Raw genomic sequence first — 144,179 nt, 5'->3', positions numbered from 1 at the left:
TGATCGGGGATCCTTCAGCGAAAGTATACGAGTACGATGTACCTAGAAGAAATCGTTTTCATTTGGTGAAGTTGCGACGGTCACGACACAAAGAGTGGTGCTGGGCGGGGCGGGCGGCCGCGGGGGTGCGCGGCGCGCCGGGGGGAGCATTCTCGCCGCGTGAGCGATTGCGCCCCTAATTGGCAGCGGCGTCCGCGAGAATCTTGAGGGGAGGACAGCAAAGCTCGAGCGAGCCTTCTCTACCGTCTTGCATGACCCTCCCCCCGCTTCCGCGAACTCGAGCGTTGCCTCACCCCCGCCGGCGCCCTGAAGCACGATAACTCACAGCGGGCGCTCACGTAATCTCGAGTAAGCTCGGATTATGCCCGTTAATCATGCGGAAATTAATTACAAGTTTGCGTATTAATTGTAGTACAATTACAAGAATTACGGTTAAGATTAAGATGATTCTTGTTTGGATGTTGTGGCTATTGTTATAGAATTGTATCTTTAAAATTAAACAATCACAACAACATCATTAATGTTACGTAGGTACATATTACATTGTCTCTCTTTTTAGGGTTCCGTACCCAAAGGGTAAAAACGGGACCCTATCACTAAGACTCCACTGTCCGTCTTTCCGTCCGTCTGTCTGTCACCAGGCTGTAATTCAATCGTGATAGCTAGACAGTTTTCACAGACGATATATTTCTGTTTTCATTTTGTCTAAAAACAAAATAAAATAAATATATATGTAGGGCTCCCATACCACAAACGTGATTTTTTTGCCGTTTTTTGCGCAATGGTACGGAACCCTTCGTACGCGAGTCCGACTCGCACTTGGCCGGTTTTTCAACAAAGCGAGCTACGTATGTAGTAGATGTTTACATAATAAAGAGGGCGAGCGTTTCGGAATCGGTAAGAATAACCCGATATTGTCATTTCTATTCTCATGTCGCCTTTGTATGCAAGTGGACGGGTTAATTCGATTTGGTGCGAACACCGAGGGCAATATTTTATCGCATCATGTGATCTATTCTGTCCCAGTATAGTATAGTAGAGTGGGTCATAAAAAAGGCAATATCTCACAGTTGAGCTGCGCCGGGAGCCGCGATCGTAACTTCTACAATGTTACTGCGGTACACTCGACGAAAGAACACACTTTTATTTTAGAAAAGGAATTGTTTTCCTTTAAAGAACATTGTATATCGTGCGAATAATGCTCGATGTGGCTCTTCCCGTCCACGGCACACAAACTATTCCTCGATACGCTGGCTTTTCACTATACGACTTTTATTTTGGAAAATGCTAGAATCAATGGATATTATTGGTTAGATAGGTTACCTACTACCTAATAACTTGTTATGAAGGTCCGTAATGTTAATGTTAGTTATATGTACCTAGTTTGTAAGACCTATTTCGTAAGCAATTAATTGTGAATGCCATGTATGGCAGATTCCAGCGCACACTTTTTTTGTGTATTCATATGTACTGAAATAATGTATTTACCTAAAATCGTACAAAATAAATATCATAAGAAGTAAATGGGATTTCCGTTAAATTTTACTTCAATGTACTTATGTACCTACTGAATGACTTTCTTTAATTTAGTAACTAACGTACCTAGGTACTTGCTGATACTTACTTACATGTTACTTTTCCATTTGTTACTCATTGGTACCTATTGATGTTTTATATCCTTGGTCATAGAAACGCGAAAGTCTAGTATTTGCAAATACCGGGTGTGGCCTGTAACATGAGCAAAAAATTAAACTGTAGGCTGTACTCCTCATACTGACCAACATTTGTTCAGCGACTTTTAAAAATAACTTATGGTTTGATTTTTAATACACTTTAAAGTTTATTCTAAGACGCAATGTATTGCGAATTTTGTTATGTTTAAGGCGTGACAAGCAACGTCAATCACAATGATATGGCGTGGCGATGGCGTCCATTGAAGATAATATTTATTTTGTATGAAAAATAGGGAGTCTAAATAGTTCATAATTTTTAAAAGTTGTTAAACAAAAGTGTCACCGTTTGAGGAGTACAATCTATGTTTTAATTCTTTGCTCGTGTTACAGGCCACACCCGGTATCAAAAGGATACTTATATTATAAGCTCATGTCATGTGACAAAGCCCATTGTAGTTAAAATAATATGATCGTAAGATACTGTAAAGTAAATAAGATTAATTTAAAATTAATAAGACGCAGATCGAATAAATCCATTCTTTTTTAAAGCATCGGTGTACGTATATTTAAGTGCACGAAAGATACTAACCAAAAAGGTATTACAAATATTTGTTGCACATACCTATCTGTAGAAAATAGGATATTAACTAAATGCGACATGCACTGTGGACGATGTAAAAATGTAAAAATGAGATCACAGTATGAGATCAATTATTAAAATTCAAAATATTAGATAATTGTATAAATGAGTAGGTAAACTGTATTTTCCATTCTCAGCAACCGATAGATCAGCTACGATAAAAACGGTTTACAAGTAATGCAAGTAACGTTAGAGCCTATAAAAGCTTACAGCAATGTACAGGGGCAATATGTTTTATATTACAAATAAACATATGGGTAAATTTACGTAATGGCTGCCGTAAAACCGTTTCCCGCGAGCGGGTCGTTGGCGAGTGGGTAAACGTAAAAATTATAGCCGCTGTTATTGTAATTCGGAACACTCGCCGGTTACTACCTTTATCGATGAAAAATTTGACCGTCCATAAATATTAAAACCTAAAATGCAACGATAAACTTTATGTACTAGCAATTAGGGCGACATGTTACATACCTATGTATTAGAAAATTATAAAATATGCTTCAGATACAAGAAATCAATTAGACAGAATCACATTGCAGTGCCATCACGCTCGCAGCGCTAAGTCGTAGCATGATAAGATTTTTCCGGCATGTGTCGAAATATGGCTCGTATATTTTAATAAGTACCTACATTATTTTGTTAATTCCATTACCTTTTGTGAAACGTGGAAAACTGGAAATGTGGCTTGTATTATGAAACGTACACTGGAAGCGGCAAATCAAAAGGCGGTTGTTTTCACCGATTGTTATTTCTGAAATAGTTGTCTCACAAAATAAATTTTCTTTCACGCGTAAATGTATCGATACCATAAGGAAACTCTTTGATCCCTACTCAATCTAGTTCTGCTTAAAAACCGCTGACGGCCTCGCAATATTCAGCAAACCCGAGTCGGAGTCAACAACCAGGCGTGATATATGAAGGCGACGATGCGGCAATAAGGCTTCTCAGTGCCTTCATTAATCTACGTGTAGGTAACCCTTTCGGCGGGGCGGGGCACTATCGGAAACTTCCAAAAACCATACACATTCTCTACAAATTTATTGCAAATTTAAGCCCTATTTTGGACCCACTAAGGGTGCTTTTACCTTATCGCGAATATTTGAGATAGGAAGTTGGGATAGTTGTAGCAATATGCCGCGATGACGCGCCGACGTTGTGCATTATGGATGCCCGCGAAGTTCGTGACGCGAGAAAAATGAACCACGGCCCGGCTAGATGGATGGCGATACAATTTACTGCGTGGATTTTTACGCATGATAACGCGATTCTGAAGGTTTTTGGTTAACATGTTTCCTTGTTTACCTCTAGCGGTAATCAGACATCCGATTTGCATGGGTTGTACGTTTAGAAACTTAGCATTTATATAAACGTTGTACTCAAATAAGATTATTAGCAACCTATCATGTTGGCGCCTTGGACTCCTTACCCGTACCACTAGTCACTGACAGCATCAAACACTGACATAATATACGATAGAGTAGGAATGTGCGGAAAGGTAAGAGTCGTAGAATATATGGGCTCCCTTGCAGTCTAGATACGACTCTTCTCTTTCCGCACAGATTCTAACGTCTACGTAATTTACTTTCTATACATCTCGCTCGCACTAATATGAAAAAAGTACGAGCGAGATGCATAGGTAGATAGTAAGTTACGTAAACGTTAGCGAATACTCGTATGTCAGTGTTGACACTGTCAGTAGCTCGTGGTAAGGGTGCTTATGTTATATTATTATATGATAACAATTAAATGAATCTAGCAATTCTTAGAAATGACGTTTTACCAAAAAAATAAGTAACAGTCTTCAAAACTTCTTTGAGGATAACTGTCGCTATAGGGAATCTTTTTTTATTGATTTAAAACAAATAAACAAACCGCCAGAAAAAAAAATTGGTAGGTACGTTTAACGTAAAATTCGGTTGAATACTTGAAAAGAATCTTTGGTCAATATTCAGTGACAATTTTGAATTGTTAATTAGATAATGTAGGTTTTATTTCACACCTGACCCCTCAGGGTAATCCAGCCTTTGACCTAAATGTAGTCATGTTTATAAAACCCGTTATCTTTACCTTTACCTGTAATTCCACGTACAAAGAAGCGAGTTCACTCCAGGCATCCCCCGTGAACGGCCCAGATCAGTCCTTAGCGCCCTTCAAGTCTCGCCGTCTGGTAATTAACCGAGGGGGCGGGGGTGGGAGGGGTGGTCTCGGATCATATCACCTGTGAATTAATTGGTAACTGACGATTAATTACGAACACGTGCGACTAACGTGTTGGTAAACACGGATTTGATGAAAGGCGGTAAAGGGCGTTGCGTGTCGATTGATTGTAAATTTGGATTTAGGCATAATTTGTAAATGTTGACACCGTCTTGATGTAATTTTTTGCCGTATTGCCTTTTCGGTATGCAACTTCTACAGTAAAAATATCGAAAAAAGTCAAGTTAGTATAAAGAAGTCGTCGTCCTCTTTCCTCTTTAAGTGCAAAGATTAGACGAGAGAGTTAACTGTACAAAACGCACGAAAACATCGGTTACTGTAGAAGTTACATACCTATTTAAAAACCAATGTCGTTTTGCGTTTCTAGATGTAATGTAGGTAACGTAAATGTTAGTTAGTTAATGGAAATTGACCAAGTGGACGATTTTTCAAAGCACATCTGTGGATACTATCATACGGCCTGCCTGATAGCAACTGATGGTAAGCGGTTAACCGTACATCTACAACGCCAAAGGCATCACATGCGCGATTCCTACCCTTTATAAATCTGTAGTAACACTCCTTTTCCTTTTTTCACTAATAGCAATAATTTTCATATTTTTTTAATTAAGAAAATATATCCACCAATCAAATTTCGGGTGCATACACAGTTTTTTCAATTAAAATTAATAAAAAAAAAACCACGACAACTATGCATATTGCATATTTATGCTTACTCATAATCGTATTGGCGTCATAATAAGCAACGTATTTATCAATAATTTCAATAAAGTACCATATTTAAATAAAATAATAAGAGACGATTAGGTGCTTATTTTAATACCTCAAGGAACTCAACTAACCACAACTTTGACGCTTCTCAAAACCGTCTCAAAAGTTAGAAGGGACCCTCCTTGTAGGTACCAGGTACATATATATAGGTATACATAGATAGGGAATCTTGCTATAAATATATAGAGTGCGGTAGGAAAACTCGTAGCGCGGGTTGTCGCGTGGGAGCGTATCGATCGTAGCCTTCGCTTCTACGGCGTAGCGCGGAGCTACGAGGCATGCTACGATTTTTTGCGAATTATTTCATTGTTGCAACAAGTTGCAGTTATAAAAATACTTTAATTTCTACTTAAGTACTTTGACTTTTGTCACTGCGGTGTAGATTATTTATAAACCCGGTCATGCATTTGTTAATACGTATTTCTAATTATTAGAAAAAACAAAAGTGAAAATATTTTTTTAAATTTTATTCTGCTCTGATAAAAAATTACCCAAGTAAAATCCTTACGGGCTAAAAAGCGGATACTACCTAAATTCATGTCAAAATTAGGTACCTTAATTCAATGTCAGAACATTTGTGTTACATAACGTAGTATACCTACTAAAAACATTCTTAAAAAAATATTCATAGTGTACAAATAACATGCCGTGCACATATAAAAATCCGAATATTAGGCGTAGATAACCGTTACCTTCTAATTCCATAGACGTAGTCTGAAAAGATTCGAAACTTATGTTCATACGTACATGTCTCAGAACTTTAAATAAAAGCACTTCATCTCCTTGGAACTTGAGTCAGGAATGTAAGCGTCAAATATTAATTAGCACAACAGGATCTTGTATTGCGTATTCAGCGAAAAGGACGTCCGGGAAGGCCGCAGACCGCAGGCTCACAACGACAATTACCTCAAATGAACCGGAATTAATCGAGCCTCGCTTCTTGGCCGAGCTGCGGTCTCATTTGCATTATTAATAGAACCTCCGTGGGCGGGGGGATGTGTCACTCCCCCCTCCCAACCTAATGAAGAGCATCTCGCCAAGATGTTTCCGTTCATAAGATGTTTAATTTGAGTTTGCGGATCGTGGGTCAGAACGCCCGCTTATTGTTATGGCGTGAGCGTTTTAAAATTTTACGACGGTTTTGTGTTTTTGTATCTCCGTTTCTGTTTATATCTGGTGTATTTTGAAGGATTTTTTGGATACCTTTGTAGGATATGGAGCTAGCGCTAAACTTGTTACGCTTGTAAGGTGCGCATATCAAAACTTCCGAGAAAATGTAAGCGAGTCTTTCAAAATCTGTTTCATCTTAACATTCCCCGAAACTAAATATTTAACTAGAATTGAAAATATGGCATGCTATTTGCGCCTAATACTCCATTACTTAAACAAACTCAATTTGTTTATGTTTTTCTATCGAAGAGTTCCTTTGGCTACCTTCAGACTGCATCATCAGATCATCTCCATGTTATCTAATTATTCCATTATCATCGGAAATTCGGAATTATGCCAAAGAACCGTGTCCCGGAAAGTATGGGTTCTGGGCCATGTCGCGTCCCGAAGTAACTTATATGTCATTAGCGAGTGCATAGCCTATATCGATAGAATTTATCGTTCTTATGAGCGTATTTGGTGGGCATACCTTGTTAGCAAAAAAGTCTACTGCCTTATAATGGGGTGGCTGCAGCAACCCATTTCATTTGTAAAAATTACACCTGTAATTTATCTGTAAAATATTAAAACATTGTATTCATACTTTTCAAATGCCAGATTCAGTTTTTTTTAACATTTTAAAATGTTTGACTTTGACCATAATTCAATTTAAATGGAAATCGTCACCGCCACGCGCTACAAATTATTATTCACAAAAAAAATATATTAGTGTCTATTATAAAGTGATATTTTTTAGGATGAGGAATAAATGAGCTAACTTGTCCAATTTTTTATTTAGTACAAATCGCCACACTGTGATTGTAAAGGCCAAAATTGTCCTAACAAATGACATATAATTTTAATATTTTGTGCAAAAATCAGTTTATTTGTATGAAAAGATAAAACAATTATTTCAAAACTGAATTCCACGTCCCTAAATTATACAAAAATGATATATAACTTGCCCTAGTTGCTAAGAGCATGAAGATATATAGCATAGATTGGACCTGGGGAACCGACCATTTCCCCTCTCCCCTTCTTTTTGGGACACGGTACGATCTCGTCGCCACCGGGCCAAATCAGCACATTACTTGATAATAAGGGTATGAAAGGCATCTAACACAACCAATAAAACGTCCATGAACAGATATGGAAGACATAATTTATAAGATTTGACAATATTCATGAAGAATCTTCAGATATATAAACGGCAATTAAGCCACCAGTGTTGGGTTCCCTATAATCATATGCCCACTTCGATTAACAATGAAACTATTTTTCCGTGAATGTACTCGTAAACCCCTATCCGTTAGTATGCGATTCATTAATGGACGCACCATGGCCCAAATCGGGACACGTTTCTTTCAGTTCAAATAGATACCGGGAAGTAACAGAGTTTTAAGTAACAGGATTTGAAGGACGTACCTATACCTAAATAATGTTGTAATAAATGTAGCTAAGCAATTTTAACATATTTCCTGGTAAGTACAGATGTAGTGAATAATTATTTTGCATCGTATTTTATCGGAAACTTTCGTATTTGTCATGCTACTTCAGTCAACCTCAGTACACCTCAGTAAATAGCAAGACACGTTCGTAGGTACGTTTCCGTGAAAATACTATGGAAAATAATTATGCACTACATCTCTGCAGAATGTATTGTGTTGAGAGTAAAATCGGTTGCTCTTGACGACCCTCTCTCATTAACCACGGTTTAAGCCGTCGTGAAGACCATTCTATAGATAGGTACTTAAATGTGATCTATATTATTCGTTTCATCCTATATGTATTTTTCATAGACACGTAATGGATATAAATATATTATTACATTCAATCGACTATTTGGTTTTATCACTAGTTTGCGATAGGAACCTCTTTATTTTTTATACGATTGATAAATGTCAAATACCTGAACAAAGTACCAAATAAACAACATAAATAAGTATTTGTAGAAGATAATGAATCTACCAATGAGTTTTTCTAGTAGCTTTTCGGTGAAGCAAAACATCGTGAGGAAACCGGACTAATCCCAATAAGGCCTAGTTTCCCCTCTGGGTTGGAAGGTCAGATGGCAGTCGCTTTCGTAAAAACTAGTGCCTACGTCAAATCATGGGATTAGTTGTCAAGCGGACCCCAGGCTCCTATGTGAGCCGTGGCAAAATGCCGGGATAACGCGAGGAAGAAGAAGAAGTAGAAGCTAATGAATCGAGCGGTAGGTATTTACCGGCGCACGAGCGCCGTGAGGGGTACTGGAGGGGAGCCGAAAATGGCCGCTTCCCTCGTACCTGCCTTAATACTCCAGTAAAGATACGGTTACGTTAAACATTAATTAGTAATAGGCAATTTTTTTTTTATTCCTGTTCTTTAGATCATTTTAAGATACTTTATTTTCGAATCCAACAAACTTTCTGTCCGGAAGTAGGTAAAAAAAAATAGTTTAAAAAAAGAGCCGTTCTTGTTTGTTAAAAATAGTAATAGTATTTTTAGTTCGTAAACGTGACGAAAATAATATTTATAATGAGTCGACAATGGAATCAGTCAAAATATTAACACGGAAAATAACTAATTCAATAAATGGCGGGGCCTCACGGATATACGTCGTAACTTGATATAAAAAAAAAGTAATAATTAGGTCTTTGATTGAATTACCATAAAACTACCTCATTAAGCTATTTATCCGAGAATCCGACATCAATATTATTTGTATCACTTGTATATATATTTACGCCTTAAACATGCTAGAAAAAATGGTTATAGATATAATTTCTTGCAGACTTTGTTCTGATAACGTTCAAAGTGATATTCAATACATAATCACACAAAAATATGGTCAATGTAATAAATATGTGCATTTTAATAAATTTCTCTAAATGAAACTACCAAATTTGAACTCTTTGCGCTAATGCTAAGGATTACATTTCCTTGCGGCGCGCGGGGACAGTTTCAATGCGGGCGGTGGCGGGAGTTCGTGCCAAGGACGCGTGGATAGTATGTAGGTAAGTATGTACTTACCTACAAGTTGCTACAAGTGACAGGCCAATTCGAACGTGCGCGGGCGTCTCGCTCGCACCAAATATTTGTGCGGCGAAGTCTGAGCAAAATGAACGCGCGTGTGAATGATAGCTGATTAAAAATAACTGATATCATTTCCAATATTATTGGTTGATGTTCAAATTATATTCGTAATTATATACGTCAATTATGACCCACTACAAAAATAAAAATTGCGCATGACTATCTATCGTTCTTATTTAATTTCAGAATGGCATGGTGTGGAGTGGCATTATAAAAGGAATACTTATTATCGTAGTCATTTGACAGTTTTGGTGACACTTTCTCATTCTGTCACAGCGAAGTGTGTAGGCCCACTCTTTAATTCGATATTAACGTCTATCCAACAACTTTGTCAGTAGAAAAAGGCGCGAAATTCAAATTTTCTATGAGACAATAACCCTTCGCGCCTAAGCGTCTGTAGACTTTTTTTTTTCAACAAACGTATTATATTGACTATTTCGTGCTCTTTCAATTCATAGTTTACGTTCCATAATAAGTATAACAGTAAGTTCCATAATAAGTATAACATAGTATAATAAGAGTCGACGTGAAATATATGTTTACACTTTTGCACCTTACTCCTTTGCAATAACTTACCATATTCGGAACCTAAGAATAAATAATATTGAGAGTGGCAACACTGTCGTAGGGGCCTATTCATAAATTTAAGTCATTTCAAATTTGGGGGGGGGGGGGTCTGGACATCGGATGATGGTAGCATGACGCAGGAGGAAACGGTGTCATTCGAAGCATGATTTTTTGATGATTTTAGGGGTGGGGGGGGGGCGACAAAAATCGTCAAAAATAGATGACGTCCTGTATGGAGCCCCTAGGTCGTATTGTCTTTTTCTAGCATATACCTCCCTCTCTCCCCCACACCACACAGGCAGGTTGCTTTGTCAGTTATACAAGACAAATTTTCAAGTGATTGTCTCAAAATTATACATATTTGCACCATGCAGGATTAAAACTTTAGGTTCCGAATAGAGATGCACCGGATATTCGGTTACTATCCGGTATCCTATCTCGCCCTTATTTTAATATCCGGACGGATACCGGATACTAAAATAAGGGTACTAAATAACTATGCTTGATATCGGAATATAATCGTACTCGATTATTGTTTTAAAACAATTTAAACGTTCCATTCACTAGCTCGCGCACTAATTTCGTACCTAGTGATAGACCTATATACCGCGCGAAAGTTCATTACGAAACAGGCCAAAACTTCCACAATGCGCACCTGAAAAACCTGAATATTTCCGCCGGCCGAATATTCGGTATTCAGCCGCCGAATATTCCTATGGTCAGGCCGTACATCCGGTATCCTGTATGCGGTCAAACAACTATCCGTTGCATCTGTAGTTCCGAATATGATAAGTTATTTAATTAGCGTTTTATTTTTGTGTAAATGCTGTCATTAAACAGCTGTACTGATATTCGGAACATAAGAATAATATTGAAACATGTTTGTTATCGCCTGGTGGTGGGAAGACGCCAAACCAATGTGATTATACATATCCTATGATATACTTATTATGTGTATGTAATATAATTATATTATGAGTGTTTAATTAATTATGTAGTACGTACACCCTTTATTGTAACACCTGTGAGGAGAGAGATATTTAGTAAAGTATACAACTTGACAGGTACATTTTGTAAAATTAACATTTATTGTATTTATTTATTTATTTCAAATAACAAATTGCACCTTACAGCTAATGCCAAAGCGGCACAATTTGGAACACATTAACAACATAAAGCATTTTTAACATTATTTATAACAATACAATATACAGCTAAGACACATGTATTCATTATGGTATGCTACTCTTAGGCATCTCTCTTTCTAATATCCTCTTGCACTTTCACATCACTATTCCGGATCGTTTTTATTTGCTAGATAATTTAATGGTCAACTATAGTACATTGTAGGAGAGGACGGAAAACCGCTAAAAGATGGACGAGTGAGTTTGAGGGCCGACACGTTGGTGGAGGCCCTCGAATAATACGACTCCATCTTTAGCGTTTCCGGCCGAGGCATTACATAGTGCTTTTCACGACTACTGCGAGGAAATAAGGAAACATTTGGATAACTATAAGTAATAGCCCGCGATTTCTCTGGTAGCAAATTACTAGCCACTGCCTGTGCTGTCTCTTGAATTTCGGTAGGCGTCAGCGTAAGAATATCATTTTCTTCACTAGAAGAACTCATTTTTATAGCGAGCGTAGATACGTGTTTCTTATATTTTATAGTACTATCCAATTCAGTGAGAATTTTCCGATCCCGCCTTTTTTCTTTTTTATCACATTTAAGAGGCGTTTTTATGTTGTTTGCTTCAAACCGACTCTAAACTTAGAAGCGTTTTTGCTAAAAAACCACAAACAGCTACAAAAGTAAAAAACGCCTTAAGCGTGAATCGAATGAACTGACTGAATGAATGAATAGTTTGACATTTCGTTTTTTTTTTTAAACAAGAAATTGGTCCTATAAATAACCTAAATTTATTTTTGAAGGAAAAAGTTGCGCCAAAAAAGACCTTTTATTGATTTTTATGTTTTAAATTATACTCATTGCTGTAGCGAATAGTGTTGAGTCGCTCACTCCCGAGGCACCTCATTTGTACCACTCATTTTGTTAATTTGTCGCAGTACTTCATACCGCAAAAATGTCTTACTTCACTCCTCTATTCATTTTACTCATTTACTCGAGCGCATCACAAACACCTCTTGCCACACAAATCATTCACACACTTCAAATTTCAAAAAAACTCTTATCCTTTCAAATTCACTCGCGAACCTCAAAAACTCATACACTCCTCACAACTTGCAAAAGAGTCCCTGGATGGCACGAGGTGCTCGCCTGCTCGCCGACATTCAAAACTCAAAATGTCTCAAATGAAGAAACGAGTAATGGCCCACACTGTCAACTGCCGAACTACAAACCTTATTGCAACGACAAAAGGTCCACCGAGAAATGCGTTGAGTTTGTACCACTCACTGCCTCTCTGTGACATGAACACCTCAAAAATCCTTTCAAAATGAAACAATGAATTAGAAATACCCAAAGAGGGAGTGAGACAGACACGCGCCGTACTTCAATATCGCCTCGCGTCACCACCGAAAATACGTTAAAAATTAAACACAAAAGACAACAAGCGTAAGCGCTGCAAGCTTTCATACATCTTAAGCCTTTTTGATTCTAACTTACTTGTCAAAATGGCGCGAGGAATCAGTCACCAAAAGGAAGTTCGACGTGTTGCTTCTCTGTTGCACTTGTAAATTCGTACGTAAGTGTGACAGGGAGGCAACATGACGAACATGGATCGCGGTACGCACTCTGTATACCAGACAGGCATTTACGAAGCTTGCTTAGAAACAGTAATCCTTTAGTGACTAAAATATTATTGAAATAAATTACTGTAGCGTACACAATATATGATCATTTCAATAAGTTTCAAGTTTATTAAATAAAAAGTAAGTATAATTTGCATAGGTAAAATAAACATGTAGATGTAAATTATAACGATTTGAATTTGCAATACTTTTTATTAACATTATTTGTAAACGTTTATGATTTTGACATATTTATATTTATTTTGTTCGTACGTCGTAGCTAATTTTAGTTCTCTAATACCTAATACCTAGTGATAATTCTTATAATTATACCAAAATAACCAAATATGGACATCGTTTTCGCCATTAAATTTACCCGCGGATCTTCCTTGGTGCCTTTTGCATGAAAAAATTAAATGTAAATGTAGCCGGCGGCGGCCGGCGCGAATGGTGCTTTGTTTAATATCATATTGATGATATTACTGTTAAATTATCTGAGGTGGTAAGTTTGTCACTTCTATATAATAATGACTTGTGAAAATATTGAATTTGTTCTCCTTAGTTTGTTAAAAATGTGGTAGTTTTATGGTTAATAGGTACAAGACTTATGAAATATATCACTACATATTATGAAACAAAGTCCCCCGCCGCGTCTGTCTGTATGTGTGTTTGTTTGTATGTTCGCGATAAACTCAAAAACGACTGGACGGATTTTCATGCGGTTTTCACCTATCAATAGAGTGATTCTTCAGGAAGGTTTAGGTGTATGTATAATTTGCTAACCCGTGCGAAGCCGGAGCGGGTTGCTCTCGCTAGTGATTATTATACTTAAAATTATATCAAGTAGCAAGGAGGAGGACTAAACAATCTAACAATAAAAAAGAGCTAAATTAGAACAAGTTTCATAAAAGCAGCAAATTAAGTTACTATGTGGGATCTTTCTCCTATAAGTTATATTCTTAACCTCCAGAATTGCACTCCTTAATTATTATTATTTATTTATTTATAAAGGAAGTGATGAATACATAAATATGTATATACATTAAATATTTTTGTCACCATTGGCCCGTTGGATTAATAGAATAGTCGACGCTGAAAATATGCTAGTACCTCACCTCATTTGAAGTAAGACATTATAACACCTCATTTTAGAAAATGAGGTACTCATACAAACTCATTTTAAATTGATGTCCTACCCATCACTAGTAGCGAACTGTCACCAATGACAGATGATGATAATAATGAAACATTGTAGTAGTGGTGGTTCAGGTGCTACAGCTACTACTATTACCACATCCACTTACCACTACTATTACTACTAGCTATTGCCACATTTCCGAACAGTGGCGTGAAAAATTTAATTATTTATTTCACACCAGCTCGGAAAGGCTTACTTTGCACTTCAAAAACTGAGAGCAAAGTTTCATTTTATTCACAAGTGAGGCAAAGGAATCAAATGCAAATTTTGAGTTGTTTTCTTATGTTTGCTGGTAGAATTGACTTTTAAATCATAAATATTTAATAAAATTCATTTGTATTTGATTTTGTATGATATTTTTACATTTAATATTTGCTTTGGGTTGGTGTGGTGAAACATTTTGTGTTTCACTTGGGGCAAATTTTGTTTAACCCTCGTGCTTTGAAACCCTCGCAACGCTCAAGATTCCATGTTTCGAATGTTTTACTTGCTCAAGTATCAATATTAGCACGAGCGGTTAAACAACAACTTTGCCCCCTTGTAAAATAAATAACTATTTCAATATAGTCATTAGTCAGCTAAACTGAGGTACAAATTCAAAAACTCACCAGCAGTTTAGCTTCACGACCTTCCAGATGGAAAAACAGCAAGCCAATGACTTGAAAATTTGCCTTGTATAACTGACAAAGCAACCTGCCTGTGTGGTGGGAGTGTAGGAGCGAGGGACGTATATGCTAGAAAAGGGCAATACGACCTACGATAGTGTTGCCACTCTCAATTAGAAATGCAATGGATAGTTGTTTGGTCGGATACCGGATATTCGGCCTGACCGTCGGCCAAATATTCGGTATCCGACCGCCGAATCTTCGGCCGGCGGAACAATAAAAAAAAATAAAAAATCATTTATTTCAGACCTTGGTTCATACACTTACACCAAAAAACTAATTAACTACAAACTAAATTTAACAATACCTACATTTCGGTTTTTAGGTGCGCATTGTGCAGGTTTTAACCTGTTTCGTGGTGAACGTTGGCGCGGACTCATTTCTATTAGTGTCCGACCGAAACATGTTTTTTTGCCGAAACCGAAACCGAAACCGAATGTTCGGCTTTGGCTCTAGTTTCGGCCGAAACCGAAACCGAAACCGAAACTTTTGTAGACTTGTTAAAATCGTTGAAAAAATGTCATAAAACCGCTTTTACACACATATTATGGGGCTGACAACACCCAATGTCCTTGAAATTGATGTTACTTAAGCAGTTTTTTAAGAAAATTACTAGAGTTAGACCAAGATAATTCTGCAACGATTTTGATAACACATGCAGTGCAAGTGTTACTTTAAACGTCAAAACTTCCATGAAATTATGACGTATAAATAACATTTGCACTAGTAGCACTGCGTATGCTATCAAAATCATTGCAGAATTTTCTTGGTCTAACTCTATTCATTCACCAGTCAAGCTAACATGTAGATACAGGGTCAACCAAAAACGCGAGCGCAGCGAGCGCGAAATTTTTTGTTAACAATATCGCAAGGCCGGGTACCGATCTTCACCTGAGGGGCTACCGCGAAAACCGAAATTCGCAAATTGCGGGGATCTTTCTCTTTTACTCCAATGAAGGCGTAATTAGAGTGACAGAGAAAAATGCCCGCAATTTGCGAACTTCGATTTTCGCGGTTATAGCCCTGGGCCTAAAAGTCCGAAGTGCCCCCGTGAGGCGAACTTTCATGCGAAGTCAAAGCCGTGCTTCAGGCTTCAGGATAAGTAGTTAAGCACAGACTCCAACCAATGTCCATTGTATTAAAAAGCGAGACCGCAGGCCGAGCATGGCGCAGCGAGACCAAAGGCTAAGCTGAAGTAGAGGACATGTGGAACACAAACCAATTGTAAATTGAGGTAAAAAGTGAGGCTAAGGTCGAGCATTCGTATGAAAAACTGTACTGGGGACACTTTTAAGGGTTTTTTCTTCGTTTTAATCAATAGTCAGCTGTTCAGCTTCGCAAAATATTAACTATTGAGAAAATCAACTTTGCGGCACTAGTTGAGCGTAGCCTTTAGCCTCGCTTAAAATTTTCCATTAGAGGTAGATAGAAAAATGAGTGAATAAGAGCGAAAAAGACTCGACTCGTGCCGAGCTGATACTCGGCCAACGGCTACGTGCGACAGTGCTATCTCATTCACTCCGATACAATTAGACAGTGTGCGCGTTATAGGTATTGACAGCCTCTTAAGACTGCGTCGACCGTCCAGTGGCGCTCTCATTAGTGGAATTGTGTTTTATAATAAACCAATTAATTTCTGTACCTATACATGAATCAGTATATGTAGGTATGTATTAATATTGTTGTCCTACTTATTCCCCAACTTTTGGTGTTTGTCCGAAGTACCATTTCGTAAGTTTCGGCCCGGCCGAAAGGTTCGGCCGTTTTTTGGCCGAAACCGAAACTACAGCCGAAACATGATTTTTTGGCCGAAACTGGCCGAAACCGAAACCGAAACCGAACCTTCGGTCGGACACTAATTTCTATGTTCGAAATGAGTAGGTACCTACGCGTGCAAGTGAGTGGATGTTTAAATTGTTTTGAAATAATAAACGAGTAATGTACAATATGACCGTGACTGTTTCTTAAATCCAATTTGTTTACTCTGAAATCAAGCAAAGTTACTATCCGGTATCCGGCCGGGTATATTATTCTGAGGTTCCAAATATGGGTACAGTTGTTTAATTGTTGCTTAATTTGGAGATTGACCCCAATTTCATTTCTGATCAAATCGGTCGATTTGATCATCCCGTCTGGACTTCACTTAACAGCCGTAACACATTACCGCGCCGTTCAGGGTCACGGTGCGCCAAACCATAGCCTGATGTCATGTAGGTATGTATAATGTACTTAGTCCAAAATTATGTTATTTATATGCATTAAACGTTAAATCTGAACTAATTCGATTACTATTCTATAGTGAAACACATTCAGCTTGACTAGAAAAAGCGCGGCAAATTTAAAACATGTATAAGTAAAAAGCATTTAACGTTTCAATAGCGCTCAGAGACTTTTATCTCGATATCGTAATTTTCTAGCGACAAATCCATTATCTATACAAAACTGTCGCAAAAATGTTATCGCTTCTATATCGTGGTACAGGATAGGATGGAGCCATATACTTTACTACTTGCTTGCAAGTATCGTAATTAAACAGTGCTAAGTAGTTAAATACGCGCAATGTATTTTTATGTCATAAATAATGTATTTATTTAATGTTAATTTATTATTAATTATAGTATGTATATTGTTTTATCCACAAATATGAATAATTGTAGTTAATTTACCAATAAAACATAATTTATACGGCCACAAATAAAATATTAAATGCTTCTAAAGGCTGTTTGGTTATTTCTACATGGAAACGAAGTAATTTCAAATTATAAAAACATTAACTGAACACCTTATTGCCGCCTGCAGTCACCGCTCGCCGCTCAGCTATCCGCTGTCGTTAATACCACGGCCTTACGTTTTATGACACTGAGTCGCGTCAGGGGAGCGACACTCTTCGGTGCGCTTGCGTTCAGTCGAGTTTTGGAATATTACTGCAAATTTTTGTTGTTTGTTAATTTGTTGGTTATGGTGTCGACTTTTATTGCCCTAGTCGCCAAATGATGTTACTAGTGAAATTTTAACCGACACCACACGGTAAATAAGTTTAACAATAATTACTTAATTAAAAATCGAATAAAAACGGTATTTCTAATACATAACTTATATTTTTTGCTATTCAATTAAAGAGTACTAACAAAATCCAAACTCAATTAATTAGTTCAAATATTTTAAGGTTTGCTTTTCCTGCTCGGCCTTGCGTCGCAAGGTGCCCGGTACCACTGTATTGCAGCAATAACTAGAAATGCTTCCTTTGGGGAACATTAGCAACTGTCGTTTTTGATAATTACATTTTAGTGGTGAGGGGTGGTACTTAAATTACCGCTATTGAAATTCTAAATGGTTTAAACTTATAGGCGCGAAGATTTGATTTCCCTAAGAAAATTTTAATTTCGCGTCTTTTTCTGCTATCATATTGGGTGTGTCAGTATAATAGCCCTATATAATTGGCCTATTATTGTATTAAATTTAACGCGCACGCAAAGACGGAAAGCCTGCAATTACGTAAAATTAACTTTCTTATTTACAGCACTCTTGCCCAGATTAAAGCTGATAATTAGTTCGAATCTAGTCTCCCATATTTTTTACGTTCACTGGTACATATGTTTTGACCGAGTAAATAGTAAATATACTAAATACTTTTTTAAATATTCGCGCTCGGGGCGATGGAAGTTTCATCGTTCCGTCGCCCCGCTCCATGCAACGACCAATCGCGTTAGCTCGCTGGCTCGTGCGCGGCAACTTTAAAGCAACGATAACGTTTTTGATGGTTTTTTGTGTTACGAATCATATTTCAAGCCGATTTTAACAGTATTCGACGAAAGAGAACTCATAATAAAAATCCCATATGATATTGATCTATTACCATTTTTAACCAGGCAATTAATGCACAACCCCATAAAACCTACCATACGGTATTATTTAGTGTACGATTATATTGCAACGCTTGTACTTATTGTAATTTGGAAATAATGAGAGAAAAAATAGCCTATTACCATTTTTGAGGACGGAAATATACTGAATTTAATAATAACCGTAGGTTACTTACTTTAAATGTAGGATACAGAATTATTTTTTGTGTGATTCATGCTTAATGTCATAAAGCAAATATTTCTCTATGAGTATAAATTTAAAAAATGTTATTAATATTTTTTACAAACTTTCTGTGATTTTTTATATTTTTAATTTTTTTTTTAAATACCTAAATGTAATATATTTATTTGGATTATGTGTCGACGTAATCACTAGATTTATTATCTGTCCCATACACCGAAAATTTCAGCTATTACTAATTATTTCCATTCCGCCATACTAGCCGAGCGTACCTTTCTTGGCCTATAATTGTTTTATATTCCGAGCGGAATCCATATTGTCCCTAATAAAAATGTTCTGGCCTTTTTGTGGAACTGAATGAGTAATAATGATTATAAAGTACAGTCTCGGAATTTGAAGGTTACTTTTGAACCTTAATTCCATTAGATATAATCGAATAGTGACAAACATTCAAAATCCGTGACTGTACTTACAACGTATTATGAAATCGATTAAATAAAAACAAAATAGATATACTGGTGTAGGAAAAAAATAGCTTCTAGTCCTAGTAAGTATTAAACCTGCAGCAGCAAAACCATATACCCAAAATACCCAGTTTCTTCGATTTTTTTTCTGAATGCCAAACATCGTTGCAGGGACCTAAATCATCTTACGACTTATCATTATCACTTGACATGAAAGTGTCAATTTTAATGAAAATCCCATAATACTTACTATACTTCAAACTCTGTGCTTGTTCCAGCGGGATTACCATACAAAGTATACGGCGGGCACGAAGGTTCCCTGACGGAGAAGAGGAAACAGCGGCGGATCAGGACTACCTTCACGTCCGCGCAGCTCAAGGAGCTCGAGCGGGCGTTCCAGGAGACGCACTACCCCGACATCTACACGCGGGAGGAGATCGCCATGAAGATAGACCTCACGGAGGCCAGGGTCCAGGTTAGTGCACACTTACATCTCTTTATAATATTTTTCAAACTGGAAGGGTACCATGATGTCATCTCCATACAATGTACCTATACCTAACCTAAAAATGCCAAATGTCGCAAAATTGTATTGAATTTTTTCGTAAATCATTTATTTACATACAATATATATACAGTGGTACTACTGAACGAAATTAATAACTAGCTTAAATCTATTGAATTGACATCTATAATCGCAGTTTGAAAAATATTATACACAGGTAGGTACTTAAATTTGCGTATTATTGTTAATATTCATGAGACAATTTTATGTGAGACATGAGAGTTTATTTGTATGTCTTTCCCATCACGGAACAATGGTGTTCCGGACCTTTGGGAGGCATGCGCGGAGCCGAAGCCAACACGTAGAGGCCCTTTTGACACTTTAATGAAATGTAAGGGGTACACCGAGCGGATGCTGCCCTTGCCCGTGTCATGGGACGCACGCAGAGGCAGCACCCGCTAGGGTGTAAGGGCTATTGAGAGTTGATGGAATCTAAAATGAACTAGGTTATTGGGTGAAAGCGATGGACTAAGTACTGAGCTATGGGGTAAAAAAACCGGACGCCTGCCTAATAAAACGGTATGCAATTTTATTTCCGGCAGACGGTGACTCGCCCTCACAAGATGGGCCCCCACAAAAAGCGACATCTAGGATGGCTCAAGGGCAACACCGGTGTGAGCGGCTCAGGGGTGTCGAGAGGTGTGCGCCGCTTTCTACCCAGTGGCTGTTAACAGCCACTGTGCCAACTCGCGTCTTATGCATATTTCACTTCCACCCCTGGAGCTTATAGCTCTAACGACTCCACTCTGGCCGGCCGGCTAAGGCAAGCCAGAGGCAGAGAATCCTGTCCCACCCACCCTCCTTGCGGGTAACAGAACTCTCCAGGAGCACTCGGGTACGTGAGGTCGCTAATCCCCAACAGCTCGCCACAAGCTGCCCTGCGTTGACTGATTGCACTGGTAAAACCAGCGGGCGATGGGGTCGTCACATCCCTACGCCCTTAGAGTTTATTTATTATTATTTTTTTTATTTATTTACACAAAAGGTACATGCTCGTAAACAAAATTTACAATATCGCCAAACTGTAACCAGTTTGTTGGCGAATGAAGCGCTCACTTAACTAATCGAATCATGCACCTAAACAAAACAATTAGTAACTTAAACAATAGGTAATCCTTATTATAATATAAAAAAACTAACATGCATAGATGCCTAACAAGTCTTCACATTGTCTCAAAGTTTAATTTTCTAAAAGGTATGTTTTATGTTTATGTGACAGTAGGTACCCAATTATTTTGTTAAAACAGGTTTGATGCAATTTGAATACGTGATGAAAAACACAGTGGTGTTAAGTGTCATTGGAACTATTGATTATTTTCTTTTTTATCACTTTAAATGCTTTAATTAAATGCCAACACGTAACCATATCAGATGAATGTAGCTTTTCCTAATTCTAACACATTAATTTTGGTACATTCAAGGGGTTTGATGCGATTATATTGAATTTCAAAAGTGATCATGCTTTTAAATATACCGCAGTGACAAAAAAATATAGTAGAGTCAATAATTTGTATTTAGATTAATTGTTATTTTAAGTGGTTTTTTTTGACATGTTTTTGTACCTTAGGTATATATAAATAAATATCCTTTAAATATACTAGTTAAGGTCGTTTTTTTGAAGAGTTTTCAGCGATTAATATACCGACGTCAAAGGTAATGTATGGTTAGACACTTTACTAAAGTGATAATGGATTGCTGAACGCATAATCCTCCACACTTATATTTATATGGATCCTTAAATTTATGGGGTATCCATCAAGCAATTTAAATTATTCACCTATTTATTTATACCTGAGTACCTACGCCGAGCTAAATGGCAATGATTTTTATTATCTCTACCCTTAAGCAGTTAACGAGATAAACACACGGTTTAAGGACGATTCCCATCGGGCTGTGTCAATTCGAAAAAAAAACCGTAGCTTTCCCGCATCGTCCGTCACATTTCCACAGTCCAATTAGTGTCCAGTAATTCGGCGGTGTCTGACGCTGACGGCGCGCCTTCGCAAAAAACACGGTACAAACTCTAGCTAATTTCATAATAAGCGCTCATTTTTATGTGAGCGCGGGCGACGTGTGCTCCCTCTGAATGTTTAATGGAATCTGGAATCGGCGAGCGCGGCGTCGCCATGGTTATCTGATCACGTATAAAATGTACAGCCTCTGCACGACAGTCGTTTCGTATTCTGGGGGATGACGCTTAAGACGAAGCCGCCTCTTATTGTGCGGAACGTGTCCCCTTTTTGTCTAATTATTTTTTTATATGTCACCAATTTTTGCTATCCGCAGCTTACAATGCTGCTATTGTACAATAACAACAATCTTACAATAATTTATAAATATTTATCACTCAAACTTTATTTGTTTAGTACTTATATTTATAGTTAGCTATCAGCTAACGTTACATAGAATCATGTTTTTAATCCGTACAATAGTAGTAAAAATCTGACTTCAGAGGCAACGCAAAGACGTTAATAAACAATGAATAAACTTCATCATTACGTAGGTTTAATGCATAGCTAATCAGCGAATATCAAAGATAGGTAACTATTATAAATTCGTATACCTATGTCACATTCATTCTTCCTTGTCTCCCTCTGTTGTGTACACATAAATCGTGCCTTTAAGTATAATGAGAAAACAATTGTACATAAGCGGGTGGCACCCTCGCGCTCATTACGTTAAAAAGTGTATCGGAACGCGGGGCGCCATAAATATCGCGAGCGGTCGCGTAACTCAGCGTATCCCCGCGTAACCCCGCGTACCCGCGTACCCCGATAATTAAAACTCGCCGGAAAATGCGAATACACTTCACATGTAACAATTAAAATGCGAATATACTTTATGTGCAGCAATTAAAATTGTAAACGTAGCCCGCGAACGCTTAAAACATTATTTACGTTAACGGTCGGCGGAAAGTTTTCGTAATGGCTAATTGTGTGCGATGCTAATGTATTCCTGGTTAATGAGAAGTTGGGATGAAAGCAGAGTATATACCTACGAAACGAGAAAATATACTTATATGCATACAATTAAATACACAAATTAACTTGTAAGTATAGGTACTGGGTAATTGAAGTCTAAATATATTCTTTTTTAAAGAATTGAATGATGAATTTAAATGTATGAGCGGGAAGAGTTAACAAAGAATGTAAATTTCAAAAATAAATTGTAAACGGAACAGCGTAACCTAATTCAACACGCGGATCCTGCTCAAATTCATCAGGGGCGGAGCGCAAACAGCGGTCGCCGCGCAGGCGTTGAGCAAACGCACAATTTGTCCAAAACCGAATAAAACAAAAACCAGCCACCTGTTCCGCAGGAGCAAAAGGAATCGCTTGAAAAATGACCAGCTGTTTTTTAATATACGGCGTATTTTTTCCATGCCCACGTTGTCATAGGGACAGGGCAATTTAATCCATCAAGCGGTGCACGCCACGGTCCGAGCCGATAAATTCTGTATTATCATGGGCTATTTTGGTTTTATTGTTATCCCCGCATGGCGAAAGAGATTAGAACGAGAAAATGCGACTATAAGTGTTTATTTGTTTTTTCAATAAATATTTGATATGGGTTGAAATTAAATTTACTCTCTATTATAATAAAAATGTAACACTTAATCGCGTTTTGTTATGTAGAAGAAACACTTTATTTGGAGAACAACAAACACTTTACCTGAGTATACTATATTTGTATTTTATTATATTAAGTTTGTATGCACTTATAAATTCTTATTTCTTGGTAAATTTACTGAAAAAAGAAAATACTTATCTGAGTATATCGCTAATCATGCACATTGATTACCTACGCCAACAAACAATTTTTACTACACATCGGCAAAACTACACTACAGTCTACGACGTTGCTCTACACAGGTAACTTAGCAGTGAATTAGTTATCATTTACGTAAAGAGATATTTGATGTAAGGTAAGGTGGAGTAAGACTGTCACAGGGGTAAGACTATCACTTGTATGGAATCCTCATACTGTTTGTCTTACCCCGAGCAAAATAAACTATGTTAGTCTTACCCCACCTTACATTTGAAAGTTACCAACGCATTATCATATTTATCATGCATAAGCTCCGCATGTCATTGAACATCGATCGTCGTCAAATGCCGCAAATGCGTTATTTTGTGCTAGAACCTAGCAGGCAAGAGTCTGTGGTCACCTGACAAGTGACAGCGGGCAGCCGCGCCCGTGAGCATGCAATAAAGATTGACGCTGCGGCGTCAGGGGCCGCAAAATGTCAATCCAGCGATCTCGATCTTAGGCCCGCCGCTGTGGGAATACCCCGTCTGCCCGGCTCGTGATGTAACCGCCTGAATCTTCCAGCACGTGTTATGATCGTTGCTAATTCATGAGGGTCTGCGGTCTTGGCAGTATTCAGACTTATCTAGTACAATGGCTGCGGAAGATTAAATGAAATGAAATGGTTTCTACAAAGCGCTGTTGAGGAGACTATTAAAATCATTTAAAGGGCGCGTACCTAACTATAGGAAAATTAGTCAATTACCTACCTACATACTTACATAGAGTTAGACCAAGAAAAGTCTGCAACGATTTTGATAGCATACGCAGTACAAGTGTTAATTATACGTCAGAATTGCAAAGAAGTTTGACGTTTAAAATAACACTTGCACTGCGTGCGCTATCAAAATCTTTACAGACTTATCTTGGTCTAACACAACTCGTATGAATTACTGGTTAAACTTTTTAGCGACAGATAGCATTTAAACCTTTACCTATGTATGTGTCAACCTGCGTCGTCATGCATCTATGTTCTGATATTTCGGTACATTTACGTACATATGCCATCTTCATGGAGTCATTATAAATACCCAATTTTCAATAGTAGTGTAGTAATTGTCGAGCAGGCCTTCTATAATCATAACGAGCTAAAAAAAAGTCGTGCTTTAATGTAGGATAAGAGTATACATATCCTGTTGTAGGTACTGTATTTTAGTGTTAATTTGTAAATTATGCATACCTAATTATCTTCATTATGTACATATGTATGTACTTAAGTGTAAAATTTATTGTGACATGTGATATGATAAATATGGTTATGATTATGATTATTTATAAAGCAAAATGTCCATATTAGCTTGAAATCGTTATTTTAATTTTAATTGTTTGGTTATTTGGTACATGGTTGGTCCGTGGGCGGCGACCATTACTACTAGACCCGCTAAGTGATTACCTAATCCACTCGCAGCTAAACGCCGGCAATCAACGCGATTAACTAAGGGTTAACTAAGCCTTTCCATTACCACCCCAATAGTTTCATTTCGATATTGTTTAGGTTAGGACAGCCGAGATAATGGGTTACATTATGGGTAGGTACAACCGCAAGTAGATAATGACATTTACTCGCAATGTTAGTCACGAGAATTTTATTTTTAAATAATATGTTTCTTTGTGTTTGATCTTATATGTTAGTAGGTACCTAAGTAGATTTCGTTGGTTTATGAATGCAGTTAAAATCGTTATCTGAAATGGATGTCATACGTACCTATACGAAACAGAAAAGGCCACATCGTTTCTTCTGTTAAAAAAATTAACTCCAATTAAAAAATTGCAATTTACAATAATATGTATTTCATCCTGTGAAAAAAAGCAACATTTACTTATCATATTCGTTTACTGTTTGACGTCAACGTTATCTTATTATTATTTCCCTTTCAAATTAAGCAATAACAATATTATGGATGCTCCATGTAGCACTGCAATTCAAACACCACAATGGAGCTTTTATTCCGTATAGTTGGGAACAAACATTTGCGGCAAGTGCGTCTAATCAGACGAGAGTCTCGAGCGCGTGCGGGCCGCGTGGCGGCGCGTGCCGGGCACCTGCTGCGCCCGAGTCAGGGGTACTGCCATACTCGCATTTTCAACCCTATTATCTACCCGTACGGTGCAAAATAGAAACAAGGACCGAGAGCCATGTTAAGTGAACACTCATAATTACACGCTATCACGCTTCTTCGACTAGATGAATCGGATACTTTTGGCAATTTGTGCACTTCAGAATATGACTGCGCTCTTGAAACAAGGAATTTAACTTCTGAAATGTTGCCTAAGCCACAGAAAATGCTTACATACACATTAAGAAATCCAAGAACGAAGAAAACAATAAATAAATTATACACTTCCATTTTGGTCTGAAAAGCCCTGTTTTAATAACAATATGGCATCAACTAATTACTTTGAGTAGATGATAATTTTATCGCATTTGTTCCTATTTCATCGACAAATGACTACTCAAATTAATGTTAAATGCTCTATCCAACTAGTTGGATCGATAAATCTAGTAAATCTTTGGAAGCGGGCAATACACAACCAATCACTGTAACTCAACTGTAACTTCTCCTTTCAGTTGATTATTCACCATCAGCAGATAATGAGGTGCATTATGGTTACTAAGATTTTTTTTCCAAAAACATAGAAGTTGATATTTCCATGGGATTATCAGTAACGAAAGGCGTGTCATTGGTGTCGGCGTGGGCTTGGGCGTTCCACGGGGCTTTGCTTTGTCAAACGTGAGATTTTTATTGAAATAGGAATTAAAACTAGACTAGAAAATTACACATAGACGTAGATATTACACCCAAATATGAAGTATTGTATCCAAGGTAAAACAATGAGAGTCATTTTTACGCTTCGTACTCAAAGGGTGGCAATCGGAACGATATTAAATAGTAAATATTGTTTTTTGTTGACTTCAAAATTGCTTGTTTTTTGCAGCTTTTCAAAATTTTTGTAAATTATTAATTTGTTAATCTAAAGTTATTGTAGTTCAACTAGTCAAAAAATCAATTATCCACGAATGTCATAGTTTTCCTGAACTCTCGACGTGTCCCCGACACCGTGGGAGCGCTTGCACGGGCCGCCGCGCCGGCGCACCGTGTCATCCCACGGGACGCTGTCACAGATCCAGCGATAATTCGGCGCGAATCGATTCGCACACGAGGAGATGTTCTCACGTTGATATTACGCCAGTATGATGTAGAAAATAATATAGAACAATGCAAGTACTTACAAGTATTTGTTCTGCAAATAGGGCAGAATTTTTTTGACATTATTGCATTTTTGAGGTCTGACTGCCCTAAACCTAAAGTTAGTACTATAATGCCCTTTCTATAATGGGTCATTTACCTACCGAGATGTTAGTAGAACGTACCTATAAAGAAAATAACTTTTAAAGACAATCTGCCCGATTCGAACTTTAAGATACGTCAATTAATAGATCTAGAAATGATATGGATTAGATCTGTCAGTGTCAAAAGTGACGTTTTTGTTTGAAGAAACGTCACATTTGACAATGACATATCTAATCCATATTGTTTGTAGATCTATTAATTGACGTATCTTAAAGTTCGAATCGGGCCGAATGTCTTATTTAAGTAGGCATATTACATACAATGCGCAATTTAAAATAATACTTACATTGCAGACAACAGATACTGCCGTATTCGAACTTCAAGATATTCACAAGAGACGACACGTACTAGATCCATTCTAGATACGTTATAGTTTAGATATCAACTAGTTCTCTTTTGCAGCACAATTCGGGCAACCAATGTCACTTTTACTTGCTTTTACGTTAGATAGAGTAAGATATCTATTAGATGTGAATTGGATCTCTAAGTCATATCCTGAGGAAATCGTTCAAGAGTATCTCCAGAATCGCGCAAATGTCAAATTAGACAGGTTAAATCTTATAAACATATCGTTATAGTATCTTGGTGTAGTCTGAAAGATATCTAATAGATGTCAATTTCAAAATCCGAATCGGGCCCATAGTCACGATATCTTTACCTATTCCACATTATTTTTCATAATAACCAATTCTTCTTCTTTAGTTATTCACGATAAAGAAGTGCAAATCGTAGCAAGCACTTAAAGTGATTAAAAAACTGCGCGAGTATTCGGAGAGGGGCTCCGCGTGTGTAGACGTCGACGAAGATTGCCGCCCCGCCTTTTGTTTTTCTGTAACCTTTCACATATTTATCATCAGGTACTGAATTGATACATCTAAAAGCGCTGGTGGCTTAGCGGTAAGAGCGTGCGACTTGCAATCCGGAGGTCGCGGGTTCAAACCCCGGCTCGTACCAATGAGTTTTTCGGAACTTATGTACGAAATATCATTTGATATTTACCAGTCGCTTTTCGGTGAAGGAAAACATCGTGAGGAAACCGGACTAATCCCAATAAGGCCTAGGCCCAATAAGGGTTGGAAGGTCAGATGGCAGTCGCTTTCGTAAAAACTAGTGCCTACGTCAAATCATGGGATTAGTTGTCAAGCGGACCCCAGGCTCTCATGAGCCGTGGCAAAATGCCGGGATAACGCGAGGAAGAAGAAGACTGAATTGATACATCTACGATACGATTGCTCACCATTTACATTACTTAATATGATATTATTAGGATATTTGAAGAGTCTAACTTATAAAGAAGACAGTCTAGTCTATTCTATAGGGGCCCACTGATTAACAGTCCGCCGGACGGTATCGGCCTGTCAGTTAGAACAAAATTTTGACAGTTCCGAACAACTGACAGGCCGATACCGTCTGGCGGACTGTTAATGGGCCCCTTAAGACATTTAAAGAGATATCACACTTTTCAATTCAAAGGTCATAAAATTTATTCTTCGTTTATACGGGACAATAAATATAGGTACCTATTTTGTACTACAATGATGACTTGTTTTTATTTATGTTTTCATTCAATTTCGTTATTATTTTACTAAAATACACCGATAGGAAAAAATTAAACGAGGATAAACACCATGGTTTTCATAATTGTACGTTAGCGAAAAAGCACTTTAACTTATAAGTTAGGCTACGATTGAGAAAATATGCAAGCTTAAATATTTCGTTACAAAATAATGCCCTCGTGGTAATAACACTTTTGCACAATTCCCCTAAAACTATTCAACGTGTGAACCTGAAACTATCCTGGTTTCTCACATTAGCAGGTCCCAGAGGTCTCGGTGCCACTATCTATTACATACTCATTCTTAACATTCGCTGCAGGAATTAGATTGGTGTTAAATCTGTCCCTTTCACGCTAGGGTGATTTCAATATTGGTGTCACCCTTGTATGGCGCGATTATTTTTCATTTAGCCCGCGACTTGTTGTTTGGTCCCCTGACACGCGGGGCAAGTGCCGATCCTCTGGGGGCTCAGTACCAGCGCAGCGGTAACTAGAGTTCGTGTGAGAACACTGTTAATTGTAATTCATACTGTGGGAGGACCTTGTTCACACGGTTTAATTAGAGGTACAGTTTTTTGTTAAACTTTATTGTATTACAGCGAGCGTCCATAGCATTTGATTGGCCTTTGAGAAGTTAATCCTGATCTAACAAGATATGTACCAACCTAAGATAAATTTGCACCAAGCGTCGGTTTAACGCCACTTCTTTGTAACTTACCTATTCAAGATTATAAAATTTTGAAAAAAAAAAACATTCAAGAATGCTCCATTTGTGTTGCTGAATATTGCAATTAGTTACAAAGTGTATTCAGTGTATATTTTTTTAAAGTAATTTTTTTTTGTTTACTTTAATACTTTATGTGTTTAATCTTTTGATGTTTTTCTTTATTACTTTAAGTATATTATGTTTTATAATTATCGTAACTAACACAATAAAAATATATATCACTCACAGTCTCACTTTTCCTTTGCTTAAGATTATAGTGAAACCTTTTTCTAACTGTGATGATTTTTTTTGTAGTCTTTTTAAACTATTTAAGCCGCGGACTACCCAGAATCCATTAAAAAAAGTTATACCTATTTCTCAAAATCATATTTATCAATCAGATAGGATTTAAATGTATGATACAAGTAACACGACCGACTTGTATTGTTTGATTTGTTTAGCTATTGTTATCGGCGAAGTTCATTTTTCCCCCATCACGGGGGCAGCATAGGCGCGCTGTCGTGGGGCATGAGGCGGCACATATCATACCATAACTGCATCCTCGCCGAGCGTCCGGATCAATTTACTTTGATTTACTGCGCATTTTGCTAAATTCATCTATTTCGATTTGGAGATTTCTGCAAGTTGTTTTTTACAGTAGTTAGTGATCTAGTAATATGCCTTAGGTATACCGTTACCTATACTATTTATTTTGTTTTTTTTTTTAACTTTTATATCTTAAAATGGAGAACCGTTTATTCATTTGGACAGTAGAAGAAAATTACCTTAAATTGTAGTCTGTTCGGCGGTGTTCTTAATATTAAAAGCTGTAATTATACAATATAGTCGTGGAACGTTGATATTTTTTTTATTACGCCTTTTTTAGTCTGACTGGTTGGCCATATGAAAAAAAAAACAAAATTTCACTGATCTTACCTGAAACAAATATTAGAAAAAAACACGCGATGATAGAATCTCGGTAAGTACTGCGTGCTATTAGTAAATATGGTGAAGGATTTGAGAATTTGGAATTCGGTTAACAATAACGTAAATACATGATATTTTACTAAATATATCTTAATTTTATTTTGATTTCTGTCAAACAACTGTAACCTGTTCTGTTTCTTTCTTCGACGCAAAACAAGCTAAATCTTTTTAGCAGCCAGCGACACGCCGCCCCACATCTCGTCCACATACACACGTCGCTTACGAACCATTTACCATAAGCACGAGGGACAAGTGCCATTATTGTCTGAACATTAACTGTACTTTATTTTATATCATCCTCCCGTTCGCCACATTTATCATGTGGCTGATCGTCTCGCTTTGAACCCGTTTTATTGACTCGGACTGTGGAAAATATTATTATACGCGAATATATTAAACAAGTGAGGGCTTCTGCTCACTTTTAACTCCTGCATAGGCCCTTTAAATGTTTGTACTTAATGCTTTCTTTATTTGATACTTTCTATCTTTAGGTGTACTTACTAGGAATTTGTAATTGGGAAACTCTAATTCCAAACTTGGTATATCTCAGATACAAAAAATGATAGTTCTAGTGAACAAATTCGTCCAAATCATTTGTCGTTTTGGTACAAAATTAGTAAAAAGTTTGGTACAAAATTAAACTGGACAATCGAACTGGTATTTTAGTATCTGGGATATAAACTTAGGAATTAGGATATAAGCATACAAGGAAATAAATACTTAGATTGGTAACATGAATGGCTTGTAAACCACGTTTTAGCTCAGTGATTGTTTTGTTTGAGGTATTATTAGATTATTACATGATTTCTCCTATGCTTTGTTACAGAAAAATTACATATTTATATTTTCAATTTCAACTGTTTATTCTAAACTAGGCCGCTTGTGTGATTTTTCGGGTCGTTTCCATAAACAAAATTGGCCAATTAAAATTGTCACAGTATTACCTATTTATTACTCGTATTTGTAATGTTCTGTAACTTTGCTACAGAATTACAGATGTAGTGCATAATTATTATCGAATTTTCAAGAAAACGTACGAAAGTGTCTTGAGTACTGAGGTTGACTGAAGTAGCATGGCAAATACGAACGTTTCCGAGAAAATACGATGGAAAACAATTATGCACTTCATCTGTACTATCTTGATTTCTAGTCTAAAATGACAAAATCGCCATCTAGCTAAGTGGACAATGCTCCCGCCTGATTCGATTGAAACATCTGCCGATCGCTATCACTTATTTGTCGGGTCGCGTGCCGCAGCGATCGTCTGATTGCGACATTGTCGGATGTCGCTAATCACGGTGATGCGTCACATCGATTCAAATCCGAACCATTTTTAATTGAAAAGGCCTCAACGAGGAAGCGGCAGTTGTATCGGCCACGGGTGATTAATTGTTGCGGTTTTAGATCGAATTGTTATTTATGAGCTCATTGTTTTGGCGTTGTAGGTTATCGATAAGTTTTATCGGTTAGCTATATATGTATATATATATATATATGACATTATGCTGTAAGTTGTAGGTAGGTACTAATAAGTAAGAATAATAAATATCTAAAAAAACAACTTCTGTTAAAGTTATACCTACTGTAACGTTACAGGATCTAAATTATAGAGGTACTATAGGTACCCAAGTAGCATTGCAAGCTGTATATAAGCTGTATTAAAGTTTATTTGTATACTATAAGCTGTACAGTTAGGCTGTACAAAGGCTGTATAAGCGCTTATACAGCCCTTATAAGTAAAAAAAGGGCCCAAATTATACAGCCTTTGGCGTTATTAGAGCTGTAGAGTAGCTGTATAAGCAATACATAAGCTGCATAATAGCTGCATTACAGCTATATTTCGGTGTAACAGGAAACCTTAACACTACAGATAATCTCTTATAAGTACGATATAAGAATATAAGTTTTAAATTAGTTATAAGAAAGAATTACAAGAGAATAATAATCATTTAAGAAACTAAAATGTCTTAATCTTGTTCATTCGTAATATAGTAATAGCGACAATAAAGTGTTATAGTGGATGGTAAAAGTAAAAGTAAATATTATACAGGCCTTGAATGGAATTTTACATTATTGGTAAGTGCGGATTATTATTTATTGTGAACCTGTGTATCTTTTCTGGCAAAATATTTACGCGCCTGCAAAATAACAAAGAGAAACCATAAGGAAAATATCAAAAATCGGTAAAGTTACTGTTTGTTTTTAAGGTTAGAGTATCAAAAATATTTATAAATATTAATTCTAAGGCTAAACAATTTATTTTAGCTGGTAATCATAACACGGCGTTAGTCTGCTAAATATTTGCAAGTATTTCTTTAATTATATTTACAAATACGTTTTTTTATTTCTTGTAAAATGGCGACAATTTTTAAACAGCCTACAGGATAGTTGGAGAGCATTATAATCTTAGTAGCTGTGCTGTGTAATAAATAGAGTGTCTTTTACAGCTTTTGTAATTAAAACAGCTTTATAATAGAATATTTGTATTCGTTTGGCTGTATTTCGGTTCTCCGTACATAAGTTATAATTCTCTTTAGAGATCCGTATAACAAATAAAAAACCTGTACTGTAACTGTCATTCATTAAAAACATTCGTAAAAACTAAAAAACTAAAACTAGTGCCTACGTCAAATCATGGGATTAGTTGTCAAGCGGACCCCAGGCTCTCATGAGCCGTGGCGAAATGCCGGGATAACGCGAGGAAGAAGAAGACTGTAACTGTCATATATTCCTTTAGTTTTATAATACACTTATTTTCAGAAATCATTACACTACTATACTTATACGAGTGTAAAATTACGCCAAAAGATTGTTATAAGCGACTCTATCGGTAATACAGAAAAAAGCTGCCATTTATTCATTTGGTTTTATAATACCCTTACAGACAGAAGTTATACAACTACTATTCTTATAGGAGAGTAAGATTACGCCATAAGAAATAGCTTTAAAATGGGGTTGACAGATACATTTGTACAGCTACAAGTGCCAAGTGATACTACAATACAGCCTGTATACAGCTTTTACGATAAAATTAGCTTGTAGTGTTTCATAACACTTAATGTTTTAAAACGGAGTTGACAGATACTTTTGTACAGCTAAAAGTGCCAAGTGCAAGTACAATACAGCCTGTATACAGCTTTTACGATAGAATTAGCTTGTAGTCTCTCACAACACTTTTAGTTTTATAGTAGATTTTTTATATTCTGATAAAGCACCCCATGCTTCCGCAGAATCCTTTATAATGATTTTATACAGCTTGAGCTGTATAATGTCTGTAAAGTACCTTTTATACAGCTTAAATCTTTTCTGACACTCTTATACGTCCCTTAAATCACTCTAAGTTCTTAATTGGCTGCTATATTGATGTTGCCGACACTTCCATGCTACTTGGGTAGTGCGTATAAGTAAGTACTTGTAAGTGAAATTCCACCTTTACGTACCTGTCTCTGATGTTATATAGGAGTAAATTATTTTTCTACCGTGTACTGTACCTGCTTAAAATAAAAGAATAAAGAATATTTATTTAACAGAAAAAGCCTTATTAACAATTATCAATGTCCTGTGGCCCCACACTCGGCTATGCCTGTCACGTGGTAGCCGAATTTGTTATTCGTAAGCTAAAGGTTTAGTAAAAACTAATCTAATAGGTAAAGAAACTTTGAAATATTTAACCCTTATTAATAAAAAGTAAGAAGCCTCAATTAGTAATTTATGTTTTATCCCTTTAATAGGTATATAAGTGAAAATATAAACGATTACCTAATACCTAATTCAGGCTAGTAGCTTTGTATCGCGTTTATGAATAAACGCATTTAATTATTTTTTGGGAACTCTGTTTAAAAAGTATTCCGATTAGGCTTTTAAAGAAAAAGTGGTGACGAAAGGTATTTACTTTTAATTGATTATGAAAATTATTATCATCTAACCATATGGCAATTTTTATGCTTTGTGATAGTTACCCTCTTTATAATATTGTTTAAATTATTTGAAAATAATAGTGAGGCTCAAAATGTGCAGTGTATTATTAAGTAATTTATGAGATTCATCATTAGTTTAGCTCAACTGGTGTTTATTTATGGAAGTGGGGGGTGGCGGGGTAATGGCGCGTGAGCGCGCGCGCATCTGTCGAGGGTGCTCCGGTGGCCACTTGCTTCTACTGACACTATTATATTCATTGACGCTCAAAAAATATATATCATAAATCATTTCTAGTTGAAAATATACAGGTTGACAGATGGACTTGAATGTGACTAGAACTCGAAGGTTCGATAAACTTTAATTGTTCAAATCGTAACTAACTCGAGGTTGTAACTTTATTGCGCATCAGGAAAAACGTACATACAGATGTAGTGCATAATTATTTTCCATTGAATTTTCATGGAAGCTTACGAGCGTGTCTTGCTATTTCAGTCAGTCTCGGTACAAAAAGTACTGACATTTATTGAACAAGCATGACAAATACAAACGTTTTCGAGAAAATACGATGGATAACAATTATGCACAACATCGGTAAAAACCTATTTTTTATAAAAAAGGAAGAATATAAAAATCTTAACCTACCATATTTTCGTATTGTTTATGAATTCAAATTACTCGTAGCAACATCTACTACCGAGTGGATATTTAAATAATATATTTATTGAATGATACCAACATCTCAAACTACGTGAACTTGAGTAGGTACTTATATGTATGTATTGTATACTTACTTACGTTTTGCGTTATTAAGCCAGATAGAGGATGTGAAACAATTGAACGTTTACTTTTAAAGCATAAATTAAATATGGAATACTGCGAACACTAAGTAGGTATAACGAGGAAATAATATTCATAACTACTCCAAAGTATAATACATATTTGTTAATAAATAACTAACCAGATGATCCTTGTTTATTAATAAACAAAACTCAATTAAAGTAGATGAGTTGCGCCAACGCACCTGTCGCTAAACGCCGTCGAATAGCCGCCATACGGCCTGAATAAACGCGCATTCATCTCTTTATTATGATGTGTTAATCCTGGATTATCAGCAAATGTTAACACATGTTACCAGTTAGTAAAAAAAGCCAAGCGACTTCGGAACGACTTAAGTTTAACCGATGGTACAAGCTAAAATGAGCTGTAGCGTTGCGTAAATAGGGTTCGTTTAACAATGTGACGTTAAGGTGGTGGAATTGGATGGATTATCGAGGGTAGCTAATATTATTCCGGGGCGTTCGGTGTTGCCTTTTCATCCGCTAAGTATAAACAGGGGGGTGTGTTCGTGTTTGAGCGCTCGACCGCTGCGCGATTGATTTACTTTTGGATAGGTGTCCATGAACATCGGATAATTCGGTTACCGTAAGTTTGACGGAAATTTCTGGGAAATTGAAACGTTTATATTTTGAACAATTTAGGTATAATCTGATTGACGCGTTGTCTCTGTGATCTTTGTTTTATAAGTCTGCACAAAAATATAAATCTGCTCATGGACTACCTACTTGTTAGGCAACTGCTTGCTTTTATAAATGGCGACTGATCTTAAGTAATTAAAAATATTAAAATGAAACATGTTATATAAAGTTATATGTATATAACATGTTTCAATTCGAAAATTTAAAGGGCCTGTAAAATATTGTACGATACATGTGCGAATAGGTTCGTATTCGCAGCTCGAGTCGATTTAAAACTTTCGTCGATTTAATTTTTCGCTACTCGTTGAAAATACATCAATATTTTATTGTATGTGTTAAAATTCCACTGCCAGCGCGAGCTACGTGCTACGAGCGTAGCCGATATCACTTGTTTTCTGCTTTGTTGTGAAAAGTGTTAACGAATAGAGAACCCGCCTAGCGGGTCGCTGGCAATGACTATGTTCTATGTTAAACCTACTATAACATTTTAGAAAATAATATTTCAGGAGTGCGAATTGACACGTTTTACCATTCGCATTTGTTTGATATAATATTTTCTGCGGCACAGAGGCCGGGCCCGGGGCTTCAGTCAATATTTGCGAGCCCGGGCCGGGCTAATGAATACAATTAGATCATTCCGCGCGGCCTCCCGGCCTCCGAGCGCCCCCAACGTGTCAAGACGAGCCTCTGCACATAGCACTAGTTGGCATCGCAAACATCGCCAACCTGTTACGCGGCGTATGGTGGAAAATTCTAGTGTTATCTAATTAGAGCACCCTGGCGTGACGGATAGTCGGGATTTTCAGTAAATTAATGTCGTTTATAAACTTGACAAATTTAATTCAAGTTCACACCTGTACGGATATGATGGTCGTTCTTGTCTACGTAACAGCGTGATAAAACGGTGTCCGTCACTTTTTATCCCGCGGTGTTAAAAAGTGAGAGTTATTTTATCACGTGGATAAAACCATCCATAATACGCCTGCTGATTATCATTGGAATACTAACCGTACTCCCGGTACGGAGTTATCAGTCTTAAATAATTGTTATCTAGAATCCGTTGATTCTAATAAATTGTATTATAGCGAGCTTTTAACGATTATCAAGTTGTCCAATTTTCACAGCAGATTTTTACCGATATCCGAAACTCTCGAGCAGGCAATTTTACCGGGTGGCCTAATGTTTGCTTTCCAAGCTTTGGCTAACACTTTCCTTTGATGTTCCGGCCCATTTCTCATCTAGTCAAGTATTTTTTCGACTGCCAACACTTTGTAGTCGCTATACAGGCTGTTACTGACCATGAGGCTTTAAATCCAGGGCTCGATTCTACTCGCTAAACTGAGGTACTTTTATTATGACACCAACCCCGAAATCCCGAAATTTTATTTTACTTTTTCATACATATTGGCTGATCAGATGTCGACGTTTTCTATGGAAAAGCCAAAAAATTTTCCCCGATTTTAGGGTTGGTCCCATAGTAAAAGTAGCTCAGTTTAGCGAGTAAAATCAAGCCCTGGAATTAAAGGCCCATGGTCAGACACACACTGTATATTCTTGCCGATGGATAAGAAACGTTTATTTACCCTCTAAATAAATTATCTACTGTATTATGTATATTCCTAGATGAAATATGACAAGCAACTAGCATAATGGCTGATCATGTAAATGCGACCATGACGCTTCAAGTAATGTCTTCCCTAATTATTTCCGCTGCGTTTGGCACACTCGAAGCATTTTTTACATCCACGAGCCAAATAGTATGCCGAACAACATGACGCTCCCCTGCTCGCCTAATTCAATGACAAATGATCTGCGAGAAATGATTTTCCAATTTTATTATTCGGCGTATGTAGGAATTTGTGGGGTAGTTTGCTGAAAGATAAATAAGGCGGGGACGTCGCGAGCGCACTGGATGTTTTAGTTTTAGAACATTTATTAGAAAATCAAAGACGAAGTTGTCAGTATAAGTTTGCGAGTGGCCTGGCCGCGGTCCTGGCGGAGCAAAGCCGAGCTGCTGAATATATTAGCTGTTGTTTGGTGTTTGCTCGCCACGACAGCGCCACATGGCGCAGGACCGTGTTTATTTTAATACTCAGCCATTGTCGCTCGTCTGTTTGCCGAGGGAACTGTATTAAACTACCCCTTGCGGGTTTGTGAGAGGTGGTTGCTAGATAAACGGTACGAGCGTAGATCTTTCATTTGTTTTTGCGAAAATATTCTACTGTTTTTCGGTGAATAATTACGTTATTAAGACAACTGTAGGTAATGGTCACGAGCTGTCCATAACACTTATTGTAAAATTGCACTTCTGACCTTAATTTGATTAATTGTTTTGGGTTAATTCGGGCATAATTTATCCGGTTATAACATATTAGGTAACTTAAATTTTACAAAGGATTCATTCTTTCATTCATAAAATTCAGACATTTTTTTCCATTTCTGTGTGTCCGTTTGCCAGGTGGCAAAGGCATCCTCCAATCAGTGCCGGATAAAGATATTTTGATGCCCTAAGCATTACTAGACCATGGTGCCCCCTCTCCGTAGGGTCATTGAGATTACATTGAATTTTTTGGTAAGTTGAGTGACGTTCATTGCCGCATTGCAGCTGAGAATGGAAATCAGTCACATCATTTTATCACGAAAATTGACAGTGCTGCAGCAGTAACGTTGCAACAGAGTAATGCTGCTGCAGTCGCCACCCGAATGTCACCTTTATCATATCTTAGAAAGTTATTGAAAACGCGAGCGAAGCGTGCGCGAAAATTTTTCGATATATAAACGCAATTTGATAGACAGTTGAACATTTTTACTTTTAGTATGGAAATCAGTCACATCATTTTATCATGAAAATTTACAGTGCTGCAGCAGTAACCTTACAACAGAGTAATGCTACTGCAGTCGCCACCCGAATGTCACCTTTATCATATCTTATAATGTTATTGTAAACGCGAGCGAAGCGAGCGCGAAATTTTTTCGATATAAAAAACGCAATTTGATAGACAGTTGTACATTTTTACTTTTAGTTCCAACCAGGCGCGAATCCAGGATTTCATACAGAGGAGGGATGGGACAGTTTTCTATCGGCCTAGCTTCGCATAGGGCTTGGTTGTTTTCATACAGAAAATATGCAAGAAAGCAGAGCTTGGAATTGACCAAGTGAATGTGAAGTGTGAGCAAGGCAGAAGGCCCAGCTGCGAAAGAGGAAAGCTTAGATTTGGATCCACGCCCAAGTGTAATTACCTAAAGCAGTTGATCAACTTTGCCATAAGGCAGAAGACCTCGCATAAGACCTTACGCCACACTGCAAAAGAGTGGCTTGAAATCGAATCTATGCATGTAATCACGACTCTTCTATTGCTCGCTCTTTGGCTTCACTCGAAAGCGCTACTTGATAGGATGCTTTAAGTTTTCGGCTTTCACGGGGCCCCTTATACTTTGACAGTTAGGTCTCAGAATCGCGGCTAAGGAGCAACTCGGCTTGGCCGACAAATCTGGCGTGCAAGAGAGCAAAATTCGCTATAAAATCGGTAACCTATGTCGAAAAACTCGGCTGGCCGCAAGGCCGAAAGCAAGATTTTTTTCCATGACATTCAGGGCCTCCGCGTAAGGTCAAATCGAGACGGGTGGTTAGTAAGCGTTGTGAATTACCGATTGTTTCCCAAATAATTACGCGCCATTAGTTTTGCAAATTAGCTTTTGGATAGCTAAAAAAAATCGTGTGGTAAAAACGATATGTCTGTCCCTAATTTTAAAATTTGTTCACCTTTTTCAACCTGGCATTTTGGTGCCCCCCCCTGAACGTGGTGCCCTAAGCACGTGCTTGTTTTGCTTATTGGTTAATCCGGCACTGCCTCCAATCTTCTCCATTCTGGCCTTTCTATGGCCACTCTACCCCAAGTTGTTCCTGCGACCTGTCTTATGTCGTCGTCCCACCTTCCCGACTGGACGACGACAAATATGTAGGTAACTCAATATAACTGATCGCATTGATTTTCGCAGTTAGAAATAAGCTTGAAATATAATATCTAAAAAAAAGTACTTTAATGTTTCAAGTGTTGAATTGGGCACTCGACTCGGCTTTATCTCTATCAAATATAGCCACTTGAATACCACGTTGATGGGCTCTAGTGAATGAGGCAATAAGAGTCCATCATAACACTTTAATCATAATTTGATGGGCCTTATCAGTTAATGTGCAGTGAGACGGCATCTGCAGGCGTGTGCATCTCGCGTTTAATTACATTACTCGTCGCCCCGCACCACGCCGCGCCGCTCGGTTCATTTGCAAAGTGCATTTCGATGCTTCGCTCGATTGTTCCGACCCGCGCTTAATTGCCCGCCCGTTATTTATTATTGACATTTGCTTGTATATTTACTCGTATTTATTGGTCGCCATTCATTTACGTATTTTACTACTCCACTAAAATAAATCGTTAATCAATAATAGGTTGGTAGTTACAGTATTGGTGAACATTTTTAGCAAATGAAATGAACGCGTACATATTTTTTTTATGTGGATGGAATTAGGGAAAACATAAATGAAATTTACGCAATAAATATTTATTCAAGGAGCACGCATCGTATTCGATAAACATCTCGGTAAACAAACACATCGGCGGACGTGTATTTGCCCCGGGCCGCGCTCGGCTTGACTCCTTGGCATTCCGACTGCCATCGTATCGGTACTCATTTGTATTGGCGGTAGCTCCTGTATTATTTGTTTGTTTGCGGATGCCACATGGGTAGCGAGAGCTTTGATTTTTTCCGATTCGGAAATAATGTCGGGGCACCCGGAGCGATTGGCCGGCATGCAGGATCGGAGCCAATCAGGCGCGGTATGTTCGTTAGCCGCGCGGCGACTCGCTTGTTAACCCTGGCACGTACGTGGGACCTTTCCACTTCGTAGCACTGATTTTCTCTTAGACGGATTCGACGATATAATCAACCTCGACCATCTTCGAGTTCATTTGCTGAACAAATGTTCTGCAAATATTTTTCAGCGGTATTTACTTACACTGCAGTGTTGTGGCTTTCTATAATTGTATTCACCAACGACGATATACTGTTCAAGTATAGGAATGAGTCTAATCCTTAAGTACTAAATTAGTCTCATTATAATTATTACACAATGCTTATAAATCATTTCGTTTATGACACTAATATCTGAAGAGACATATTCCATTGGACTAGCGACAAATTGCAGTCATAAGTATAAGTACCTATAATCTAGAGTAGCGCGGGCGGCGTAGTGCAGTGCCCTTCAGCGGTGCTGCTGGGTCGACAGAAAAGCTAAAGAACATCGGCGACACAAACATTCGTTAGCTCCTTCTTCTCCTTTAAAGTGACAGAACTTGATCTAGCGCGTCTCCACATGGTGCACCTGTCTGTCAGACTGACGTGGCACTGGCACGGAACCTAAACTGGACCAATAACTCTTATAATTCCATTAAGTATGATTCAATGTTAATGCTTCACCTCTATGTTTCGCAAGGGCACGTTCTAGCCATATAGCTAACTATACTCCGACCGACCCCCAAAACCGCAAAAAAATACTGATTAAAGATTTATATGAGACAGTCATTATTATTTATAGAAATTTCTGGGTTTAACTCGAAGTATTTTAGGAGACCGGCCTATGTACCAAACCAGATAAAAAAACTGACGAAGGTATTTTATCTATCATCAGACCTGTTTGTTTACCATTACAAATCTGTAACAACCTTGAGTGTTAGCTGTAATTTTTACAAACCTTCATTATCTATGTACATACCTATAGGTACCTTGTATACCTAAGTGTGTAAGTGGTTTCTAGAATGTATTCCGAGTAGGTCATTAACGTTGTCGCGATCACTGCCAAGGGTAATGTACCTACGTCAGGCAAGTGGGTGGTACTATGAAGTATCTGGTAATATTTCATTCCTTTTGATCTTTAACGACCAGTTAGGTAATGTGCGAAACTATGCGAAACAATTTTCATTATTGACACAATTTGTAGGTAACAATAGGAAAAGGATATTTTCTTAAAGGGAGTGTCAATGAAGTCAAAGAAAGCATTCTTAATGAATTAATATTATAAATGTCTGGAGATGTATATGTTTGTTGATCAAAGCAGTTTAACGAATTTGGGTGGAATTGGATACCTAAACTGGAAGCTGGAGAAAATTTAAGGCATTCTGCTAAATCAACGAGTTTTATTGAGTCAGTACTGCTTAAATAGGAATGAAGAGCTCTGTATTTTCCCATATTTTAGACCGACGTTAACTGAAGAAATGAGTATAAAGGCGAGCAAACATCATCAGCGAGGAGATGAACAAATAGGGCGCGTATGATTGTGCTCTCTCGGCGCCCAGTTTTTATCACGGCCCAATCAGCGCCCGTGGCAGTTGCAATTATCTCTGGCACCAAATCGAATTATGATCAATTCGGATTGGCTCGAATTCGAACGAATATAAAACGGTTTGCATTAAAATTTGGCGCGCGATGCATGGGATGCGTTCCCATTAGTCGGGTCGAGTTTGTTTGTTTATCCGAACCCACGTACGTTCCGGACGTTTTTATTACTTTTTTGTTTCCCGTTTTGTTTATGTTTCTTTTACGTCATCGACGTTCAGTCAGGTAATCAACGTGTTTGAGAACAATCAATTACTAATCGATACGTGCGGCTTTAGATTCACTGCAGGCTAAATTAACACATGTGTACGTGGAGCACTAGGTTTGATATCATATTATAAGGAATGACATGCTACTATGATATATCAGTATCACATAGGTACCGAATTATAATTTTAAATTGTACATATTATTATTATTTTTATTTATTGACATTTAATTTATTATTAAAAACTTTATATACATAACTATAATCTACGGCACCATTCCGCAGGGGGATATTTTGTAATTATTTATTTTAAGTTTAGTTTTATTTATTTTTAGATTTAGTTTTTAAGTTTTGTAGGTTAGTTATTTAATTATGTTTTTTTTTCTAGGTATAATTAAATTAAAAGCTCTATTTACATTAACCCTTAATAAATCTAACATTCCTTTCTAGTAATTTGATTTGAAACTGTAATTCTTAATGTAGAGTTGTGTTTTTGTTTTAAGGAAGTACTTAAGTATGGGAAGGGTGTTGCCGCTGTGGATTTATGTCTATCTATAGGGGGAAGCGGGGTAGATAGGCACAAGGGGCAGTTTTGAACACCCACACTAATTCCTTAACTAAAAACTTATGTTGACCTTCTACAATGCTAAAACGTGGCTTTGTATGTGTGAGTGAGGTACCAGCTACGGCACATCTCTCCTGCCAGCCGTTGTGGCTTGGTGCGTGAAAACGTTTTTCCGCGGTTGCGTAGTAAATAAATTATGATTTTTTTATCGAGTTGTGGTGCGAAATTTTAGACTTTACAGGATGAACATTATAATGAGCGCTAAGTACGTTTATTCAGTAATAAAGTTAACTTATTATTTTAAAGAAATACTTAATAGTATATTAAAAAAATATATTTTTAATTTATTTGACCATTGGGGTACTTTGGTACAATAAAGTTTGGGGCAGCTTTGAACATATCAAAGTGCCCCTCTAGTGTATCTAAGTGCCCCTGCCAGTTTTTATGTTAAGAAAAAAATTACAACTATTTTTTTAGTGAATACAAGGCGAACGTACAAGAAGAAAGAAAATTGACAAAGAAAAGTTAAAACAACTCAAGTAGCTTTTTATCAAAAAATGACACTGATATCATTAAAAGCTTTTTTTTGTTGTTTTAGTACACCTGCTTAATAACTGTAGTATGTTCTAATAGCACCGCACTTAATAGACGTTTTATAATGTTTAAAAAGTATACTAGTGGTCAGCTAACTGAGTTGATCTGTAACGTGTGCTCTGCGGGGCAGTTTGAAACACTTGCGGGGCACTTTGATTCACGTACCAAAGTACCCCAAAATGATGTATCAAAGTGTCCCATGTAATATATCAAAGTGCCCTGCAAGTGGGGCACAATTGAACAAATCCCTTTTTTTGTTAAAATCCATATATCTCTTTTACTGGCCATAAATTTAACAAAAAAAGATATACTTTGTGTACCTTAGTAAATTTGTCATCTATTAAGTACAAAAATAATGTAAGTATTGTGAGTTCATTTTGCGGCCTAAAATTAATTTCAAAAAAAGGTGTACTAAGCTGCCCCGCTTCCCCCTATATAGGTATTATTATCATAAATGATACTAACAATTTTAGTAGCCGTGGTGTATCGATATAATTCAAGATGGTTAAAGGTTTTGTTAGCTCTTAGAAAAGTAATTTTTTTAAACTAAATTAACCTATCGTCAAGACAGACGCCTGGCCCACACACACGAAACAAAAAACGTGAAAATATAAAAGGTGACCGAGGTCAAACATCTCGTATTTATTCTTGCCTTGTAAATCGTTGACATTCATGTTACACAAACGATGCAAAGCTCATTCAATTGTCTTCTGAAGAATAACAGTGCCACTTTCGTTTTCAGGTGTGGTTCCAGAACCGGCGAGCGAAGTTCCGTAAGCAGGAGCGGTTAGCACAGCAAAAAGCAGGCGAGGCTCCAGTGAAGGCGGAGGGGAAGCGAGACAAGCCGGCGTCGCCGGCCGTGTCGCCGCACCCGCCGCCGGCGCCCGCGCCGCAGCCTGCACACCATGCCCTGCCGCACCTCTCCCCGCCCGACCTCAAGCCTATCACGTCAGCAGGTAAATATTTTTGTACGTGTCAAACAAATTACTTCATAATAATAATTAATAAATATTACTTACTTAGCGTCTTGTAGACTACGTTAGTCTACAGTGTGTAACTGAACGAAAAGCAATTACTCAAACCCGTTAGTGTTTAGGTCATACTGAGCAACTTTTACTATGGGACCAACCCCGAAAACGCGGAAAAATAATTGGATGTTTCATACAGTTTGCTGGTCTGATGTTGAAATTTCCTATGGGAGAGTCAATTTTTTTTCGCGATTTCGGGGTTGGTCATATAGTAAAAGTTGCTTAGTATGACCTAAACATTAACGGGTTTGAGTAATTGCTTTTCGTTCAGTTACATACTGTACCTATAGCCTGTGCTGGGAACTTCCTAGCTCTCGCAGAGGGATATGCCATAGAAATGATTTGTGCTTACTGTGTTTTGTATAATTTTGTGAGGCTGTTTAAGATTATGATAACCGTAACCTTTAAAAGGATAGATAGTGGACGGGCCTTTCTTCATACAAACATCCCCATGGTCGGGTTGTAAGTTTGTTTGCCACCATCTTAGCATGAACAAAGGAATTGGGTCAAAAACATTCTGTGTTCGCGTCTTTCCTGTAGACATACACAAGAGTTAAGGGCTATAAAGGTTAATTTTCTTATTTAACAATAAGAGAAAACTAGCGTGTTCGCGCGAACTGTACATTTTTCTCTTCTGTGGGCAATAGTTAACAGCTTGTGGGCATGTAAGTAATGATTTTATCACAGTCCTCTGAATAAAAGGAGGACCTTTTCACGTGGATAAGGGTTAAATAAGAAAATTAACTTTTATAGCCCTTAACTCTTGTGTATGTCTACAGGAAAGACGCGAACACAGAATGTTTTTGACCCAATTAATATTCTAGAACTTCGGTTGAAAAGACTTCAGTTCGCGGCAGTAACATCGCAAAAAAAAACAACGGGTTGCACTCCGGGAGTGCCGACAGAAGTGAAAACTCAATGACTAGTCCAAAATGTCTGCAGCACTATGTATTGACCCATCCTCCTTTCTATTGAAAAACTTTAGTTCCGAAATTGCTCGCCAGTGAGCTTAAATTTGTAGCGTTAATTGTTTAAAATTCGAATAGAAATTGTAAAGTTACCTTGCAGACCTCGCATCTACAATAAATATATTTGGTCATGATATTTTGAGTTTCATTCACCAGTACTAGAGTTCACTTTTATTAGCGATTTCATCAAGATATGTAGCTTTATTGAATTATATTGGAGTGATATGAAGTTATGTAACTGTGAGATCCTCGTATTTCAGCCCGTACAAGATTAGAACATTGAGTTTTATTGCTTAATGTAAAAGTCCAGTTTTAAATAATTGACCTGATTATGATACGTTATGACTAAAGTTCTTTGGTGAATAACATTGTCCGTCACACATGACGTCAGCGCGTTACGCGTTACGCTGTCTCGAGTTTATCATTTTTTCCCCACCTCAAAAAGTGCTCAGCGCCGCTAAAGAAGTTTTCACTTCAAAAATTGAATTTATTTGTTGACTACCTGTGCCACGTAGGATTCGGCCGGTTCCTGTATCATCCCCTCCTCTCCGCCGTTTTCTCTCATTTTAATGTATTTCAAAAATAAAGTATCGCATTAGCATCTATCTCGAAGGCTAAGCTTTCTACATGCTAAATTTAATAAAAATAATTTCAGTAACCTTAGTGTAAAAAGTGACAGGTAGGTTTCTACCTGTCTACATGGCTGTCCCGGTCTATTAGGTAAATGTCTATTTACTTTCGCATTCATAATAGAGTACAGCCAGCATCGAACTATCGTACCTACACAAAATCGCGCCAAATATATTATTATATGCCACAATATACAAATAGAGAGCTTTACAAATAGAGCTTACTCATATCCCTACAGTTAATATTCAAAAGTATCGACCACAGTCTTATTGGTCTATTTATAGAGACATTTGGTTTCTATGTAAGTACATATTTGAGAATGATATATACTTTTGACGAGTATTCTCATTCGCTTGTATTGATGCTGACTACTGATGTACCTTTCATATCTATTAATCGGATTTTGGTCGTTTAGCAGTCGTTTAGGCAGGGTGCCTAGGCAATCTAGGTATTAACATCAGCAGCTCTGGAACTGGAACGTTCCAAGTACAGAATGTGGTGATAGTTTAATGTGTTTAGGTATGTAGCCATATTGCGTACGTCATGGTGACCTAACATTTATTTTTACAAGATAATCTTGGCGTTGGTGCGATGGCACGATGAAAAATGTGTATTTTTTAATATCGAAGAGCTTTTCGTAACACCACTCGCGCGGAGAGACTTGCCAACAATAAATTGTTGTGAGCATGGCCCTAATTATAAATACTGTGAGCTAACTATACCAACTTTTACCACATATATTTATTCTAGGCGGTATGACAAGTAGAAAATGTTATGTCAACGTAAGTTCAAATTAGCCATTTTAATTACAAAATTAAAGGACCGTACATGTAAGTGAAGTTCCATTCTTCCATTTGATTTATACGATATGCCTAGCCCGAGACACTCGTTCCTTATTGAATCTGAATTATAACAAAGGTTTCTCGTGTAGGTTTCAGAGAGTTGGACGCATATAAAATATTAAAAGTCTTAAAACCCGGCTGACATATTCATTCACTTTTTCACGCGACATACATAGTTATAAACATGAGAGGGAGCCATTGCGGCTTGCAGGGATAATACAAAAACGCCGCTAATCTCCGCCGCCGTCCTCGTCTCTCATCACCTCTTCACCCTACTCCAGCCAAATTTCGTTCCTGAAATTTCCTGAACAATTTCGTTCATTAGCTGTTTGTAAACAACGTCTTACGTCGCGTTATGAGATCAGCATTTTTTACTTGTTAATTTTTGAAAATATATCGCGAATTTTTAATATAGGTACGTGTGGTGGGTGGTTTTAATTTGTGATGTCTACTCTCAACTTTTTCATAGACTTTTCGTTGGATAGTTACATAAATGTCAGTTTTGACATTTGGCTGGGAAGTTATCCACGAACAATACCAGTGCAATCTGCATCGCAACGTTGGGAATAAAGGTAATAAAATAAAACGCGATAGGCCCGGTAAAAATTATAACTTGATATTTAGAACAACTGCTAAACTAAGCTGCTGCCTACAGGATACATAGAGTTAGACCAAGACAAGTCTGCAACGATTTTGATAACAGACGCAGTGCAAGTGTTATTTATACGTCATAATTTCATAGAAGTTTGACGTTTAAAATAAAGCTTGCAATGCGTGTGCTATCAAAATCGTTGCAGACTTTTCTTGGTCTAACTCAAACTTTTTATTCTTAGTATTAGGCGCTAGAATCTAGGAATAAGGTTTGCCCTCCACCCTCCATGTATATAGTTTTCACTAAAATACTAGTGATTAATTATTCTCTTTCTTCTGTGTGTAAAGTGGTTACACACTTAATTATAACTTGTTTTTTTAAGAGCAGACGCGGAATTTGTACCAATCTGTCAACATTTGAAAATATATCCGTGCGCATTTCAACCTCCCATGTTCCATTCGTAACCAGATCACTAGAAAAACAAGTGAACAATAATTCGGTAACACGGCGGGAAGAAGTTGATAACTCGAGATATAAAATTGAAGAAAATTGAACCTCATATCATTTTATTTTAAGTTCAAATTTCTTCAATTTTATATGTCGAGTTATCTTCTTCGCGCCATGCACGTAGTTTAAATTGAGCATTTATTACCTACGAATAATGTAATAGGAAAAACAATTAGTACCATAAAATGGGGTGAGTAGGCGCAAAACTGACATTCAACCTCGATAGCATTGTATATAATAACTGTTCCGGACGTTTGTATTTTAGTTTTTATTTTATGTTGGTTAGTTCCATTTCCCCACCTCACCCCGTAGTCCCTCGTATTTGGGGTGAGTTGGGTTTTCATACAAAGTTGATTTTGGAACTTTGGAACTTCGTTGGATCGATTTTTTTTATTATGAATATTACTATAGCTCCATTTTAAATTGGAATACATTATTAGTCTAATAAAAGGTAACTTAATACGTCATCCGGTCTATGAAAACAAATCTATTGATATCTGTGTGTATTAAAATCGGCTCAATAGTGTTGATACTACAGTGGAACATACAACGCAAAGAAACCAAAGTAATTACACACTCGTAGACTTCTAAAATCATATTTTTAGGGTTCCGTAGCCAAATGGCAAAAAACGGAACCCTTATTGATTCGTCATGTCTGTCTGTCTGTCTGTCTGTCTGTCTGTCTGTCTGTCTGTCTGTCTGTCCGCCCGTATGTCACAGCCACTTTTTCCGCAACTATAAGAACTATACTGTTGAAACTTGGTAAGTAGATGTATTCTGTGAACCGCATTAAGATTTTCACACAAAAATAGAAAAAAAAAAAAAAATTTTGGGGGTTCCCCATACTTAGAACTGAAACTTATAATTTTTTTTTTCATCAAACCCATACGTGTGGGGTATCTAGGATAGGTCTTCAAAAATGATATTGAGGTTTCTAATATCATTTTTTTCTAAACTGAATAGTTTGCGCGAGAGACACTTCTAAAGTGGTAAAATGTGTGTCTCTCCCCCTGTAACTTCTAAAATAAGAGGATGATAAAACTAAAACAAATATATGATGTACATTACCATGCTAACTTCCACCGAAAAATGGTTTGAACGACATCTAGTAAGTAGTTTTTTTTAATACGTCATAAGTCGTAAACCGCAATTTTATTATGTTACTTGCTGCTACGGAACCCTTCATGAGCGAGCCCGACTCGCACTTGGCCGCTTTTTTTCAATTGTTATTGTGAAATCATTATAAATGTTGTTGTTGAAGAAAACACGATGTCCAATTAATAGTTTTCTTTTAACATAAAATGCCACGAAAAATAATTTGGTTAAAATACGACTTACACTTTAAAACTTTTATTAAACCTAAAGTATTTTGAACATTAACTATTCAACAATTCTAGAATTTAGAATTAATGTGAAAGCTTTGAAATTTACGATGTGGCGATATATTGTACGGAAATATGATAAAAGTCACACAAACGTAGCCGCAGCCATACAATCGAAATCACGCTCGCATTTTAAACGATATTCTGAAATAACATGAAATTTGACGTGAACATGTTATATAAAAACTGAATACATATTGCCTAATAACTTGACATGTAATATTTAAAATATTATAATTAAATGAGTATGAGTATGACTATGACTATGACCATTCGATTCGATTTTGAGTTAGAGCGAATAGGTAGAAGCTTTACAAGCAAAACTTCTACTTGCTCTATTTTACTTCTATTAACCCAGGAATTTATTTTCAGTACCAGTCGTACCTTCGGCTCGATTCGGAAAATTAATTAGATTTCTACTAGACTTCAACAAGTTACGATACGGATAATTTAAAGATAGATATGTCAAATTTGACGTTTCCGCGATTCTGGAGGTCCTCTTGAACGATTTCGACAAGTTATGACTTAGATATCCAAGTCACATCTAGTCGATATCTAATGTAGATCTAGTTGATCTCCAAATCGTCTCAAGATCTTGTGATTATCTCGAAATCCGAATAGGCCTGTTTGTCACAGTTACAATAGTATGAGGTCCCTTCCCTAGCGACTTTCATATTGATTATCTATGTGACAACTTACGAAATGGTTCTGAAATTAAATTCTTTCGCTGTATTAGACATAGATATATGTTACATAATGTTCATGTCAAGTTTCATGTAATTTAAGCATGTCGTTTTATAGTGAGAGCTTAACTTCGATTGCATGTTAGATTTTTTAAGTGAAAACTTCTTTAGCGGCGCTGTGCACTTTTTGTCTCACTCGAGACGAGTCACGTGACCGTAAGATTCGTAAGACGTAAGACGGACACGTGACCTGATCGAAAAACTGTTACAATGTCATTGAGTTTTCACTTCTGCCCGCACTCCCGGAGTGCAACCTATTTTTTTTTAGTGGCGGGTTCGTGTGACCCTTTACAACTATTTCAAGTTGGACTTTAGGTTTTGAATATTTTGAAGGTTTTTGTGTGTTAGTATAAATATTAAATTAATAATTAAAGTATGTATACCTAAGTACACAGTGATTAAGTTGCATGGATTTCTTGAAGACACCATCCACCTTAATATATTTGTTTTAAATAGGATTATGATTTATGTATTACAACAGTTCTGCACCTATTAAATATGTCTTTGCCTTTTATCATAACTAAAATACATGAAGAGTTATTTGATACTATCTGAATAATGTATGTAGGTGTGGTGTATTACGAAACCCGCAACATTCTAAGGATAAAACGTTATAAACATGCTGTTGTAATAACAATATTGGCCAGCGGCCCCATGTATTTCTGTACCAACAACTGAAATCTCTCAAATGTTGCATTGATCGAAATTATAGCATACTGAGTCATTCTTACATTCCCGTCGCGATCACGAAGTGTGCTATTTTGGGGAGTCGCAGGCTGCGTGGGCGGCCATAACAAGGCTGCTTTCGACAAATACACGCGTCATGTTTAATTCTAATAAGCGGCTTATAAATAGAATTATTAACCTGTTTTTGTTGTGACAAAGAAATCTGGGTCAATTGTGAAAATGCCCATGACCGTGCTTTACTCGACTTCAGAATATTTTACTAGAGAAATTTCTGCGTAGGTACCTATTGAATTCACCTACCTATATTATAATTTTATTACTGAATCTATTATAACTGACTAAAAAAAGAAATAGGAAATAAAAAAAATCACGGGAGCACGCATTCTAAAAATATAGGTAACTACTATAAATATAGCTGGTCAAGCAAATCTTATCAGTAAAAAAAGGCGCGTAATTAAAATTTTCTATGGGACGATATCCCTTCGCGCCTACATTTTTCAAATTTGCCGCCTTTTTCTACTGACAAGATCTGCTTGACCAAGTATAGTAGATTGTTAACCAAGGGTTGAAAGGTACCCATTCCTGTCGAGGTAGTTTGGCGCTCGAACGCAGTGAGAGCGCCAATAGTCCGAGACGGAAATGGTGCCTTTCACCCGAGTTAAACACTCTACTTTTCATATCGAATGCGAGGAAACCAAACAAGACAACGCAATTTCGCAAAATCAGTAATTGAAGTACCTAATAGACCTACGGCCTTGATTTTTTTCCTTAGGACTTACTTGCTATCGGAGACTTTACATGTGTGAAGATTAATAACCCCTAGCGAAAATCAATTAGATTGCAATATTTACGAAAACACACATTTTTTAACAAACTGCAGTAATTTTTAAATTATTTGTTCATTATAGTATGAAAATCGGGATTGCCTCTTACTTTTTAATTTTATACTTTTTCGTTCTAAAAGCCGCAATAGACTACCGGACCGCACCGCGACCTTGGTGCGCCGCACCACGTAATAACATAATAAAAGTATTTTAAGTATTAAATAACAATTTAATTAATAATATAAGAATTTTTTATCTCATATTTTTTTTGCTAAATAACTTTAAAAACCAATTTAATATCGTACAAACGTTTAACTGTGGCTGTATAAGATTCTGCCTTTGCTCATTTACGCAAGTGTAAGGTTTAAATAAGTTTTTTTGGTGTATTCCTTTTGGTTCTCGCCTTATGAAATCGAGTAAATAGAATTCAACGAAAGAAATCAAGAATAATTTGTTTTTAACAATTTACTTACATCATTTTTTATATAAAAAAAGGATCAACGTGAGATTAGTAAAATTAAACAATTACCAATTGTTCCAGGCGAGGAAATAAAGACACTATTTTTCCATTTTGTTTCCACCCAGTTGTTCGTGGGACGGGGACGCAGAGGAGTACACCACTTTTCTGCGCTAGAGCATAAACGTATCACTTTCTGCGCACCTTTTAGAACAACAACGATCCACTTTCAGAGCATGAGATATGAAAAAGTAATAAAAGTGTTAGGTAGTTCTTGTTTCGTTGTTTAATAAGTAGGTAGGTACATACGTTGTGAATGGAACGCATAAATCTTACTTTTAGGGCAGATTGTTTACCTATGTTTATCCTTTTTAGAACTCTTTTAATACACGCGGTCGCAACTACTAACAAATACCTTTTTGCCAATGATACTACATATTTGGTAACAATTCAAGAATCAAGAACATTTAGCTATGATGATTAAATACTTAGGTACTTCTATATACCATTGTGTCCAAAATTTGGCGGTGGTGGGATCATCCCTAGGATTTTCAAGGCATATAAATTGCTAAATATAATTCTCTGCCACTAACGTACATAAATATTAATAGTTTTGTTTAGCGACTGCGGCCGAGTGCATGGTTTTTGCGTGGCCATCGTATCAGGCTTTATGGGCTGGTGCCGCGCGGTAATGGCGGACTTGCGGCCACATTAATCACATTAGGGCCACCCACCGCCCGCGCCAGATTTTCACTTCGGCTCATTTGCGCTAATTGTGCGCGCGATTGTCACTCAGGCCTGAATAAACAACGGAGCCGCGCGCAAGGATTAGGTGATTAGTGCTTAATTGGGTTACCGCGATTATTTCATGTTCGCCCGACGGCTGCAGTCTGATTTCATATTCGAACAGATTTTGTATGAGTTTGTGATGTTGCGATTTGGCTAAGTTATGCTGATGCGAGTACCATTGCATTTGAAATTATGATTATGAATATTTAAAAGTTCAAAAATTTTTATTGTTTTGTTACATATGTAGTAAGTAACTGAATATGTACAGGTACTTGCGACTCCTTTCTGGGATTAAAATTAGAGCAGTACTTATTCAAATGCGCCCATAAATTATTCCCATAAATTATTCTTAGCAAATCAGAAAGTTAACATAAAATATTCGCGAGCATACGAGTAAGATTCCCTATTTATTATATAAACGCTAATTTTATTGTGTCTTGCATTGCCACAGATCGTCACATACTTGCCACTACTTGCGTCCACCTTTGACATGCATTGACACTTACACAATAGGGTATTTTCCTACTAGTCAAATCAGTTACTTTTAAAGAACTGTCAAAACGATTTAATCTAATATGGAATATATGAAACATTACATCGTAACGTCACGGTCAACTCACCTACTTTTTATATTTCTATCCGATTTATTAAATAGAACTTGTGTTTAAAAATAACTCCTATCTGTGTTTTTTAATAATTATCTGGTGCTTTATTTCATGCATGGTGTAAAATAATTTATTTTAAATACAGTATAATACCCTATTGTTATAATGTATGTTTCTGTATTACAGCAAACAAATTATGCGAAGAGCTGAACGGTATCGGAGGGGGCGGGGGCGGCGTGGCGGCGGGCGGCGGCAAGTGGTCCGGCGGCTGCGGGCTGCTGCGCCAGCCCTCGGGCTTCCCGCTGCTCAGCGTGGCGCCGCCGAACTACCTGCTCTCCGACCACCTCGGCCCGCTAGCCAAAACGAACAATCATCTTTTCTAATGGCCGTAGCGTTGCCCCGGCGCCGCCCGCGACCTAGCCGCGCTGCACACTAACCCACATTCCTACTAACATTCCACGTGATATGACACTCTTCCAATATTAGAAGTGAAAATTAGAATCAAACGATTTGTGACTTGTGACGAAACTCGAAGTGAAAACAATATCAAGTGCCAAAAGTTCGTGTCCATTAAATTGTATTGCAATAATAAACTTATAAAACGAATTTTAGATTTATTTATCGTAAGATGGCAAGTACTGTTGCATGTACATGTACAAGGATGTATGATATTACAGATTTAGACATGTAAATAGGGTAAGTAGCTAACGTTAGAATAATACAATTTTATGTGATAATGACTGTAAATAAACATTCCAATCGCAAAACAATGTATACGTTTGTGAAGTATACCATTTGTATTGTATAAGAGAAATTAAAGATTATGGATGTTGTGTTTTAATGTGATTTTTTGTTAAGTACCTGTATTACCTATCCATTTGGTAAAAAAGTGCCAAAATAGAGTTATAAGCATCGAGTTAGAGACGCAATATTAAAATCGCTCCTTGATACTAAAAATGCGATGTTAGCAGCAAGAGCAAAGCGTTAGGAAAACTTGGTCATATTTTGTAAAATATTCAATACCGGTAGTGTACTGCAATTTAATTGTTTTATTCTAGTCACCGACAAATCTAGTCAGATCATCTTGAATTTGTAAGCAAAGGCACAAAACCTGTACTATAGATATATTCGTTTTCCGTAGTATATTAAGTATATTTATTTTACACAATTGAAATAATTATTATGCGTACTTTTAAGGGCTGGAGTAAAGTGACAGTTGACGTTGGAAACACTTTGTTACACATGCTTTTTTTTGGTAAAAACCTGAATTAAAAATCTAGATTTCATATGAATTAAAATTGTAACAATAAAAAATTATTTACATCAATTTACAATTACAAAACTATGGCCAACGAAGACAATTTCCTCCAGCTAATTATTAAAACACTGTGTAGAGACAAATTGGGTAAAGTTTTGTCAGTAATCAGTTAATTATCAAAAATGTACCAATTTGCGGAAGTCGATTGGGGTCGATTGTGGGCGATTTCCCTCCTTTAGCTGCGATCTCGTGTTCCTCACTCTCCTGGATGACCTTTGGCGGAATTTACCAGTCTAGCGCATGTTTCACCAACTTGAGACGAAAGTTTGTATGGAAATTGTTTTTCGCCCCTTTAATAATAAAAAAATCAGAAAAAGTCAAACGATGGTTAATTTACCAATAAATTGTATAAAAATAGAGGAAAATAGGGACTATGCCTGTATGTAGAAGCGGTGGTCCATATCCACAGTGTAGGTACGTTTCTGCGTTGGTAAATAACGTTGATAAGTACAAAGCGTCAATATTTACTTGTTGGACCAGCAATGTACTTATCAGATCACACAGTACATGAATGTCATGAATAATTTTCACCTCACTAAATTAATGACAGTTTTATATTGAACATAAATGGGTAATTTGACTATTCTCAGATTAAGATAAGAATATTTGCAGTTTCTGTAATTATTCTCTAGTCTTTGCTAGAATAGATGGGCATAAATTTACTAGTCTAGGAGATCCAGGGGAGGCATGAGATCTAAGCTTGGTGGAGATCTGATTAGTAAATCTGTAAAAATATTAAATTGACTGAAGTGGTAAAATGTTGAGAATGTAAATATTGTTCTTATATATAAGGATGGTGTAATTAAATGTGTAAATACAGAAAGTAACAAGAACCATGATGATTTAAAAATAAACAATTGTTGTGTAATCATATGGATTGCCGGAGTGTATGTAATATTTGATGAATTTGTGGAGGGTGTTTTAATAAAGAGAGTCAAATTGGAAAATGTAATTTTTTTATTTTCAGTCATATTTTTATTATATGGGCCATTTTATTTTTTTGTCCGATTTTGATAAAAAATGGTAAGTTTAAAGAGCTCCTCATTCTGGTTGGAACGAAACCCCAATTTGGGACAATAAAAATGTATGTACAGGAGACCGTCGACTTGGGCCCAGAAAAAACTGGAGCGTATTTGATTGAAATGCGCTTCATCGTCATAATCTCCAGATTACGGTGCTAAAGACAGAACCCCGAAATAAAACGGGAATGTTGAGAAATCCTGCAGGAAATACTGGAACCTCACAAGGAACGCTTAAAAAAACATATGTTCATACTAGTCCGTAAAATTAGTGCAGCCTTTTTCAGGAAAATGGTTGGTAAATAAAATTGGATAGGATAATATTGATAATATGTTAATCTTGTTCGTAGCCAATTATATTTCCTACTGAAAGTAAACAGATTGATAACTAACCATTTGTAACACTTCTTTCAACGAAATAAGATTAGTAGCGATTTAGTAATAGGTACCTATTTAATATCTAAGTAGATAATCACACTACTATATTACGAGTATTATACCGGGTGTGTCCTGTACTACGAGCAAAAAATTAAAACTGTAGGCTGTAGAACTCAAACTGACCAACATTTGTTCAACGACTTTAAAAATAACTTGTAGGTAGGTATTTTGATTTTTAGCACACTTTAAAGTTTATGCTAAGACGGAATGTATTGTGAATTTTGTTATGTTTAAAGCGTGACAAGCAACGTCAATCACACTGATGACAGTACCTAAATTGAAAATAATATTTAATTTTCATGAAAAATACGAAGTCTAAAGTCGCTGAACAAATGTTGGTCAGTTTGAGGTGTACAGCCTACAGTTTAATTTTTTGGTCGTATCCCAACACACCCGGTATTTATAAATCTTGGGGATCATTAAACTGAAATAAATATGTATTCATGGCTGAAATTGGCACGCGTTTTGCTAATCAACTGGATAGCATGGAGATAATAGCGTTAGCCACGAAAGGTGAAGACGCCGGTTTGAGGCCGATCTCGGCCTCTGGAGGGTTTGATCACTTTTATTATTAGTTTACATCATAAAACTGTTTTAAAATTAGTGCACGAGTTCAGCACGGCTGTTTAGTACCTACACCATATTTTTTGCTACGACTATTAATCGTATTTAAAAACTTGTAGGAGGTTTAAAGAAACGTCTTAATTATGAAAAGGAAATGCCAATCATAGAAAATGTCTGCCCTTGAATACGACAGCGTTTAATTTTCCTAGCAAATATGTTTTTTGTTGTTCTGGTTCACAGTTTAGAAATCTACGGTCTTAAGTCTTAACAATAAAGTTGGCTCAGGGTATTTTGAACACCTCGTTCACGAAACACCTGCTACAGGCTGTAGGCACATTTATTCATTATTCATTTCAGTTTATGATGATGATGTTGTAATCCCTTATTATTCCTCCCTTACTAATCCCTCATGTAATCATACGGGACTCCATTTGTCACGATCCTAAGCGACTACATTCAGCTCTTTCCAGCCGAGTCCAGTTGAGCCAGCCTATTCGCATCCAATCGCCTCCATGTAGTAAGAGGCCGCCATTTAAGTTACTGAAGTCCAAATTTCCTTGAATAAACGTTTTGAGATAAATTTATTAAATCCTAGCCTTATTCACTTTCTTTGCTTATAAAACTTTAAACATAATGGTTAAATTAAATGTAGACATTCTTTGGGATTATAACAACCTAACTAGATTCCTAACTAGACTGCAATCGAAATATACCTACTGCTCCATATTGCCAAATTGCCCTACGTTTTCAATAAATTGTGCCTACATTTTTTTCGGAACTTGTGTAAAAAGATATTTTCCACCCGCGAGCGGAAAGCATTCATGACGGGCGCTGAAAAGTCTGACGCGTCGTTGATAGGCAGATTTATGACTCATATGCGCTCCACTCACTATCAGTATAATGTCATTATTCTGACATTACTTCAAAAATATTAAAAATGTTTAATAACTTCATTATCGTCCATCATTCTTTCTGTCATTTCTGATTCCATCATTCTAATCAATTCACTGTCAGTATTAATGTCATTTCTAGTATCATTACTTTGACATAACTTATAAGGTTGTCTGGAAGAGATCGCTTCTTAGCGATAAGACCGCCTGTTGTTACCTAGCTTTTAATGTACATTTAATTTTCTGTGTATTTTTAACTGTATGGTGCACAATAAAGAATATTTATTATTATTATTTGTATGTCTTTTCCATATCTCGGGACCATGGGGTCCCGGACCTTTGGGAGGCGTACGTGGGGCCGAAGCCAACAGCGCAGAGGCCCTTTAAGACGAAACGGGAGCTGAGCTAAAAGTCAATTTTGAGATTTCAAGCTGAATATACCCGTCGCTCTGACGGGGCGTGAGAAACTGTATTTGTGTGTGTAATGCACGCACACAGATGCGTACGCTTGCACCCGCGCGCGCCTCATTGCCGACAATTTGCAATGTCATTTTTCGTGCGTTACTGCCACGAGGCGTTCACTTATTACTTACTGTGTTGCGATTGAATTTTTTGACCCGGCTTACGTTTACGGAACTCGATAATCTTTCTACTACTGTGACTTGGCTTTGTTTACTTGACTTTGCTGATCAGCTTATTGTTTTGGACTCCGTGAGTTGTGGTTACCTATTGGACCGCACGCAATTCATCTACCTTTATTCAAGTATACCTATACCTTTTGTTATACCTACGTGTTGTTTACAAAACTTCTGGTTATAATATTACAATAATTATGACATTTGTGTTGTACGTAGGGTACCTACTTATGATACTTACTTATAAAGAATTCATGATAACGTCAAATAATGAGTCAAAAGGGTAGGGAAAATAAATCGTGTACTTACTTATATATACTCTTACACTCAACAGCCAACTTTAACATTAGAAAAAGGCACTAAATTTAATTTATAATGGGAGGTCGATCATTGTCGATTACATTTTTTTTAAGTTTGCTGCATTTTTCTAATGTCAAAGATGACTTGCCGAAGTATAGGTAGGTACCTACATACATATAGGTAAATCGTGTGTATTAGTTACACACATAATATTTAATGAATATGGCAATAGAGTTTGGAATTCATACTTACCTACTATTCTAAACAACTTTCCTAATAGAGTTTTACTAGAAATAAGTAATAAGCCTAATAAGATTAAGTATATAATAAAAAAAGAACTGAATACCATAGTACAAGAATAATTATTAGTTAAGTAAGCACATAAATATAATACATATACCTACACATAAATATACATTATGTATTTATAATGATAAGTAATAAATATATTAGAACTTAAGATTAGGGAATAAATTTAATATGTCCCCCTCATCCTAGTTACTAAAATCTTAAATATTAAAGATTATAACTAGGTTAAGAACGTGTAATAGTATTATTTTTTGTGAATTAAAAACAGATTTCATAAAAAAAATTTAATGTAAAATGCCTATGTACGTTTATATAAACCTACTTCGATTTATGAAGCACATAATTCTTATAAGCACCATATACCTACTGTATTCTCATAAGGCCCAGGTACTCAAGAAATATGACCAATATTTGCCAGTATCATATTAGTTTTATTTTATTTGAAAATTTAAGGCACTAAAACATCTCTATTCCGATTGAAAGTAATTTATTTAAGTATCTAAATTTCAACGAACTTAACCTCTAAGTATTATACTATAAAGGTACCTGAGGGTATTATTATTATACGAAACATTATTTTAAGAATACGAGTATTCATTACTTTAGAAGGTACCTACTTATAGATTTTATTGCGTGATGCACATATGCGTAATTAGCCGAAACCTTTATAAGAGTGTAATTCATAAGAAGTACATAAGATATAATTTATGTACTGGTTTGCTGTTAGCTTTTAATTGTATCACTTTACATATATGTTACTCAAATAACTAACACGGTTACACTGTTGTAAGAACATTATTTTTCAGGTAGGCCTTATTATACCTACTATAGGCCTTATTACCTCCTAGTACCTTAGTAGTAGTAGTACTACTACGGAAATTGATTCAAAGACTCAAGACTGACTTAAGTGGCAGTAGGGTGTAGGGTTTTTTCTAGGCTTAATGAGTTCGCTGAAGCTTATTTTTTATACTTAGCGCACAGAACCACTAGTTTAACAGTATCAGCTCTAACCACATGTCACCATTTTGTCCTTTACGTAACAAACTCAGGGGCCCAGAATATCCGATGTACCTATCAAATCAAGGTTCTGTACCAAATAAGGCCCGGTTATTATAGTTCGTTATTTTTTTGCATTAGAAAGAAGGTAAACAATCATGATACAATCACGCCTATTTCCCGGAGGGGTAGGCAGAGACCACGGATTTCCACTTGCTACGATCCTGACATTCCTGACATACCACTTTCGCTTCCTTCACATTCATAAAATTCCTCATACACGCTCGCCGGTTTAGGGTGCTCTTGCTCATTAATATGATTAATATGATTTATAATTCTAACATATTTGCTATGACTTATTTTTCAATGGTAATTTTTAATAAGACATGTCAAAATCTGTTACCTTAATGCAAAAAAACGAATTCAATAGTCATATCAAACGTCGATTATGCAGTTGATGATGAGCTTGCATTTTCTACCATTGGTGCTGCAAATGCATCAACCGGTGGCGATAAACTTTGCCCTCTTGTAAAACAAATTACTATTGTGATTGTGTCCAGCAAAAGGCCAAAATTCGGTTTACTTTCCTGTTTAAAATATTACTAATTTATTCATATTTCAGATTAGGTACATAGGTAACTGTCTGAATGTTACAATGCCAGCTGGCAAATTCTATCACATTTGTTTGTTTGGTAGTCATGGTAACATTCACTTACATTGATATCCTTATTAAGATCTGTATCTTATTATCCAGACCTTAAAATATTGCCACCGTTGCCCTTTAAAAAAATACTGTTTAAATAATTGGCTACTCAAACAATGCTTCTATAGTATAAATAATGACTACACAAAAATGGGTAGTATTGTATATAATGCACGAAATAAGGCCCGATTCTTAAGCGGGTTTAAATTTTGAGGCCATGTCCGCTAATACTATAGACAAAATATCAAGTTTAATAAACACAAAAAAAAAACATTGATGGGCCTTATTTTATAATTTAGGCCTTACTTTGTAATTTAAAGTATAGTTAGGCCAAGAAAAATCTATAGCGATTTTGATAGAACACGCAGTGCAAGTATTATTTCAAACGTCGCTTCTATGAAATTATGACATATAAATAACACTTGCACTGCGTGTGCTATCAAAATTGCTGTAGACTTTTCTTGGTCTGACTCTAAAATATTCTTTATTACACCACAAACATAAAAACAAATTAAAAAAAAACCGGCGAAGTGCAAGTCGGACTCGCACACGAAGGGTTCCGTACCATTATTTATAAAAACGGTCACCCATCCAAGTACTGACCCCGCCCGACGTTGCTTAACTTCGGTCAAAAATCACGTTTGTTGTATGGGAGGCCCCACTAAAATTTTTATTTTATCCTGTTTTTAGTATTTGTTGTTATAGCGGCAACAGAAATAAATCATCTGTGAAAATTTCAACTGTCTAGATACAGCCTGGTGACAGACGGACGGACGGACAGCGGAATCTTAGTAATAGGGTCCCGTGTTTTACCCTTTGGGTACGGAACCCTAAAACCGATTTACAATGTAGATAAAGGTAGCAACAGGCGGTCTTATCGCTGTTAGTTCTTATTCTTCGTTTGTTTAGCATTAGAGTGAAGGTGACGTGTCTTTTTTAAGCATGCAATCGTATAATTATTTAGCTTTTTTTGTAATAGTTATGTACTTAGTGGTTAATATTAGTATTTACTTTTTTTTTTTTCAATAATGCTTAAAAACTAAGTATAGACATGACAACCAAATATTAACGCCATTGTAGGGCAGGATATACAGAACATGAATCATTTGTACTGTCACGCTCCGTGATTGTTGAGCCATTTAGGGTTCTAGCTAAATTGGACATTCCATAGAGCACGAGTAAGTATGGAACAACCAATTCAGCTAGGACCCTAAATTGCTCGACAATTACGAAGCGTGCCTGTAGGTACCTAAAAATTGTGTTAACCCATTTTAACCATGCAACAAAATATTTTTGATTTTGATTTCTAATTTGAAATATTAGAATCAAAAAGTTCATAATAGATTGTATATCATAACTACAAAAATGTGTTCCCTACTCTCAACCCAAAACCCCTTGTATCTTAGGATCTAGATATTTTCACACAAGACGGTTTATCGATAACTTCTTACATCACTAGATTATCGACATTAAATGTCGACTATTGCCCATCACTTTTCTGGCTGTGTACGTATTTAGAAACTTGACTCCGCCCCTAAAATTAGTGCGATAGGGACAACTGCAGCTGAGGCGAAAAATCCTGCGTAAAAATGACAAAAATCGAGGTTTCGTAGTCCTCTTTTTCCTCCCCCAAAACTTAACCAATCGTAACCAAATTTGGAAATCTAAATGATTATGAAATTATCTGTGTCGGACCGTTTTGCTTTTTTGGCTAATTGATATCAGTTTTGAATACCACGCCTCTCATTGCGGCATAGTCTATTAGGCCATTTTGGCCGTTTTTGAAGGGCTCTAGCGCCTTAAAAAACAAAAATATCAAAAAAAGCAAAACGGTCCGACACAGATATTGACAATATTAATCTGTGTTGAAAAAATCATTGCTCTAGCTTCAAAAACCACGGAGGAAAACGAGGACTACGTTTGTATGGAGGAATGACCACTCCTGTTGGCTCTTAAGACACTTTAATCTAAAAGCAAGGGATACATGTGGCGGATACCATCCCCGAACGCACAATGTGATACATCCGGAGATGGTCCCCGCCAGGTGCAAAGACTATTGCAGGCAGCACTTTTGTGCTGCGATGGGAACTAAGGTCATGGGCTATGGAATTGTAAGTTGGATGGACTGGATAATGGGCTATGGGAGAGACTAGCGGACACCTGCCGTGACAATCAGTCTCGAAATTGTAAATGACAAGTTGTTTTTGTGGTGACTCGCCAACTCATTGAGTGGGCCCCGCAATGGCCGCACGCACAGTGCGACAACAGGGCAACACTTTGGAGTGGCTGTGAGGTTGTCGAGAGGTGAGTCTGCGGTAGCCGGATCCCGGTAATCCGTTCAGCAGGCCGCCGGCGTTATGACATTTTACACTTCCAACCTGGAGCATAGGTCCCGCTCTTGCGACTCCACTCTGGCCGGCCAATCAAGGCAAGCACAGAGGCGAGGGCCAGATGACAGGGCCCTCTGGAATAGGGGTCCGCGGTGTCGCCACTCACCGTCAGCTCGCCACAAGCTGCCCCCGCGGGGTTATTATTATTATTATTATAACTCCAATACTGACGGAAATTATTAAAATAAACTTCATTACTTGCCGTCATTCCTTCAAAGTAATGTCAGTATTCATGATAGTGTCGGGGCCGTAATACATAAGGTTTAGCGCGTTCTATGCATTCTAGTACTATCAGAGTACTATTTATTCAAACACATTATTCAATATTTACTAAAAAGATCTACTATACTTCTTACGTACAATCTTATACACTGTAAATACTATTAACCCCGTTAAATATCCCGTATTTACATACAGGTATTTGTTTTAAATAAATAAAATAAATATTATAGGACATCTTTACACGAATTGACTAAGCCCCACGGTAAGCTCATGAAGACTTGTGTTGTGGGTACTTAGACAACGATATACCTATATAATATATAAAAACTTAAATACATAAAAAACAACTATGACCCAGGAACAAATATCTGTGTCATCACACAAATAAATGCCCTTACCGGGATTCAAACCCGGGACCATCGGCTCCATAGGCTTCACTACCCACTAGGCTAGACCGGTCGTCGTGTTATGTCTGACTATACTCTGAGAGGTGTAGGCCATACTGAAAAAAACATAAGCATTTTTGCCCAAGCTGAAACGGAGACTTTCACTAACGCTCGGTCAATAAAAAGAGGAAGTTTTTTGCAATATTAAAGTTTTTATATTGAAATTTTCACTTTTTAATGAAGGGCAAGTCGCACCCCCTCTTAATGCTTTGCGTTTGAAAGTAGTATATTTTTTTAAACGTAGACCTTAATTATTCCAAAAAACGGTTCAACTCGTGAATCAAAATTATTTACAACTGCATAATAAGACGCAGAAAAGTAAAATAAATATGTATTATGTCAGACATCAAAGAATTATAACTAAAAAAAATAATAACGAACTGAGGGCCGGAGACAAAAAAGAATTTCTTTCTCCTTGAAAAAATATTTCTGTGACTCATTAATTCTGCTATTTACTTAAAAACTGTGACTAATAGGTAGAATCACAGCAACGTCATGAAAACATTCAAGGCGATAGGTATTTTTATATACCCGTGGCTCATGGTAAGCACGCAGACGCGTAGGCAATGTGACACAATGACAAATCATCGAGTTGGACACGTGTAGGTAGAGCTTTGGAGCTGTCAGCGCTGAACGTATTACCGTATAAGTTAGGTGACGGAAAATCTACTGTGTAGGTATCACGGCCTATTTATAATGTCCTCATATTAGCGCTTTTCTGGATGCAACCAAAAGTATTCTGCGGTATTCTCGGCAACCTTATCCTAAAAACTTCCATAGGCACCAGGTTACGAACGCGACTGCTTCAGATGGGAAAATCTACCTTATTAGGATTTATCTTTACGATGTTCTTTTTCACTAAAGAGCCTTCAAAAAACTCCTTCATCGAGATAATGGCCTTCAGGCCTTCAACTTATCCCTCTCTTCCAGTTAACCTTTGAGCAATCGAGGGAGAATTGGAGACTAATGTACAAACGGCGCAAAAAAAAAAACAATATTCACACAGCAATACAAACAGGCATTAAATTAAAATCGGCTCAAAGGCAAAAAACGGAATTCGGTTGTAAGTTACAAATTCATCGGAAATGAAAATACGAATGGTAAAATTATTAAGTTTTTCGACAAAATTAATTAAAAAAATATTGAATGGCTTTGTAGTCGGTAGGTTTAATACATGTATTTTTATTTAACTAAACAGCCTAAGTTCAAAATTTGATACTTATTTTAATATAATTTCAATTAGCCTACAGGCTACAAACGTTTAAATATCATTGACTGAAAATAACGTGATCGTAATAAAATTATATCACAAGATAGACATAGACATAGATATACACAGAGATAGATAGTCTTCTAGCTAGACTATCTTGTGATATCATTTTATTACGATTAAGAAGAAGAGGGATGTCAATACCCTGGACTACGAATCGTTAGACCAAGACAAGTCTGCAACAATTTTGACGCAGTGCAAGTGTTAATTCAAACGTCAAACTTCTATGAAATGATGACGTATAAATAACACTTGCAGTGCGTGTGCTATCAAAATCGTTGCAGACTTGTCTTGGTCTAACTCTAGGTGTTGAATTGGCTTCAAACTGACCGCGCTGAAGGTTCCAGCACTTTAGCGCATCCGAGACTTCGTTACGACGCGCTGACAGATGAATGAAGGTCGCAGTTAAAACTAAACGGCCTTAGCCTTCGTGGTTTTGCTAAATAAACACTCAACACGTGCATGAGCAGTGCAAAGTTACAGTGCTACTCCAACAACTAGAGCTTTACCTACGTGCATTTCCCGTTCATAATTTAAACTCGATTTGATTTGATAAGGTAAACGTACTAGTGCTCGACATGCTAATGCCCAATAGAAGACACCTTGCTGTCACCTTTATTGACAATGACTTATGTTTCAAGATGACATGACTGACTTGAACTGTTTGCCTCGAAAAGTGACATCGACACTTTTCGCACAACAAGTCGGAAATTATAAAGTAAGCAGTAACGATGAAATATTACCTACATTACGATACAAGTGCGAAAAGTAGGAATTTGCACGTGTATTGTACAACGTTTTACAGTACATATGGACCTTGAAATATTTGACATAGGCACGTATTGTCCTTAATCCCGCCCTAAGGCGGTAAAGTAGCACCATATGTACTGTAAAAAGCGTTTACTAGCGTGAGTGATACATAGGTTTCTAATTTCCTACCGTTAAACTATTTTTATAAACAAACACCTCAAAATAAATCTGCAGTCTAAATATTCTTCGGGGTTAAAATAATTACATTCCAAAAAGTAAAATAATGTGTTGTATGTGTGATACTAATAAGGTTGTTGAGTCAGAAGTTTATTTCGTTCGATCGGGTTGGGCGGCGCGGGAGTTTTCCAGAAGAAACGTAGCCTGTGCGCACTATAAATACGTTGACTCGGCTTACAGGAGTTTAGTTTAGCGGAGATTGCCAACGACTCGCTACCTCTCAGCACCACACACACAACCACACAACATGTCTCTGGAACGCCAAGTCCGCGCTAAGGTCAGCAAATGTCATTATATTCATAAAAACACTCATAGTCGCAAAAAAATTATAAAAACAAATTGTTTTTATTACCTCGAAAATGATTAGTCCACTTATTTTAGAACACATAATGTCAACGACGAAGAAATAAATCAATGTCATCATCAAAGTGGCTATTTGAAAAAAAATACTACTTTTTCTCACAAGATATAATTTTTAGTTACTTTTAGATTTGATCTCACCGTATTCTTATTATTTATTATAGTATCTACTTACCAGTTAACTCCTATTGGATTTCTATTTGGCTAACTTTGATCAGACAGACAGACAATCTAAGGAATAGCAACGGGTTGGGGCAAACTGGTGTTATACCCTTAACTATTTATTTATCAGCAAAATCTTAAACATTGCAGCTCCTTGCCAAGCGTGACCCTGAACGTGAGAAGGAGGCACAGTCCTGGATTGAAACCGTCCTGGGCGCCAAATTCCCTCCCAACGATGGGTTCGAAGATGTGCTCAAGGACGGCACCGTCCTGTGCCAGCTCATCAACAAGCTGAAGCCTGGCTCCGTCCCCAAGATCAACACCTCCGGCGGACAGTTCAAGATGATGGAGAACATCACCAAGTAAGTCAATTATTTTATGACGTGCACTTTCCCAACATTCTACCTAAAACTTGTTCGATGATCTTTTTTTTTGCAATTAGAAATTCACCAGTTGACCCTAGTCTCACCAGTGTATTATTACATTGGAATAAAATCTTAATGACGAAAAGTTTTTGAATACTGCTAGTTAATCTAAGACTATAAGCTCGATATGGTATTGAGATTTTTTTTCTCTAATCTGTATTTATTGTTTAGCTTCCAGGCGGCCATCAAAGCGTACGGTGTCCCCGACATTGACGTGTTCCAGACCGTCGACCTCTGGGAGAAGAAGGACATCGCGCAAGTCGTCAGCACACTGTTCGCCCTTGGCCGCGAGGTGAGCATGGAAAACCTCAAATCTTCCTGTGACGTCATCCGTAGAGGCATGATCCGATAATATCACCCTGAATCTATTTAAATACTCAGCGTGAGACCAACTCGACGGTTAATTCGACTGCGCACTTTACGACTTTGTAAATATCCAAGTTTATTACTCAGTAATCCATAATCTCGTAAACATGTTCTTCCCAAAATAGAAAAGTGTATCGCAACGAAACGAGTTACCTACTCGTTTACAGATTGTTTATCGTAAGATACGGTTAGATCTCAAGTTGGGACATTGCCAATTTAAAAATTTACGAGTTTCTTGAAACGTTACCTCAGTTTTCATAAATACCCAAGGTCACGTGGTTGCGTGGAAGCCAAGTGGGGATCGTTTAAGACTTGTGAAAGTGATATAAAGTCTTGACCGCATTTTGAGTCGGCGCCGGTCTAATAATACATTGTTTACAGACCTACAGGCACCCCGAGTGGACCGGCCCCAACCTAGGCCCCAAGCCCTCTGATGAGTGCAAGCGCGAGTTCTCCGACGAGGTCCTGAACGCCGGTCAGACCATCGTGGGCCTGCAGGCGGGCTCCAACAAGGGTGCCACCCAGGCCGGATCGAACATGGGCGCTGGCCGCAAGATCCTCCTCGGCAAGTGAACGCCATCATTCGAAGGACCAAGTGATATTATTCATAAGCAATCTCGTACAAAGATAAGTGTATTTTAGGACGCTATTGTGTGTGTGTAATCCCTTGAAATTGTAGCAGGGTTTTTGCCTTTTATACAAAAACTATAATGCTACTGAAACCATAAATATTCGTTCCAGAACCAAAAATATTTATGTATTACATGCCTAAGTGGTTAGCATAAGTACCTACCTTTGTATTAATTAGTTATTTATTTCCATTTTATTATTTATTTTGTATTAAAAAATGAGAACTTGAGCATGTTCTTACTTCACCCAAACTACGTCAAACTAACCCAACTAATTATGCGTAATCATTTATTTACATACAATATATATACAGTGGTACTACTAAACGAATTATTAGATACAGAATAAAAAAATTGATTACACACTAAATGAACCCAGAATCTCTTGTATCTTGTATAGTGAAAATTTTGATTTTATACCTACAATCATATAAGGTAAACGTACTAGTGCTCGACATGCTAATGCCCAATAGATGACACCATGCTGTCACCTCTATTGACAATGACATAAGTTTCAAGATGACATGTACTGGGTCCGCGTCGAGCACCAGTACGTTTACCTTAGGTACCTTTACCTATCAATACTTCTACCTCATATCATAATTACCTATGCTAACGGTAAACTCACTAAACTCAAACACACATACTTCGCTTTTTTGAGATTTGGTGCCCAAGTAGTAAATAGAAAGTTTAGTTCACAAGCAAACTGATCATGGATGTTACAATCCACAAACAGAAAATTTTACGATCATACTTCATACAGAAATACAGTGGCCTTAGAACCAACCGCAGTAGAAACGACGATTCTTAAAGAACCGCTTATAAAATAGGTAGTGTTTTACATTTTTGTGACCAGTAGAGCTGCAATCGTACCTCCAAAGAGCCGCAAGAAGTCAATGTCTGTTTGGAATCAAAGTGTACACTCAGCATGAAAGGAATTGGTGACAACCAGAGGGGCCAAATATATCGCTATGTGCGCACTACTCGTTCTTATACCTGTATGGAAACATCGGCGGGTTCAAATGTAAAATATTGGGCCTTTGGACTTTGGATGTCACCAACTATTTGATGCGACTGTACAACTGGTATTCAATTCCACGTACTAATCCCTTCATACTACGGCTACTTCGATCCCGAACGGGCTTTTAATTTCGAAGTAAGGCTTCAAAGGAAGTTTCTAGAGTTAGACCAAGAAAATTCTGCAGCGATTTTGATAGCCCACGCAGTGCAAGTGTTATTTTAAACGTCAAACTTCTATGACAAAATTATGACGTAAAAATAACACTTGCACTGCGTGGGCTAGCAAAATCGCTGCAGACTTTTCTTGGTTTAACTCTACCAGCAGATCTTTTAGCCCCGCCCAAATATAACAGTAGAATATGGATTACAAACGAAAAACTACAAGGGGTGTTCGCCGGTCTATTTTATTTACAAGTTTGTATGTGTGTATGTAGGTACCTAAGTTGAGTGACAACGCAACCAACCATGGTACCATCGAGCTGATCTGATGATGGACACAGAAGGTGGATATAGGAACTCTGTGATAAAACAACGCAACTTAAGAGGATACATAAGTGGTAATTTTTCCATACAAACGTTCTCGACATTTTCCTCTCTGGATTTTGGCCCTAGATGAGTAATTTTTAAGGTTTTTAAGGGATGAAAGGCACTCATCTCTGCCGAGGTAGTGTGGCGCTCGAACGCAGTGAGAGCGTCAATAGACCGAGGCTGAAATGATGCCCTTTTTCCCGCGTTAAACACGTATTCGAAATGAAAAGTAGACTTTTCATTTCGAATACGAGGAAAGTAAAATGCATGTGTTTTTTTTTAAACATGGCTAAGTATACATTTTTTTAGTATTTTTTGAGGGTACTTTCAATTAACAATTTAGGTAAAAGTATCGTTATTTATGGAATGGGGAGTCATGAATTTATGGAATCAGAATGGAAATTGTATAATAAATCCATTTATACTCAAATTTCAACTGCTTATCATAAAAAAAAAAATTAAATCGTACTTGGAACCTAAAATGCTCTAGTGCAGAAACGTATCATTTTCTGCACACCTTTTAGAACAACAATGACCCTCTCTCAGAGCATGAGAAATGAAATAGTTATTTACGATACAAGTGCGGAAAAGAGGAAATTCGAAACGAGTGGCGATAAATTAAAACACGACCGAAGGGAGTGTTTTAAATCGACACAAGTTGCGAATTACCTATTCGCACGTGTATCGTGCAACGTTTTACAGTACATATGGCCCTTTAAACTTTTAATATCGCACGAAAAGTGCTATTTTACGCACTAGTGCGGGAAAATAGGACCATAATATGTACTGTAAAGTATTTTTACCTTCATACTCCATTATACCTTGACTTTAAACAAAGTATTTTACTTCATATATATCACATCATATCATTTATTCCATTGTAATCATGTTCATTTGTCCATTTTGGTCTTCCATTTGGCAAGTAGGTACATGATACCCCGCTAGGGCGTACAATATAGGATTTTAACCTACTTGGAACGTATGAATTAGTGACATAATTAAAAAAAGACTAGCTATAACTCCCGCGGGAACAATATAGGCCTTTACCCTTCAGAACACCTGCATGAAATAAGATCTTTTTCGAGCAAGTGTGATGAAAAGAGAATGGATTGTCAAAGTAATTTTTGTAGCCACAGCAAAGAGAATTTAGAGAATGAGGAGGAAAACTGACATTTTATCCCGCCAGTGGCACCGCCATTATCGTCGGCTGTCACTGTCAAATCATATATGTACATTTTTTCCTTCGAGCAACACCGGCTTCCGACACATCGGAAGGGAGGGGCCCAAGCGATATCTCACCGTACAAATCTTTCTGCCATTTTTCGCGGGGGGAAAGGTGCACACAGTCGCACTTCTCACACACTTACATACAAAATCCAATCTGTAATGACGACACAAATACATAGAAAATTACACACGTCAAAGACAAATCTTGCAAACCTCGATCTCTTTTTGTGTACGGACGAGTGACAAGTGTCACAACACGCACACTAACACATTTTCGTTGAAGTATGTTATTGTATTCTGAGAGATGAGAAGTCGGATTTGTGGCTCGACCGATCCGCAATTTGTACTGAGCGAGCAAAATCGATAAATCAAACAATTACATGACACTGATGTTGAAATGATTTATTAAAGGCTAGCTGTCCATTCATACTCACACCCCTAACTATGCTTTTTAATAAGATACTACATACAAAAAAAGTACCACATGAATGCACTGAATCAAACATAACTATTATCTACAAAAAAGGAGACCCTACTGAAATTTCTAATTATCGCCCAATAAGCTTAATGTCCAGTCTCTATAAACTTTTTTCAGCAGGAGTACAGTCAAGAATAACACCACAAGTAGAGGCCTATGTTGGTGTAGAGCAGGCAGGTTTCAGAAAAGGTTTCAGTACAATCGACCACCTGCAGGTAGTAGAGCAACTTATAGAAAAATACTCAGAATTCAGGAGACCACTCTACCTTGGGTTTATTGATTATCAAAAAGCTTTTGACTCTATCGACCACGAAGTAATATGGAACTCTATGACTGCAGCAAAAATTCACCCTACATACATAGAAATTATTAATAACATCTATGAAAATTGCAAAAGTAGAGTCAAGCTTGAAAATACCGGTCCTGAAATAAAAATAGAGAGAGGAGTACGGCAGGGTGACCCGCTATCTCCGACCCTATTTATAATCGTCCTAGAACAAACGACTAAAAGCTTAAATTGGAATAACAGAGGCATAAGAATGTCACTACAGGAACTTACACATCTCTGCTTCGCTGACGACATCGTGCTAGTTGCCGAAACAGCGAGAAATCTGCAGTACATGATCTCATCACTAAGTACAGCTAGCAAACAAATTGGCCTGGAACTTAATGTACAAAAAACAAAATTGATGACAAACTTCAAGGAAACACCCATTATCATAGAAAACTCAGAAATTGAATACGTAAAAAGCTTCGTGTACTTAGGTAAACAAATATCTTTTAACGCAACAAACAACTTAGAAGAGATAGATCGAAGAATCAAGAAAACTTGGAATATGTTTTGGAGTAAGAAAGAAGTTCTAAAAAGCAGTCTCCCACTTAAATTGAAAAAGGTAGTAATAGACTCTTGCCTACTCCCAACTATGACATACGGCAGTCAAACATGGAAATACACCGAAGAAGCCAAAAACAAAATTAGAAGCTGCCAAAGGGCTATCGAACGAAATATTCTGAAAATAAAACTAAAGGATAAGATAAGACACAGTGATATTAGAGCAAAGACAAAAATAATAGATGCGTTAGAATACAGTCTAAAGTCCAAATGGAAATGGGCCGGCCATGTTGCTAGAATGCACGCCAAAAGATGGACTAAAGTGGCCACGCTGTGGAAAGGGCCAGACGGCAAAAGAAGACACGGCAAACCAAACGCCAGGTGGTCAGATGAACTCCGTGACATAGATAAGGACTGGCCCAATACTGCACAAGACAGAAAAAGATGGCAAGAGCTGGAGGAGGCCTTTACCCGTGAGGGGTCCTAACCAAAGTATATAATTATAGTTACAAAAAAAAAATAGTTTAAGTGTACAAAATATATTAAAAAAAAGATTTTAATTACCTTTTTGTTATGTAAATTTAATCTTTGGTTATGGAATAAATGGGCTTTTTTATTTTTTTATTTTTATTTTATTTTTACATGACACTAAAATATAATAATTGTGTTTGAATGTAATTAAACGTATGATATGTAAAAAAAATATTACATGTGAAATGTAACACTTTCTTTTTGTAAATTTGATGTCCCCGACCTCTTTTTATAACAAAAAACCGAGCAAACCGGCATTTTTGTGCAGCAGTGTTCACGTGCGCGTCTGGACTCGGTCTAGTGAAAAATCCAAGTGCAACTAGTTTTATTACTCGCGCTAGATTAGATTGACGCGCTAATCTTGTACCTCGGCAGAGGGGAAATAGTGCGAATGCCGCCTCCCTTCCGTGTTGCTCGAAGATCGCAAGTATTAGTAAAAAAATTCGCAATCATACACTTGTCACAAATCGTAAACAATGTCGGGTTGCTGGGGCGACATCTGTCCTAACCTTTTAGTGTGCCTCCTCATTCAAATTTTGTAGTCACAGTAAATTTACTGCCATCTCACGACACATGATTAAAACCTTTAGAACGCCATTTGACTTTGATCCTTGATATTTGCGAAAGAATAAGGATCAAAGTTAAATAGCGTTCTAAAAGTTTTAATCATCTGTCGAACGATGGCAGTAAATTTACTGTGACTACAAAATTTACTACGACAATAACTCTATATACCTACACTCTATTCTCTTTGGCTACAGACTAGGCCAGACCAGTCGTCGAAATTTATGAAATAGTTATTTACGATACAAGTGCGAAAAATAGTAAATTCGCAATGAGTGGCGAATTTTCGACAAGAGTAAAATTTTACATTTTTAGTGCAACAAATGTTCGACCATAACTTATTTTGACAGGTGGCGCTACTTATATGAGAAACAGCCTTTATGCACTCAAAAAAACACACACACACACTATTCGATATCATTTTGAAGTAGGTATTTAAAATAGTTATCGACATCACAAAATATACTTGGTCAAGCAGATCTTGTCAGTAGAAAAAGGCGGCAAATTTGAAAAATGTAGGCGCGAAAGGATATCGTCCCATAGAAAATTTGAATTTCACGCCTTTTTTTACTGACAAGATTTGCTTGACCGTCTATAGTTAATCGAATTTTTGAGCTACACCAAATTGCATGTTCGGAAACAGGACGCACCCGCCATCTTTTGTGTGCACTCTGAAACCTGATCACCTTACATGCTTACATAGTAATGCCCGAAATAGCCACCAGCTAGCGTCACTGTGGGCATACTTGATGGCAAGTTCATGTTCCGCAAATAACCTTCAGATGCCGCGTAAACCTTAGGCTTGTTTTACTTTTAGATTTGATAGAGGCTCGACGTTGATGGTTCAATTGAACTGAGGCAGCCAACCCACACGCACCTCCGCACTTTCTCGCAGAGATGGCGCAAATGTGTGTTACTAGAATACTTTTAAATATTCTCGCTTCCGTAAGATGGAGCTGTAATAAAAAGGACTCGTTTTGAACCCTTGCCGACAGATGGAGTTATGGGCAATAAAAATGTAAGTACAAACGGTTAAATAACTAATTGTAGTTCGTTCTTCAATTAAAGGCAAACGGTGAGTGCTAACTTTTAAAACATTTTATTTTAAGTTAAAAGGCTATTGTAAAAACATGTAACTACCTAAGCTAAGGAGTCTCCAACTCCATGTCTCTCACGTAAATTAATTCAATAATCTTATTATTTTTAACAGGATTATGTTTCACTTACGCTCTCCAATACGCGCAAAGGCCGCATAGCCCAGTTTATAGATCTAGGTATTATATCAACGGTTCAGTTAATAGTTAAAATTCATTGTCTGGACTCAGGACGTTTCCTGTAGTACATGGTATTCTAATTTGGTTGGTTTCTTAGAACATTTCGATGTAGATAACTAATTGCCGATGTTAATTTTAGCGACGGTCGTGGAGCGTCGCCCGCCGCGCGAGGGCGTTGCAGTTTGTAGCCAAATTCTTTTCGATTTCGACCTTAATTTTATTAATGTTATGTTCTTCATAATATGGGTTATTTGTCTTAAGGATTATAATATATTTTATCAACGTGCGTAGTTCGGTATTTACGTACATAGTCTGGATAAAATCTACGCAAAGCAAATTAATGAGGCAAAATTAAGATAAAATATTTTATTTTAGCGTCGATGTTGTTGAAACCTTCTACCCTTTCCTTCCTTCCTTCCTTTCCTTTTCTTTCTTTTTTTTCTTTCCTTTTTTTCTTTTTTTTATTTAGGTTGCGTTCAGAAAAAGTGGATGGAATTCTATAATTTTATTTTATTTTTTATTTTATTTATTAGGAGAACAACAGAGTAAAATGTACATAAGATCCTATTAAAAACTAACTTACATACTAAACATGCATTTTCCTCCCCAGCAGTTCTAATAATATAAATAATATTTGATAAATATTATTTGAAGTAGGCATACCTACTATCTTTAATGGTATAGATAGACTGTGCGTTGTCTGTCTGTAAGCGCATTTGTTATTACTTACTTATAGAGCTTATAGGTTGACAATTTTACTGATTGATTGATTATTAAGTCCGTGGTTGGTTGATTGTCATTCGATATTTTTTATTGTGGTACGTATTTTTGTTTATAATTGAACAATATTGTCGAATTGTACACCTGTAAAGTTTCGTGGGATAGGCCCAAGGTATTTAAGGAGTATATTAGCATACTTATATTACAATACAATATTGTATTATTATATTAGAAGGATATTTTTTTCCTAGCTACATCTCTCAAAAAAACCTTAAACCTTTAAGACTTCAGTAATTCTAGCTTTTCAATAATTTATCTTCACGGAAAACCTTCAGAAGTGCACTCTGCTGAAATTAAATCATATTTTGATGGCTTGAGTGACGGATATCATTGCCTAGCAAATAACGGACTTATGATTATTAATGATCCGCCTACGTTATGGCTATATCATTACAACTATAAAACTTGCATAATAATAAATTTAATATAATTTAAATTGAGGCGATTTTTGAATTTCAAGCGCACGATTTCGTCACTCGAAAATCGGTGAAAAACGGCGAAATGCTACTTTTTAAATACGAGCGATAGAAATTGGGAATCTAGTGGTATTGGTATTGAATTGACCACTTAGTAGAATTTAAATGCCCAGCAGTGGAGATATAATAGAAGGGAGCCACACGAAATCGAGCGCTCGAAATTCAAATATCGCTGAATTATCATTCAGTGATATTTATAGTAATAGATGCAGTGTTTACATAGGTATATTTTTTATTTATAGGTAGCGGAAAGATATATGCAGTTGTTATTGAAAGAAACTCATAATAATAGTTGTTATTTTTAAATCGTGGTAAGGAATTGTATTGTAGATGTTTTGATTTTTGTGATGGTAGTCTGACTTTTGAATAAACTGGAAAAAATACCTAGGTACATTACATCTAGCTGACTAGTATTAATTAAATACCGGACAAGTGCGAATCGGACTCGCCCACTGAAGTTTAGGTACTTGCAAATTAAATTAAATACCTATTTTTATTATAATAATATTGTTTTCCGATTTTTTCGTATATTTGTAGCAAAAGACTTTAGTTGCCAAATTTTATAGTTCTTGGAACCCTATGATTTTGATTCCCTTAAGATAAGAGGTTTTAATACAAAGATGTGCAATATGTTGCATGTTCCACCGTAGCGTCAAAACAACTGGGCCGATTTTGATGAATGACGTGTCTATCCAGTCAGCTAACCCTTCATTAAATGCCTATTTCAACTGACTTTAAAAATAACCGGACAAGAGCGAGTCGGACTCGTTCACCGAGGGTTCCGTACTTCTTAGTATTTGTTATAGCGGCAACAGAAATACATAACCTGTCAAAACTTCAACTGTCTAGCCATCACGGTTCATGAGCTAAAGCCTGGTGAGAGACAGACGGACAGACGGACAGTGGTGTCTTAGTAATAGGGTCCCGTTTTTACCTTTTGGGTACGGAACCCTAAAAAAGAGTAGGTTATGTACGAAAATACGTAGTTATTTTGTCATAGGTTTTCAAACGTCTTACTTGTTACCGGATAACACAGATGTCATCTGGGATACTGGGTGGCCCGAAAACTCCAGCCAGTGCAGATACCTATTCCAGTGCCGTGTCGGCGTCCAAAATAGCCCGGCACATGTGAACGCATGTCCGGCGGGTCATTCCCAGCATTTACTATTCCCACCCTTAAACCAATGGAATAGAGTTCACTGGTGACTGAACAATTATGAGTTACCATCTCGATATATTCTACTCTTGTTCCAATTGCGTAAAATTCAATTCTGACGGATTGACGAATGTGTCAAATCGTTTCAATTGAACTCTGTGTCACTAATGCCGGGACCACATAACGGAAAACGCCGAGAAATGCCGTTAATTATCGCAATAATCCCAGTGTGGCCGTATGAAATGTGTCAATTATCGCGATAATCCACGGCGTTTCCCGTTAGTGTGGTCCCGGCAATGGGCCACTTGCACCATCCCACTAACCCGGGGTTAACCGGTTAAACCTGGAGTTACAATGGTTACCAGTACAATTTGATACTCGGTTTTAACGGTTTAACCGCTTAGCCCCGGCTGGTGCAAGTGGTGCTAAGTCGTAGCCGGTATGTAGCGATAATGCTCGTAGGCAAAACAAAGTGTTGTGATTAGCGCTGAATGAATGAATAGCGGTTAATCGACCTGGTTGTGAGCGATGTTTTATATTTTGAATAGTCTGAAGATAAGTGGAGCTGAAATTGAGACTTTAAAAACCTGTTTTTGATTTGATATTGATATTATAGTATGATCTCAGTGCAACTCTCTTACGTTTATTTATTGATGCTAAAGCGAGCGATATATAAAGAGTGGAGTCGAGTTACGTATCCTATGTGGGAGATGTTAATAAACAACAAAATGATCTTGATGAGAACATCCCGTTATCAATAGAGAAAATCTATTGATGAATGGTACACCTATACCTAGACTAATTCCTGCTGATACAAATCCATTTGGACTTGAGATAAAAGTCGCTATTATAAGCAGCATAGGTATGTACATATGGCAATAAATAAATAATAAATAAATAAAATTCTTTTATTTCAGACAAAGTCCAAATCAACATAATAACTAAGTACATTAAAATTATAATTAATAAAAATTACATAAAATAAAATAGAAATTCAATTAAAAATAAAATACAAATTATTACTAACTATTATTTACACCTCGGATTTACACTAATAATAAATGTCATACACAACCTTATTATGTACCTTATAATGTACGTCATGTCATGTATTATATTAGTCATATAGTCAAATTAAAATAATGTCCGTAGGTACCCGTCATGACAACGACTAATTTCAATACATTGTTTATTGGAATGCTCCGCAATCCATCGTACTTTTATTGATGTAAATGTTTAGTTGTGGGTATTTAAAATATTTTTTCCTGCAATTTTCGCATTTTATTTGGCACTTTTTATAAATCTTTTATGATTGCAAGTTGCAACATCTTTTCTTCTTGTTTACTTCGGTTATATTGACATTTGATGACATTAACGTTAGGGTGCGTAGCCAACGTGCAATCGTTAACGCTCCGTAGCGAACGAAACGCAACTGTCACTGTCGCACTATTGTGGAAGAGTGATATAGAGAGATGACTAACGATAGGCTAATAAAGGAGCGTTAACGATTGGCACGTTGGCTACGCACCCTGTTGTTGAAGAGTCTCCTTGCCAATAAAATAAATTACACTGATAATTCGCAACATGGCGTAGGCCGTAGGCCAAATAAAATATAATAAATAAATTTATGAATGTCAACTATGCCTTTGTTTACAACTTTGCCTAGACTTTAACAAAACAAACATTACTAGAGATTTAGTCCATAATTGTTTTCCATCGTATTTGATCTGATCGTATCTGAAACGTTTTATATTTGTCATGCTCATTCAGTCAACCTCAATACTTTTTGTACCGAGACCGACTGAAATAGCAAGACACATTCGTACGTTTCCGTGAAAATAAGATGAAAAATAATTAATTTTGCACTACGTTACATCTGTACTGACCTCAGGTATTGACAGTTTACTCTATAAATCAAAAGATTGCCCTGTTGCAAATATCTTTGATGTTCAAAAGTGCTATTTAGTGGGCAGTGATCAGATTAATTAGCTAAATAAAATGAAAAATATATAGGTATTAAGAACCGTAATAAGTACTGAAATTAAATACTAGTTAATTTGTAAAATAGTATGGGTCGCCCTACTGTTTTATAGATGGTCATACAAATCTTGTCAGTAGAAAAAGGCGGCAAATTTAAAAAATGTAGGTGCGAAGGGTTATCGTCCCATAGAAAATTTGAATTTCGCGCCTTTTGCTACTGACAAGATTTGCTTGACCAAGTATACCTACCATTTTAATCTCTGACTTTAAGTCTGGATAAGTACAGTCAGCATCAATAATAACGCGCTAAAAGTATCTGTCGACCTCTAATACTTTTTTAAATAGAGAAAAATCTTTACAGTTCTCGTTCAAAAGTATTTACATTCTAATCATTCTATATATTACATACCTAAGTATTTTTAAGTTTATTTTTTCATTCGTCTAATTTTTTGTATTATCATTTAATTTTTAATATCGTTAAGTTTTTATTTTCTTACTTGAGCCATATCTATTTTTTAGAGAATGATACTTTTTATGCTGACTTTACCAAGATAATAAGACTGTGGCAACTACTGGGAATCACCCTACCGGCGCTGGCGCAGGAACCCCGCTTTCTTTCTTATTTTATTTTCCTATTCCGTTTGCCGCGCCAGTAATGAGACGAATCGAAATAGAACGGGTATTATTGGATTCGTTAGTATTTTGTTTTTCAATGCAGAAACGACCTCTAATACTTTTTTAAAAAGAGAAAAATCTTTACAGTCTCGTTCAAAAGTATTTACATTCTAATCATTCTACATATTACACACCTAAGTATTTTTAAGTTTATTTTTGCATTCGTCAATTTTTTTGTATTATCATTTAATTTTTAATATCTTTAAGTTTTTATTTTCTTACTTGAGCCATATCTATTTTTTAGAGAATTATACTTTTGATGCTGACTGTACCAAGATAATATCACTGTAGCAACTACTGGGAATCACCCTACCGGCGCTCGCGCAGGAACCCCGCTTTCTTTCTTGTTTTATTTTCCTTTCCGTTTCCCGCGCCAGTAATGAGACGAATCGAAATAGAACGGGTATTATTGGATTCGTTAGTACTTTGTTTTTCAATGCAGAAATGGATTGCCAGTTATGCAATCGCAGTTGCATAGTACTATTGTAATGCGCCATTATGTACTTCGGTACTTCGAGTACCTAGGTATTTATTAATTATATAATAATAAGTTTAATAATAAGTTTTATTATGTTGGTATTTGTTTATTTCATTTAGTTTAAAAAAATAAAAATACACCGTAGAAATGATGATCAATAATGACTGTGGTTTAATTGAGAGACTAATGAATCGACTTAAGTATGTCTGAATTCTGAAAGTATGCATTTCATACTTATTTATGTTACTTAAGTTATGCCTGCAGTTAAAACATGCAGTTAAGGTGTAAGGTATGGTATATATAGGTAAGGTATAGGGTTTATTTCGATTTTTATTTGTTACCTACTAATAGTCTTGTAGACAAAAATATGGATACCTGGTGTCTGAAATAAATATTTTCATTTCAAATATTTTCATTCCATAATAAATAAAAAAACAAAGAACGACCTACCTAGGTACGATATCTAGATCAATTGGTTAAATGTTTAAGACTGAAGAGTCTGAGTTATGAGCAGTTTATTTAAAAATAGCGTCAGTATTCCGCGAGTTGGTGCTATTTTCATGCGTCTGCCCACCTTACCTACAAACACTCTGTTGTCAGGTTGTTAAATTGTAATTTTCACAAGAAGCTCAAAAAACTAACAGGGTACAAAAACTTGCGAAGACTAGGTATACATTTTATTACTCTTTCATTTAATTGAGATTTCTTAAACACGAATTCCAAGAGTTTTTCCTATACCTAATTCGGACATCTTAAAGAATGTATATTATAACATTTATAACCCCGTAAGCCCATGACTATACCTTTAGACATTGTCTTCCTTCTGATATGGTAATACCTAGATGTTATGTTCGATAGAAAAAGTGACTAAGGTTCCTACGTATATGTAACTACATATGTACCTATGTTATATATCAGTTGGTCCTATAGTAGGCGGTCTTTACTTAAAATTAAACAAGATCAAAATATTAACCTAATAATTAAATCATCAACGGTAAAAATGCAACAAAAACATATATATACTAAACTAATATAGTTACCTACACTACAAATAAATGCAGCATAAATTACCTAAGTAGGTATATAACAATAAATATTAATAATTTGATTGGTTTCCTTTGATATCAGGGCATTTGGGCATAGGTATAGGTATCTTATTAGGTAAAAAGTGTAATTTCACATGAGATCAATACATTCGGTATATATAATTTATAGCTGGAGAGATTCAATTAAGTACTTAACTAAACTGAGAACGTAACCGAATCTCTGAAAGTATCTTTATAAATATTTGTTTGACTTTGGCGTATTTCGAGTTGAAATATAAAAAATATACCAGTACGTGTATCTATAATTAGATAGGTAGCTGCGTCATTTTCATTTTTATTGGTTGGTGATAACTGGGAAAACTCATAAAACAAATCGTAAATAACATCGTATTATTTAATCCTGTTACTGATGTACCTAAATACTAAACTATATTGTATTTTTACTCTATTTTTACTTTCAGTTCATTCTTAATTTACTTAGTTTTCCCGACATTGTTAAGTACCTAATTTCTTTAAAACGTGTTATCCTCTTTGAATCTACCTATAAGTAGGTACCAAATCAATTTGGAATAATAACTTTTATTGCTCTAGCTTATTAATGTTTTATACTTTTTAAGTCACCTTTGCTTCTTCATCGTCAGCTTTAAGTTACACACCGACCCTGCCTAAAATAAAGGTGTCTTATAACGTATGCAATTGCATCAATGAATCATTTCACATTGACATACCTACCTATAATATAATACCTTCATAATCCCCAAAATTAAGGATAAGGTAGGTAACTTACAAAGCAGCGTCTACCAAAACGTCTGCCGAAGCCGGTTATAACTATAAACTGAATAAGATATTTAATGTTATGACAGCGGCGCGTTAAGGAATCGGCCTGTCAGTTAGAACAAAAAGTTGACAGTTCCGAACAACTGACAGGCAGATACCATCCGGCGGACTGTTAATCAGTGGGGCCCCTTACGCAACAGAAGACCAGAATACCAGAAACAGGAAATCAAATTGTTAAAATGCTTCTATTTTGGTTTGGAATGAGCAGCAATACCTACTATCTGGTTTCAGCACGTTTTGCTTCTGAAATGGGTGCGGCTTTGCCTACTGCATTCCTGAACACAAAAGCCGGCGTCTCATCAATACGTCTGTCTGTTTGTTTACAATATTGATGGAATTTACCCAGGGAAAAAGTACTTACGGATTAATTGATATAGTTTTCTCACTTCTGTTTAGTAAGCCTGTGCCAACTTTCCGGCGATCCTCGTTCATTCCCAAAGTATTGAGATCACCCAATATATTTGCCTATGGAAATGTGTCGCGCTTGAGGTCGCGGTTAGTTTCAACATCAAGATCGTATATTTTTTACGTCGGTTGCCCTCGTGACTGGTTATTTTTAAAAATATTTATTATTCACACTTTAGTTCGGATAGGAAATGATTTGTGTTTAGACGCAGTTATAAAATGGAACAAGATTGATATAAGGCTTGGTTCCTGTAAATCATTACTGCATCCCGCAGATCGCCGAGGGTGGCCGAGCATCTGGCGGCCAAGCCAAGGTGACAATCGCTTGCACTTCGCCAGCGAATCGCTTTGTCTCTCTATCACTCTTCCATATTAGTGTGACAGTGTAGGTTGCGTTTCGTTCGCTACAGAGAGTACGGAGCGTTATAGTGTAAATAACATTATTTGCGGTATTTGACGTCTGTCACTCACAACAGCAATACTACGTAAAATGTTTTGCACATCGAAATCACAAAGGAAAACAACTGCACTGCGAACGTTTACGTTCTACGTCTTTTTTTTTTTAATTTTAGGGTTGGCCGGACACCACCGTTATGAATCGGTAGTCGTCTAAGTAAATCGATATGAATTTTTCATTTCTCTTTTAATAAAAATAAGGAAAAGGTGGATAATTAACTGTAAATATGGATATATTTATCGTCACTTAACAGACAACAAATTTGACACAGAAATAACATAAATAAACTTTAAAATAGATCACAAGTTAGTTTCAATTTTGACAATGGGTGCGACCTACTCGGTCGGTGTCTTAAATACACCGACCGACCGGTAGCTTGCGGGAAAACCATATAATTCTAGCTATATTTAAATCTCAAATAAAAATTCATTATACGTCACAATTCGATACCTCAGTCTACGTGCCATCCAATCGTAATCGCTTGCTGTGACAATCGATTTGCGTTAGTTACATCTCTATATACGTCAGTCATAATGTGTCAAATACCGCAAATAATGTTATTTACACTTTAGCGATTGGCATGTTGTCTACGGAGCCTGGATCGGGATTTATAAGCCCAGTCTACACTGATATCCTCAACCTCTTTGCTGACATTACATTCTAACCCATAACACTACTACTACTACTTTACTACTACTACTACTACTACAAATAAGTGACGTTAATAACAATGAAATCTGAGATAAAAGAAAAACGTGAAAGGCGACTTATAATTACTTAATATTATTTCACTGAACTGAACGTTGACAGATAAATAATAAAATCAATTGGTATCTACGTACATAAATATTGGTATGGTTGTCCAGTTGTTCAAGACCTACTAAATAGATTTTTAACTGACAAAAAAGACAATTTAAGCATTAGTAGGTGTTTACTGAGGTAACTATTAGGTATGTCACAAAGTTTTCAGGAGTTGTCAATTCCCGCTTCACACAATTTGTGTGAGTGCATTGTGAACAATTGACATCTTTACTAGAAGGTGCGTACCTACATCTAAAAGTGGTGTATGAAATTTTGATATGGCGTGGGAGTGAGACTACCCACGGCGGCGAGTGAGTAATGCTGGCCAGAGGAGTCCGCTGACTAACCGGCCTGCGTCGCCGTTTTCATGTTATTTTAGCCCCGGCCCACGCGTATCCATGAAGAGCTACCACACCTGCAGACCGAGTCGTAAACACCTGAATGTTATTCAATACCGAATCCACTATGCGTTGTTATAAAATTGCAATCGATTGTTATCATAGGCGTCTTCCTTTATAGGAAAATGAGTATTTGATAAAACTTTTAAACGTCAAAATTTCCGCTGTAATTCAATCTTATCACATGTTATCTAGGCCAATCAAATTAGATTTTTTCGAGGATTTAATTTCCAGCAAGCTGGAAATCGTTTTAATATCTTCATTTGGTACTAAATGCGTGTAATCCGAGTTTGCGCAATCCCAGGTGTGGAAAAATGTTTGCTTATTTTCAGTTTTTTGCTTGTAGCTCGTAAACGGTAAGTCCGACCAAGTCCGAAATTTGCTCTAATCATGAGTGATAATGATGATAATAATGATTCATGACGAAAATCCGAAAACGCCTTTTCACGAGTATCCCCCAATTGCTGTTGGTAGTGCCATTGTAATTCATGGTGGGTTCTTTATATGTACATCGAGTGTGGTTTGGCAATCCAAGGAAAAATGTATCTCTCAAGGCTGCCAAAATTTAAGCACACCTCCTGGGATTGCGCAAAATCGAATTACCCGCATTTAGGACCAAATGAAGGTATTAAAACGGTTTCTTACTTGCTGGGAATTAATTCCTAAAAACGATTTTTGAAAGCTAATTTGATTGGCCTAGCATCAAATTTTATATTATACCAGAAGTCAATGAAAACTAGTAACTACGTTTACATTTCGAACTAATTTAAAGTTATTTACTTATATAATCATTAGTAAATGAGTTTATATTATCTGCATAATTATTATTACGCCTATATAATTAATAATACCTATATCATTTGAGTTTATCGTTTCGGTGACCGATCATGACCGATGTATAGGTATTATGATTTAAGGTCACATACTTACACAAGCTCTGCAGGAGATTATGAGTTATGATATGCCAATGACACAGTGCTTAAAAGCACTTCACTGTCCCAAAAGTTACAAAGTACATTAAGTTCTTAAATTCTGAACCACACAATTTTTCCGGTAAATAAATTAAGGCCACTCCAGACGGGAACAATTTTCCGCCAATCTGATTAAATTAAATTGTCTGATCAAATCAGGTGGTGTGGATGTAAAAATTAAATTGGCTCGCCGATGCCACTTTATTCGATTGTAAGTTATGACCGATTAAATGGAGGTGCGGAAGCAAGAATACCAATTTTCGAAGATAGTATGCGCATGTGGGGTAGATTTTATTAAATTACGAGCCCTCGAATAAGTAGGCATAAATCTAAAATTGGCGATTAAATTGTGTAGACGCTAGATGAGATTGACGTCAATTTGTTTCCAGATCAAATCGGTCGATTTGATCATCCCGTCTGGACTGGCCTTTAGTTTGTTTTTCACTCATTGCCAGCTATATTTTTACCAAAACACAGTAAAAGTAACGTAAAAGTGACCGTGGGTGATTGTCTTTCCGAACAGGTGGTTACAAAGGAATGAGATCGAGATATGGACTTGTTTGAAAGGGTGCCAGGGAAAATGTTAAGAAAGACGTTTTTCGGAGAGCGTTTGTCTGCCATAAAATTAATGTTATGTGTTATATTAAAGTTCGGTAGGTACAGAAATAGCGATGTTCTCAGAAGTTGCGTTGGTAACGGTATACTCCTGCGGGAAGCATGTTGTCGGGAAAAACACGTTTCGTTTTGAGAATTCTTGCCATTAAAACATTCATGACATGAATAGGTATTCATGATCATTAAGGGGATACTGGGGATAGGATATAACTAGTTTTCTTTTCTATGTCGTCGGTTAGCACCCAAATTTCAATAATCACCAAATACTTACCTATAGTGTTGCCTTGCAAGATTTACGTACCTAGCTAAAGACTAGCTAGACTTTGGCTAAAGGATTTGCAGTAGGTGGGAATTGTAGGTCTTACAGTGCCACTACATAATTTGTACCTACTTTCTTTAAAACTTGTTGTTTCTGATTTAGCTGCTCACTCAGTTGTCATAACTTTACGTAGAATCCTTCCTCCTCCTTTTTAGTTTTCCGTAGTCAATTAGGAACCCTTATAGTTTCGCCATGTCCGTATGGGTCAATTTTCAAATTGGCATTTTTTGCTGTCCCACGGCTAAAACCCGAAGACCCTAGGACTAAAAGACTGGGTATGTATATATTTTCATTCAATGTATTATAAGCTTTAAAAAAAATGTAAAACTGTAGCTTACTTAAATATTATTTGTTTCTGACAAAATCGCATTTAAAGTTCCAAAAATGGCTAAATTTGCCGTTTTTCGCGTGTCCCAGTGGCGGCATAGCCCAATTAAAAAAATCATAACTTTGGATGTACGCAATGTATTATGAATAACTTAGTATTTTTATAAAGAGCATTTTCTAGAGAACTGATTTAATCCTTTCGATAAATTAATGCGTTATTTAATAAAACACGGGAAGCCTTTGTATCGTTGTCCCGCGCGGCACTTGTTTTGTTAAGACTTAAAGATAGGTACCCCCCAAAATCTTCTTTGTCTATTGAATAACGGTTAGATTAAAATTATGACGCAATAGTGCGGTTAGTTGGGCATCGATTGACATCGAGTGTGGACGCGGAAACTGTTTAATTTATATATAAACAGGTAAGAATCTCTTTCGATATATTTTGGTACGACTACAATGACATTTGTATGGACGCTTAATATGTTGGTACACAGTCGAATGAAAAATGTGTATTTTATAATAATTGTTGCTAATATAGTGTTAAAATATATAGTAAAATAAATAAGTGAATCGGTTGTATTGTGTAGGAAATTTCGCAAAAAAATATTATTACCGACATTTGTATGGCGACATTTATACGGCTATTTTCACCGCACAAATGTCGATTGTGGCATACAAATGTCGACATAGTGCCATACAAATGTCGCTAGGGTCTTATAAATGCCACAAAAATAATAAATAGTGCCATAAAACATTAGATACTGCCATACAATGTCGAAAAACTTTCATATACATGTCAAAAGTGCCTTAAAAATGGCTAAATAGTGCCATACAAATGTCAATCTTTAAACGTCTATAGCTAACTAACTATAAAAAGTAGAGTGGTGCCTCATACAGTATATTTTTTGTTGTTATGAACCCTTCCTGAAACTATGATTATAAATCAGATTTTCCAAAAATAAAAAATTGCCATACAAATGTCGAAAAAACATCCTCTTCAAAAATTGACCCATTTCTGTCTGTCCGTCCGAGGTTTTGCTTCGTGATAGTGATAAAAAGCTGCAATTTTGCATGGTGGTAAAAATCTATCTTGCCCTAACACGTGAAGTGGGGATGATTTTTTTTCTTCTACCCTACGGTGTGTGATGTCATTGGATAGGTATTTCAAAACAAATAGGGGTCTTTCTTTAGCGAAGTCTTTTTGATTACTTACGAGAATATTTTTGGAATTAAATAATCGCTCCGAAAGAAAAAAATATGTGTCCTTCCCCTCAAACTTTTAAGCTGTTTTTGAGATATGCTAAAAGTATTCCTGAGCAATTCCTATCGATTATAATGTACCTACATGATACTTACGAATAGCCCCCGTTTAAGACGACCTACTGTGAGGGACGGATAACTTCGGAATCCTACAATGAGCATGGACTGACATAATGCTCTTGGTCGGCTTTTTAATCAAAGCTTGAAACGAAGGTAATTACCTATATCATTGCATACCTAATAAACACTAACAGAATCTGATTCTGAATGCTGGGACAGCACTGATGGCAACACATCAAGCCTTGCTCCTTCAAATAAATCATTGTTTGTCATTTGAAGCAAGCAATTATTTTAATTTTAAATCATACTTGATCATACCAAAACGAAACCAAGTGCAACATATGGTTTCAATGTTTACGATGATCTAAGGGTCCATAAAAGGTGTTCGCTGGTACAGAAATTTTAGCGCCTTATAAGGAGTGCAGTCTTACCTTTTTTAGTGCATTTGTCATGCTTTAGTAACCTGGCAGGCAAGATAAAGTAGCGACCTTTATCTTGCCGCCAACGTTATTGCGAGGCACCAAAATAGATTTTAATAACTTACCTACTTCTTAACATATTTTAAATATAAAATGTCGGGAAACTGGCTTCGGTTCCTATGCAAAATTGTTCAAAAAGACAGCCCTACTACACGATATTAATTAATGGTTTCATTACTATTTACTACGAAAAATGTATGTTGGAAGATTACATCCACGGTCATATTGTAGGTAGGTACCTAGGGTCGGTTGTGCCAAACTGTCTGTCACCGTAAAAGCGTTCGCTAAATTCTATTGTATGGAAAAATTCATAGTTCACTGCATGTTGATCAGTTCGTCAATTGTTGTTGGTGCAACTGGCCCTTAATGAATCACAATTTGATATTTAGGCAGATACTAAATAAGGTACCTATAATTATTATTTAAATAATAAATTAAGCAATTTTCATATTTCTAGCTTTTGTGCATAATTTTGTTACCTACAAATTTTTAAAGTGTATTTCAGACCTATGTTCGCGATTTTTTTCTATCGAGCGAAAGTAGAATAGAATAGAATAGAATTTATTTGAAACAACACATGTTATCTTATCGTATCTTAAAATTAATACAGACAAACATGTAACCTAGGTTATGTAATTGGTCGTTCCAAAGAGGATACCACTCAGCATGTGTCGGAGCACTTAGTGCAACGACGCTGATTTTCAGTGGACCCTTGATCGAACTTATAAAATAAGAAATAAAACAATACTAAAAACAATGCGTAAAATAATAATGGCCGGCATAAAAACAGAATTAGAATTCTTCCAAAAACAGGTACTTAGAATGGGAACAGAGATGAATGAGGAATGTATTTGTATGCAACTTAAACTTTAAACGATAAATAAAGAGACACAGGCGACTAGGAGTGAAAAGTTTGATGTGTGATAAGATGATGTTTTAATTCATAATTAGCCACATTATTACCTTTACTTAAAGTCAATAACAGGATTCAAATGGATACAGTCTCTCGAGAAAGGCCTCAAGATTGCTAATTAAATTTATGGCAGCTGTATTGTGATCCAAAAAAAAGCTACAACTTTATAAACACTCTGCTTTCTGAACCTACTACACCTTAACCACATTGACCTAGTATGGTAGGTACTCAATAAGTCTTGTGTTGTGTATAACTACGAGACGATGAAATAAACATTCTGTACTTATGAAAGAAATAAAAGCCCTTACGGATTGGAAGACCCTCATTTCCGTAAACAAGATCAGTAGGCTACGAATGACATTAGCTAAGCCCAAAAATATACAGCTGTTATATTTAATATCCATATTTCGAATGCCCAGATTTACAATGTAAAGATTGTGTACGAGAATAAATATATAATCATAATCTAGACATATTCGCGCAGGTCTATTTTTAGAAAAATATTAATAAGCCGACAGGTGCGGGTACGCTGGCAGAGCATGTCGTGATATGAAACGGTGGACTAATTGTCAACATAATAAAGAATAATTTTGTCGTTTATTCCTGGCCGGGTGACTTACGCCGGTGACCGCATAGCAGACTCTGAGACTGGCCCATCTGTCGCCACCTAGCTCACACACAAGCGTCATATCGTTTGTCATTTCGGATCCATTCGTATGGACATGACTTGCTTGCCAAATTAATGACTCAAACAGGTTCCTTATTTATTTTTGCCGTATTTGTTGTACTGATTTTGGAATGTAACCTCATATGGCAACTGCCAGCAAGTTTAGTTTTATTATTAAAATTATGAATCACAGGTGAGACAAAGTTACTTTTTATAATTGACGAGCAGTTGACAGTTGAGATGCTTGTCTTGAGATGTTCGACGTTCTTTTTGCAATGTTTTGAGAACGCGCAATTAATTTGAAGGCAGAAATAAATATGTAGCGAGTAGTAGGTATTTACACAAAATGAAAGCAGTAGATAACTTGATAATAAGTTACGCACCGAGACCTAACTTTTGTCAGAGTAGCTGATAAAGCTTGCATATGTTCTCTTTACATTAATTTTAGTTCCAGTGACACCTTTCATGCGAGTCCTTCCAAGCGAGCTAAGCTCTCCTCTCCACCTCTGAAGGCGAACACAGGCGAACCAATGTTTGACGACCGGCAGTACCGTCTTTACCATAACCGTACCGTGCCCAGGGCCCCCATTCTCAAGGGGCCCCGAAGAACAGGCAGTAACAGTATATTTGATTACCCATAATAAATAGAAGATCATAGTAGAAAAATGTTAGTTCAATTTGCTTTCTTTACTTTCCAAAAGGGCCCCAAATTCTTATGTGCCCAAGGGCCCCAGCCCCAGCGTAGTTTAAGACGGCCCTGACGACCGGTCTGGCCTAGTGGGTAATAGCCCTGCCTAGCTCTGCAGAGCTAGCCTGAGCTGCAGGAGAGCAGAGCTTGGACACGAACCAATAGTCAAGAGCGAGACCGGAGACCGCACGCCTCTATGGTTTCACATGAAAGCGCGCCTTGTCAAGACGCTCCAGGCACACCACATGCCTGGAAAAGATATACGAAGAATATCCAGTGCTCAAGGCAGGCACGGATCAGATTCATAAATAAGCTATCTTCGATAAAAGGTACTAAATACAAAATTATAAGGGACGGACGGCAGTCAAGGACTGGACTGCGGACCCCGTGTGCTGAGAATCTTCACTGATTTGTCCAAAACAGACATCAGGTTGGGCTCTGGAACTTTCTCAGAAGACCTGAATATGTCCATCACCACTCCGCTAGGCGCCCATAACTCAGTATTCCAAGCTGAAAGCATGGGCATCATCAATGCGGAGGCTGCCATCACTGTAAGGAAAGTAGGTAGGATCCTCCATCCGCAATAATCCGCATACTCTCCGACAGTAGGGCAGTCCTAATGGATCTAAAAAGCCACATAGTTACATCAAAACATATACACGAATACCACGAACGACTAATGGAGGTATTGTCATAATATAACAAGCTCCCCCTTCAGTGGATCCCGGGGTAACGACGATTTAACATAGCCTATCGTAGGTCATGTCCGAACACAGCACTGAAGTCAGAGTGCGAGTGGGTCAACGAGAGCCAAAACCTCTCCTTCATGCTGTCCGAGATATGGGACACTGACGAGACACGCCTTGATACGCCAGTATTGAACACAACAAACTGCATACGATGACACCATAGCAAGAGAAAGACAATAAACATTGAAAGTTATGCAATCTATAATTTTCTTAAACTTTGACAGTTTTTTAACTAAGTAAATAAGTACCTACCTAAGTATACCTACTTATAATTTATATGTAATGTACTGTGACGTGTTGTATTTTAAGTTCTACTCAAAACTTGATATAATTTTCCTACTTCCTTGTTTATGACAGTAGGGTTGGACGGGGTCAATATTCTACCAATACTTATAACTAGGTTTCAAACTTGGCAACGTTAACTACTTCATCGACCAGTTGTGTGGGCAGATTGAAGTTGTTTTCAATTGATAGAATAATTAATGATTGAGTGATATTATGTTAGTGGTAGCGGCGGGCCACGTGTTGAAGGACGAAGAGTTGGGCGGTTGGGGGTGCTGGCGGTGGAGGTACGCGCGAGGGCGGCGCCCGCCCCACCACTGGGGCCGTGTGCAAGTCGCGCATAGACTACGGTGGCGCGCTGCCCTCGCGCATCATTCGACCTCCGCGCACCAGTCTCGGCAACACCGCCCTGAACTGTACACGCGTTCGGGAGTTAGACTCTCGTAGCGAATCGACGAACAGGTCCGTTACAGTGAAAGTGACAACGAACTCGCTGTCATAACATAACGCAACCGCGCGCGAGTGTTTACGCGGCTTCTACCAGTGCAACTATTATTAGAGATGCAAACCGTGCTCCAGCGTAACTTTACCTGAAGGGCCCAAATTAGGCGCGCGGCCGCTCGGGCCCGCCTTCGCTCTACCGGAACGGTCTTTACGCGAATCGCGCCCGCATTTTGGTGGAAGCCGCATAGTTAATACTCCTTTGGTACTTGTGTTTGTTGAGCAATAAGTGACAGTTTGGATGCGGTTGATGTGGTGCAGGCGACTTGGATTACGGCCAAAGAACTACACATTATCTAGAGCAAATTCTACTAACGAATTTGATTTGATAATTATTTTTCAGTGGTAGTGTTTGTGCTTAAAAATAATACAAGTGATAAAAATCTTAACAAGCTTTGTGAAAGGATAACTACCATTCTATGCTGCAGTTTAACGCGACTAGAAGTTGCTTAGTCGCGCCTAATTTAAGTCGCCTACCCTCAACGACTGCGGTCCGAGCTCGATGGACGGCCCGGTTTGAACTTGATTGCGTTTTGTTTCAGGATAAGTTAAGCGAGCACAATGCCTTTCAAACCTGCAGATAACCCGAAATGCCCGAAGTGTGGCAAGTCCGTGTACGCGGCCGAAGAGCGCGTCGCTGGCGGATACAAATTCCACAAGACCTGCTTCAAATGCGGTAAGCTACCCAAACCCTACACCACAAACCAGAAATCTAAAGTAAATTTGGGGAAACATAATATTACATAGTCCTTGAATAAGCTAACCAAGAAAACTTTTGGTCTCAGTTCAGTTCAGTATCAGAACAGAATTTGACGATACCTAGGTACTCAAAGAAGTTCAAAACTCTAAAGTCTCGAAAACTAGAGTTTGCCATTAGCCGATATGAGATTTAAGCTGCCATGGTACAGTGTACCTACGTTAGTGTTTACGTTATACGCTGTCTCTATGCACCCTGTAATCAATGTTTGCCACTCAGGTATGTGCAACAAGAGCTTGGACTCCACCAACTGCGCAGAACACGAGTCTGAACTGTACTGCAAAAACTGCCACGGCCGCAAATACGGACCCAAGGGCTACGGCTTCGGCGGTGGCGCCGGGTGCCTATCGATGGACGCCGGCGATCAGTTCAAGGAGCCCGCGTAAGTAGCTATCCAGTTCTCACTCCCGCCGCCCGCGCCACTGAGGGTCTTTCCTTATCTAAGGTCGCATTGATGACCGGCCTTTGGGCCCGTGCGTAACAATATTAACAGCGTGTATATAAAACTCATACAAGTAGAAAGCGCGCGCTCGGCTGTACATTACGCGCCTGACACGTGCATGACCAGTCTTTATGTCGAAACAGGAATTGAGCGCAGCCGTCGCCCTGATGCAGCGCTAGCGAGTCGCCAGCACACCCCGGCCACCCAGCGGACTCACGGCCGCACGCCAATCTGTTCTTTATAGTTAGGGTTATTTATCGCTATCGCTTAAATTATTTTGTTTATCGGTCTATTATTTACTATTTATAAAAAAAAAACAGCAATAAAAGAGTCGACCATCAAACGTGACTTAGTTGAGTTGACACTGGAGCGCGGTCGAGCCTCGCGTGGCAGAACAAGACGCGAGCTCGAGCGCGCTCCTTACCTTAGATCCTTTCCCCCCTTCCGACCGGGCGACCAAACTGCGGAGCAACGGTGAGAAACCAATCTGTTCTGCCTCAGCACGGCTTCGCAATGCTCCAGCAACGCACAATACTTAGATTGCATGCGCTGCCTGCTAACAACCCTCTTGTCTTGTAATTTTCCCCGCTACTGACACTCTCTCTAACCTTCACTTAACGCTTCTTCTCGGCTCTAACTTAAGCTGATATATGTGATGGGATAAGGAAAGCGCCCTCTTTGTTGATGTGTATAGTGCTGTAGCGAGGCTGTACTTGGGCCAACGCGGAGCGGGCGGCCGGGAGCCCTTACCTTCTCCCATTACGGCGGAGGTGCGCCGTCGGTATCAACTGCTTCGCCGCGGTGTGGACGATATTAGTGTAGCGGAACCCGGACCGATTTTGCGTCCGGCGGCAAGCTTTTAACAACTCTTCTGTCAGCGTTTGTTGCACGCAGTATATTGTGATGCAGATGATAACTTGTTGTGTGTATGCAGTGCAGAGGGCGTGAGGACCAACGGAGCGTGCCTGGAGCCGCGCGTCATCGCCAAGGCGCCGCCCGGCGAGGGCTGTCCTCGCTGCGGCGGCTACGTCTACGCTGCGGAGCAGATGCTCGCTCGCGGAAAGGTCAGTCATACCTGCTGGGTACATTCATTCATCAGCTGTAAAGTTGCCTTTTACATAAGCTTTAAATTGCTGAAATATTACTTGGTATATTACATACAATTTCGTTTAAATGTCTAAACTCAAAAAAAAAACGTGGCTAATTTTATTACGTAAATTAGAAAACTTGCTCGAATTTAAACAATATCTCAGACAGACAGACCTGATGACGATGATTGTTTTTCGATTTCAAGTGAAGAAATAATACTTGTTATACCGTAGGGTTATCACAGACGGTGCTTCAAATGCATAAGTTGCAACAGAACACTTGACTCAACCATGCATTGTGATGGCCCGGATAGAGAAATATATTGTCGAGGTATCAGATTGTTGTCCCACGCGCCCACCTGTGCGGTAACACCACACCACATTTGTTATAATAGCTTGCACCTGTAAAGTGAGCCCCTGCATGTTCTGTGATCTTCAAATGTTCGCTGTATGTCCAGGCGTGGCACAGGGAGTGTTTCAAATGCGGCGACTGCGCTAAACGGCTGGACTCTGTTAACTGTTGCGAGGGCCCAGACAAAGACATTTACTGCAAAGGTTTGTTCTTCCAGCACTTTCTATTAACTTCCCAATAGCTGCTGTATGTACTCTGGCATCCTGGCACTAGACCACTAGGTCTACCGACATAACCGGAGGCTGGATGCCAGTGTACATTGGTTAGCTTTCTTAAACGATTTCAAAAGTTTTTGTTTTACATACTTATTGCAAATATGACTAAAGTTACACATCTTGAACTGCATCTGATTTTACATTGATCATAGCACGCAATTTGTGATTTGTCCGTTTCTAATTCAATGTTTTTCTCTATAGTATGTTATGGGAAGAAGTTTGGTCCTAAGGGATATGGGTACGGAAAGGGAGCCGGTGTTTTGCAGAGCGACTGTTACGCCAATGGGTAAGACATCAGAAAAACTACGCGAGTCATTTGGCGAGCTTACAGCTTTTTTGGTGTAACGTAGTCTAAATAAGTGTAAATACGCTGTGGTCTCATCAAATGACATGTATTAATTTTTTATTTGCTTTCGCTGTAGGATGCTACGCACAAAGATTTGGTCCTAGAGGTATTGGCCACGGGGGAATGTCGACCCTCGGTCTCATGTGTGATTTAAAGGACTTGGAGTGGCAAAGGTACATGTATAGTGTGTCACCGAGACCCTGAATGGACGTAGTCTATAGGACTGCAAGTCTTTGAGTTCTCCAAGATAAATAACACAGAAATCTAACACTACATATATTTGCTTATAGACGCTTTAGCAAATGTTTTTTCATTAGTAATATGTATAACACGTAGTTTATGGCACCTGTGGTTTACCCTCATTTTACCTACTTATCACTTTATTTTACTGACCTCAGATTAACCGCACGAACGCCTTCATACTCCTTAGTAACAACATGTTATGTTAAACTTCTCATATTACAATACCTACAGGTTGAGGTTATTTCCATCGCATAGTCACTTTCATAAAATCAGCTTATAATACAAACAAGAGATGGCAGCGTGCCAATGTGAAAATAGAACGCGCGCTCTCGAACGAACTAATTTTACACGTTTCATATCGGCGAGACGCCGCAGTTTTGAGCTTACAACACGTAATCTGCTGCAAGATCCCTTACATAAATTCCATCTTAATGGGACATCGCATCGGGAGCATCCGCACTCTCGCGCAGCGCTGTTACCTAAGTTGCGTAACTCTATACCTGCATTTGATGACTTTCGTTTCATATTCTCATCTGTCTTGTTTCCTATTCACATTTATGTTATTTAGGATAGTTCCATCTAATCTATATTAAAATTAAGGACATAAAAACGCCCCGATTTAATTGAAGTTTCGGTAAATTAAGTTGTAATTAATCAACTTATAATTCCAGTTAAAAGTTTTGTTTTTAGTTTTTGAAGCTTTTAATTATTAAACATTTTGAACATGATTATTTCGATTATATCGGGGAGAAAGATTTTTTGTATTTAGTAAACGTTTTTGATAGCTTTAGAAGCAAATAAGGCTGAAAAGTAATGTTCCTTTAATAGCTTGTTCAAAGCTTATTTTCCTACATCTGGAAATATTTACGATCCAGACGTACCTACTTAACACAATTAAGCTTCCAACCATTTTTAACGGTTTTTGTGCTCCTGTTGTCCGAAATTACGAACAGACTCCCCAATCTTATATGCCATGCTTTTAACCTAACCATTCTAAAGCCTATATTCATGTCTTCTAATATTCAATTTGTGCACCAGCGACCAAGCACCCAAGACCACATTGATCGACACGACCTCGATCATGGCGCCGCCCGGCAAGGGGTGCCCGCGGTGCGGCGGCGTGGTGTTCGCCGCCGAGCAGGTCCTGGCCAAGGGTCGCGAGTGGCATCGCAAGTGCTTCAAGTGCCGCGACTGCACCAAGACCCTGGACTCGATCATCGCGTGCGACGGGCCCGACGGCGAGGTGTACTGCAAGACCTGCTACGGCAAGAAGTGGGGACCCCACGGATATGGGTTCGCTTGCGGATACGGCTTCCTTCAAACTGATGGCCTATCGTAAGTATATATGTATAGGATAACTCGTAGGTTTAAGTACCTAATTAGATTAGATCGAGATAGAGTACCTACTTTGAACCTATCATAAATATCAACCTAAAAAAATATAGGTAAATAGGCCTAAGAAGATTAACTTGGCAGCCCCAGAAGGACAAAGTTATTTGAGTGTAGGTACTTACCGAGGTCTCTTTTGTTTCCCAAAAAGTTTTAAGTCATAATGTATTGTTTGTCCGCATTTTCGTTAGTCATAATTTGTTTATTCAGAAACCCGTAATTTTCAGGATTGCCATAAACAAACCTAACCTATTTATAGGATAACCTTACGCAAATCCTGAAAAGTTAACGGTTCCAGTTTTATGACTAATGATAATATGACAAACAATACATTAACTTAAAACTTTATGTGAAACAAAGGGACCCTGTACTTACCGTTATATTTCCTTGGCGCACTCTAAGTTTAACTACCTATCTGACGTATTATAGCATTGACGTGTCGTTTAAATCTCCCCAATCATTTAGACACATTGAGCGATTGCGTAATGCGTAGGTAATTAGGTATATTAATATGTTGATAGGTATCAAACATCTCATTTCACCTGCTGTTTAGTGCTCCCGTTAAACTTTGTGTGTTTTGCATTATGTACAAACAACGAACTGATCAACGTTAAATATCGCGCGGCAGCAGAAGATGACGTTGACAGACGGTCTGCGACCGGCCCTTCAACCTATTTGTCAGTTCAACAGGTTTTTGTATAATTTCAGCGAGGAGGAGATCTCCAAAAGCCGCCCGTTCTACAACCCGGACACTACGTCCATCATGGCTTCCAAGGGACAGGGTTGTCCTCGCTGCGGCGGCATGGTCTTCGCTGCTGAACAACAGCTGGCTAAGGGAACGGTGCGTACTTTGTCGTAATTAAAATGGGTTGCAAATGTTACAATCATAGAAGGTACTGTACCTACACAGTTGCTTATGATCACCTTCTTTACTGTGATTTCATTACATCGCGTATTCCAATTCAGCTAACGTAGCTATATTACCTTTATTTTAATAGGCGAATAGTATGTTAATTCTGTAAGTATAAAATACTTCACCACACGGTGTTAAAGTAAAACTGATTGAATTGACCCCAGTCTATCCAACTGACGGCGTATGATCGCGCAAGTGGGTGAAATTTTTGTACAACAACCCTACCTGACAACCCTAAATAGCCGAAAGGGATAGTGTCATATATTAGAAAGGGCCAGCATGATTCGACCCTGAACCGCTGTCAAACTTCGTTTTTGTAGGAAGTTTCCTTTCTGTACGGTAGTACTATTAATTATTCTGTGACAAAAGTAAGAGCTACCTATTAAAAGTCTCGATCTTAAGTTATCACTTTACTGACAATATCGAGTTTTTAATCGACAAAACAACAATCGCTTTGTTTGTTGTTTTTTAATTCCCTATTTTTCAGGTTCCCATGACATAACATTTAAAAATAATAATGTCGTAATCATAATGCAATTTCAGATGTGGCACAAGAAGTGCTTCAACTGTGCAGAGTGCCACCGACCGCTGGACTCCATGTTGGCATGCGATGGGCCCGACAAGGAGATCCACTGCCGCTCCTGCTACGCTAAGCTCTTCGGGCCCAAGGGATTCGGTTACGGCCACACCCCCACCCTCGTTTCCAACGCCGACGCCGAGCCAACCCCCTCTTAGTAAGTTACAGTTATACATTCCGCTACTGGGCACCCTTGCAATCATGTGTTCAAGATTCCTCAAAATGTTTTTCTTTAGAAAAGAGCAACAGGTCCATATTGACCTGTTCATGATATGTAAAGGTTCCAAAAAACTATTGATATGAGCCGTTTCACAAAAATCTAAATTTAATTGAACATTCTCATCTCACAAGTCAAAAGTCTACACCTTGACATTAGCAGAATCCACCTTGCTAAATTTAGTGAGGCCATGAATTAAAAAAAATTGCAGTAAATGGCTAACTGTATTGAATTATTGATATCCAAAATAAGGGTCTGTAAATCTGACAATAGTTTGAAAACTATTTTGTAATTCTGGAATGTTTATTTAAATACATGATTGAAAAAGCATGAAACCCTCACTGCAGCAATTAGTATAACTCGTAATTACGCATACTTTGCAGTTTGCTTGCACATTTTTTTCGACTCCACCCTGTAGCACAGAATAAATAATAGTACTGCCGTACAGAAAGGAAACTTCCTACAAAACCGAAGTTTGACAGCGGTTCAGGGTTGAATCATGCTATCCCTTTCTAATATATGGCACTATCCCTTTCGGCTATTTAGGGTTGTCAAAATTCAACTGATTAACTTATCTGTGGTCGTGCACGCAAAAGGAAGTCAAGTGGTGCCAACCCTAATAATTGCTCAAAGCAATGCTCAGCCAAGCAGAGCCGAGTTTGGCCGAAATCAGGAGTTTCGCACCCCTGCCTGTAGTGAATGTAGTAATTTCTAGTAAAATGCTTATTGAACCCTTTTTTTACTTCTTTGACCTATTTAAAGACCAATTTAATAATAATAATTGACAATGATTTTGGACAATTAGCAATATCAGAAACTCCTGGCTTTATTCCTAAAAATATCAATTTTCTTTACAGCACAGAACAGCTACCCTTCACCGGGCAAAAGGCAGCTAAAGGCCAGGGTTGCCCGCGTTGCGGCTTCCCTGTATACGCGGCAGAGCAGATGCACTCCAAGAATGGCACATGGCACAGGCGGTGCTTCTCATGTGCAGATTGCCACAGATCTCTTGTAAGTACCAGATTCTTTTAACATTACCACAAAATATTTATTATTATATTGACAGAGATATCACAGAGAAAATAAATCTTTCTGGAATTGGACCTAACTAATACCATTCCTGTGCAAGACGTCATTAGTTTGCCAACACCATATTTGCCCTAAAATTGTAAGGTTACAGGATTTGTTATTGAAAAACATTAATGTAAAAATCACTTACTTTATTAAAGCTTATATTTGGTTAGTTTTCAAATATGACTTGTCATCTTCATCGTCTCTAATGAGATGTCCCCGCAAGAACTCCTCCACTGTGTCCGTGTCCCACTTTTCAATGGCCACCGTCTCCTTCACGATTCCATCCTTGTCGAACAACTTGATGATCGGGTCTAAACCGCGCACGTACTTGATTTGCAAGTTCGGGAACTTGGCAGGCTTGTCGCCTTTGCAGAATGCTTGAATTTGAGGGTATGCCGGGAATTTACAAGTACAAACTTCTAGAACGGCACGCGCATATTTCTTTTCTTTCGGTGCTGAGTCGTCAGCATGACAACACTCCTTACAATGCTCGATTAGAGGCTCCAAATTAAAGTCTTTTAGCTGATCACAGGAAGAACACAGTAGATTGGCTTTTACAAAGCCAAGAGACGCACAGTCTTCCGTCGAAAATTCTGCATAGCTTCCCTGAATGGCAAGGAGTGCCATTGGGATTAGTACAGACGAAAAATGTAATGTAAACATGATTAATTTAATAAAATAACTCGCTAATTTTATTCTCTACCTAGTTGCTGACACCGCCATGACATTTATTTGACAGTTGACTTCAATCTGACGTGTTGCTCTATTTGAGTAACTGGTATACAGGTTAAGAAACTTATTATGACAGAATGAAAAATATAGCTTGAACCGTTCGGAGGGGAACTTATTACCCTAAGGCCATTGTTTGTATTCTCAATAATGTCGAATCATAGTGATAGATAGAAATAGGTCACTAGTAAGTATTTAAAGCATCTATATTATAAGATTATAATGGCCTATGTTTATTTCAGGATTCCACCAATTTGAATGACGGCCCCAACGGCGAGATATACTGCCGCGGCTGCTACGGTCGTAACTATGGACCCAAAGGTGTAGGTTTCGGTATGGGCGCAGGCACATTAACCATGGCTTAGTTGAACTATAGAGCTGGACTTTATAGGATCATTTAATAGTGCGAATGGTAGCATGAAAGGAATCTAATCTATTGCCTAATGCTACCCTCGATCATACCTTTCATTAAACTGGCTTTAATAATGGTTGATCTATCCGATGAGACTAATTAAGTGAATAATGATATATTTTTAAACGGATAATTAAGTGCATATATTTTATGATAGAAAGGTATAAATTAAAGGTTACATTCCTTTCATATTATGTACAAAGTGTGTGATGAATGTGCTTGGGCCCTTAGTTTATAAATTTGTCATAAAATATTGTAACTCTTTTATTTAGTAAGACGCATAGATCTAATGTAGCTTTAAGGAAGAATAAGTTATGGATGAATAAAAAATGTAAAAAGCAAAAAAAAAGGAACAACGGCATTGTGATTCATACACCTCAAAACCTTCACACTGATGTGAGGGTGAGGGACTATCCTGTAAACGCAAGAAAAGATTACAAATAAATGTAATCGTTTCGACCGACCAGATTTTAGTTTTAGAAAAGATCTGAAGCGTCATTCACCTAGGTAATCTTACACACCAAAGATTTTTGTACATATTTCTAATAGCTATAATTTTGATATATCTCAAGTAACAATAAGCTGTGCTAGGGGAAATTCTAACATTTACACTTACGCTTTTAGGCTTCTGCTGTATAACATGCACACAAAAATTGACAAGATTTAAAATAAGACAGCTTATTGCATTATTTATATGACCATTTTTGACAGAGCATTGTCTAGGTTATCATTTTTTTTAATAAAATGAAATCAAAAAATCGAATTGTTTTAATTACACATTGCACCTAATGATACGATATCGACGGCATTGGTATGCTAAAATAAATAGTTGAATGGCGTGATCTAGGATATCAAGAGACAAAAAAATTAAGTGAAGTAAGTATTATACATTAAGCCATAAGAGAAAAAAATAGGACAATTTTTACACACATAGACCGAATTTTACAGTACGCTCAATAAATATATAAATACTTAAGGCCCCTGTACACAATGGGCCAGCGTGGGCCAGTCTGGGGGACGCATTTATGCGTTAGAGGGAGCAAGTGATATTACTATCTCCTTCTACCGCATGGCTGCGTCCCTTGGACTGGCCGGCGCTGGCCCATTGTTTACAGGGGCCTTTATATACAAATACATGGAAAACATCTATAACTCAGGAACAAATATTTGTGATAAACACACAAATAAATGCCCTTACCAGGATTCGAACCTGAAACCTCCTGCTTTGTAGGCAGGGTGCCTACTCATTACCGACTAAGCGGACTAAGTTAGAAGGCCGTGAAAGAAAAATCACACCACGTCCTTGAATATGTATAACTATAAATTTATTCAAAAAAAAATCTTAAGCTTATCACGTATTAGTAATAGAAACCAACTATGTAATTTTAAAACTTTTAATTAATAGTAATAATTATCATTATATTAATGTTAAAAATAAAAAACACGCATAACATAATCAATTGCAAGCATTTCAACATTTAAATGGCAACAAATGAACCTTAACAATTAATTTAACACTAGCAAATAATACCCGTAGCAAAAAACTTAAAACAATTAACAAAACAGTGACTTAACTTTAACTATAGGTACTAATAACTATATTTGAGATGTTAGTACATAATTACCATAATTAAAGTATATATAGGCGGTAAGATTTCACTGATCTAATCTCTTGAAATACACATTTTTTTTGTGGTGACATAATAATAATTAAATATCGATGGTACTGAATTGACACTGTTTTTCCAATAAATTATCATAGTTCCCATTGCGACTATGTATTGCCAAATCGATAAACGTCTTCATTCCCCAGTATAAAGTATTTAGAAATTAAACTTAATCAAGTCTATCATTAACATGGGGTTAAACCTCTACAATCCTAATGCATGCTTTTTCATGTAGATCATTAAAAAAAACTTTAAAAAACACGACCAACCACTTTTGTGAGTATCAGTAGAATAATATAACTATACTCATCCCTTTTTTGGGGTTATAATACTAGCATAAGAAAAAGACAGTATGATTCTTCATTCCCCAGTATAAAGTATTTAGAAACTAAACATAATCAAGTCTATCATTAACATGAGGTTAGACCTCTACAATCCTAATGCATGCTTTTTCCATGTAGATCATTAAAAAAAAACTTTGAAAACACGACTAACCACTTTTGTGAGTAACAGTAGGATAATATAACTATTCTCATCCCTTTTTTTTGGGGTTATAATACTAGCATAAGAAAAAGATAGTATGATTCTCTCTGCATGACAAGTGATTCCTGCCGAACTATGTATATATCCTGATGAGGTCTCTATTGTTTCCCAAATAGTTTTAAGTCATAATGTATTGTTTGTCCGAATTTACGTTAGTCATAATTGGTTTTTCTCAGGAACGCGTAACTTTTCAGGATTGCCATAAAACAAACCTAACCTAACCTATCTATATTCTATACCTTACGAAAATCCTGAAAAGTTAACGGTTTCAGTTTTATGACTGACGATAATATGACAAACAATACATTATGACTTAAAACTTTATGGGAAACAAAGGGACCCCATCCTGATGTCTATATACCCGCATCGATTGGACTAAGATTGTGGCGCCATCTGCAGTAAGTATTCAATTCAGTTTCGAACCTTACTTCTTTTTCTTTGTCACAAATCGTGGCCCTTTAGAATTCTTAGCCTTGTCCGAAGTGCTGGGCTCCTCGAACCCGTACTTGAGTTTGAGCCGCTCCTTGATCATGAGGCCCTTGATCAGCCGTTTCCAGTAGCCATAGACTCTTGCTTCGGTTTTTTCTCTTTCGCGCCTCTCCATCTCTTCTTGATCCTGTAAATTAAAAAAATGATATTATGGGACAAATCTTACACAAATCGACCTAGCCCCAGAGTAAGCTCATTAACGGCCTGGCCACGACATTAGTCTAAGGCGACTGGCGGGGCGGCTGGCGGCGCGGCAAACGCGAGCGACCGCCAGGCATGCCACGTACTTTCAGTAGCGGCGGCAGCGACTAGGAGCGGCTGGGACGTCGACGTATTTAAAACATGTTTTTTTTTTCAAAAGTGGCACTTCAGTGCCTAGAATATATTTAATTGTTTGTCAATGGGTGCATGGGCTAAATACAGGACGACAAATTTATTTACATCTAGTTTAGTATTTTATATATTGTGTATAGAAAGCACCCAAAAAAAACGAGTACACAAGAATGAGTGTGGAGACGTTACAACATAATTAAATACGCGAAAGTACATTCAAAATTTCAGTAATAAACGCTTCCGTATCCATGTCGCTCGAAAAAAAAACAAAATGTTTTGTTTCGCACGCCACCGCTCGATCCGTCTCGCCGCCTAGGCCGGTCGCGCCGCTCTAAAGTTGTGGCATCGCCCGCGCTGCCCGATACAAATGTTCGAGTCGCGCGCCGCCCCGCTCGCCGCCGCCGCCGGTCGCCCGGTGCACGCCGCGCGCGTTGCCGCTCGGCGACAAGGCTCGTGGCATGCATTATGCGTCGCCGGGTTATTGTTTTTGCGACTTACCGCCGGTCGCCGCCGCCGATCGCCTTAGACCAATGTCGTGGCCAGGCCGTAAGGTTTTATAAGTATAATAGATAGATGTAAGGCTAGTTTAATGAAACAACGACATCTTGGAAGTGTTCTTTATTCGTATAGCGCTATCTCTTTTCAACCTAAGTGTTTTTTACATATGTCTATCCTTATTTCTCTAGTGTTGTTATTACCTATCGAATGAGAGTATTATGGTTCGACGTAAACATCGACTTTGCCCTTACATGCCCTTTGAAATTTAAATTGAAAAGAATATTTGTATTGTTTTAATTTTAAATTTCACATTTATCTTACCCTTACATGCCATTATTTCAAAACTATAACTTTAAATTTAGAAAAACATTTTATTATTACATAAGTTAATTTACTTCCATTTAATTTGGGCGGGCCTGAAGCTGAAACTACTTATACATTACCAACATTATACAACTAAATTTACTGAAACTTTAATATTGTCAAACTTGAAATTACAACTGTTATAAACTTATAAATGAGAATCATGTTATTTTACTTTATTGTTACACTTCTTTGTTGAAATCATCATTACTATATATTAAATTTGTTTCATACATTTCCAAACATTTTTATTTCCATCTGACCTTAATTTGTCAAAACTTATTACCTTTAACTATTATAAGCAATATATATATACAGCACATCTTTTTTTGTAACTTTTCTTCTTTTTAAATGTTTTTTGTTTTTAAATCTAATGTTTTTTTTTTTGAAGCGACCTATATACAGCAATTTACCAAACGAATTAATGTCTTATGTTAGACTCGTTATATACACTAATATCTAAATAAATTACACTACATATCATATCATACAAATACATCTCAGTCATTATTTACAAATTTATTTTATTCGGCACTAGGTTAAGTTTATTAGGTTAAGCTCATTAAGTTAAGTAATTATTTACAAAGCATGCAATATAACATTATACACAAATTTGTTTGTTTTTTGTTTATTCCTCTCTGTACGCACAATACTACAACCGTTACCCTACTATACACGCCTATATACACTTAAAGCTAGATATGTACATATTTATAGCAAATTCTTTTTATTTACGCTTCGCAAACTGACTTTCCATTCCTTTACTTTTTTTTTCCACACTTTAAACTGAGTTACGGTAAAAAGAAATTATTATGTAATTACTTTACTGTTTACCTTTAAATTAATTATGCAAAATATTACTGAAATTACTATATATTGGAAAACAAAATTGATATCTAAGACTCTTAGGTAGGTACATAGATTGTATACTATCATGGAATATAAAAGAAATACATATATTTATATTGTCAAATCCGGTTAAATATCATACTTGTATGGTTTCTCAGTGATGCGTCCTCTGTTGGTTACATACTGTCTTCGTCCTCCTGTATGACTGGTTCCATCACACTCCAGGGTATGGGTCACGTCCGTGGTCTGATGATCCTCCGGTATCTGGTCATTATGGGAGTTTACATCATCGCTGTCATCATCCTTGTACTGGTCACTATTAATATGGTCATCGTTTTGTGTATCTGAAAAAGCTGAAAAAGAATCTAAAGAGGGAGGTGGTGTTAAGGGTTTCAAAAACTGTACATGGACTATCTTCTTCTTTGTGGGTTGTCTGACATTCTGTATCTCATAGCATACTGATCCTACTTTCTTTACTATTTTGTATGGTCCCTTGTATTTTGGAGTCAACTTATGATCTTGTGGTTGGGGCCATGCATATAATACATATTCACCTTCCTTGAAGTTATGTTCTAATTTTCTGAGGTCAAATCTGATTTTATTTCTACAATGTTGCTCTTCTATTTTTTTGTTTGCTATGGTTCTTGCTTCGGATAATAAATCTAACTGATGTGTCCGGTCCATATTTTCTTGAATAGTTCCTATGTGAATTTCATTGGGTGGTATTCTAGGATGATATCCGTGTAATAAATAAAATGGGGAATATTCTGTTGTCTTCTGTCTTGATGTATTTATTGCTAATAAGGTATTAGGCAATAACTTGTCCCACTCTGTACTATTTTCCAATGCCATTTTAGTCAGAGTTGCAATAATCGTGGCATTTGCTCTTTCAATTAATCCGTTGCTCTGAGCCGTGTATGGTGTTGTGGGCAGATGTTGTATTCCATATTTTGTGAAGAAACATTGAGTTGATTGACTCATAAAACATGGGGCTTTGTCTGAAATGTATGTCAATGGTGGACCATATACGTAAATAATATCCTTTTCTATTGTGTCTATGACATCACTTGCTGACAACGAGCTTGTGGGCTTAGCCATTATGTACCTAGTAGCATGGTCTATATGTACCAACATGTATATGTTGCCTGAAGTGGTCTGTGGCAATGCTACTATATGGTCAGCTGATATTACCTCCATGGGTGTGTGTGGTATCGGTCTTGTACCCATTAATCCATAAGCCAATTTTGTTCTTCGATTGGTACTTGCACAAACAATGCAGGCATTTGTGTAAGCTTTAATGTCCTTGTGCATTGATTTCCACCAATATTTTTGCTTGATGCGTGCCAATGTTGATTTCATGTCCATGTGTCCACTGTCATCGTGTGCTAACTTTAATATTGAAGATCTTAAACTTTGTGGTACTACAATTTTCTCTTTATTGTAAGGCTCTTGTTCATTGACATGTATGAGAATACCGTTTTCTATTTTATATTGTTGTCTAATTTGTTGCAAATGGTGTGTTGTGGGGTCTTGATTTAATTTTGTACATATTAATTTAATGAAATTGTCCTTATTCTGAGCTTGTTTTAATTTTTCTTCATTACTTGTGACTATCATCATACATAAATCTTCTAAGGGATATCTTGACAAATGATCTGCGATACAATTTTGTTTGCCGGGTCTGTGCACTGGTATGAAATCAAATGGAGCTAAATCTACAACATATCTGGCGAATTTTCTGTTCATTTTTGATTTATTTATAACGTACGCTGTCGTGTAACTGTCCGTGATAAGTGTAAACTTTGTGCCAAGCAAGTAAACTCTAAATTTTTGTGTAATAGCCCAATGAACTGCCGTTACCTCGAGTTCATTGATGTGATATCTTGTTTCTGTATCCTTCAATGATCTGCTGGCATACTCAATCACTTTTTTCTGTCCATTTTGAACCTGAAGCAAACACGATCCTATTCCACTGTATGAGCTGTCAGTTTCTACTATGGTTTCTGCTGCGTCTTGGCGAAAATATGCTAATATTGGTGACGACGTTATTAATGTTTTTACTGATTGAAATGCGTTTTGTTGTGTTTCTGTCAAAGTCACTTGTTTCTTTTTAAACTCTTGTTTTTTTTCTATGGGCAAATTTGCGTTTCGTTTCAACATATCTGTTAGTGGTTTTACAATAGATGCATAATTTTGTATGTATTTTCTAAATGTATTTGTGAAACCTAAAAATGATCGAATTTCAGAAATTGATGTCAAAGTTTCGTATCTACTCACTGCAGCTGTTCTTTGTGGATCTGGTTTTTCTTCATTGTGCCCAATTATTCTTCCAAATAGTGGTAGTTCTGTTGCTAAAAATACACACTTTTCTTTGTTTAATTTCAATTTTTTTTTCTGTGTTGCAATAAATACCTGTTCCAAAACTGACAATAATTGTTCAATATTATGTGCTCCTCCTGAAATGTCATCATAATACAAGCGTACTCCTTGATCATATAAGTGTCCATATGTTAAATTGATTACTTTTGACATAATCGATGGTCCTCCGACCATGCCAAACATGACTCGCATGAATTCTACATGATGATCCTGTGTTATTACCGCTGTCTTATAAATATCTTCTTCTTTAATTCTAATATTGTGATATGCATGGTAAATGTCAAGTTTAAATTTGTATACAAACTGAGATATTACATTTATTATGTCCTCCATTCGGTCTATAGGTTGAACATTGTTTTCTGTAATAGGGTTTATAGTCTTTGAATAATCTACAACTGGTCTGAAAGGGGTTGTACTATGAAATGGCTGTTCTACAACAAACATTGGTGCAGCATATGGGGAATCTGAATGTCTACATATCTTTTGCTCAATCCATTCATCTATTGTTTTTCTTAGAAATTCTCGTTCTGGTTGTGGCAGTCTATACGGTTTACATTTAATGGGAATGTTATGTTTTAGCTTTATTTCTAGTTCTACATCCTGAAATTCTCCTATATCATTCTTGTCACTTTTAAAAATATCTGAATACTTGTCAACTAAATTTGCAACTTTTTCTTGGTCATCTTGTGTAATTAAAATTTCCTGTTTACTAGTGCTTATGGGTTTCATACAACATGCAGTTAAGGTATTATCCTGTGTCAAATTGTCAAAATACTCTGTATGCGTAGGCGTAATGATACATACTTTGCCATCTGGTCCATGTATAATTCTTGCATATACCGCATTTTGCCAATCTTTTCCTATTATCATATCTACTGGTAAGTTTTCACTGATTGCTATCTGAGGCATAATATAGTCAATTTTTCCCACCTGTAACCTCGCTGTAATCCATCCAACGGGTGTGATCATGCTCCCTGCTACCTTGTATGAGCCTTTCTGCCATGGGTACACTTGCAGGTCACTTGGGAGTAGCTTCTTATCCACCATGGTTACCACCGATCCTGAATCTGGGAGTGCTGACAGTTGTATGTTGCTGTTAAGTATAATTGGTATTAATATTACACTTGGTTCATCAAACTGTATGCAATTAACTTGTTTTTCTTTATTTTGATTATTTTTAATACCTGTCGACGTGCTTGGGTTATTCAATTGATTAGAGTATGGTTTTGTAGCTACTTTTTCCTTGGGTGACTGTACATTGGATTGCTGTGACTGCATTTCACAATTGTATGAAACATGGCCTTTCTTTTTGCATCGGAAACAAGTTACTTCATCAATTTTGTCTACACTGGGGTTATATTTCGGTATGAAATTGCTTTTTGATTTGTCAAATGTTTGTTTACTTACTGATTCTTGCTGCTCGGTCATCTTACGCTGTACCTTCCTGATGTTGTCAATTGCTGTTGCATGATTGATGAGCTCCTCCACATTCTTACAGCAATGCGTTGCCAAAGGCGTTGACCACCGCATGTCTTGGATTCCTTCCAGTATCAGAGATACTCGATCGGGCTCTGGAATTAAACTAGGTGACTTTTCAAGCATCGCATTTTTGACATAAATGTACTCAGTAATGGTTTCATTCGAGCGAAGTATCCTTTTACTTTGGTATTGTATGAATTCGGCAAATGACATTCTTATTTTAAACCTATCTACGAGTTGCTTTTTCCATTCTGACCATGATTCTATTTTTTTTCCACAAACAGTATTCCAATTATAAGCTGGGCCTCTTAATCGCATGGATGCGTTTACCATTGTCAAGTTATCTGACCAAGTAGCTAGTGCGGCTATACGTTCTACTTGCCTAACCCATTCTGTTGCATTTTCAGTGCGATTACCACCGAAAAGGGGAATAGCGTTACTAGTGTCACTGGTTGAAAAGACTTGAAAAGTAGGAGACATTTTTTGTGCAATTATTTCTTGAGTCTGTGCCAATTGAGTTAAAACTTCGGTTAAGGTCGCATTCGTACCTTCCGTGGACATACCTTCGTTTACTACCTGTGCTCGACTTGCTTGTAGTTCCCGAATTTGCTGTCTCATAGACTCCATTTCCAAAATTTGAGATGTACGACGTACCTTTTCTTGCTTCAATGCTTCCATTGTACCATCCTGTATTTTAGCTTTGTTGTCGTCGATAATTCTTTTGATTAAATCATGTTTTAGGCCACTTACTGGCAAATAACGTAATGTCAATTCTTCCCGTAACTGTGCTACCGTAACAGTTTGAAAATCTTCTTCTTCTGTTCCTTCCATTATTTATGATTTTAGTTACTTTTGACCTGAAAGCTGAAAAAAGAGAAAACTTGCCGGCGTACCGAAACGTGGTACCGCAACGAAACGTGTTGCGAGCTAGTTCCTTTAACGTAGGATTCGCAATCCGGCTACATCCGTGTTTTTACTAACGTTTATATACTTATTTTTACTTTATTACATGACTTTCACTATGAGGTCTATTAATTTACAATTATTTCACGTTTTTAATAACTTTAAACCATTATTTTTAATTAATTTGACGCAGCGCCATGTAAGGCTAGTTTAATGAAACAACGACATCTTGGAAGTGTTCTTTATTCGTATAGCGCTATCTCTTTTCAACCTAAGTGTTTTTTACATATGTCTATCCTTATTTCTCTAGTGTTGTTATTACCTATCGAATGAGAGTATTATGGTTCGACCTAAACATCGACTTTGCCCTTACATAGATATATATAAATACATATAAAAGGAACAAATTATATAACTGTGGATGAACACACCAATAAATGCCCTTACAAGGATTAAACCGATTAAACCGGGTGCGACCAGCCGCCGTGTTCGCAGACTACTGTAGGATGGTTCAAGCGAGTGATACCTCGAGCCAGGCCTGCGTGACGACCTCCTCGAACTCCTGGCACATGACGAACCCGTCATACACCGGGTGCGACCAGCCGCCGTGTTTGCAGACTACTGTAGGATGGTTCAAGCGAGTAATACCTCGAGCCAGGCCTGCGTGACGACCTCCCCGAACTCCTGGCACATGACGAACCCGTCGTACACCGGGTGCGACCAGCCGCCGTGTTCGCATACTGTAGGATGGTTCAAGCGAATGATACCTCGAGCCAGGCCTGCGTGACGACCGCCCCGAACTCCTGGCACACGACGAACCCTTCGCACACCGGGTGCGACCAGCCGCCGTGTTCGCTGACTACTGTAGGATGGTTCAAGCGAATGATACCTCGAGCCAGGCCTGCGTGACGACCTCCTCGAACTCCTGGCACACGACGAACCCGTCGTACACCGGGTGCGACCAGCCACCGTTGAAGTCGAAGCCAGTCATGGCTGGGGCGCAGTCTATGTTCAGCTTCTTGGCTACTTTGTTCAGGCTCGGTACTGAAATTAAAATAGTAGTTTGTGTTACAAGGGATCAAAATGATATATTTCCGTCAAGGGCGCACATTGAATCCTGAATGAAGCGATGGATTCTACAATAGAATCCTGAGCGTAATGAGGGATTCAAGTGTTAACGCCCAAGACTAAATAATTTTGATACCGTGTGATACATACTGCTTTTCACATCAACTATGAGGAAAATAAAAAAATCTTAGTGTTGACACAATCTGATGCTTAAACAGATTATTTAAGCTAAAAAAATAATGTGCAAAAAAATGTAAAAATAGTGTGCTAGAACAGAAAATTGTTACTTTGATCCCTCCTAGCAGGGAAGAAAAGTGCCACTTTGATCCCTCCTAGCAGGGAAGAAAAACCCCTTTTCCGAATAGGTGATGTGAAAAGTTAATTCTGTACTTAAATAGAAAAAAAAATTAACGTCGCTTATCTCTACCGCTTTAGTCAGAAACTTGACGGTTTTCACATTCTCAGCCCATTGCTGCAGACAGAGCAAAGTAGCTAGTATCGAAGTAAATACTGCACGTCGACCTACAAGTCTAAGTTTCATTTGAGCCAATTAGAGCCTGTATTTTAAAGTAGATGATATATACATATTCCGTAAATTGTTTTTGGTAAATTGTGTTGATTTAATTAGATATACTCACGTTTGATATGTACGGTGCCTTTAGGCAACATGCAGGCCTTGAACAGCTCGACGTTGCCGTAGGCGTTGCGCGGCACGACGCCGTTCTCGGCCACGGGCGGCTCGTACTCCTGAACCTGCCACGGCCCGAATATTTCCAGCGGCTTGTCCGTTATCAGCTTGTTGGATAGCTGGAAACGTCGAGATAATACAGTGAAACCTGGTTAATTGGCACCTGGATAAATGGAAAACCTCAATAATTGCAACCAAAGGTCCGGTCCCGGTCCCTTGAGACCAAAAGGCCTCTGTAATTGAAATTTTGGAACCTCTATAATTGCAATTTAGATTTTAGTGCTTTTCGTAATTTTGCCTCTGTAATTGACCACATCGCAACTGAGACCTCTATAATTGACACTGTGCTAAAAAAATCCGTTATTTTAGCTCTTTTCATTACCTCTATTATTGAAACCAGTCTTATTGATTACCTCTGTAATTGGAATAATGTAGTTGTAGAGAGCAGACTAAGCAATATTTTAATAGATTTCATCATTTTATTTTAAATCTTACCATTATATTGGGTATCTATCACAGCATGTAGTAGGTGAAATAGTTTTGATTAAATCAAAAACATAATATGCTTTTTACATTCCAATAAAACTTTCTTCTACAATTCTAGGGATTTTTTAAGCCCATACAATTGTTTAATAAGAAAATAAAGTAGTAATTAATGTAGGTAGTGTAAAAGTGCAAGTTACATAATAAGTATATATCCACCAGAGACCAGAAACCCAGAACGTAAGCTTGTAAATCTACATACAATGGTTATTTGCACCTCCATAAAAGAAATTTGTCGGAACGCAACCTCTATTAATGAGAACCTCTACAATTGACACAACAATTTTTTGAACCTCGTTAATTGGCACGACCTGCTTAAATGAAAAACCTGGTTAATTGACAAAAAATCGCCGGTCCCTTGAGATTGCAATTATCCAGGTTTTACTGTAGTATAATATAGATTCCCCTGTCCTTCTGGTTGTACTGTCGACGTTTCAGTTTTAAAATTATGAGTGAATATCGTGTTAAAGAAAAGACGCTTAGCGCGGGGAATTTCGTACATTGACCCGCCTGTTCCTATCTCTATCGCACGCGTGTAATTATATTGCTGTCCCGCCCATGATGCTGGCGGTCAATGGCACTGTGCGAGCGATAGAGATAGGAACAGGCGGACGAAAAACGTCGTGTTGAGCGGCTTTATTTAGTTTAAATCGCCATATAACCCACCTTGTCCCACTTGGGGCGTGCTTTGACGATCTTATACGGCTTTTCCCCCAGCCTCACCACCTTGGCGTCCTTGAGCCAGGTGTCCCGCGAGCGGCACACGTGCACGCAGGACCGCGCGTACACCGCCTCGCCGCGCACGAACCCCAGCGTGGCCGCGTCCGCCGGGTACAGCGCCTCGTACTTCAGCAGGTGCCGCTTTAACGCGTACAGGGGGTGGTTTTTGTATCTGCAAACATTTAATATTTATTTTATATACAGCATTCCTCGCTGTTCCGAGACGTCCTAGGTCCCTTTCACGGGACATCAGCGATGTCCCACCATACGGGCCTAGCTGTTATCTACTTGTTATGATTGTTAGCTTTGAATCCAGTAATACTAAACATAGCTCACTCAGCAATGTTTTTAGGCAGCGGAGCCTTTAACTGCATCCTGTCCAAAACTTCGTCATCCTCCCTGTCCACGGGACAATAGCCGTGTCCCACCATACGGGCTAAACTGTTGTTTACATGTTGACTGTTAGCTTTAAATCTAGCACATAATACTATACATAACTCACTCAGAAATGCTTTTAGGCAGCGGAGCATCTAACTGCATCCTATCCAAAGCTATGTCCTCCTTCCTGTCCCGGGCCGTCCTGGGTTCCTTCCACAGGACAGCGGCGATGTCCCACCTTACGGGCTTAGCTGTTGTTTACTTGTTATGACTGTTAGCTTTGAATCTAGCACATAATACTATACATAACTCACTCAGCAATGCTTTTGTGTAGCGGAGCATCTATTTAACTGCATCATATCCAAAGCTTCATCCTCCTCCCTGTCCCGAGCCGTCCTGGGTTCCTTCCACAGGACAACGACGATGTCCCACCTTACGGGCTTAGCTGTTGTTTACTTGTTATGATTGTGAGCTTTGAATCTAGCACATAATACTATACATAACTCGGCAATGCTTTTAGGCAGCGGAGCATCTAACTGCATCCTATCCAAAGCTTCGTCCTCCTCCCTGTCCCGAGCCATCCTGGGTTCCACGGGACAGTAGCCGTGTCCCACCACACGGACTCAGCTGTTGTTTACTTGTAAGTTTTGAATCCAGAAATAACAAACATAACTCACTCAGCAATACTCTTAGGGAGCGGGGCATCTAACTGCATCCTGTCCAAAGCTTCGTCCTCCTCCCTGTTTCGAGCCATCCTGGGTTCCACGGGACAATAGCCGTGTCCCACCATACGGACTCAGCTGTTGTTTACTTGTAAGTTTTGAATCCAGAAATAACAAACATAACTCACTCAGCAATACTCTTAGGGAGCGGGGCATCTAACTGCATCCTGTCCAAAGCTTCGTCCTCCTCCCTGTCCCGAGCCGTCCTGGGTCCCTTCCACGGGACAATAGCCGTGTCCCACCACGAGGGCTCGGCGCGTTGCTTGCGGGTGACGGTGTTCCAGTGAGGCACGTAGCGCCGCGTGAGGTCTTTGAGGTAGTTGTTGTTGTCCCATCCGACGACGTAGCAGACGGGGTGGGTTGCTCGGCTCTGCGGTGAAATCACATTTTGAATGTATACCACTTTGCTTTCCTTGTCTTATTAAGAGTCAAACTCTCATAAAACTTCATACATTCTGAAAGTATAGGATGGACTAAGTGAAAGAGCAGAAGAAATTAGATCATACAGACTGCGTAACCAACATGCCAATCGCTTACGCTTCGTAGCTAACGAAACGCAACTATCACTGTCGCACTAATATGGCAGATTGATAGAGAGACACAAAGCGTTTCGTTGTCGAAGCGATAGCGATTGACACCTTGGCTAGGCCGGCAGGGGGCCTAGCCAAGATAAGAATCGTTTGATAGAAAAAGCTTGACGAAACTTAACTAATCTATGTAAATAGTCACACTTTTCATAGCATTAGACATCCCATTTGTTCACATATTTAATTACACAAACAGGTCTACCTCGATGTAATTAAATGTGTACAAAACGCGAGAGTTTAAGGTGGTTCGACTAGGTTACTCAAAGCTTAACTCTCGCTAGATGGCGCCACTTTCGCAAAATTACAGGTTTTATTTTTTTGTGGAATGGTCTTGGTATTTGTATACTTAAAAGTATGTTTAGCGCACTCTTTAAGTAAATATTGAACTATTAAAATAAACATTGAATACTTCATTGTGCAAAAACCACCCTTTTACGTCGACGGAGTGTTGCTGTCACGCTTTTTCCTACTATTACTCACACATGCGAACAGTGTTTCCGTGATTCTTGTAGTAGACAATTTCACACAACGTAAGTATGCTGCAATGGCGTTGCGGTATGTTCGTGGAAATACGTGCAAGAGGAGGTAATTTCTTTTTGTTTATTTTTGTCCTTTTTGTGTTATCTTACCTTTAAACGAGCAATTATTATATATATATATATGTATATATATATATATATATATATATATATATATTTGGATGATATCAGAAACGGCTCTAACGATTTCGATGAAATTTGCTATAAGGGGTTTGATCTCTTAGCTAGGTCTGATCTGTGAGAAAACGCGCATTTTTGAGTTTTTATGTTTTCTAAGCTTTGGTCCGTCTCCCAGATATTCAATCTCTTCTTCCTCGCGTGGGGTCCGCTTGGCAACTAATCCCAAAATTGGCATGGGCACTAGTTTTTACGAAAGCCTTCCAACCCAGAGAGTAAACTTATTGGGATTAGTCCAGTTTCCTCACATTGTTTTCTTTCACCGAAAAATAGGTATCGGTATATAAATAGGTTTCGGTAAATAGGTATCAAATGATATTTCGTACAAAAATTCCCACATATCATTGGTACGAGCTGGGGTTAGAACCCGCGACCTCCGGATTGCAAGTCGCACGCGCTTTCCGCTAGGCCACCACCGCTCCCCCAGATATTCAGTATTAGGGTCTGTGCGGAAAGAGAAGAGTCGTAGAATGTATGGGCTCCCCTACATTTCAAGACTCTTCTCTTTCCGCACAGACTCTATCAATAAATTACTTTATCAACGTTTTAAAAAAATCTCATCCTCATTCTCATCATGTTGGTCATTCTTGTTGAATCCTGCTGCTTATATAAAAACTATGTCCCAAATATTTGTATAGATGTTTTAGTTTCCGCTACGTCACGCAGGCTGGGAAACATTTTTGATACTAAAACCTGACGTGATGGAACCGACATTTTAGGATAATTATCTTTTTATGCTAGGATGGAGAATACCTACTGACGATTCTTAGTAGAATGAGCCAAATGAAGTCCAGGTTTGTAAGTGTCACTGATACCTGCAGGTATCAGTTTTTAGGGTTCCGTACCCAAAGGGTAAAACGGGGCCCTATTACTAAGACTCCGCTGTCCGTCCGTCCGTCCGTCCGTCCGTCTGTCTGTCACCAGGCTGTATCTCACGAACCGTGATAGCTAGACAGTTGAAATTTTCCCAGATGATGTATTTCTGTTGCCGCTATAACAACAAATACTAAAAACAGAATAAAATAAAGATTTAAGTGGGGCTCCCATACAACAAACGTGATTTTTGACCGAAGTTAAGCAACGTTGGGCGGGGTCAGTACTTGGATGGGTGACCGTTTTTATAGATAATGGTACGGAACCCTTCGTTTGCGAGTCCGACTCGCACTTGGCCGGTTTTATTTAAAGCGCTAATAGTTTGTTCTACAAGTAAAGCAATCCCTTTCCTAAAATAAAATGAAAACCTTTATTTATTTATTTTTATTTTGAATTCAAGTACAGGGGGCTGATTTTTTAATTTCGACCGCTCGATTTCGAGTATTTCGTTCAATAGTATCTCCACTACTAGGCATTCAAATTCTACTATTAGAATTGAAGTCGAGTGGTAAATACCACTAGATTCCAAATTTCGATCGTTCGTATTTCAAAAATTAGCATTCGCCGTTTTTCACCGATTTTCGAGTGACGAAATCGAGCGATGCAAATTCAAAAATCGGCCCCCAGTACATTTTTTTCATATTTGTTATCCGTAGTAGTCCCTGTACCTGAAAGAAATATAATAGCATGAATCATGATAGGAAAAAATCTCTGATGTAATAGGAAGAAAGATGATGCAACAATATGGATTCTAATAAAGTTATAATCAAGTTATAATTTACTTACCTGGTAGTAACTGTAATCCATCATTTTCAACCACAGGAAATATTATACATTTCTTTTTTATTGCAGTGAGGATGTCCTGATTGTAAAAATCAAAGAGATTAGGTAGAGTATAATTTCTAATTATCTTTGTAAAAAATAAACGAATACGCGTAGCCCATACTTAATCATTCGCTTTTTGAAAATAAGAAAAATTAAATAAAAATATAAAAAAAAACAATACCAAATTTAGGTGTAAAAAAAATACAAAAAGTTATGTCCCAGCATACAATGCTGGGGATCGAACCGGGAACTTTCCGTTTGAAAGCAAAAAAGCGACTGTTTGCAAAACACACCATGATAGTTCTTAGCTAAGCTGACGAACTTCGGGTACTTATTCTCGCTTCGGTCAATTAAGTACCTGTTAACAAAATTGCACTAAACATGACGGCACTCCAAATTCGCGCCGTGGTCAGTCCGGCAACGTCGGAAATGGTATGGCAACGTCGCAATTGTATCTGTACACATTTGTGACACACACATACGTAAAATTGATGAAAGTTAACTATGATTATTGCATGATTTCTGTATGAAACATTGTTGTGATATATGTACTTGGGGGTAGACGCAACTAGGTATGTAAATGTTACGTGGGTAGGTAATCCAAAAATCAGTTCTGTAATAAACGCCGTATGAACAACACCGTGTTCCGTTACTTCATCCCCTAAACAACCCCCGTATACCATATTGGCGACGATTTCGAGTCTACGCGAAGTTTAACAGTGTCATTTACAAGTACCTAAATATGGCCATCAGTAAATTAGAAGTGTTTAATGTTGAGTCGGACAGCTGGTCGACTTACGTGGAACGGTTGGAACAATATTTCGTTGTCAACGAAACAAAGGAAGAACACAAAGTGCCGACGTTGATAACGGTTATGGGAAATCAAGCCTACGAACTATTAGTAACCCTGTGTACACCCGATAAACCGGCAAGTAAAAAATTCGCGGATTTAGTGAAAGTGATGAGCGGCCATTTGCAACCGAAACCGAGTTTGTTAGCAGAGCGATACCGGTTTCGTAACAGGAAACAAAAGACGGGTGAATCGGTGGCGGATTTTGTTGCAGATCTCAAAAAGTTAGCAAAGCATTGCGTCTTTGGGACCCAGCTGACAGAAAATTTAAGGGATCAGCTAGTGTGTGGGCTTTGTGATGAAACAATACGGCAGCGGTTGTTTACCGAAGATAATATTGCGTTTGACCGGGCATTACAAGTGGCGGTAGCGATGGAGGCAGCGCAGACAAACGCAGCGGCAGTAGTGGAGGGTCGGGCAAAAGGCTTGGAAGGCAGCCCGAGTACGTCGAGTGGTTGTCATGCGGTATCAGCGCAATCATGGCGCGGCAGGAGAGCGATGACGTCATACCGAGCGACCAACAACAAGGAGACGCGGCCGCCTGGTAACAGCGCGGCACAACCTTTGGGGTCCAGGCGCCAGGACCAGGCACCTCGAGATTGGCGCCGTACCGAACAAACAACACCACGCACTTCATCGGGGCCGGAATGTAGTGTTTGTGGTCGGCCGCATGACTCATCGAGTTGTAGATTTGCAAATTATGTTTGTCGCGTGTGTAATCAGCCGGGGCATTTGAAGAAGATGTGTCCTAGGTTACAGATGAGCGTTAGTACACACAAGAATGACATACAAGGCGAAGCAAACAGCGATTTCAGCGATGAGGTACATTGCAATGTTTTTAATGTAAATGATATTTACCAATGTAAACCGTTCATGTTGCCAATTAAATTAGAGGGAAAATTAGTCGAAATGGAAGCTGATACAGGATGTGCCATTTCTTGTATAAATGGGGACTTGTACTTAAAATTGTTTTCCCATTTGCCATTGCATAATAGTGATATTGTTATGTGTTATTATACCCGTGAGAAAAGGCAACCGTTAGGGAAAATTGTAGTAAATGTCACGTTTAAAAATGTATGCAAACCATTGGACTTGTATGTAGTAGATCAAGGCAAAGGACCGTTATTAGGGAGGAGATGGCTACGTGAGTTAGGGTTCAAATTGGAAGAGTTGTCATGTCATGACGTCGAGGTCACTGCACGATTTGATTTGAATGAACTTAATTCCAGATACCGTGAAGTATTTGCGGAGGGGCTCGGGCGGTACACGGGTGGCGAGGTGAGTCTGCGGGTGCGCGAGGGCGCGAGGCCCGTGTTCCTGCGCGCGCGACCGCTGGCGTACGCGCTGCGCGAGCCGGTGGAGCGCGCGCTGGATCAGCTGGAGCGCGACGGCGTCATCACGCCGGTAGACTCGTCGGACTGGGCCACACCGATCGTACCCGTCGTCAAGACGGACGGAACCATTAGGGTATGTGGAGATTTTAAGTCTACGCTTAATAAATGCCTGGAGGTAGATCGTTTTCCATTACCTAGAGTAGAGGATTTGTTAACCAAGCTAAATGGAGGGGAAAAGTTTACCAAAATTGACTTGTCCCAGGCATATGCCCAGTTTGTCCTGGATGAGCGCTCTAGACCTTATACAGTTATCAACACACACCGAGGGTTGTATAGGTATAATAGGTTAATTTACGGGTTGTCCTCGAGTCCTGGCATTTTCCAGCGAAAACTGGAACAGATGTTTGCCGATCTTCCCAGAGTAGGAGTGTTCTTAGATGACGTTATTTTGACGGGAACGAACGACCAAGAGCACATAGAAACATTGCATAAAGTGTAGATAGGTTGCAGAAGTTTGGCTTAAAAATTAAAAAAGAAAAATGCAAATTTTTCGCCACGTCGGTCACTTATTTAGGTTATGTAGTGGATAAAGAGGGCATCCATACAAATCCGGACAAAATAAAAGCTATCGAGCAGGTACCTGCTCCTACTGGCGCAACAGAGTTGCGAGCGTTTTTAGGTATGGTCATGTATTACGCGAAATTCGTTAAAAATATAAGTTCCACGTTGGCACCTCTGTATGCGTTACTAAGAAAGGGAGTAAAATTTGAGTGGTCCGAACAATGCAGGGAAGCATTTTGCGAGGTAAAAAAATTATTGGCAAGTAGTACCGTATTAGTGCACTATTCCCCGGGGTTACCGGTGGTACTAACCACGGATGCGAGTAGCGTGGGGGTAGCCGGGGTCATTTCCCATTTGATGCCAGACGGAAAGGAAAGACCAATTGCATACGCTTCGCGGGTACTTAACGCAGCCGAACGCGGATATTCCCAAATAGATCGAGAGGCTTTAGCTATAATTTTTAGTGTGAAGAAATTCCATCAATATTTGTATGGTCGCAAGTTCCTCCTTAAAACAGATCATAAGCCTCTCGTTGCTATTTTTGGCCCAAAGTCGGGTATACCCGTGATGGCGGCTTCGAGGATGCAAAGGTGGGCAGTGATACTTTCGGGTTATGACTATGATATACAGTACGTTAATACCAGTCAAAATGGCGCCGATGCATTGTCGAGGTTGCCGCACAAGGGGGACGTTGGGGAAAAACAACCGGAGTGCACTTACATTAATTTTGTTAATGATTTTTTACCTATCACTCACAAACAGGTTTGTGAGGAGGTAAAAAAAGATATATTATTGAGTAAAATCGTTTTATACTTACAGTCAGGGTGGCCCTCTCACAACTCGCACGCCGATCTACAACCCTATTTCATAAGGAAGAACGAGTTATACTTAGACTCTGGTTGCGTTATGTGGGGTTATAGGATTATTATTCCGCCGGGACTTAGGGAACAAATCCTTCAGGAACTACATGTAGGACACCTAGGAATAGTAAAAATGAAGGCCGTTGCCCGAAGCTACGTGTGGTGGCCCGGTATTGATGCCGACATCGAGGCGTGCTGCGCGGGTTGTCACACGTGCGCAGTGGAGGCACCGGCGCCGCCGCGCGCGCCGGTTAAGCCGTGGGAGTACCCCGGGGAGGTATGGACGCGGGTGCATCTCGATTTTTTGGGTCCGTGGCATGGAAAAACTTTTTTGATTTTAATAGATGCGTCTTCTAAGTGGATAGAGGCTTTCTTAATGACAACCACTACAGGAGCGGCGGTACTAAAAGTGCTAAGAGAGATATTTGCACGTTTTGGCGTTCCTAAACAGGTAGTTTCGGACAACGGGCCTCCATTTACTAGCAGGGAGGTGGATACCTTCATGCGATATTATGGTATTACTCATACTTTTACACCCGCATACCACCCGGCATCAAATGGGGCCGCCGAGACAGCTGTTAAGTTGTGCAAAAGGGCGCTCAAAAAGGCAGTTAGAGATCAAGTAGACGTGGAAGAGGCTCTTCAGGAATATTTGATGGCGTATAGGAATACTCCCCACAGCACCACAGGACAAACACCGGCCATGCTTCTCCAAAGGCGGGCATTGCGTTGCCGTCTGGACATGTTACGGCCCGGTCGCGGGCTCGAGCAGCGTGTGGAGGCGGCACAAGAAAGGCAGGTGCAGCAGGCGGGGGGTACAGATAGGGCGTTCCGGATAGGAGACCTTGTGTGGTTTAGGGATTACAGCTCGGGGGAGAAATGGCTTAAAGGGAAGGTGGATAGCTTGATAGGTTCTAGGACTGTGTTAGTGGTAAAGGAAAACGATTTATCAACTAGGTTTAAGAGGCATGTAGATCAAGTTAGAGCGCGATCACCAGTTTCCGCGTTGGCGTGGCCTGGTCCGATGGATCATCCTGGAATCACCCAGCTACCACCGATGCCACCCGTGCCGTCGTCAGTGCAGAGGCCTCGTCGGAATGTACCGCCGGTTGATCACTATGGTGATCCTCTTTTATATTAGTGGACTGCCACTATTTATGTATTTTTGTATTCTTTCTTATCGATTGTATTACATAAGTTAAATAACTGTTAACCCCTTACGGCATGTAATAAAAAAAAATATATCCATTTAAATTCGAACTTTAATAGCGGTCTAAATAATTAAATATCATATCCGCCATATACCTATGGCTTACTTACTATGCGGTAAAGGGTTAAATAAGTTAAGTATTTAATAGGTAAGTATAGCATAATTTAAGTGTAAGGGTGTGATATATGTACTTGGGGGTAGACGCAACTAGGTATGTAAATGTTACGTGGGTAGGTAATCCAAAAATCAGTTCTGTAATAAACGCCGTATGAACAACACCGTGTTCCGTTACTTCATCCCCTAAACAACCCCCGTATACCATAATTGTTTTCCTATTAATTTCGCGCAAACGAATATTCGAAAGTAGATAAATGCGGAAATATTTATGTACTAATAGTGTGTAGTGACTTAACGCAATGCGATTGAATTTTGTATGAAAATCGAACCACCTTAAAGTGTTATATCCCATTTGTTCTTTTGGCGTTTGTCCATGTACAAACAGCAACACTTCTAACTGTACATCGGTGGACCTTATTACAAAAGGCATAAGGTCCACCGATGTACAGTTAACAGTGTTGGCGATCGTACGATTGTCATCGCCCAGCGAAACCACAGAATAAATAATAGTACAAGGTACAGAAGACTCACTCTCTAACAAAACGCGTCTATTACGATCAGGACAGATATGGCCGCTAGGTGGCGACAGCGCCACGCGCGGCTTATAGCTAGCCACCAAAATTGGTGTAGAACGGATGTACTTGTAGCTACGGAGTGAGCCACGCCTGGTGAAACTTACGTAAATCTCATTTGTGCAGTGAACCAGCCCCTTCACCACATCGACAGCTATCCACTGCTCGAGCTCCTCGACGAACACCTCGCACCACACGTCCGTCTTGTCTCTCGGCGCCTCGTCGTCCGTCGATAGCACTCGACGGTCGATCTTGCGACTCGTACTTGGCTTCGGACTGATCTTGGTCGGTTTGAAATCGTCGTCGCTCACTGCTTCGGGTTCGTAGTCACTGTCGCCGTTGTTTATCTTTGATTTTCCTGTTAAAATAATGTAAATTTTACACTTTTAAAATTAGCAGTTCGGCTATAGTGTAAATAACATTATTTGCGGTATTTGACACATTATGACTGACGTATATAGAGATGTAACTAACGCAATCGATTGTCACAACAAGCGATTACGATTGGATGGCACGTAGACTGAGGTATCGAATTGTGACGTATAATGATTTTTTATTTGAGATTTAAATAAAGCTAGAATTATATGGTTTTCCGGCAAGCTACCGGTCGGTCGGTGTATTTAATACACCGACCGAGTAGGTCGCACCCATTGTCAAAATTGAAACTAACTGGGGATCTATTTTAAAGTTTATTTATGTTATTTCTGTGTCAAATTTGTTGTCTGTTAAGTGACGATAAATATATCCATATTTACAGTTAATTATCCACCTTTTCCGTATTTTTATTAAAAGAAAAATGAAAAATTCATATCGATTTACTTAGACGACTACCGATTCATAACGGTGGTGTCCGGCCAACCCTAAAATAAATAAAAAAAGACGTAGAACGTAAACGTTCGCAGTGCAGTTGTTTTCCTTTGTGATTTCGATGTGCAAAACATTTTACGTAGTATTGCTGTTGTGAGTGACAGACGTCAAATACCGCAAATAATGTTATTTACACTATAGGTTGTGTCAGTAGGTACTACGAACTTTAGGAGACAGAGGGCCTACCGCGAACCACGTTCGACGTGTTGCCTCTCTGTCGCACTTGTAAATTCGTACGTAAGTGTGACAGGGAGCCAACACGTCGAACGTGGTTCGCGGTAGGCACCCAGAATCGTGAAGAAAAAACGAATATGTTAGGAGTTTATAAAAGTGATTATCGTTTTTATAAATGGCAAACAGGCCGGCTAATGGTAAGCGGACATCGCAGCCTCTGGACGCCTGCGTGCAGAGCTGTCCTATGCGAGTTGGGAACCATTTATACGAGCATTGTGTGTAGACGACTTTACCATTCTCAGATGCTTTGGTAACCATTCTCACCATTCGCAATACATTTTCGTCATTAAAAAAACATATAAAAGGGCGGCAAATTAAATAAAAGTACCTATGAAGCATTCAACCTTCCGCGCCTAAAATCAATAAATCTAAAATAATCCTAATATCTTAAAAAAAAAACAGTTAGGTACCTATAAAACTAACCTTTTACAGTTTTCGTTTTCTTAACCACCTTAGCATTATTCATGGACTCTTCCATTCTGTCTTTCATGATTGCAATCAGTGTAGAAGTCACCTCATTCTTAGATGTCTTTGTCTTCGGCACGAGATCCCTGTGACTCACTCTTAACTCATCGTCTGGATCTTTAGCTGCCTTTTTTGTTCTTTTAGTTGTTGTTTTTTCACTGTTTTTGAAATATTTACTAGTTTCAGGAGTGCCTGCACTCTTTGATCTGGATTTAGTGTCTTTATTAACAGAATCTTTAGAATCATGCACCTTTTTTACGTCGGCAGTTTTTGATCGGCTCCGTGTTGTAGATTTAGTGGTAGTATTGCTAGTACTTTCAAAGAATGTGCTACTAACTGCCTTGTTATTCTCGTTACTAACAATATTTTTTGGAGGATCAGGTTGTTTTAGAGTTAGGGTAGTCTTTTTACTCGACTTTTCTTGAGATTTTGTGATAACATTTTGGCTTTCTTTCGTCTCAGTTTTAGTTTCTTTAATAGCTTTGCCACGTCTATTTAAAGAGAGTGTCTTAGGAGTTGGTGAAGCTTTATTACTAGAGTCTACTTCAACTGATTTTGTCTCTTGGGCCTTAGCTTTATCTTCACTGGCTTTTCTGATTCTTCGCTTTGGTAAAGTTTTATCCTCGGATACACTTTTCAATGGGTCAGACTTTGAGGTGACACTTCTTCTTGCTCTTTTAGGTGGTGAAACATCCTCCGCCTTTTCTGTGAGTTCCAAGGCTATAGCCGCTTTACTTCGCCTAGTTTTACGACCTTTTGCGGTTTCAATATTACCATCATCATTCCCATCAATTTGCATAATGTTCGTGTCACTATAATATTTATCATCCACATCCATGTCACTATCATAGTTTCCATCAACTTGTGCAATGCTCTGTTTTGATTTTGTTTTAGATTTGCATCCTTTTTTTTGAGCCGATTTCTTTGTATCTTCTTTTTTAGGCTCCACATTCTTCTTTTCGTCTTTTGGTTTGGTAGAAAGAGAACAAAGTTCGGAACTGGGCGGTCTGATTGGCAATGTCACAAAGTTGAACATGACTCGACACTGGAGGCCGAGCGCCCTTAACATACTGACAAAAATAAAGAACATGAACTTCTTTGTTGAAACCGTCTTGTTTTTAATCTCTTTTAATAGGATATCTTTAAGAGGCGGTGCTTTAGGTTTGAACTTGTTTTCATGCCTATCTTGTATTAAAGTTATTTTGTTCTTAAACCATTTTGTTATCTGTTCAACATACTTCACATCAACTCGTTCACCTGGGTAGCATTCTTTTGAAGGAAATAACGATAACACGGCACTCATTATTTCCTGATCATTTAGAATTGAGCTTACATAATTCCCGTGCCCTAACCAGCACAGAACATGAACTTTATGCATGTACACTTGATACTCTTTTTTGACTCTGTTCATTTTTCTTTTCATCATCATTTCAAGGTCTATCTTTTTAGATTTCCTGTGGGCGGCGTCAGGGAAGTCTACGACCACCTGCAATCCGGAAGCTGGTAGTGCTTTTGACTCTGAAAATTTTAAAATTTGCTTATTGCAAAATCAGTATTTAGGAATAAGAGTATTGAGATTTAGTGTAAAATTGTTACATGTTTATAAGTTATTTGGTAGCATTTTTTTTTTGTGGGTATGGGAGGGCGATTGCATCCATAACATGCCTACTTCAAGTATCTTTTTAAGTATCTTGTATGATTTAATATATTTATTATCTTACACCTACTTACAACATAAACTTGTACAATACTACTCTCAAAGAGCTAGATGGTGTTTGTTGCTTGTTCATTTCAACACCTTAGCCACTTATTTAAATGGCGCTAATCTACAAAACAAATCTAAATTAATTAATCTAAACAAATTAATAGGCAATTACAATTACCTTTCACCTCTTCCCAGTCCTCCATTTCTGAGTCACTGTCATTTTGTTTCTTCTTTTTTTTACTTTTCTTTACTTTTGTGGGCTCAGGTAGCACATCCTCTCCTTGAGCCAACAGATCCTTCACATCAAAGGCCTGGGAGGAGCTCTTGGCTGTGTAATTGAGGATTGAAGCTTTTGTCTCTTCAACCTTTGTTTTGTGGATTTCCAATTCTTTGAAAGTTTTTTGTGCAATCTCCTCACTGTTGTCAGGTATGTTTTTAGACCATACCTAGAAAAAAATATTCATTGATTAGTAACCAGCCAGCCAGATTATTCACTAAGGGCTGGTACAGACAGACTGCAACCTGACTGCAACTTGTATGGGAACTGCACGCCAAGTGCAATGTTGGTGTGCAACTGCAATGTTCCCATAATAGGCAAGATACTAAATTACAATAATTGTACACAATTGCATTTTTTTCACAGGGCTTTCATTATTATTAACAATTTCCGCGAGTTAGTTAAACCCCCGGTTTCCATGATTATTATTTTTTACTTCCAATATTATTTAAAGCACTGGTGGCCTAGCGGTAAGAGCGTGCGACTTGCAATCCGGAGGTTGCGGGTTCAAACCCCGGCTCGTACCAAGAGTTTTTCGGAACTTATGTATGAAATATCATTTGATATTTACCAGTTGCTTTTCGGTGAAGGAAAACATCGTGAGGAAACCGGACTAATCCCAATAAGGGATCCCCTCTGGGTTGGAAGGTCAGATGGCAGTCGCTTTCGTAAAAACTAGTGCCTACGTCAATTCTTGGGATTAGTTGTGAAGCGGACACCAGGCTCCCAAGAGCCGTGGCAAAATGCCGGGATAACGCGAGGAAAAAGACTTCCAATATTATTTAAGTAAAGGTTACAGTTAATTTTGAAATAATGTTAAGTAATGTAGAGGTATAATAGAAAACATTAGTGTCCGACCGAAGGTTCGGTTTCGGTTTCGGTTTCGGCCAGTTTCGGCCAAAAAATCATGTTTCGGCTGTAGTTTCGGTTACGGCCAAAAAACGGCCTAACCTTTCGGCCGGGCCGAAACTTACGAAATGGTACTTCGGACAAAGACCAAAAGTTGGGGAATAAATAGGACAACAATATACACCATATACCTACATATAGTGATTAATTTATAGGTACAGTAATCAATTGGTTTATTATAAAACACAATTCCACTAATGAGGGCGTCACTGGACGGTCGACGCAGTCTTAAGAGGCTGTCAATACCTATAACGCGCACACTGTCTAAATTGTATTGGAGTGAATGAGATAGCACTGTCGTACGTTGCCGTTGGCCGAGTATCAGCTCGGCCCGAGTCGACCGATGTCTTTTTCGCTCTTATTCATGCACTCACTTATTCAGTCATTTTCCTATCTATAGTTTGTCAAAAGACTGTCTCATTTCAATCATATACAGAGAGAATCATACTATCTTTGTCTTAGACTAGTACTAGCACCCAAAAGAAAAGGATGAGTATAGTTTTCCTGGTTCTTACTGACTGACAAATTGGTTTGACCAGCTATACCTCTAATGGCAAATTTTAAGCGAGGCTAAAGGCTACTCTCAACTAGTGCCGCAAAGTTGATTTTCTCAATAGTTAATATTTTGCGAGGCTGAACAGCTAAATATTGATTAAAACGAAGAAAAAACCCTTAAAAGCGCCCCCAGTACAGTTTTTCATACGAATGCTCGACCGTAGCCTCACTTTTTACCTCAATTTACCATTGGTTTGTGTTCCACATGTCCTCTACTTCAGCTTTGCCTTTGGCCTCGCTGCGCCATGCTCGGCCTGCGGTGTCGCTTTTTAATAAAATGGACATTGGTTGGAGTCTGTGCTCAACTACTTATCCTGAAGCCTGAAGCACGGCTTTGACTTCGCATGAAAGTTCGCCTAACTGGGGCACTTCGGACTTTTAGGTCCAGGTGAAGATCGGTACCCGGCCTTGCGATATTGTTAACAAAAAATTTCGCGCTCGCTGCGCTCGCGTTATTGATAGGTTTTTTGGTTGACCCTGTATCTACATATTAGCTTGACTGGTGAATGAATAGAGTTAGACCAAGAAAATTCTGCAATGATTTTGATAGCATATGCAGTGCTACTAGTGGAAATGTTATTTATACTTACGTCATAATTTCATAGAAGATTTGACGTTTAAAATAACACTTGCACTGCGTGTGTTATCAAAATCGTTGCAGAATTATCTTGGTCTAGCTCTAGTAATTTTCTTAAAAAACTGCTTAATTAACATAAATTTCAAGGACATTGGGTGTTGACAGCCCCATAATATGTGTGTAAAAGCGGTTTTATCTCATTTTTTCAACGATTTTAACAAGTCTACAAAAGTTTCGGTTTCGGTTTCGGCCGAAACTAGAGCCAAAGCCGAACATTCGGTTTCGGTTTCGGTTTCGGCAAAAGAACATGTTTCGGTCGGACACTAGAAAACATACAATATAAAATTTAAAGTCAAAGTTTTTCCCTAATTTTCATTCTCTTATTGACTGTTATTATTGCACATGCACACTACCATAAAGAAATATAGTAAGACAAGAGTGCTCACTCCACTAACTAACTTGCTAACTATGTAAACAAACTGCCATATTGAAATAGTCTCTGAATGATGAATTTACTAGTGACTTTTGTTTACATAGTTAGCAAGTTCCATTGAATGACACTTTATGTAAGTAATGCTCACATCTTGATACTCCATTTTAGTTTCATGGTCACTGTCTGCATCATTAACTGAAGAGAAGGTGGTGTTGGCAGGTAAACTCGGTGGTTTTCTGGGAGATTCATCATCACTACTGTCTGTAAATAAATTAATGGCTTTGTTAAATACATTCTTGTTTAATAGGGGACATCTTACACAGGTTGACCTAGCCCCAAACTAAGCAAAGCTACTATACTGCTGCCACAATATCTGAAATTATGTATGAAATTAGGGAAATCCAGATTTGATTGTTATATATCTGATTGGATCTAAACATTATGCTTTCTGAGAGTAAATGTAATTGCAAATGATTTAAGAAAATATTCCTTACTAATAGTAAAACTTGGATTTGAGAATGTTAGGACAAAAATTAGTCATTTAAGAAAAGGAGAAAACCTTAAACTAGTCACTCAGTAATCTGTAGACCTCACAATTCAACAAAAAAAAAAATGTTTGAATCTACTCCCAAAGTTTCATGAGAATTGGTCGTGAAGTGCAACCTGTAAATGAGAACATCTGGACATACAAAAGCATTTGTCCAAGCTGAATCAAAAACTTTCACTGATGCTCAAATATTTTTATTTATTTTATTTGAAAACTTAATATGCAACATTACAATGGAAACCAAATCACTGTACACATCAGATTACAGAATTCGTAATTTAGTTACACAATTTAGGAAAATCAGATCACAATCAACTTTCGTCCATCATCTCACAGTACCGCAGACGGGTGGATTTCATCACAAAAAATTTCACCATACAAAAAATTTTTTTTTTTAATGTTTAATTTAACACGATTCTAGCTGGGTAAAGTAATAGGGGGCTGTATATTGAGGATATTTATGGTATTTATACAATCATTTGTGGCTTATATTTGAAGTTATCGCTTTCGGAAAATAAAAACGCAAGATGGTGATGACAACCATGGTATGGTAATGACTCTTTTATAGACGGTAATGACACTGCATGTACGGTAATGACGATTTGGGAACTAATTTATATATGTATTTAAAACGTATTAATAAAACAAAAACTTTTTTAATTGTAAGGCTTTAGAACTTTAATAAACATTACAAATAACATGTTTTTGAACATAAGACTAGCTACATAAATTATTTTTAGAAAATTATAAAAAATACATTTTATTCATATAAATAAATATATAACAAGTATTTTTATTGTAAATTTTAAATAATTTATATTCCGAAACAGGCAATTTATGTATTCATTTATTTTTTTGGGTTTTTTCAATGTTAAATCATATTAACAATATTGTACTCTTATTATCAGTTTAAACTCGCATCTTCTTTTATCTACTGCATAACTTGGTATTTATATCATATTATAAAATTGCTGGCTTAAATACCAATGAGCTTAATTGTTATGATATATTACTTTTTTTTTGATAATTTGATTCATTGCATAATTTTGTATTTTTGTTGTTTTATAAATTAACTTTAAAAATAGCTATAATGATTTAAATCCATATATATGTTGTTTAATAGCTAAACATTAATATATAATCAGTGTTTTATAAGTTGCAAGACCCCTACTTGTAATGCATGTCATAAGTTACAAAATGTTAGGTATTGGGTCCGGTGACTACCCAATGGTATAATTATTAATTGCTGTAATTATATACATCAATTAATATAATATTATCAAAAAACATAAGGCCATCACGATAGTGAGCAAGTACCGTAGCCTATGGTCGCTTAAAACTTTAATACTTTAATACTTTGTTTTAACACGACTAACATGCAATTACAGACTCTAAGTTGCACGATTTACATTATTAGATTATAAAAAAAACATTTGTATGTTCTAAGTTCTAAGTGACCTAAGTGTTGCCTACTTCAGTCAAAATGTTATTTAAAAACTAACCATCCTCTAGTGTGAAAGAAATAGTTATATCTTCTTCTACATTTATTCTACATTTATAAGGTAGACATTATATAGTGTTAGAAGACATAGAGAACGTTTTTCAAACATACAGCTTAATTTCATAATGAATTATAGCAAAATAACTAGAAAAGTTTCTGAGAACCGTCATCACCATACACATGAAATCATCACCGGTCGTCATTTTTTTCCGGTGATGATGGGTATGGTGTTGACGATTTGAGAGTTTCTTGTTTTTATTTCTAGAATACGAATAATAGTAGTTAATGTCTATGCTACACAATAAACTTCATGTAGTTTGCCATTCATTTCAGTAATTATTTCTAATATATCATTTGTAACTTTTTTAAACCAAAGCATAACGGTGATGATGCTCTGTTGTGACAAACTACGTTTTACAAATTTGTTCGTAATATTTCTCACGATTCAATGATGTGACTTTATAGTGAAATCATTTTTGGCATTCTATATTAAAGTGAAAAATAGGGCAAGGACCTTTAGCGGTATTTCGTTGTTCATACACGGAGATAAGCTCACATTGACATTACCATGACGGTGTTGACGAATATTCGTGATAAAATTTTAAATATTTTTAAATGTACTTTCTCGGTGAAGGAATTATTGCATATTTTGTCATGTGTTAAACAACAACATGAAAAGATATAAGTAAAAGAAAAATCGCAATCGTACGATAGGTATGCTATAATTTTCACTGGAAACAAAAAGGTTCAGATTTTTCCGGTAGACGGTGATGATTTTAGACACATAAAACATTTTATATAAAAAAACTATTAGGTTATTGGAGATGGTAATTGAAGGAACATGAAAAGTTGCAACTCGCACAACCTACTAGTTTTTTTTATAAAGACCGAACTATAAGTTTTCGCAGGATTTTGAAATCCACCCAGACACATCTGACACACAACCAACCATCAACTTGCAAACATATCACATCCTGGTGCCCATGACATAAGCGAGTTCAACAGCCTTAGAGCCCACACAGCTGGTGAGTTTTGTGAAATATGTGAACTCACCACTTTCTGACAGGTTGAGGAACGAAGGCAGCAACTTATCAGCATCAGTTAAATCCTTCACTGAAAACGCTTTTATGGCAGGAGCATTTTCATCCGAACCATCCTGAGGTTCATCGCGAATCTTTTTAATGAAGTTTTTCGCAAATTGAGGCTTTCTTCTCGGTGCTGATTTCTTTGTTTTACTATTTTTTGGGTCTTCGTCTTCAAATTCTTCTCCTGAGGACACGGCTTGCTCTTCGTCCTCGGAGCTGGAGACGTCAGTTATTTTGGCATCGGACCCCGAGTCGCTAAAATCTCCTGTCTCGGGCTCGCTATCGTTCTCATCTTTGTAAACGGTTTTGATTACTTTTTTACGAGTAGTTGGCATGTTTTATAACTGAATACTTTACGAAATAACACTTATAGACAAACCCAAGTGAATAACATCAACTATTTCTAAAATACCCGGCAAGTCGTACAAAAAAGCATGCTTGTTTAACAAATAACAAAAAAAATGTTATGAAATTTAGGCAAAGCGAAGCGAGCGCGCAAATATTTGATGCCGTCAGATTTGACACTTGACCTTGACGTTTCCATCAAAGATTGCCAGCATAAATAATCCGTTATATTTATAGCCCTCTCAGGCTGTGGAGTCGAATTCGCAAATCTGCGATCTCGACTTTCGCGCCGCGATTCGCGCACGAGTGTGGAGCGAGTTTATAGTCTGTCAAGCCATATCCGTCAGTAGAAAAAAGCGGCAAATTTAAAAAATGTAGGTGCGTGCGGTTGTCTTTCCATAGAAAATTTTAATTTCGCGCCTTTTTCTACTGGTGTGGAGGGCTTACGTGGTGAAAATTGTAAATGGCTGAAAACGCAACTTGGAGAAAACGATTTCCGGAAAATAGTAGCACCACTCGTCTAAACTAACTTTGCACCGACCCGACTTGAATAGAACAAAGGGAGAGAGCGGCATTATAACCGTCATATTTTCATAATAATGATATACCCCACTTTGTCATTGCAAAAATAGTTGCAAAAGCTGTGCATAGTATTCTTGGTGCCACTCTAATTTCATCGCAATGAAAATGTGTATGTTTATTTAAAGAATGGTAAAATGGATCAAATCAATCCTGCTAAGTGCTTTTCAACGGAGCTTTATTGCCTGTAAGTAGAGAGTGGATGAGCGAGAGCGATATTCAAATTAAAAATCCTATTTTAATTTTAATATAGACCTGAAATTACTCTCCGGTTATTTCGCTCTTGCCTATATTTATGTCTAATGGCCCAGGAAATAGTAGGGTAAAAGTGGGATAGTGGCCACCATTAAACCAAACTTTCAGTTTTGGCAAAAAAATTGGTTTCAGTCAGAGGGGCTACCGCGAAAACCGAACTTCGCAAATTGCGGGGATCTTTCTCTTTTACTACAATGAAGGCGTAATAAGAATGACAAAGAAAGATGGTCGCGGTTATAGCCCAGACACTACTTTTTGTATGGAAAATTCTCTATGGTTACGGAATATCAGATTTTTTTAATTTACCATAAAGATAAAGATGCAAATCTTGTCAGTAGAAAAAGGCACGAAATTAAAATTTTCTATGAGACGATATCCCTTTGCGCCAACATTTTTCAAATTTGCCGCCTTTTTCTACTGACAAGATCTGCTTGACCAACTTTAGCTAAAAAAGTCGGCTCGTCTGTGATATACCCTAATCTAGAAACCCACTTAGCTTAGAATCGCTGAATCGAACTGCGAGTACTATTATCAGTTCGGTGACACGGTCGGCTTCATCCCGCTCTTCGTCATGAAAGCTTTTAGAGTGTCGCGATCTCATCGCCGTTTTTATGGTTAGTCTACTTATAGGCACAGTCCATTGGTACTAAAGATAGGTACCTTATATTAGGCGAATGGTTTACCTATGCTATTATTAAAGGTGGAAAAGTAAAGATTTTCTGAGGAAAATGAGACAGTTTTGAATGTTCCAATGCTTACTTTAATATACTTACCTGTAAAATTCTATTATGCTATTTTGACAGGTATAAAGCAGAATCACGAAGTTGCGGGTCAGCAATGGCTTGTCTAAAATAACCTGCTCTCGTTCTTACGTTACAAAGTATAGTTGATCAAGCAGATCTTGTCAGTAGAAAAAGGCAGCAAATTTGAAAAATGTAGGCGCGAAGGGATATCGTCTCATAGAAAATTTTAATTTCGCGCCTTTTTCTACTGACTAGATTTGCTTGACCATCTATAACAAAGCTATACTTTACTCAGTTTGTTACGGAACACTAATAACGTAATTTGGCCAGGAAATGAACCGGCATAGATGCGTTTCACCTACACTCAGTCTAAGCTGCGAGTTTATACAAGGGATTTTTGGCAGGATTTGCCAGGTCTGTGGAACACTGGTGCAGGGTGCTCCACAGACGTTGCAACAAATCGCATGCGACTTTTGATACATTGCCGACTACGTAGTGCAACGAATGCAATCGGTCGATGAAATGGTGCAATGTATCGAAAATCCTTTAATGGTGTTCCTACACTGGCTTTGGTTCTGTAGTATAGTCATTATTTCTGTAGTAGAATATAAAAATATTTCTAATAAATATGGAAAAAAATGGACAGTTTAAGTACCTTGAATGCTGCAAAAGTTTTTTTGTCACCGGCCACACCTTTGTTTACATTAATTCCGGGAGAATAAAAATTTCAGTATATACTTAGGTATTGGATCCTACAATTCCTACATCTATGATTTAGGTAGGATAACAAAGAAGACTGGTAACAACGTGCGCCTAAATATAAATGTCTTTTTCTAGATTGCATCTCTCTTGAAATATGGTTTGAAAATTGGTAGCACGTAGAAAAATCATTAGGTAGATAGCTCCAGGTATAGTAGCAAAATGGTAGCAAACCTAGTTAGAGTCTGAAATAAAACTGCCAATCACGCAAGCTCGCGTTTACTAATGCACCTCGCTGAACTACCGCTAAGTTATTATCCAGCGACACTATTTTCATTCAATCCAATTTCGTATAGTGCCATTAGTATTACGTTCTAAAGATAGGTAGGTAGTAGAAATCCAGGCGTAAGAGGCTTTAGAGGCTAAACTACTATTGCTCTGAGAAAATAACATTATTCACTGACTCAATATAATGTAATAAAAATAGAGATTGAAAAAGATAAAACGGAGAATAAATCTACGTACGTAATCTATTATTTTGTATTTAAGTAGGACAGATGGGACATTATGCGCCCGGCGTGTTAATTTTTTAACGATCTTGTGACCAATTTACACTCGAGAACGTGACAGGCAGTGACATGGCTATCATTCCCAGATTTGAACTGGGTTTATGTATTGTAATTAACTTAAATTGGCAAAGTGCGAGTCGAACTCCCGCTCCTTGTGTTCCGTAAAATCACTTTTTTTTTCTTTTTTCCCATGTTTTTTTCTTTGTAAGAAGTAGGTAGGTACATATTTTTGTTATCATACCGAGTTAAAGGTTGTTAAGTTTAACTATCATACATAAGTACCTACATAAAAAAAACAACGGGTTGCACTCCGGGAGTGCCGACAGAAGTGAAAACTCAATGACTAATCCAAAATGTCTGCAGCACTATGTATAATTGACCCATCCTCCTTTCTATTGAAAAACTTTAGTTCCGAAATTGCTGGCCAGTGAGCTTAAATTTGTAGCGTTAATTGTTTAAAATTCGAATGGAAATTGTAAAGTTACCTTGCAGACCTCGCATCTAAATATATTTGGTCATGATATTTTGAGTTTTATTCACCAGTACTAGAGTTCACTTTTAGTAGCGATTTCATCAAGATGTAGCTTTATTGAATTATATTAGAGTGATATAAAATTAGAATGTAACTGTGAGATCCTCGTATTTCAGCCCGTACAAGATTAGAACATTGAGCTTTATTGCTTAATATAAAAGTCCAGTTTTAAATAATTGACCAGTACGGTTACCATCAGTTTGTCACTGACATAAACGCCGTCGAGAACGTAATTTACTTTCTATACATCTCGCTCGCACTCGCATAGTAACCGTACTGATTATGATACGTTATGACTAAAGTTCTTTGGTGAATAACATTGTCCGTCACACATAACATAACGTCACGCAAGCGCCCAACGCCGCCTACATGAAACAGCAGGCTCAGGCATACATTTTCGCCGTGCGGTAGAAAGAGAGGAGAGACGCCTTACGCGTTACGCCTTACGCTGTCTCGAGTTTATCATTTTTTCCCCACCTCAAAAAGTGCTCAGCGCCGCTAAAGAAGTCTTCACTTCAAAAAATTTAGTTAATTTTTATTGAAAATACACACTTTGTGTAACTTTCAAATATGTATATGTTATTACTTACAGTTCTCGAGATGCAGCCTTCTGACAAATAGACGGACAGACACAGGAGGCTTAAAAATAGCAGATCATCATCATCATCCTTTGGATTCGGAACCCTGTCATTCTAAAAAGGTACCGCTTATTATTTTCGATATCATTTTAGCGGACACGACTTTTTCTTTGTGACCTTTCTTTCCAAATTGTATAGCTATCATTTGAGTAAACTGGCTGGGAGACAAGGACAGAGAGACAAACAGACGGTGATGACAAAATTGTAAGGGTATTTTATCGCCATTTTGGATAAGGAACCCCAAAAATGACGGCTCTTTAAAGTTTCCGCAGTGCAGTTTAAATCTGGCGTTGGCTTTTATATTCGCTTAAGGCCCACTCAGAAGATTCTCTGCTCAAAACATTAAATAAAGAATAATAGATAGAACGAGAAAGCTTTATTCTAATGTAGGTACTGAAAATACTATTCTTACGTAACACAATTTTTCTTTTCTTATGCTAGTCGAGGACCTTGTTAGCACCTATCTACCTACTTCGGTTCAGTGTTTAGTGTGACTTCATTGCACACACTGATATTATATAGATACGCTAGCGTGTGAGTAATTAGGTAGGTACTTTCTATGTATATCGCTCGTACTCGCATATTGGTGCGAGCAAGATGTATAGAAAGTAAGTTACGAAGACGTTATCGAATGTCAGTTTGACACTATTAAGTCACACAGTTTACTTTATTGCAAACTCGGGTCTTTAATTCCTGCCTGCGGCTGTCGTGAATTAACACCCTCGTTTTCAATATTTCACTTACCCCCTCGTTGCACAATGTAGATTGTAGGTACTAAAAATACCTTTGTTGCATCAAAGGTGAATTGCAAAAAAATACACGTAGTTCTAGTTAAATGAAGGACCTGTTAATTTAATCTTAAGTTGATTGATTCCGTTCTGTTACCATAATTAACCATGTAAATTGTATTGTAAGTATTTATTCAATTTAATTCTTGCAAATATACATTTACAGGATATATACGCCGCCAACACACTTTCTTGCATGTAACTGATTATTGTCGTAATACAATGGAATCAATTGACTAATTAAAGATTATTAATTACACTTTTTTTCAATTCACTCTCAAATTCTCGATATAGGCAATAATCACTCATCTGTTTTCAAGCGCTTATTATATCTACTTTTTCGTTGGATACTTTCGGCTGAAATGAACAGGGAAGGGTAGATCCTTATATATATTTCTGTTATTTATCTATCCCTCTCAGCAGAAAGCTGGCAGAAAGTTCCGACAACAGGATGGATGTTATAATAAATTGACGACTATAATTTACGAATATATTAGCTTACACAAAAGTGATGATCGTTTAATACGAGATATGATATTCAAGTCCGCTTTCAAGTAAATCGCATTTCCAACTAGGCGCCTCCATAAAGCATAAACTAACATAAATAACTTCAATTGTTTGCTGCCTTATTGTTAACTTTAATTACATTTTGAATTAATTTTGTAATTAAAACGGAAGCTAGAGCGCTCCGCGTGAAGTTTAAGTGGCTGGAAACGGATCGACCCTGGCAGTGGGGGAGGGGGAAGGGCAGTGGGCTTTTCGCGGCGTCTAGATGCAATCTCTGAGTGGATTAATTAATTCTGAGGTGCCGCTTATCTCCTGTTATCATTTAATAAAGCTGTGTAAGGATGTAGAAATTTGGCTATACTGTGCTATGATTCTCAGGGCTTTAATTAAAGCTTCCATGATTAACTGGATTAATGAAAGTAGGTAGTCGCTTATTAACTCCGAGATTGTGCAGAAAATTGTAACTTCTGCAGCATTTAAATGTTGTCGGAGTCCTCAAGCGATATTCAGATTTAAACAATCCCAACTTTTACTTGCGAGATTCGGATCATATTAACTACAAATCAAGTAGCGTTTTTAAAAATTTGAATACGCCTCCACTACGAGCGAGCGGAACTTTTGGAAAGCGACTCGTCAGAATAACGACGTTAATGTACTCTCAAAGCTACAAACGGAAGTATTGATGCGGCGTCCATTAAGCGCTTCCTTATCGGAGAGGATACTGGATTATAGTTGTAACAGACAATCCAATTTGGTAGACGTTGGTCGAATTCCTACGACCCGCCCGGTCCGACAGGCCTAAGAATCTCAAGAATGACACCGACGGCTAGTTGGTTTTGTTACCCATAATACTTTTCTTTCTGGTATTTTATCTCGTCTTGGTTAAATTGAACAAATCAAACGATTGCTGACGCAAAAAAATAACAATGCAAATGTCTGAGACAAGGAAAAGGCTTCGATTTGGCACAGATAGATAGATCGTTAGACCAAGCGATCAGATGCGCCTGCGAGCCCAGCACGACTGGATAGGCAGTACAGTATACACTACTCGTATTTTGGATATAGTAGGGGTAGGTTGTCAGAAGGTAGTAGTAGTAGTAGTAGTAGTAGTAGTAGTAGTAAAATACTTTATTGTACAAAAAGAAACATAAAACATGGAAGAACACAAATTATTAGTACAAAGGCGAACTTAACTTAGAAGGTGGTTAGCGTCTGTCGAATCGTCTGTTACTCTTCGGGCATGCATTGCATCGATACGTCGTTAAATGTTTCATGAGTCCCCGGGACATCACCTGGTGTGACGAAAATAACAAATTCAGAACGCTCTTCAAAACAACACTCAGCCTGCGCTACATTATGCATGAACCACTCCATTTGCCGATCCGCTCAGGACGACGCTCGCGGCTCGTTAAGCGCTTACATTAGCTACAAACTCTTATTGATTTGGATAAGATTGATATAATTTGTAAAGACGTTGTTTGTAAAGTCGTGATAAAACATATCTACATTGTAACCCGACGCCAACGCGCAATCTAATCGAGAGCACAATAAAGCCTTTAATTTAGTGTCTACTTGTACGTAAGTAAGTATAAGATAAATTTAAGTATCAAATAGGGCAGCAGGTGGACGTTGCAATCGAAATTAGCTTAAGAATCTGTTTTACTAATTAATGAAGCACTACGATCGCCCACGCGAGTGCCGATGCACAGACCATTAGCTTTATGCTTCTCACAACCTGCCGCTGCCGGACCAACGTCCGTTTAAGAGGGGAGGAATCGAGGAGTTTCCGGAAAGAGGGGAGTTAGAAATGCAATATTAATGCAGTGCCGAGTGGCGGCCTGAGTGCATTTACTTAATGGATCGTAGGCAAAATGTTTACACTGTCGTCGAACATGAAAAATATAACCGAGAAGCCGGATAGAGCGTGCCCTTTGGTACGATTATTGCCAGCCACCGGGGACGTGCCGAGTCGCACAAATAAAAAGTCACCCACCTCTTACTTCATCCACTCTGATAAAAAAAAACTTATACGACACCTTCACTACAGACGCGGGGAAGACTGGATACATTACCGGAGTGGAAAAGTTAAAAAGCTTAAATGTATCTCCGGCGTGGCTAAAAGTGTCTGACAAAAGTTCGACTTCCATTTTAAAAAGCTCCATTACAAAACATCGAGATTCGCTTCCGCCACGCCGCCGCGAGCGCGAACTGGGCTGGAGATGGAATTAAACTCGAAAACTTTTCAATTTATTTTATATGAAATCGAGCATGGTCGGGTCCGTGATGTAGGGAAAGCGGATGTGATGTCGACCCGATGTGTCGTGTCGTCGGCGGCGCGGTGCGGCGGTGCTCGCCGGCCGCGGCCCGGCACGGGAAGCCGCGCGGCCCGCCGCGCGCCGCAGTCCGTTGCTGCAGCGACAGAAAGCTTTAGCTTCAAGTCGCACCATTTGCGACACTAAACTTGAGTTTGTTACACATGTCTTGTACACTTGGACTGTCTTGATACATGCGGATAAGTTTCTGAAATGTGGATTGTGATTTTGAAAAGTCTGCTTTTCAGTCGTATATATATATCATCATTCAGTGGCCTTTTCGTCTATTGCAGACGAGTTATAATGTAACACAGACACCGTTGATTATGATTATACCTACTAGATTTTTAAATTTATGAAATGTGTATTTGTTCATATTTATATTTATTAAATAAAATGTAACTATGTGCTAATAGTAATAACAACCAATTGCTTTCATAAGCTTGCTTAAAAAATCGAATATTGCCCAAAAATCACGCAAATAAGTATCAAGATGATTTGGTCGGCGGCGATAAGAATATCCATGCGGGCATTTCCACACAGAGAGAGCAAAGTAAGTTGAATTTGAGAAGACTTGTAAGGCTTTGGCTCCGAGATAGTGCTTTTAGGCCCTAACCCCGGGGGTGCTGCAGTGGGTCCGTGGAGCTTCTTAAAATGTTTTCACTTATGTATATGCGGGAATACATTATCCTGCCTCCTTGGCACACACTTACTTTTAACATAAAATGGAAGTGACGTTAAGGCTTCACTCAACTCTCGCGTGAATGCCTCACTTAAATTGAATTTTATTGTACCTAAATCTTCAAATAAAAAAAGAGTAATGTGAAACGTCTGAAATAAAACGCATTTTCAAACATGTTTTATTTATAAGTGTTTTTATTAGATACATTAGCGAGCTTTGAGAAACTATTTAGATAACGTAACGCGTTATACAATCTAAGTCAAGTGGGCTTAGTATTAATTAGTGTTATTATAGCTTTTAATTTTATGAGATGTAAGCACTTAATACGCGCATTTCGTACCAGAGAGAGTCTTTCAGAGCATCTCTCACACGAGAAACGTAACAACTCTAGGGGTGTCTCTAGTATATGGCGCGTTTTTCTACGCGCCTGACTAACCTCTTGCGCTCATTACTAACAATCACTTAGCTTAATTGCGGCCGTTAATTACCGCCGATCCGACGGTTCAAATTACGTACTCTAAAACGCATTAGCGGCTGACAGCTGGAGATTATCCGTCTAAGTGTCCGCGGCGATGCTGTTATGAAATTTAATGAGCCTTAATTGTTGACGACTTAATGCGGGGACTGTATCTCTGAGTGCCGCCGAGTGCTAAAACAAACAAGAATTCCGGTCCTGTCTTAATAGTGCTTGCCTTTTTATGAATTCGATTTCGATTATTCGTGACCTTATAGGGTTCATAGCTGGTCGTCTTCTTATCGTGTGAAGGGATCATAACTAAGTAATATTTTGCCAATATCTTGCCACCTCTATCCCCCGGGGGGTAGCTCGTATGAGGACTTCTGTAGTACACGTAGTAGGACACAGGGAACACTGCATCATATGTTGCGTCTATAGTTTGTAGGTCGCCACATTCGCATAGTACCTACATCACTTTGTCCCGGGTTGATTCCCCATTTCAAAAGGTTGTCTTTGGTGGATCATCGAAGGTGATAAAGCTGATTGTTATTCATATTCGTTATGTGCAGGACAGTCACGCCACCTAGCAAGCGAAGATCAAGACGAATATGTCAAATAATGACAATATTTTCTAACTTTCACGCTTTAGGCTCCCATGAGCCGTGGCAAAATGCCGGGATAACGCGAGGAAGAACAACATTTTCTAACTTTCACGCTCAGATTTTCATAAGGTGGTGCACTAATAACAAACTGTGGTAATCATTCGGAAACAGCACAGATAGACCCGACGTAATGACTGTGGAAGATCGTTGACGAAAAACAGAAATAAGGTGTTACCAAGCGCTGATCCTTGAGGAATGTCTATGTCAACTGAGCCAACGTCAGAGTCATATCTATTGTCATTGGAAGATAACTTGACAATATGTTTTCGGTCTGAGATCAGGAATCAGGAGATGGTATTTCATGTGGAAATTGTTAAAGGCATTATAGAAAAAATTAATACCATAAAAATCGGTTTCCAAAGTATTATCCATAACATACGCATAAGCTTCCATCCCATGCCGTGAAAAGGGCAATTAATTGGTGTTGGCAAGCATGTTAACGATAAAATGAAATGTCGATTTTAGGACTAATGGCAGTAGTTATTTGATACGAGCCGACATCATTCGCCAAACCTCAGTGACATTAATTCCCTATAAAACAAGTAAAGCGTTATACTTTCATATATAGGGCCTGGCGACATGTCTCAGAGGCGAATACAAAAAATTTATCAAATTTAAAACCCAATTAAAGGCACAGTTTAGTAATTTTGTTAATAAAGAAACCTAGTAGCTAAAGAAGTCAAAAGATGGCACATTGTTCTCTAAGCCTTTATTCTACAAGATAGGGTCCACGGAACATCAAAAAAAAAAAATTGAGTAAATATATTTTTGTAATGTTTGTGAACTCGACCGTACACATCACATGAAATCAGTAGTTGCCTGAAAATAAATGATGTCTGTTTTGATTTAATACCCTACCTAACCTACTAACTTAGAAACGGTGAAGTTACGGATAATCGAGATATTATATACCTAGGTACAGTCAACCAACCAATAGGATTGACTACTATAGAACCATGTCATAATGAATCATTATAAGTAGCATTTTTCAACTCTGCGTCAATGGCGGGTCATATCATATTATTTTATTTTATTCATTTGGAGATCCAACAGCTATGACATGCTAGGACACTAAAATTGTAGTAGATACAGGAAGCCAATTATAGGAACTCACAGGTAGTAACATAATACTAAACTAACAGGTACTACTTTATACTAAGGTTACGCACTATCACAACCACATATGTGAACAAAGCCAGTACAAATTATATCTACTTAATAAGTATAATTTGAAAGTAACTAAGATACTAAGGTAGAAATATTAATAAGTAATACACAAGTAAGTAATAGGTATCCAAGAAGGTATATATTTTTATTTGATAAAAGATATTTATACGTGACGAGCACAAAACATGTACGAACATGTAGAGATAACAACAGCAAGAAAAGAAGAAATCATTAAGTGTGCATCACGAAATGGACCCAACTCAGCATAATGCTAGCTATAAAGCCAGCGCTGGTCTTCCGTCGGGCCCATTTGAATACTTAGTCTTAATCTAACACTCAAATCACTAACGTTTTACAAACACAAACATTTACACGCGTTTCAATTGTTTAAAAAATACAGCACTCAGAAAAACCAATACATATATCTCTCTTATTTTAGAAGAGGCGAAGTAACAAATCAATATTTGGAGTGAGTGCTTTTTCGTGCAATGGAGAAGCTTTTATCTGGACATGGCCGGATGGCAACACAAACATCCAAAGAACAGAGACATTCACTTAGACTTTAACAAAACGCAAGCCTTACCCACCTCACTCCCACATTATCTATTTAGGGCAAAATTTACTTGTTTGCGTTTGCCCTCTTCACTAATAAAACCCTTTAAGAATTGTTTGCTTTTAAAATAAGAGCCAAGTTTGGAAGTGAGCGCGGAAATCCGACGCGTCGTTATGAGGCAAACAATTTGTTATGGGCGAATATAGTTTAAGTTCGTGAGATTTAGAGTAAAATAACATGTAATGAGTGTTATTTTTTAAGTTACTTACATAAAATAAATATTGACTTTAAAGGTTTTTTTAATTATAGAAAGAAAACATGAGGTTCTAAATCAGGCACTTTATGTGGTAGAATTATAAAGTCAATAACTATTTAAAAGATATCGTGCTTCCTGGAGTTTAATTACTTTAAAAAGCGCCCAATAAACCTTCCTATATTTTCTTGCGGAGTTCATCCTACATTCTAATGATAAGTAGATAAATATAAGAAAGTAGGATAACGTATGAAAACCATAATATATCGTCTTCGATTAAAATGGATAATATCGCGTAGGTATAATGAATTAAAAATACATGGTGACATTTTGAGTCCTATATAATCCGTCGGTCTCAATATATCCCGACGAAATACCTAAGTATATCGACGTCCGTCGGGATATACTTTAGTCCGTCTTAATGGTTTTTTTCTAATGAAAACCAGTTTATGCATGCCACGATCGACCTGTCACCGGAAAAACCTTTAATTAACCCCGTAGATTGAATAGTGAGGTTCAACCAACACAGACTAAGTGGAACTTTACCGCAAGCGTTAATTATTATCTGCGAGAAATGCTCTTTGTTTAGTTGCCAACTCTAAATTAGTTTTCGAAATGGATCATTCGCACCCCGGTCTCCCCCCTGGAACGTAATTGGAACGTTCCGAGATGACACCACTCAGAGCTCTAATCAGTTAACAAGAAACCCACTGTACGCCATTGTGATTCGCGAACACGCCACATTTCA

General features: G+C 37.8%; 7 protein-coding genes across 12 annotated transcripts in view; 5 read left to right on the top strand and 2 right to left on the bottom strand.

Moving 5' to 3' along the window:
* Positions 1-54,370, top strand: part of LOC134789388 (paired mesoderm homeobox protein 2B-like) — a 60,666-nt gene extending 6,296 nt beyond the window's left edge. The window contains exons 2-4 of the mRNA XM_063760020.1: positions 19,493-19,689; positions 44,080-44,293; positions 53,578-54,370. Of these exons, the coding sequence (XP_063616090.1) occupies positions 19,493-19,689; positions 44,080-44,293; positions 53,578-53,774 (608 nt within the window). The 3' untranslated portion in view covers positions 53,775-54,370. The remainder of the gene's footprint in view (positions 1-19,492; positions 19,690-44,079; positions 44,294-53,577) is intronic.
* Positions 54,371-66,016: 11,646 nt separating this feature from the next.
* LOC134806892 (muscle-specific protein 20) lies at positions 66,017-68,048 on the top strand. The gene is made up of 4 exons (XM_063780315.1): positions 66,017-66,155; positions 66,551-66,762; positions 66,997-67,117; positions 67,573-68,048. Exons 1-4 carry the CDS (start codon positions 66,126-66,128, stop codon positions 67,762-67,764), a joined length of 555 nt encoding a protein of 184 aa, XP_063636385.1. The 5' UTR covers positions 66,017-66,125; the 3' UTR covers positions 67,765-68,048.
* Positions 68,049-91,396: 23,348 nt separating this feature from the next.
* LOC134806594 (muscle LIM protein 1) lies at positions 91,397-100,757 on the top strand. 6 transcript variants are annotated; one of them, XM_063779909.1, is made up of 11 exons: positions 91,397-91,555; positions 92,137-92,270; positions 92,571-92,733; positions 93,728-93,857; positions 94,340-94,436; positions 94,710-94,794; positions 96,136-96,432; positions 97,195-97,327; positions 97,943-98,133; positions 99,051-99,204; positions 100,239-100,757. In XM_063779909.1, exons 2-11 carry the CDS (start codon positions 92,156-92,158, stop codon positions 100,359-100,361), a joined length of 1,488 nt encoding a protein of 495 aa, XP_063635979.1. In that variant the 5' UTR covers positions 91,397-91,555; positions 92,137-92,155; the 3' UTR covers positions 100,362-100,757. The 6 variants fall into 6 exon arrangements, with proteins under 6 accessions (XP_063635979.1, XP_063635978.1, XP_063635980.1 ...); XM_063779908.1 differs by lacking the exons at positions 94,340-94,436; positions 94,710-94,794 and adding exons at positions 94,116-94,212; positions 94,931-95,027; XM_063779910.1 differs by lacking the exon at positions 94,340-94,436 and adding an exon at positions 94,116-94,212.
* LOC134806595 (selenoprotein F) lies at positions 99,397-99,990 on the bottom strand. Its single transcript, XM_063779915.1, has one exon. The coding sequence runs from the start codon at positions 99,928-99,930 to the stop codon at positions 99,424-99,426; it is 507 nt and encodes a 168-aa protein (XP_063635985.1). The 5' UTR covers positions 99,931-99,990; the 3' UTR covers positions 99,397-99,423.
* Positions 100,758-101,947: 1,190 nt separating the features above from the next.
* Positions 101,948-132,162, bottom strand: LOC134806773 (DNA repair protein complementing XP-C cells homolog). The gene is made up of 10 exons (XM_063780108.1): positions 131,659-132,162; positions 128,706-128,818; positions 125,985-126,252; positions 124,060-125,619; positions 122,643-122,893; positions 114,159-114,400; positions 112,877-113,102; positions 111,618-111,786; positions 110,801-110,955; positions 101,948-103,234 (listed from the first exon to the last, which is right to left on the bottom strand). The coding sequence occupies exons 1-10, from the start codon at positions 132,023-132,025 to the stop codon at positions 103,043-103,045; spliced, it is 3,543 nt and encodes a 1,180-aa protein (XP_063636178.1). The 5' UTR covers positions 132,026-132,162; the 3' UTR covers positions 101,948-103,042.
* On the top strand, positions 117,774-118,633 carry LOC134806689 (uncharacterized). The gene is made up of 2 exons (XM_063780017.1): positions 117,774-118,542; positions 118,605-118,633. The coding sequence occupies exons 1-2, from the start codon at positions 117,774-117,776 to the stop codon at positions 118,631-118,633; spliced, it is 798 nt and encodes a 265-aa protein (XP_063636087.1).
* Positions 118,562-119,842, top strand: LOC134806888 (uncharacterized protein K02A2.6-like). The gene is made up of 2 exons (XM_063780307.1): positions 118,562-118,703; positions 119,111-119,842. The coding sequence occupies exons 1-2, from the start codon at positions 118,663-118,665 to the stop codon at positions 119,712-119,714; spliced, it is 645 nt and encodes a 214-aa protein (XP_063636377.1). The 5' UTR covers positions 118,562-118,662; the 3' UTR covers positions 119,715-119,842.
* Positions 132,163-144,179: the final 12,017 nt, after the last annotated feature.

This window comes from Cydia splendana, chromosome 3 (genome assembly GCF_910591565.1).
Source record: "Cydia splendana chromosome 3, ilCydSple1.2, whole genome shotgun sequence".
Lineage (NCBI taxonomy): Eukaryota > Metazoa > Arthropoda > Insecta > Lepidoptera > Tortricidae > Cydia > Cydia splendana.
Note: the sequence above shows the minus strand (reverse complement) of the source record. Positions and strands in the feature narration are given on the sequence as shown.

What these genes read in the sequence shown, in the direction of transcription:
- LOC134806892 (XM_063780315.1), top strand. Translation starts at nt 66,126, where the DNA reads ATGTCTCTGGAACGCCAAGTCCGCGCTAAG. An exon ending in ATGATGGAGAACATCACCAA is followed by an intron (nt 66,763 to 66,996) that starts GTAAGTCAATTA and finishes TTTATTGTTTAG; the next exon opens with CTTCCAGGCGGCCATCAAAG. An exon ending in TGTTCGCCCTTGGCCGCGAG is followed by an intron (nt 67,118 to 67,572) that starts GTGAGCATGGAA and finishes CATTGTTTACAG; the next exon opens with ACCTACAGGCACCCCGAGTG.
- LOC134806594 (XM_063779908.1), top strand. Translation starts at nt 92,156, where the DNA reads ATGCCTTTCAAACCTGCAGATAACCCGAAATGCCCGAAGTGTGGCAAG. An exon ending in CAAGACCTGCTTCAAATGCG is followed by an intron (nt 92,271 to 92,570) that starts GTAAGCTACCCA and finishes TTTGCCACTCAG; the next exon opens with GTATGTGCAACAAGAGCTTG. An exon ending in GATCAGTTCAAGGAGCCCGC is followed by an intron (nt 92,734 to 93,727) that starts GTAAGTAGCTAT and finishes GTGTGTATGCAG; the next exon opens with TGCAGAGGGCGTGAGGACCA.
- LOC134806595 (XM_063779915.1), bottom strand. Translation starts at nt 99,930, where the DNA reads ATGTTTACATTACATTTTTCGTCTGTACTAATCCCAATGGCACTCCTT.
- LOC134806689 (XM_063780017.1), top strand. Translation starts at nt 117,774, where the DNA reads ATGGCCATCAGTAAATTAGAAGTGTTTAATGTTGAGTCGGACAGCTGG. An exon ending in GCCGGAATGTAGTGTTTGTG is followed by an intron (nt 118,543 to 118,604) that starts GTCGGCCGCATG and finishes GTGTGTAATCAG; the next exon opens with CCGGGGCATTTGAAGAAGAT.
- LOC134806888 (XM_063780307.1), top strand. Translation starts at nt 118,663, where the DNA reads ATGACATACAAGGCGAAGCAAACAGCGATTTCAGCGATGAG. An exon ending in ACAGCGATTTCAGCGATGAG is followed by an intron (nt 118,704 to 119,110) that starts GTACATTGCAAT and finishes ACTTAATTCCAG; the next exon opens with ATACCGTGAAGTATTTGCGG.
- LOC134806773 (XM_063780108.1), bottom strand. Translation starts at nt 132,025, where the DNA reads ATGCCAACTACTCGTAAAAAAGTAATCAAAACCGTTTACAAAGATGAG. An exon ending in CCTCAACCTGTCAGAAAGTG is followed by an intron (nt 128,819 to 131,658) that starts GTGAGTTCACAT and finishes ATTTATTTACAG; the next exon opens with ACAGTAGTGATGATGAATCT. An exon ending in TCACGCAGGCCTGGCTCGAG is followed by an intron (nt 103,235 to 110,800) that starts GTATCATTCGCT and finishes TTTAATTTACAG; the next exon opens with GATCAAGAAGAGATGGAGAG.